This window comes from Apus apus, chromosome 3, assembly GCF_020740795.1.
Source record: "Apus apus isolate bApuApu2 chromosome 3, bApuApu2.pri.cur, whole genome shotgun sequence".
In the NCBI taxonomy this organism is placed as follows: Eukaryota; Metazoa; Chordata; class Aves; order Apodiformes; family Apodidae; genus Apus; species Apus apus.
Window position 1 is genome coordinate 7349724 of NC_067284.1, and position 144179 is coordinate 7493902.

The 144179-nt window shown below is 43.0% G+C and overlaps 2 protein-coding genes across 4 annotated transcripts; one reads left to right on the forward strand and one right to left on the reverse strand.

The window, feature by feature from the left end:
* Positions 1-16478: 16478 nt before the first annotated feature.
* Positions 16479-78760, forward strand: FBXL4 (F-box and leucine rich repeat protein 4). 3 transcript variants are annotated; one of them, XM_051614279.1, is made up of 10 exons: positions 16479-16534; positions 21705-21876; positions 22611-23200; positions 30992-31024; positions 32598-32943; positions 40407-40651; positions 49421-49634; positions 58115-58186; positions 59362-59674; positions 70053-78760. In XM_051614279.1, the coding sequence occupies exons 3-10, from the start codon at positions 22692-22694 to the stop codon at positions 70214-70216; spliced, it is 1896 nt and encodes a 631-aa protein (XP_051470239.1). In that variant the 5' UTR covers positions 16479-16534; positions 21705-21876; positions 22611-22691; the 3' UTR covers positions 70217-78760. The 3 variants fall into 3 exon arrangements, with proteins under 3 accessions (XP_051470239.1, XP_051470241.1, XP_051470240.1); XM_051614280.1 differs by lacking the exon at positions 16479-16534 and adding an exon at positions 17149-17556; XM_051614281.1 differs by lacking the exon at positions 30992-31024.
* A 15460-nt stretch (positions 78761-94220) lies between these two features.
* POU3F2 (POU class 3 homeobox 2) lies at positions 94221-95531 on the reverse strand. Its single transcript, XM_051614576.1, has one exon. The coding sequence runs from the start codon at positions 95529-95531 to the stop codon at positions 94221-94223; it is 1311 nt and encodes a 436-aa protein (XP_051470536.1).
* Positions 95532-144179: the final 48648 nt, after the last annotated feature.

The following is a 144179-nucleotide window of genomic DNA, read 5'->3' on the forward strand; positions in this document are numbered from 1 at the left end:
GCACTATCTCACCCACTTTGCACCCTCACATCATCCTCCAGGACGTATTACATGAAGCCCTCAGTTTTGTAAAAACGCTGCTCTAGTCGGTTGCAGCACAGGGTTTGTATTGTTCCAGCAGTTCAAACCGAAGAAATACATGGAGGGAGTCAGGATTACATCTAAAATCTGCAGAGGAACCATTTGACCCAGAAGAGACCCAGGTGTTTTGTGAATGATCTGGAGAGAGCTGAAAAGGGTATCTCCTGCTTTCCTCTCTGAGAAATCTAAGTCAGCAGCTGCCTTTAATGATAATTTTAAAGCAGCTACATTAACAGCTGGAAACTCTAAGTACCACTGTAAGCTTAGAAAACAATAAAAATGAAGCTAGCTTGTTGATAAAGCAGTTGTTGTAGGAAAGAACAGGATTTTCCATTGCTCTTCCTGAATGTGATGCTTTTAAAGGATGGAGCATCAGAACTGTATATAGCAATCCTGTTTCAAGACATTCTCAAGAATCTCCTTAATTAGCCATCCACGTTTACTGTATTTGTCCTTTATAATACGTGCAGTGTTATATTTGCTATCTGTAATCTCTTTGTTGATTTTGATTCTTCTGAAATGCATTTTTCCCTCCAATGAAAAATACCAAAAGGGCTTTCATTCAAGAAAATATGCTTGGCATTTGAAAGTTTGGGATATGTGGGAGTCACATCCTTTTTGTACAGTTTCATTCACAACAGTGGGAGTTTAACTCCTTACTGTCTCCTGCAAAATGAAGTCAAACTTATGGACCTTGGTGCTCAGGAGGAGGGGAAGGTTTCAGGGGAAAGCTCAGCAGCTGCTGGTCTCCTGGAGAGGGGGCAGATAGGAGGGAAGGAGAAGGAGTTCCACCTGTGCTCACAGTGCTATGGGCCAGAAAGGCAGAGCATCACTCTCACCACTGCAAAACAGCTGTGCAGCTGAACAGCACCTACCACTTTGGTGCTGGAGAGGGAGGACTCTCTGGGAGCACTTACCTTTCTGAGGCTGAAGGCATCTGCAGGTTTAATAGGCTGTATTCTCAGCTATTATGGATCAGTTTATGTACTGTTAAGGATCAGGAATGATATCTCTATGTTAAGCTTTTTACATAGCTCCTCTTCTATTTTCCAGTAGTGTTGTGACTCCAGAGTCGGAATAAAAGCTCTGGAAGCTGATGAGAAGGTATTGGGTGCTGGACTGAGAAGAAAACAAACAATATTCTGATTTTGTCACCTTCTTAATTCTGATTGATCTGTGGGCCACAGGGACTCTTCCACTCCTTGCTGTCTTTGACAGCCTCACACACTGGCTACAGTCTGTGCCACTATGCACACTCCGCACATTCAATACATTTTCTCCCACCTCTAAGCCACCACCTCCCTCTCTTGGCTATATTTGTTCATCTGAGATTGTATGGCACAGGCATAAGAGCAGTAAAAATGTAGGAAATGTTGAAACTCCAGCACCAGACAGTGCTTCTCAGCTCCTAACCTGGCTTAGCATCTGACCGAGGCCTGGACTGCGCAGAAGCAAGGGAGCTATGATGCTCTCCAGCAGGGAGAGCACCTGAGGGCACCTGCCCCATGGTAAAGGCACAGTCATGAGATTGATTTACTCTTCTTGCACCTGGGGAATTGCCAGAGATCGTTACAGGCCTTTTACTCTGCAGGAGGAATATAAAAGAAGACTGGAACCAGTATCTGGCTCACTGACAAAAAGATTTCAGGCCAAATGACTCACCTCTGGAGGAGTCAGACAAAGCTTTTCAGAGGACATGACTTACAAGGGAATTCAGTAGCTGGGATTTATTTATTTTTCAGGGCTTGTTGAGCTTTTTTTTAGCTCTTAAACAGTAAATTTGCATACAGAAAGAACAAAGACTTCAGACTCAGGAGGTCTGAGGACAGACTTCATAAATAGTCACTTGTTGTGACTTACCCACAGAGGAGGAGAAAGCAGGTTTTAAAAATCTTATTGTTGCCCAGATCATAAGACCCTGATGCTTGTTTATGTGAAGATGGCAAGCTGAGCATTTGTTTCTGGTTATAGACACATCACTTGTGAAAGCATCCATCCTGAAAGAAAGGAGTTTGCTTCTTATGAGAACTGTCTCCTTTTTCCCTTGGCTCTTCAGTTGAAGCTTTGCCAAAGAGGTCAAGTAGGCAGCAGTCTCACAACACTGAGAGTCACCTAATGTACACAGTGAATTCATAACTCTGATGGTTTCTAAATATACCACTGGAGAAGGACCAGTGGGTTCAGGAAAAGACCACACTGAGAAAAATGCGAACGTCCAGTACAAATAGCCACACACAGAGTAAGATGGAATACAATGGACTAGTTGGAGCAGAACTCTAAAGTTACCTTGAAATTCTTCACATTCTGTGCAATAGTTTATATTTTAAGTCCTTCAAGCATCTACCACAGCATAAACTATGTATGTCAGAATAAACTCACTATGATGCTGGATATCACTAAAAAATATCTGGTGTGTTCACCTGAAACTGAGGATATTATAATATGTGGTAAACATCTCCAGTGAATTAAAAGGATAGGAAATTGCTTAGTGTGCTTCCCTTTGAAGAGTCAAATAAAGTTTTGTTGGGCAGTTCGTTCTGTAACTCTTCCCATCTTCAGAACAACCCCTTTTATATGGGACAGAGAATGATTTATATCTGCTTGCAATAAAATTAAAGGTTGGATATCATTGCTGCTTTGCTAGAATATGACTTGAAACAGTCTGAATTAGACTCAAAACCCAACAGTTTCAGATTGACAATTTTCAGGTAATTTGAAACTCCATTTTTAATTAACCAATTTTGCTACAGATACTTCAACTGCAAACAAGACACATTTACAGAAAGCTTTTGTGTTTAGAATTTTAAACCTACCAGTAAAAACCTTGTCAGAGCATTGGATTAAAAAAAAACCAACAAATAAAGTTGCATTTTTCTGTTCTATGAGTATTAATTGGGGTTTCCTTGTCACAAGGAAGGATAATACAGAAAGCTGTCAAAAGAAACATCTTATAATACACTGTACTGGTACTTAGAGATGCCACTTGCAGTACTACTGCTGGTCTGATTTACTCATTTCACTGGACTTGCATAGTATTTCTCTGTTTATCTGTTGCAGAAGTGAGGAAAAGTCATCAATAATGTAGGAAGTCTCCTAATGATAAGAAAAACATTCATAAGAAATTAAAAAAAAAAAAAATCAATGTACTACAGCTACTTTTTCAATCAGAAGGAACTGTAATGGCTTGATGAGCTACATCATGTATCGTGTCTGAGCACAACATGGTGAGCTGGAAAAATAAAACTTCTGTAAAAAGCTCTTGTACTGGGACCATATCTCACAGTTTACTACAAGATAGAAATGGCAGCAGCAGGGAAGGATGAGTGGAGAGATGTGAGGAAGGTGCTGGATGCCCAAGAAGCTGAGGTTTGCAGAAATGGCCCTTTGTGCAGCATTAGGCAGACACCCATTCTGCTGACACCTAAAGACAACTCTGTGCAGGATGCTCTGGTTTTGTCAGAGCTGGGATTTTCAGCATGTCTAGATTTAGAGACCTGACCTTATTCAAATAAGATACCTTTGGTTAAAATTGCAGACATGGGTTTTAATGGCATCTTGCTCTCACTAAGCCTCTATCTGCTGTGCCAGAGGGGTGCAAGTTGCTCATAGTCCTGTGCAGATGCCTTAGATACTGCCACAGAACATCTGAAATAACACCAAGTACCTCTATTTAGGTAACTAAATTGAGCCTTAGGTGCCTACATGGAGATTTCTACAGGCATCTAATCTTCATTTATAACCTGTGGAGATCTACTCTTTACAGTGGATGGAGACCTGAGTTTGTTCTCCATGGTCTTTGTTTCCTGAGACAAGAGCTTGGATACAGATATCTACCTCCTAAGTAGGCATCTAAACACATACATTTATATCCAGAGCTGAACCTCACTCTAAATTGTCGTTTTAATTCTGGTTTGTTTTATTCGCATTGAAAATTGCCATTTTTTTATTGCTAACTTGTGGTGATGTCTAAGATGTATGCAGCTTGAGATCAAATAACTCATTAATTGAGTCACCTTTAAAGTCTAGCTTGATGGTGGCAGAAACAGCTCATTCACCTGTGGCACACTGGCAACATGATAGCAATGGGATCTACTTACTACAGAAGACCACAGAGAGCAAACCAGGAATTAAACTCGAGTGTGCAGGTTCTCTTCCTGCTGATGTGCAAATTGGACTGCTCTGGAAAGCAGTGTTGCTGTTCACTGAGCTTTTTCTGTTCTTCATAACAACATAGCAAGCTCCTCTCAGTCTATCAGAACATGGGACCACCAGGAGGTGTCAAAAACATTCCACACGCTTGGTCATCTGTACATGGCTCTGGCTATTTCTGCTTGTCCCTTTGCTCTGTCAACACCAAATTGGATTAGAAATTTTTTAAAAATAAATATCTGTAAAAAGTGAATTATTAAAGAATGTCTTAACTTCCTTCTGATGTTGTACCTGAGAAGCCAAAAAGGAAATTGAAAGTCTATTTCATCTAGGAACTGACTACAGATGAGAGAAACAGCAGGAGGAAATGCAAAATAGCACTGGAGGAGGCTGAACTTGAATGGTCTTGGCTGAATGAAAAAGAAATGCCCTACAACAAACTTGGAAAGCTCAAAGATCATGTAAGATTTATCTAAGTAGCTTTATTCACTCTGATTCAGCCTGCAAAGCTTGGTGCTTAAATAGGATATATAGTCCCAAATTTGGGTGTTGTCATGGGCAATTATCCTTGGGTGAATAAAATGAGGCAGAATTTGTGCCTTCTATTGCAAATACCTAGGTATGAAAAGTTGGGTTCTAAATATTTGCCTTCCTGGCTCAGAACAATTATCAGACATTATATTTTAAGGAGCACACTTTAGAGCCTGCAAATAACAGTCATGTGTTTTAATGTATTTAATTTTACTAGCTTGACTTTCACATATTTTAGGAACTCTCTACCTCTCCTTTGCAGCATAAGAAATTTATCTTGCCAGAGGGATATAAACAGTCTGTAAATGAAAATCAGGGCTCAGATATTCTACTTCTGAACATCAAGGTCTCAGGCATTAGGCTGTTTGAGATTACTGGTACCTACCCTACCTCAATGTGAAAGTGAAATCATGCAATGAAGAATGTTCTAGGATGAGTGAAATATTTCCCCCTTCTGTTGTTGTGTTTTGTCTCCTTGCAGTTAAGAGAAGCATAAAATGTGCAATTGAATCCTGTCTGGTTAATATTAAGATAATAATTTCACACACATACCCATACAAACAGTGCTGCAATGAAAACTAAGTACATTCTTGTAGCCTATGAAAACCTGTAGTAAAAAAGCCCTGTTCTAAATTAACTAATAAAACTTTTCTAAGTATGCATGGTAGAAAGGGTACAGGAGAGTGATTGCAGGAAATTCCTTTTGCTTCATGCTACGGGTTTGGAAATGCAGTGACATCATTCCTATTGCCAGGCACTTGAGGAGATCATAATGGGATATAATTGTTGCTTGCTCATTTGATTGAACTCCAAAACTATATCAAATAACACTTAATTATACACATAGAATATCATTAGAGAAGAGAACTCAGAACTGAGAGCTCAGTGTAAGCAGAAGCATTTAATAATTATACAACTCCTGTAGATGCAAATAGATAACTTGCTGCTAATTAGTCTGGAATTTTACACTCACAGTATCCTAAGTAAATCTAGTGAAAATTACTTGGGAGCCTGAACATACAGTTTTACTACAGCTCCATCTGGTATGTGCCCTCTGATTACCCAGCACATTGGCTAGCTGTTTGAGGGACACATTTGATATCTGGCCAAGTTTAAAGGTCTGCTGGAGGTAAAACAATGCCCACCCTTTTACAAGGGGATCATTGTTGCTCAACAATAAAGCTCTCTGGCTTATTTGAATGTCAACAATTCAGAAAAGTTGATGCTTGGAGCCATCAAATAAAATGTTTTTGTGAAACAGTTTATTATTTCAGTGGTAATTATTTGAATCATCCATGGTAAAGGATGTTTGCTAATGAGAGCTTGGTTGCTGTAAATTCCAGGGAGACTGAATGCTCTTTGTGCTGACAAAAAGGCCCAAATCACTGGAGAGCAACTGACTGGACAAATCATTCATCTATGCAAATGCCAGCTGAAATGGTCAGATGCATTTATTACCCTCCTCATTATAGTAAACAAGGCAGAAATCGTGACTGGCAGTTATCAACTTGCCCTGAAGTGTGATTTGTTCTCCTACCACTATTTAAATGAGAGGAAGAAAGGCAAGCCACCAGGGACTTGGTTGGTTTATAAAAGAGTAAATGTCACATAGCCCAGTGCTTAAAGACTTTTGATTGACAAATGTTTTATTTGACATATCAAACAATAATGGTTTTCATATCAAATAGTCCATATTTGTTAGCAGAAATTTAACCCTCGGAAGAGTGAGAACTGATTTTTCTGAATGCTCTGAATCCAGATGGAAAGTCCCAAGTAAAAACAAACTCTAGCTGGGTGGACTGTACAAAGATGTTTTTAATGGAGGCTTAAAATGAATTGCTGTCTTAGTTGCTTCAAGAAAGTATCTCACATTGGGAAGGCTAAAAGCTTGTCATAGGAGGAAATAAAAGAGTGATTTTTTTTTTTTTTTCCCTAAATGAAATACAATAGCAGCTTGAAAGACCTGCCAAATCCTCAAACTATGTTCTGAGGACACTTATGCTTGTATTAGGACAGGATATAGCCCGATCTGTTTGAGGAATGTATGGGTTTGATAACGAGAAATATTACTGAAATAAATAAAAACAAATAAGCAGCAAACAGGAAAGCAAATAATAATTATAATTTGTATTAGGAATATGCATTTGTTGCTACCTTTAATTTTAACAAGCATAGATTCAGGACTTCTGGGAGGTGGAGTGGGACATGATCCTACCCACCTATATCTTCTAACTTGTGCATACTGTTGAACTGAGATCCTGCAAACTGGTTAGCCTGGAAGGGAAATACTAAGTGGAAAAGAAGTAAGAAGAAACATATCAGAAAGATGCTTTGGGTTGTCTGGGAAGTGTACTGTGAGTTTAGTAACAGTATGAATATGAATAATACCACTTATTAGCTAGCATGGCAGAAGGGGGAATTAAAACCAAACAATATCTATATAATGCTTTATGGCTCCTGTGACTCAAACATTAACTGATTCATTTTCTCATTAGGTCTGTGAAGTAGCATCATTAATCCTCCTTTGTGATGGGAGAGCATCTGCATCCATAGATAGGTGACAGATAGTTAAGGTCACTCAGCTGGCTGCAGCAGACCTTGGTGTTACTACCTACAGCATCTGATTTCCACTTGTGTGCACAGCTATTACTGGGTGCCAGGACTATGTACAGAGGCATTTCCTACTTGCTGGAAATGGATCACTACAGCTTTAACTTGTACACATATACCTCAGCTACCAACATTTAAAGGTCTCTACCTTATAACATAATAAAAAAAAAAACACTTGTCATTGTGGCTATCACTACTGTCAGAAATACAGGATTTTCCCTTCTAACCCAAAATAATGATTCTTAATTCCAGGATCCAGTGTGTGGAGGCAGGCTGGCCTGCTGCTTCAGAGTAATATCCTTGGCCAGTCAGGCTGTGCTTCCTAGGATATGGAAGAAAAAATCCTCCAGATATTTCAGAGCCACAAGGACATCTGGCAAGATACACCTTGCAGACAGGGGACTACAAACATTCTTGCTGATCACAAAATAATCCAACAGTAGTATTTGATTTTAAAACATCACACAAAGACGACTGTCAGAAGATAATTCCTGTAAATACAGGATATTTTTTTTCTAACATAGCTTCCATTATTAAATCTAAGTGTATTCTGTTCCTAATGTAATCTGAATGCACATATAAAAAGCAATTTTTTTTACCAGCATCCTCTTTATAGGCATTTTGAGATTACCTTCCTGTCTTAGGATCCAGGCAGCTCTTATTTATGGGAGTTCCTGCTCCTCCTCCCTCCTGTGCCCCCCTATTCCCCTTTTATCACCCTCATGCTCCTGATTTCTTTCTCAGAAGCTGGTGTGTTTAAATGCTCCCATCGGCCCACCATTCCAGCTGCCATCAATCTCCTTCAGCCCTGCCACATCATTCCAGAGCCATTGCTTCTGTAGGTCTTGAGGGTGCTGTCACAAGGGGCTGATTTAACACGGTGGAAAAGGCAGACAAATGGTGAGCTGCAGAGACAGGCCAGGCCACTGGAGCTTTGTAAAAGCTATAAATAGCATTCTTGGTGCTGAGGATTTTGCAACTGAAGAAGGCAAGGTGCTAATGAGGCAAGGAGGAGCACCTGCTCTTCAGTGACAGTGCTGGCCTCCACCTTCTCCACTAGAGAAAAAGTTAAAGGAGTTGATTAATATAGTTCAGGAGGGTTTCAGGATTAATTTTCAGGAATGTGAAGTAATCAACATTTTCTCAAGCAGTTAGTATGTTCAGTCAATAACAAAGCCACCTTCAGGTATAACTATGTGCTCAGAATATGCAACCATCACAAAGCCAGGGACAGAACAACACTAAGTATAACTAAGGGTTCTATTGTGTAACTAAGGGTTATACAATAGAAGAGAGCAAAATCTCACTAACAATGCTGAGTATCTTTCATTATTGCATACTGAAATCTAACAGCAGGCAGCAAAAAAATCTGCTTCATTCTGCCAGTTATTCCAAGTAACTTGGTGTCCCCTGCATGGAGGTGAGTGGGCTGTATGTTTTCTGTGCATCCCAACACCCTTAACTCCTGCAGGAGCTGCAGATGTCACTGCAGCTTCAAGCTAGGGCTGATGATTCCTAGCTATGTCCTCCAAAGAGTAAGGAATGCTTTTGGTGCCAGGAGCAAGAGTGATCAATAGATTAAAAAACAAATAAACAAACAACAGATTCTAATCAAATACTGCTCTTCTGGTGAAACTGCTGTATTTAAAAGCTAGGAATGAAATCACTTTACCATGAAAAACATATTCCAGTATTCTTAGCCACTGCATTCTGATACTTTATTTTTGGATGATAATTAATTAAAGTGTCAGTAACTCACTGTCAAATCTCAGGATTATGTTGGAGGAAAAAGCCCCAGGAAGTACTCATCTATCTATGAAATTCCTTATATCACCTTATAAAATGACTTTGTACCAGGGTAATTCCAGTCACTTCAAAGGAGTAACCCTCATTAAGAAGGGTACAAATCAGTACAGAAGTAGGCCAAATATTTTATATAGATTTGTAGTAAAAATTATTTAACAGTCACAGTTATGTGAATTCACTGGTAAATGTGCCGAATAGCCTGAAACTGAAGGGAGAATGGAACCAATAAAACTAACTGTGAAGACATTTCTACATTAAAAAAAATTGTTCCTTACACAGTCTGATCTGTACTCAACACAAATATATTAATACCAGTCGTTTCATTATTCAGAATTCTTCCAGCAACTGCATCCAAATTAACATAACCATCTATTTCCATGTGAGGAGAAATTCATGCTAATTGTACATTAATTCCCAGGATGAATAATTGAGGTATCAGATGCAACAGCTCAAAAAACTAAATCTTGTTTAGTGTTCAAGTAACAAGTTATAAGCCTTAAGTTAATCAAGAAAATGATACATAGGTCTTCATTAACATACCAGTAATCAATCCACAGCTGATCAAATCACAGACCATGTAGGTTTAACAGTGTGTGACTCTATTATACTCACCTCAGCCTGAACACATCTGTGTCTTAAAAGGTTCACAGTGCTGGTTATTTTACATCTAGGAACCATTGCCAAGGAAGGGAGCTAGCTAGATAAACTAAGACCCAAGGGTTGGAGAACTACTTGGAACCTAATAGCTTATTTGTTTCTGACTAGTTGTAAGAGTGGGCATTCAGTTCCCTAAACTAGAAAATTCCAGTATAATTAGTGGACAAGGATGAAAAAACCCACCAAAACCAGATTATTGGCTTTTATATTCTGATTCTTTGAATACCTACATGGTATCTATGCATACCTCAGAAGTGAGTTAGTCCATTTTTTTTCTATTGCTGCAGCAAATTCATTCCTAACTTGGGTCAGACATCTGGCTGTGTAATTTTGTATTTGCATCATTTTGGTACTTAAGGGACTTCCACAAATTAAGGAGATCAAAAGTGCTTCCTGCAATGGGAGCAGGGGTGGGATGTGTGTGTGTACATATATGCATATTCCATATACACAGAAAATGTAACTTTTAGCTGTTGGTAAAGCAGGGAATTGAAGGTGGCTACAAGCTTCTGGTTAGAAGCTGAAGCTTATTAAGTCTTCCATTAAAATCTTTCATGCTATGTATTTAAAGAAGCAACAGTCTCTTTTCTTACACTTTAGCTGCTGGAAACAGAACAAAAGCAGAGAGAGCTAGACCTTCTTACTGGTTTTACACACCTGCCAAGCAATATGAGCCCTCTTTCTCAATCCATTCTCCTGGTTTGCTCTACATTTTTAAAAAAATCCTTGAGTGACAAACCCAGCTTGATGATCTAAAGGCACTTATCCTCCACTCTGGGAGGACTGAACTCATGATGATGAACAGACCTTATCTCTTTGAGAAGATACATTCCTTCTTTGTGCCCGTACTTGCTGAAGAGGACTCATTAGGTTAACCAAGAGGTTACTAGGTCATTAACTATCCAAGTTGTGGTAGAACTCCCATGATTCTCCTTCACTAAAATTCAGGAATAATTTTGTTTTAGAAGAAGGTGACAAAACAAGATGCTGAATTCTAACACCTATTCTGAACCATTCCATCACAAAATAAGCTTTCCAATGTGCTCTGTATATCCCCCATCCTTATAATAAAAATAACATAAAAACACAGCAAGCCTCCTTAATTTTTATGGGTGTATTTTCTTATATTGTCCTTTAATACATCACTTCTACTTTTTAGACTTGCATGATATCTTTAGCAGTGGAGAAAGGCACTAAACAAACACATAGCTTTACTGTTAGTACATTGTGATGGCTGAAAGCAGCTGTGCTGCACCCAGCAGGTGCACGTGCTGCTTCTGAAAGAATCCTTTTGCACATCTGATCCACCAGGTTGGAAGAATAAGACATCAGTTGCAAAGCACCACCAGCAACTTCTACATTCATTGGTATTGCTAACAATGCTCCCATTGATCTGATTGGATCTTCATGTTACTTTTGACAGGTTTTCAGGTTTCCAGCCCTTGAGTGGAATCATCTTACTGTTTAGCATCTCTTGCTCTTCAGCTCTGCTGAGCTCTGATTTGACTGATCATGGCTTTGTAGCCATGGAACACAACTGGCTTATAAAAACATCTCTGGTCATAGGAACATATTATAAAGGATTTAAAATAGTTATGTGATGCTTGATGAGAGGATAACAATGTCTTTTTGTGAGGCTAAATGACAAACCTCTGTTGAAATCAATATGGCTCAGATCTGCAAACACTGAAGTACTTGCACTGCGGCTGTATCTATTCCCTTGGTCTTTGTGCTAAACCCCTACACAGTGTTGACATTATCTATCCCAAAAGCACCAGTCATCTGCTCCTTGCTGCCACTCCATTCATCCAGCCATTATGCAAGGAAATACGAAACAGCTGATACATTCCTAAAGAAAAAGTACTGGCATGATAAAGGAGACTTGAACCGATTAACGATTGCTACCAGTCAGTATCATAAGCCTGCTAAAACACAGAGTCCTGCTAATTATTAGAGCTTCCAAAATGAATTTACAACAAAATCTTGTTCCAATGTACCTTGCAGCCCTCTAGGTGTTACGAAGAGGGAATCAACCCTGCTCCTTTAGCATACATGCCTGTGATACTCTTCTGCACTCCTCACATGCTGCAAGGAAAGCCTGGAGACCAGAAGCAGCTGCCAGTGCACCAGGTGCACTTACCTTTAGAAATCTGACATGCAGAAGGTTAAAGCAAGGGGTCCGGTTTGAAGAAAGTAGGTGCTTTGCCAGAATTGCCTCTGGGAAAGTTCTTCTGGCACAGACACCTAGAGCATCTATTTGCCTGCTGGAAGAGAAAATTGATAGTAGCCCAAGGGCTGAGAGAATTTCCTAGTTACTCCTTCAATTGTTATTCAGGTTTCAATGTTACTGTATATCTTGCTAAAATGTTACATAGGTTTTACATTCCCACTCTTAAATTTCAATTGAATGCAGTAACAAGCTGTGCAGTGTCAACACAAAAGCTTAATAAGATTGTATCTATCTCTGTCTCTTTAGATCCCTATATGAAGAATACTGCTGGTTAAAATTAGCATATTATCCTTACTGGATCCTACTGCTGCTGACAAAGGATTCTGATTTAAAACTTGTCTGAAGATTGTTGCAAAACAACCTCCTTGTATACAGGAGGTTTTACTCTCTCAGATTCCCTAATCCTCATTAAAAACCTCCTGAAGCCCTCCATCAGCACGTCCTTCCCAGGCTTTAGGAAGCCTGGAAATATGTGCTTTTTGCACATATTTCTGCAGACAGACAGAAAGAAAAGAGGAAGGATTTTTAACCATGATATGTTCAGGTAATACTGTATTTGAGAAAATAGCATTTTTCCACTCTTTATACTATTTTTTTCTTAAAGCTTAATTACATATCATGTGCTGTTCTTCCACCATAAGGGCAATGCTTAGCACCTCAAATGGTGGAACTGTTGTTGTTCTATAATTTGGTAATGTATACTAGGTACTTCACAGGAGACATAGCAAGACATTGTTGCCCTTGCCCCATTGAGTCTCTAGTCTAAATTCCACGTGATCTACCAAGAACCAGTGCCAAGCAGCAGAGACACAGATGAAATAACTGCAGTAGTTCAAGTCTGTATAAAATTTAATCACATTCTGCTTTTTACCTTTCAATAAAAATACAGGAATATAAAGATAAAATGCAGCAAATATTATTAACTCTGCAATATGGCATTTTCATAGAGCAAAGAGAGGATGCTATGCAAAATACTGTTACAGGGAAAAAAAAAAAAACCCACACAGGGAATAAAAAAGTCCCTCTGGAAAAAAAACAGAGTTCAGGTTGACACAGAAACCAATGACTTGTCAGGCCTGGCTCATGGAAACACCTACAAACATGTTTAAATTTTCTCAGTGATGAGTCTCATTGATTTAGTACACTTTCTCTTCCACTTCAAAGAATATATGTAATTTCACATATCAAAAAGCAGTAGTGCTGGTCCAAGAGGCAGTGAGATGTTTCCCATGCTGGGTTAATATCCTGGGATGAGAGGAAGCCAGAGGGAACAACTCCCACCAATGGCAAGGGTGTTATGCATACGCATTCAGTGCTGCTTTGCTGTTAACACTCGGCCAAGTTTGTTGTATTAAAAACAACTCACTGATTAAAATGATTTCATTACTTTTAGGGTTCCGTTTAACACTTTAAAACACAAAGCTTTGCAAAGTGATAACAAAATTCAGATCAGTTTCCTGCTGGGAGCAGGACCTGGTGACTTACAAGCCAGGTAGGTTTTTTGCATGATTTGTTTGTTTACAGAATTGTTTTCTCAACTGCTATGTTAGAAATAGCAACACAGGCCTCTCTTTTTCTTTGTGAACTTAACTAAAGTGTTACCCTGTTTTCAGGAGGAGCTGTCTCCTGGCTCTTACCCAAAGCTCTTAATTCTCACTAAAAATTCCTTTGCTACAGGTGCTTTTTCCAAGACCACCTTGCCTGGAAAAGTGGATCTGGACATCTGGGAGTGCAGAACCTAAAAGAGCCTTGGAGCTCCAACCACCAGACACAGCAGCTGATGTGGTGGGATCTTTACCTCCTCCTGTGGAAAGCTGCCCTCTGGACATTTTTGTCAGTCATCACAATGGCACCTGAGGGTGATAAGTACCTGACTGTGGATCCAAGACCCAGCCACATGTATTGGGAGTCAAAAGTAATTAAAATGTCACCAGCCATATCATTCCCCAATGTCCCTTTGGTACAGACAGACATAACTAAATCATATTAAACTGAGAGAGGGCAGATTTAGGTTAGATATTAGAAAGAAATTCTTCACTCTAAGGGTGGTGAGGAACTGGAATAGGTTGCCTGGGGACGTTGTTGATGCCCCATCCCTGGAGGTTTTTAAGGCCAGGTTGGATGAGGTTTTGTGCAACCTGATCTAGTGGTGGGGTTCCCTGCTCATGGCAGGGGGGTTGGAACTTGATGATCTTTGTGGTCCCTTCCAACCTTAATGATTCTATGATTCTGTTTAACCATGCCAGTTATCTGGCATTTCCATTCTTTATACTAATTTTGAAATAACAATATTTCTACTGACTTCAGAAAGATCTCCCTCTCATGAGCAAGCACCACTTATCAACGTGAGCAAAAGCTGAAAGAGAAGCAAGATGCTGTTAAGACATGAATTTGGTGATTACGAAGTTTGATGAACACACAGAAAATAAGTCTCACTGTTATTTCCCAAAAGGAAAATTTCTTGTACTGTTCTACACAGAAGACCATTTGACTGCTGATGTGTACATTGAGATGTGTATGAAATGTTCATGTGGCATAGCTCACTGGAAATTATCTGCCTGCTCCAGATGTGGGTAGCTGTTGAATAAAAGCAGATCATCCATTGATTTTTACAAAGGCTGTGGAATGACAATTTGATAGTAATTTGGAGCACATCTTGAAAGCACATAGCTTGAATTTGAGACAGCAGCCTAAACAAAAAGGACACTGTCACCCAATGTCCTCTGTCCCCTTCAATAAATACTTGTCTCTCTACAGTTTTAAAATGCTCCCTGCAGTTGGACAACCTCTGTGGGTAATGACGAAGCTGGTTCTGTAATTTGTCTAGCTTGGTAAGGACGTGTTGATACACAGCACATCCCATTTGCTGCCTGAAAGCTTGGGGATGATCTGCACTGAGTGAGACAGCTGTACCTCTGAAGGGCAATAGCTTCTGTGTATCTTAGGCACCTGTCATAGGAGTGAATGGGATAGGCTGGATCACCTGGAGGTATCTGTGTCTCCCCATGGATTATAAAACAAGCCTAGCAGGTTAGATCAAACACGTAACTTCTGCAAAGCTAAATTCAATGAAATCAAAGCTGTGATAGTTTCAGCCTCTGAGCTGGGAGAGGAGTAGACAGAGAAAATATTCAGGTGCCTGTCTTCTGTACTGATGTGGAACTCAACCTCAATACAGTCTTAAAATAAACACAAGATAGGAAGGATTTGGCCAGATATCTGTACAGATATCTCAACTTATTGACTGCTTCTTCTTTAGAGCCAATAGGCAGAAACAGAAACTTTTAGGTTCTTTTTCTTTACATTTACTTCTAAAGTAGAAGTCTTAAATGGGTTAGATAAATTGTGCCTTCCAAGGTCTCCCTTTCTCTGCATTTCACTAGGAAAGGGAGGATAGCATGATACGTGCAAAATCTAAAAGGAAAACAATTGCATAAAGAATATAAAGCACAAGGATTCACCTTCATGCCAAACCTATTTTATTCATAGTCTTATTTCCAAATTATTTATTTATTTATTACAAATTCAAACTTTGAGGTGGCTCCTGCTGGGAAGGTGCTTATTGAGAGAAGTGAGGCTAAATGATGGGAAAGGCACTGGGACCTAAAGAGCTTACTGGCCTCTCCTGTAGAAGTGCCTTTAACAGCTGGGACTTAAATTGTTATTTTAAAATGGTGCTTATACATATAAAAAAAATATAGGTATATACCTGTATGTGTGTGCAGGTATATTAATTGCCTATCAACTGGTCACCCTGGCATGTCTGCTTGTGGGAAGCAGGGCTGTGTAGCAGCCTGTCTGCCACCAGTTAGCAACAGAGAAGCACTCCATTCTACATCTATAGATTTCTATATGTGGAATTTATTACAAACGTAGGTAATTTATATGAAAACACTATACAAAAATTACGGTAGACATAAAATATTTTGAATTTGGTGGTATTTTTAGCCGTGTTTTTTTGTTTGTTTACCACCCAGTCAAAATTAGCACCGGTAAGTGAACAGTCCCCCAGGTACCACCCCAGATGGAACATCACTGGAGACACGAGGAGGCCAGACGGACTGACAGCAGCTTCGCCCAGGCTCGGGCTGGCACACCGAGCCGCAGGAGCTGGAAGGGGAAGAGGACACCTCCCTGGCAAGGTGCCGGCTGGGGACCCACGGGGCTCGGCCATCCGCGGGAGCAGGCACCCATGAATCCCGGAACCACAGAACCTGAGGGGCTGGAAGGAGCCTGGAAAGGCCATCCAGTCCAACCCCCCGCAGCGCCAGCCCCGAGCGGACCTGCCCGACGAAGGCTGCCAACAAAACAACCCTCCCCCGCCTCTCGCCGGACCGGGCGACGAACGCGGAGCAGCGGACACGCCGCCCGCCCCGGCCCCGCCCCCGCCGCTTCCTCCGCCGCCCCCGCCGCCGTGCGGGGCTTCCGGCGGCGCCCGGCGCGGCCCCGGCGGCTCCGCCCTCCGCACCGGTAGGGAGGGGGCTCCGCGCCGGCGGGGGAGGGGGGAAGGGCCGGGCCCGGGGAGGGGAGAGGAGGGGTGAGGGGCGTCTGGCCTCGCTGGGGCGGCAGGTGCCCGGTGTCCGCCCTTCCGCGTCCCCGCCCGGCCTGGCAGCGCCGCCGGGCCCGGGCGGGCTCCTGTGGGCGGCTGAGGGAGGGGAGCGGGCGGGCGGGCGGAGGCGGTCCCGCCGGGTGCGGTAGGGCCCCAGCGCTGCCCCCGGGCCTTGGCGGGAGGTAGGGGTGGGCAGAGCGCCGGTAGCGGCCGGGGTGCGGAGCTGCGGGGCAGCGACCGGGAAGGCGGGCAGGGCCGGGGTTGCGGTTGGCTCCGGGAGCGCCGGGGCCCGCCTGTCGCTGCCGGGCCCGCCTGTCGCTGCCGGGCCCCTGCGCGCTGCCCCCCCCCCCCCCCCCCCAGTCACGCCTTCTTACCCCGGGGTGCCCGGTCACGGCGGGAGTGGGGCGGGGGCTTCCCTGGCAGCGAGGAGCGGCTCCGGGGTGCTCCCCTTCCCGGCAGCGCCAGGCCCAGCAGCGGGCAGCAGCCGGTCGCCGCGTGGCCTGACGGCTGCGGGGAGCGGGCGCTGGACGGAGTGTGTGCGGCTGGAGGGGTGGTACAGCCTCCTGCAGGCAGGGTGTGTGCGGCTGGAGGGGTGGTACAGCCTCCTGCAGGCAGGGTGGGCGCCTGGAGCGTCCAGCAGGCGCCCGGGGGCTGTTGGGTCTCCCTGGTAACTGCGATGCTAAACCAGGCAGCGAGCGCTGGGTCAAGCAGGGAGGAGCAGGCGATCAGGGAAGGGGGCTGAAAAGCTTGGCTTCTGCGTGTTTTGATGCTCCTGACAGGGTCACAAGCAGGTTTTCGAGGAGATGGGATTGTCATGGTGTCCCGTGCTTTTTTTCGGGCTGTAAGTTTGTGAGTTGCAGATGTGTAAAATGGCTATGTTTTCAGTGCCAGGACACCCTACAGGAAGAAACACAGCAAGTGGGGCCTGACTTTAAAGTATTCTGTAAGACCTTATTAATTCTTAATTCATATTAGCTTCTAGTTTCAACAAGTTGAGTGTAGATGTTGGAATGATCTAGTTAATTAACAGAGAGAGATGCTAACCTGTGGTAAATATGCTGGTTTAGCTTGTAGTGTAAGGTTCTAGTACTCCCTCTGAGCATTAATGTGCAAAGATCATGAAGAGCTTTCCAGTTTACCATCTTTTATCTAAGGTGCACGTATTAAATGGCATTAATCTTTCTTCAGAGATCATACAGCCTATTGTTTTTGTCGTTTATATATTCTTTGTAATTTGTCAATGTTGCTGTTTCTTTTATAGTCAAATGAAAGAAAACTCTGCACAGTACTCCCAAGTGTGAGGTTAGCAAAGCTGGTGTAAAGAGGAGTTACTACTTCTCTGGCTTTAAAAATTAAACCCGGTGTATACATGAGATGTATATACAACATTTTTTTTTCTTTGGAAGTAGTAACAACTCTTGTCTAACACACTCATTGCCAGGGACATCTCAGGGATGAAATGTACCATTTTTTCTCTATCTGACTCTGTTATGTGTTATTTTTTTACCCGCATCCTTCACTTTGCAGCCCCTCCAAACCCCCAGTATTTTTCCATTTATTTCCCATCTTTTTTCAGCAGTCCAGCTGGTGAATAACTATGTAACAATGTCCTATTTCTGCTCTTGTGGGATGAAATTGTGAATACTGTGGAGCTGCATTTGCCAAAGCAACGAGTAACAATCATTAACAGGATGGGTCACTTTGAAGCTAGAAAACAGGTTTGCATACCTAGACTCCCTGTTAGAGGCAAAATAGACCAAAGAGATCTAGTACAATCGAATGGTTTAGTTTAATTAGTACCTGTTTCCATGAAATCTATAAAGAAGCCATAAGACATTTTCCTGTATCAAGTTGTGTTATGTTTTTGTGAAGGAAATAATGAGTTACAGTCTTAAAATGTTTTCTCTGTTTAGAGGATTAAGGGACAAAGGGTTAATAGTAATAGAAAAACGGTATTTTCCCACAAAATTGAAACAGTTGTCAATTAAATAAAGGTCTGAATAGGAGAGATTGTAAATGCTCTGATGGAGAGGTGGCTGTGAAGCAGGGAGGATGAGTCTGTGCAGGACATGAGAAGACAGGGCAGAGCTCAGGCAGCCCTGAGAGAATCTGGAGACAGGATCCAGTCTGGAAGTGCCAAATGGGATGGAGTCTAGGACAGCAATTCACAACCTCACTGCAGGTTCATAGCATGTTTTTTTCTATTTCTAGTCATCATACCTTCCCTGCTAGTCTGTGGTGGCCACTGGAGGTCTTGGTATTCAGTAGTGGCATTTCAGTCCATTTAATTGTATCTTGACAGAAAAAAAAAAATATATATATATGAAAGAAACCAAAGAAAAGAAAAGAAGAGCAGAAGGCTGCTGCTTGGGAGGAGGATATAGAGATGTGTTTACAAGAAACCTTTATTAATCTTTGATTTGGCATAATTATGACTGTACCAAAAAAATGAATAATATGCAACAGGACAAAGATTCTGCCAGAGGTTGGAAGCTATAGCTGCATAAGCTCTGAATGGATCACTTAAAAATAATCAGGCAGTCTGAGGGGAGGAAATTTTGCATGCACATGGGCTATTGTGTTTCATATCTGGGTTTCTTGATGCTTTGCATAGGCCTGAGTCTGCATTTTTATCTTTTTGCAAAGTTATTTCCCTTTAATTGGAAATCAGCTTGACCTGTGTTTCTTGAAAAAAATCTGTTTACATCATCTGGTCCTACTGGTCTGTATTTAATGTAATTCTTTCACTGGGTTTTTATCCTTCAACCTCCAGAGAAGTTTTTAATTTGTCTTTTAACTACATAGTTCTTAATGCTTCTCTTAAAATGCCAAATAAGGGTTCCTGTTTGCATTGTAGTCCTAATTTTTGGTTATTCTTCTTTTAGTATAGTTTTCTGTTTCATCTTACTTGTTATAAACTACAAAATCCTATATTGCTTTTAACTCTTTAGAAGTAATTTATCTCCACTTACATTGTTTCAACTAATAAGTTTTTAATGCAAGCTGTGTGCTCTGTCCTGTTTCTTCCTACTTAGTTACTTTTGAGCTTGTTGAGCAATGTCAGCCAAAGTCGACGAAGTGGCATCAGTCTCAAAGATATAAAATATTTACAGGTTTTATGAAAATGGCATTGGTAGAGAGGTAATGAGCTAAATGAATGTTTCTGTAGCATGGTTGCAAGTTACCTGCTCTGTTAGACCTGACTGAAGCTGGGCAGCCAGTTGATGTACAGCTCTGAACCAAATGGTGGTTATGCTGCTCTTGGACAAGGTGATAGTGAGCACAGCTGAGTTTTACCCTAGTGCTCTAAATGCTCCAGGCTGTGGCCAGAGGAAGCCTGGGGTTTGCAGGCATGAAGTTGTGTAGGATGCCTGTGTGAGATAAGTGATTTGCACCTGATCTTGAAATATGCCAGTTGAATGATTCTTAAAGTTGAGCTCTGTGGAGCAGCCTTGAAACCATGTTGATCAGTGAAATTTTGAGTTAGAACCTGGTGTATATGCTGGTATAGATAACCATTCCAGGGCTTGACAGCAGTAAGTTTGTTGAAGTTTAATGTCTGTTGGCATACTCTGTAAACAGATTTTTTCTTTTTAAGAGAGAAAAATCCAGGCAGAGAATGTATTCATAGTTTTCAATTATATCTTGCAGCAGCTCCATGCTGAAAAGATAAAATACAGTTTTCAATGTGGGGTTGTTTTCTTGGGTTTGGGGTGGATTTTTTTTAACGAGGAGAAATTGGGGTTGTGCTGCTTTTTTTTCTCAGTGCCTTTTCTAAAATGTGGTTCCGCAGGATGTTTGGGGGAAATGTGACATGATTGGGTTTTTGCATTCTGGGAGAGCTTGAAGTGGATCCAGTAAATCGTTTTATGCATTCCCTTCTGCACCGAATGTCAGGAGTAATTCGTGTTGTTGACAGCTATGTCAACATGTGAAACTGAATGAAGGACAGGAACTAAACAAAAAGCTAATAATAGAAGAGGCAAGAAAGTGAGAAGTGAACACTTCTTTAGTAAACTCCTGCTGTCATGAGTATGATGGTCAAATAGTGCAGCCTGTCCTTATCTGTTACCACAAGCTTCCTCTTGTTGGCAATGTTGAAGTGAAAGTGCTGTTTGTACTTTTATGTGCATTTTGTGAGCATGGGAAACAAGCAATTTACCCAAGAAACATGCACAGTGGATTTATATGGAGGCATAAAAAGGCACTTTGATTCATCTCCATTAATTTACTTATTTACCCTTCTTTAGGCTCACGCTTCCAAAAACCTTTTTTATGAAGTAGGGTGTTACTTGTACCCATTGCAAACATTAAATATGTGGTTTGTCTGCCAGGCAATGTGAGCCATCATGTTAATTGTTGTTTGGTGCCTCTTCTGCAACAGAAGGGTCACCTTTGTTGGTTCAGTGATTACCCCAGTACTTATCCTGTGATAATCAAATTGGCAACTCTAGTACAAGCTGTTGAAGAAACATTTATTCTATTTTGAGACATGCTTAGTCATCCCTGTTTTGGCCTCTTAACAGGTTATGGGTGTTGCTCCTTGTTCTTTCCTAGTAAATCCCATGAACAAGCTAATCTGATGGTCAGTTTGTGAGAAACAGTCTGTGGTGCTGGAGGATGTGAATTCTGGAGTGCTCTGTTCTTGCCCAGGGATGTTGTGTACTGTTAAAAGAAATTAGAGAGCATGTTCCACATTTTGTTATGTGTTGGTAAATCTAAGAGGTTGCATTATACAGGTATGGAGTGGTTGCTAAATATGGGACAAGCATATGTAAGAGGATCTTCATTAGTAGGGAACACGATACAGCCCCTCCGTGTCCTGAAGACAGCATTTAGCTATAAATATTTGTTCACTGTTGTAAACAGAAAACTTCAGTAGAGAGACCTTTAATTAGGCTTTTTCTAATAGTTAAACCTGCTCGCTTGTTGTTTTTACTTGTGATTTGATGTGGGCTACATAAAAGGCATTGGTATCCTGAATGTTTAGTATGTTTTATGTTGAGTTTTGTAGGTCATCTTTTGTGCAGATCTAGTATGTTTTGTGTCAGACTGACTTGTTACATAAACGAAAATATTCTCTCTTATCAGAAATAAAATGCTTTCTATGGAGACTTGTGCTTCTGATGCCAGGACTCTTCTGAAGACTTACTTTGTTGCTTGGCTTAAAGGAAGATGATGTTGTTAATGGATTCTAAGCATCCTTCTGGAGGCTGGTGACCCTTCCATTGTTGGTGAATGCCATCATGGACAACTTTGAAGGGTAAATACAGTATTTTTGTGAGACCGTTTCAAGCCAGTGCTGTGATACAGCAAGTAATGGGTTAAGTTTTTGTTTTAGATTAACTGCCCCAAACTCTTTTCATACTTAAAACCATTCACACCTTATGGAAACAAATTAGAGGAAACAATTTGTTGGAGTAGCTGTCCAAGTTTCTATTGTCTGCCTTTGAAGCATGTATTTACTCTGCAGATGTAGTGTAGATATTCTGGAGTTAGCTTGAAATGTACTAATTCAGGTCCTGGGAACAGTTTTACTGCACAGTAGAAGCAGTGAAGGAGCTCGGGGTTTGTTGAGCAGTGCTGCAGCAACCTGACTAGATACCTGACCTCTGTTTACAGTCAATTTTAGTTTAAGCATTTAAAAACTGTACTACGGATAATTTTAGATGTACCCTCAGATACTCTTCTACAGTTGTTTAGTGCAAGGGCCAGATTTCCTTCCATACTTGATTTCATTTCCGTAAGTCAGCACAATATTTTTTTTCTCTTAATAAATCCCTGAAAATAATGCTTAATTTAACCATTAGTCTCTGCATTGCTTGAGGGCTAGTTTTGGCTACTCTTTCTTCATAGTCTTCTCTTTTTTGAAGCAAAGTAAATGGAAAGCTACATTAATGTTTCAGTAGCAGTATTTTGTCTAGGAGGATATTCAAAACCGCGTGGTTTCTAAGAATGTTTCATCAGCTCACTGTGTTTATTCATTCTGTTTTATAGCTCTTTTCCAAAACACCACAAGCAGTTACTGCGCTTTATAAAGGACTCCTGACCTTTTGAATCTTCCTAAGTCGTATCTAGATGTCACCAGTGTTTCCCATGTTAACAGTTCTGAGCATGTTTTACTATATGTGCCTTCGGCGCCGAGCTAGGACAGCAACGAGAGGAGAAATGAACAGCCGGAGGGCTATTGAATCAAACACCCGAGCCTTACCTATCAACGTTGAAATAGTTCAGTATGCCAAAGAAGTGTTGGATTTCAGCTCTCACTATGGTAGTGAAAACAGCATGTCATACACCATGTGGAATTTAGCAGGTATTCCAAACGTGTACCCTAGTTCTGGTGACTTCACTCAGACTGCTGTCTTTCGAACTTACGGGACCTGGTGGGATCATTGCCCTAGTGCTCGGCTGCCGTTCAAGAGAACACCACCCACCTTCTGTAGCCAGGACTATGTGGAACTTGCTTTTGAAGAACCAGTTTATCCTACTGCAGTGCACATTCTGGAAACGTACCATCCTGGAGCTGTAGTCAGGATTTTGGCATGCTCTGCAAATCCTTACTCACAAAATCCACCAGCTGAAGTAAGGTAATTCTTTTCCCCTCCTTTATGCTTTCCTGTGAGATGTTAAATGCTACAAATAATGCTGTTTAGCAAACTTTACTCCCTCGTATTTCTCTGGCTTGGATCTGACCTGCTAATGTTTTCTTTATTTCTGGATGTTTTTAAAACTGTGCTGACATGTTTTCATAGCAACTTCAGAGATGTGGATTTTTTGGTAGGAATTAATGCAGATCCCAATATCAAATTGAATTTGTGTAATGGTCGTTTTTGTGTTGTAATTTTTATGAGCTATAATTATATGTACAAAAATCCCTTTTGAAATGACAGTGTTCAGTTCCTCTCTCCAATAAGAAAAGCAAATGGTGTAGAAGAGGCTGAGGAGTCACAATGGCTGTGTCATCCCTCTTCAAGTAGCCGTGAACTCCTTCCTGTCTCTGCAACCTTTCGGCTGTGTGTGTAGTAAAATTGGGCACTATAACTATTCATGTGGAAATGAGGCCAAAACCAGAAGTATAGAACAGTTGGACAAAAGGTGATGCTGTTCATCTGGTCTTTATTTTTGGTCAGGTCAAAGGCTGTGAGCTGAACTTCATTTTTACACTTGCTTCGTAGACTAAAAGAAGCTGATTTGATCCTATTACTTTTCCTCATAGCAGGAACTCTTGATGAAATTCTAGAGACTCCAGACCTGCCTGGGGAATAGTAAGATAATAAAGAAAAACAGTGTATGGGGTGTGAAGCTCTTAGTGAGGAGGTGAGGAAATAGAAATGGAAGGAGAAAGAGAACAGATAAAAGCACATAGTGGGGAAAAACATGGGTAAACACTAGAAGCATGTACAAAGTACTCAGTATAAATTAAAAAGATATTAAATTATACTAAGCCCATACAGGAAAGGAGAAAATGCCAACAAATAACTTTATTACTTTGAAGTGCACGCTTTGGTGGTATAAACATGTTAGCTTGGGTGCTGGATGTCTTCTCCCTGACCTGCCTTTTACAGATGCAGCTAAAAAGCATACTTTTAGGTCTAACTTATTATCCCATGCTTCCAACATTGGACTGTTGATGTTTATTCGTAAACCCCGGAATATCAAGTGTCATGTTATGTACTAAATTCCCAATTAATCTGTTTTGTGTGATTCTGTCATCTATTGTTGTGTAGTGCATTGTTAGTTTTACAGCTCTCTATTAATTATATACTGATGAGAAGCTAGTGTGAAATGGCTTTTGGCCAGTTACTCTGGGAACTTTCGTTTTACTTCTTTGTTTTGTGATATTAGGAAAAAACTCTTGACTGAAAGGGCTGTCAGGCACAGGCTGGGCAGGGAAGTGGTGGAGTCACCATCCGTGGGTGTATTTACAAGATGTGTAGATGTGGTGCTTAGGGACATGGTTTAGTGGAGAACTTGGCTGTGTGCTAGGGTAACAGTTGGACTCAATGACCTTAAAGGTCTTTTCCAGTGAAAATGATTCTGTGGTTGATTTTACTACTTTATTTTGTGATGTAGCACAGGTTCATGTAGAGATAATCTCTGTAACTGCTGGTCGTATTGCATTAGGGTAATGCTAAGACAGTGTGCTGCAGGGCAATAAAATTCCAAATAGTAAGCTAAAGCTGGTTTATAAAAATGTCTGCTTAGGTTTTGGTTCATAAAACAATATATTTAGGTTTGCGTAAAGACCAAGAAGTGTTGAAGGAAAGCTCAAGGGATGTTAACTGAAGGAGCTATTCGGTAAAGTGCACTTAAAAAAAGACAAAATTGTTCAGAGAGTTAAGAGAAAATGGATGTGGAAATACCTAAAATCCAGCTCTCTGGATATTTGATTTGTCTCCTTTTTTCTTCTGAAAAAGACAATCATGTCTCACATGTGGTGTCTTGAAGGGAAGATGAAGGAACCCTTTCTCTACATGAGGTATGCAGTATTTTCTCTCTGTTTTCTCAGCTTTATGAGAGGAATATGAAAACCTACAAGAATAGTCTCTTTTCTGCTTCAGTACTTGGTTCCTTGTTTTCACTTCCAAAAATTCTCTGAGATGTCAACTAAAAAAAATGTTTTGAAGGTGGTATGCTGTTGATAATGTCAGGTGATTCTGTGTTTAGCTGATGTTTTAGACTTAAAGAACTGCCATACTGTTTTCTTCTGTTAAAAAAGGCTATTTTCCATTTACTCAAAGGGTACTCAGGACTTTGTTTTCTTCTTCTGACTACTTTGACACTCAATTTTAAATCACTTTATTACTTAAGAACTTAAAGTGCTTCTTTGTTTTATATGCTCTGAATCTGTTTCTTCCTGAACACAAATATAGAAAAGACAGGTCATTAGAAAGGTTCCTTTTCACCAGTTCTCACTTTGATATTAAGCGAAGACCAAATTAAAAGTGGAGTCAAAACTGTTGAGAGTAAAAAGTCTTTTGAGACTTGTTTAAATGTTATGCTTGGTGGATTAAACTAGTGGCTATACAGCCAAGTAATCTTTGTTCTCTTTGCCTAGTGTTTAAAACATCAGCTTATCCAAGACTGCTGTGGAAAAGCTTCTCACCCACAAGAAGCTCTTGTATGTTCATGTACTGCCGTCCTTGCTCAAGAGGACTTCATATATTCTTGTAGAAAAATGGCTGTAGCCTGCATCATTGGCCAGTATGTTGCTTTGTTGCTCACTTTGTGCTTGAGTTGCATTAAAGAACAATTTATGCAGGTGTTCAGGAAAACTCTAGTTCTTTAGTCATGTTCCTCTGTTGCTGGTGCATGGAATTACTGCTGTCAGTTACAGCTTTATTTAGAGTCGTTTTAGAGGTGGGATCAGCTTTTCATGGAATGGGAATAAGCATTTATATTTCAGAGTGGAATGTAATAGTCCTAAATACAGTCCTAAATAATTCTAATGCTTAAAGCACAACAGTTAATTTGAAGTTCCTCTTTCTCTGTCCTCTCATATCTTTTGCTTCTTCAAACACAGAAGACATTACATCACTCTCCTCTGCATAAAACAATTTTAAAAAATCATAAATATGAGAGAAACTGCTGTCATTACACATGGATATCTCTTGTGTTTTTCATTAGTGCCAATCTCACCTTGACTGGTGAGAAGTTTTTGGTAATTTCTCAAACTATACTAACGTATGTTAGTATCTATGTACAAATTTCTTACATGAATTATCTGAGTGCAGAAAATACAAGGAACAATTAATAATCTGAGATTAACGGAGTATTTCAGCATATAGTCTTAGTTTTTATGTGGTGAAGAAATCCCTCCCGTTTGTGTGTTGTGTTGTGCTGTGATTATTATACCAGTGTAGCCTTGAGATTTTGTACTGAGATTAATATTCTGTGTACTTAGGGTTTGGTGACAACCTTGAGTCCCTCTTCAGCCAGAGGAGGCAGAGCTCCACACAGGTGTGATGAGGACGTTGCACCTGACAGTAGCATGAGCTGAACACAACCAAGAGGATTTTCTGTTTCTCATGGCATATTAGATGGATGGATAAGTTACAGCTGGCCTCTGTGATGAGGAAAAAGTTTTCTTTCCTCTTTCTCTTTCCTCCTCATTTCCCAGAAGGCTTACTGTTGGAGATTGCCTAATGGCTTCTTCCTTGTCAGCCCTTCCAAAACATTCTGATACTCCTAATAGTTAGCTGGTGGCAGACAGAAATAGTTTGTGTGTGCTCAAATGAGAACTCACAGGTCATAGATAGATTTCCACCTTCTTCCTTTTAGAAAAATAACTTTGCTTTTTAAATTTGGAATACAAAAGAAAAAAATGGTGCCTGTTCTTCTGTTATGGTCGTTTTTTAACTTAATTTGACAGTCTCTCTTACCTTCTGTACATTATAGTGATACCACATAGTCATATACTTTTATAAAAGCTCGAAACCAGAGATTGCTAACTAGTCTGGGATGTGTGGCAGTGCTTGGGGTGATGTTTCAGAGCATGTCCTTACTGCTATGCAATGATTACTTCTTTACTAGATGGGAGATTGTTTTGTGATTATTTTTTTTTCCTTATTTTCCACAGATAAAGTATAACATTGATTTGGTTGTTTCTCACGGGTGAGATATCATGATCATTTGACTGACTGGAAACAGTTCCAGAAGTACCAGTGGCAACATTCTGCCTAGTGTGTTCCTGCCATTTATTTCTATTTAACTTTTTTTTCATGTAATTTAGGGTGCTTTTTTGAACAAAAATCCGAGTCTGGTTTCAATTTTGTAGAACAACAGCTTGGCTTAATATTTTCTAGGTTAGCTGTGTGTGCTGCATACAAGGTTTCTGTCTGTTTCTGAAGGTCTTAAAGGCTGTAGAGGCAGAAGCTGCTGCAATCTGAAGAGCAGACAGAGAGGTGGATAAAATAAAAGGTTCTCTCCTTTCATTAGGAAGTCTGTGTGTTTATGCAGTAGACTCACTCTCTGAAGTTTAATCCAGGTGGGAATGTTGCAGCTTTGTTTGCTGGCAGCCAGGATTGGAATCAAAATTTTGGACGGGAAAAATCCCCTGTTCCGATAAAGGGAGTGAAGCAAAAAAGGCAGTGTCCAGAGCTTGAAAGAGAGTGAGTGGCATTTGGATGATTCTTCTACCTTTTGGTCCCTGTGAATCTCAGTTGGAGAAACCCAAAACACTGCTGATCCCATCAACACATGACAATGTGATAAAGGACCTTCAGGGCTGTATCTCACCTACGTGTAACTCACAGCTTAAGTTCTAGCTGTTTGCATCCTTACTTATAACTTGTTTTGACGTCTTCAGGGAAACAGCTTTTTCTTGTCAAAATGATTGTCATAGAAGAATGAATTCTGAGTTCATGGGACGCAGACATTTTTGAGAAATCCGTACAAATCTCATGTGGACAGAGCAAGTGTTTCAAATCTCTTTTCCTCTTAAATTCCCTGAGTATTCTTGGAGTCCTTTCTGCTCTTCATGGTATTTCAGAATTGAACTCTCAAAGCAGAAATGAAAACCTGTTGTGTGTTCCCCCATAGTGATTAGACTGCTGTTAACTCTACTTACCACCTTGATCCGAATGGTTCTAAAATTGCTCTCATGGTCAGTCCTTGCCTCTTTTATTTACAAACTCTTCAGTTGTGTGCACGTTCCAGGTTGTGTTGAACATAGTGTGCTGAAGCATCCCTGGCATCTTAGCAGGCAGGAGATGTTTTCTTGTAAGTAGCCTACAGATGGTGTACAGAGCACTTGCTTAGGTAAGAGCAGGTGGTATGTATTATAATCACACGTAATGCTTATAATTGTTGCAGACATTGCAATTTCAGAAAAGTTGTGGTCATATTATTCTCTGAGTTTCCTTATGTTCTCCTTGTTAGTCTGTCTGAAAGTTTCCCTTCGTTTGGCTTTTGACACAGCTACAAGTGTCTTGGGACAAGGCATTTATTTTTTGTGCTTGAATACCTCATAGTGCTTTATTCACTTTCTACATCAATCTCAATTTTACAATGCAAGAGATCTCAGCAGATTACAGGCAAAGTTTAATCTTGTCTTCCTGCAGAGAAACCTGATTACTTTCTTAGGAGCCACTTTTCCAAATAATCTTTCTTATTAATGTATTTTCTTCAGAAGTAATCAAGTCGACTCAGGCATCATCACAAAAAATTAAACAAGCATTAAATATCTGCTTTCATTTGACAGAAACCTTGCAAATATGTTTCTCAGCCTAAAAATCACTAGACTGGATTTTTCTTCGCAGTAAGGGAAAGAAAATGGGAATTATTATTTTTTTTTTAACACATAGATGTATGGAGTCTTTAGTATGAGAACTTTGAGCAAAATGAGTTCCTGGATATATTCATGAGGTAGAGAAGTCTTATGGGAAAACTGAGTCCATTAAAGCTGAATGGGAAAACTTGAAGTTATAATTTTCTTCAATCATCAGAGGAAATAATACAGATGTTACTGCCTCTCATTCAAGCTTTGCATGGTAGTGTAAAGACTGAAGCTTTCTAGCACACTGCTGGTGAAATCTTATCAAAACACTCCCATTGCAATATCTTTGGTCAGCTGTTCCTCTGTATTTGCAAGATTTGAGGACCAGCAATGTCCTACCTTCAGTCATTTGGTTCTCCTTGTTTTTTTTGAGAGCTACCTAATTAACTAAAAAAGGTGGAGGGAAGGACCTTTGACTACTTTAACAGTTACATTTTGGGATTCAGTTTCTCTTTGTTTTGGGTTAAATAGTTTATTGAGCATCTTAAGCTTGGAAAATACCTTTCTTCCCAAGGATTTTGAAATGGGATAGCCGTAACAAAAACATGCTCCAGAACAGGAATGCAGTTCTTCCTGAAGCCTCTTGGAAATTATCCGTTTCCAACTGTGGAGTCTTCACTCCCACCCATGGAATCATGGAATCATAGAATGTTAGGAGTTGAGAGGGACCTCTGGAAATCATATGGTCCAACTCCTCTGCCAGAGTAGGACCGACGAAGGTAGGTCACACAGGAACACATCCAGATATGTCTTGAAAGTCTCCAGAGAAGGAGACTCCACAACCTCTCTGGGCAGCCTGTCCCAGTGCTCCATCACCCTCACAGTAAAGAAGTTTTTCCTCATGTTGAGGTTGAATTTCCTGTGTTCCAGTTTGCATCTGTTGCGCCTTGTCCTATCACATGGCATGACTAAAAAGAGATTGGCCCTTCCTTCTTGACACCCACCCTTCAGATATTTATATACATTAGTAAGATCCCCTCTTAGTCTTCTCTAGACTAAACAGCCCCAGGTGTATCAGCCTTTCCTCATAAGACAGGTGTTCCAGTTCCTTAATCATCCTCATAGCCCTCTGTTGGACTCTCAAGTAAATCCCTGTCCCCCTTGACCTGGGGAGCTCAGAATGGGACATAATATGGACCCTGTGTGTAGATAAAATGGACAAACCTGTAATTATTACAGGTAGCCCAAGAGTCAAAATGCTGTTTGTGGATCAAGAGACCACTTCCAATTGCAATATGGGCGTATTAAGAGTATGCCAACACTTAGAAAAGACATACCAATGTTAACTCAGAGCTGTGTGTGGTGCTACCAAGGGAGAGGAAAACATCACCCTGGTAGACTTGAGGATTTCCAGTTACACTAACAGAGAACTTCTTTAGAGGAGTGTTGTTGATGAAAACAGCACAACAAGGGCAGTGGAAGTTAGTTGCTGGTCTTGTTGCTCATCAGCAATTGGTACGTAACATGTTGTTTCCCAACATTGTAAAGTAAAGCTACATGTCTTTCCAGATCTCTAGTGTATTGCAAAGGCTGGGAACAAGACATGCTCCTTGCTGAAGGAGGTTATTTGTCTGCAATTTGATGAACCTGGGCTTCCAGATGCATTATTTTTTTCCAGAGCTCTGCTACTGGTAGATGATGGTCTCTCGAGGGCACCAAAGGAGAAGTCAATAACTGAGACAAATTTTCTTAGAAGTTGATGGTCCAGCATGTGCTACTTGAGGGAAAAAATAGCCTTGAGTTTCCCTAAGGATATTTTGAGCAGGTATATGAAAGTGTCTGAGCCAAATGTCAGATGGTGATCTGGATGTGTTTAGGAAAGGTTATGTGCATTGCCAGCATTTAAGCATTTGCTTAGGGAATCGACCTGTGTGAGAGGGCCTGACAGTGAGACTATATGTGTTACTTTTTGCCATGAGTTGACATTCATTTCCTGGATGAATGAAATCTTCTCTTAATAATAAATCTCTCTTACAAATACTGTTGAAGTTAGGGCAGGGTTGTCTACTTTTCTATGTTGGTAATTTCTGACGTGCCATATATTCACCAGTCCTGCATGTTTGTTTTTAGTTCATGAATTATTTTTCTTTTCCTTTGACAGAAGACTTCTGCAGGCCTCCTGTTCTACTGCAAGGTATTTGTAGAGAGAGGCACGATGCAAGATAGGAAAATGTATCTGTGCATGCTTGAAAATATCCATAATGAAATTGAAGTTTCAGCTGATATGTATTAATTTTCCTATCATTGAAAGAGTAGTAAATATCAAGCTTCTAAGCCTTATTTATACTGTGTGCTGTATTTTAATGAAAATCCTTATATTTGTTTTGCTTTCTGTCATGATGGGCAAAGTTTAAGCCTTTTGTTCTTGAAAATAAAGCATGTTTGGTTTTTTTGTTTTTTTAAATTTCCCCCCTGCATGTGTTCTGCAGTATGTGTCTCTGTTGAGCCATACTTGTAAGTGCAGAGCAGTGGTAGCTGGTAGGGAAAGCTGAGATGCTCAGGTACTAGGGAGCAGGTACAGCCTTTCTGAGACCTGAGTAACAGGACAAATAGCCTGAGAGAAAGCCTTGAAGCTGGAATGAGGGTGATGGGAAAGAGGTGGAGTAAATGTAAAGTGTCTGGGTTATGCACAAGATGCAATGATCGCTGTAAGAATACTGTGAAAGGGAACAGCAGCAGTGGATGCTGAAGGTTTCTTTCTTTAGGAATTATCTAGACTTGAGGGAAGGAAAGATGGGCTTCAGTGACTGAAGGACCTCCAAAATCCACTCACTGTATGAGGGCTCATGCACATACAAAGAGCATGTTTCTGGTTTTGGGCCTTTGGGCAATTCTGGGAGCACTGAAAACTTACTGAATGTAAAACTTGATTCTCCAGATCAGTCAGTTGGCAGCAGGTTCCACTCTTATTTCCTGGAGATGACTTGAAGTCTGGGTGTGAAAGTGGGGGGGTATGTATGGATGTTCTGTGCGTGCCCTGACCCTCTTTCTGTCGCTGGACCAAAGAGAAAAAACCTTTTCAGTTTAGCAGTTTGGAAATTCTAATGTGTTTTGTTTTGTTTTGAAGAGAACCCCTTCACAAATTACTTAAAGATTCTGTTTTCTTTGGTAATTTTACAGTGAATTGCTTTTAAAAGGAATAGTTTTCTTACCTAGACAGATAAACAAAATAAAGTTTAGATTATTTTAATAATTTTCAATGCTGCAATTTGAACAGGTTTGATGTTAAAAAGTCTTTAAAAGGTTTTGTGGAAACCTTTTGTCCTTTTGTAGGAAATAAGAGAGGTTGACTGTATGTTTTGGTGACATGGCAAGACTGTCCCATGCATACTTAAACTAACACACTATCATTGTGAAGACATCTGTAATCCGTTGGTTACAATTACCTTACCCGTGAGATGTTAGAATGAGTTGTGTGTGAATACCAGTACTCTAACACAAGTGTGTGACTGAGTATGCAGCTTGTTTTGGTAGTTAGCCATGCAGAGAAAATGTGCTAAGGTCATGGATTAGTGTGCCTTGTTAAATTCACCCTTAGGATATTTACCTAATGTAGGGAAAATACAATTTTCATTGTCTTTTCAGCCATGTTTCTCACTTGATAAATACTTCTGACAGAGAAGTAGTCTTACTGTGTTCAGGAATTGCTTTTAGTAACTCTGATTTTACTCCCTGTACTGTCCATGTGTGCAATTGTTCTTTCACAGATGGGAAATCCTTTGGTCCGAGGCACCTACAAAGGTGAATGGTCCTCAGGCTCGGCAGTTCACACCTTGTATCAAACAGATCAACTTTCCCACAAACTTAATCCGACTGGAAGTGAACAGCTCTCTTCTGGACTATTACACGGAATTGGATGCAGTAGTGCTACACGGGGTGAAAGAGAGACCTGTGCTCTCACTTAAGACTTCCATGATTGATATGAATGATATTGATGAAGATGAGGATGAAGAGAAGTACAGCTGTGGAGTGGACAACGTTAATAAACAGTTCAGCATTGTTGCCCTCAGGGAATGGCCAACTAACGGATATTTTGATAAACTGCCTTATGAGGTAAGGAAAGCAGTTTTATATTTAATGTATTTGTCTTCATCATGAAGGGTGCAAAAGTGCTTTACAGGGCACTGGTCAAGATTGTTGTTTTTATCCAGTTCCTTGCATTCTTCTATGACTCTCCTGCAGTTATTGTATAGCTATGCCTGAATTATGGAAGTCTGTCTACTTCCAGGGATGGAAATTAGCAAGCTACTTAGCTGGTATGTGAATAGTTACTGCACTTCTGTTTCTCGAGAATTGGTCCATGCACATAGATTTTACACCAGTTATTCAACCATGAATTTTTAGATCTTGAACTCAGAAGCTTCTGGCAGTTTTCCACTAGTTTCAGTCCTCATGCTTAGCAAAGATTATATATATAGGAGATATGAAAAGATCAAATAAAGATCTGGAAGTGGAAATAGTTTGCAGTAGGCTAAAACTTTATTTTCCCTTTATCTCTCTTACAAAAACCCACAACTTTGTGAAACTGCAAAAATATTTTCGTATGATTATGAAATAAACTGCTTCCATTTGGCTAAGTTTTGAATCATGGTGCAGGTAAAAAGTCTTCTTTACACTTCTGTACACTGTCTTGTTTTGGTGTTTGATACTTTTTGTTCTATCATCAGCATAGATAGCAGTTGTGACAAAACTACTCCTTTCAGATTCCCTGGCAGTGGGGGAGTAACAAGTGTGCTCAGAGTCAGTGTAGACAAATATTTTCTTTCCTGTAATTTCCAATATAATGAGATGATGATGTGTGATTGCTGAATGTTGTGTGTGCAGCCCAGGAAATTCTCGGTGGGGTGTAACTGTTTATGGAGGCTAGTACTGTAGTTAGAGTAAGAATTGAGAGATGAAATAATTATCTTCACCTCTCCTGAAATAAATTGAGCTTGCATATAGTGGAAAGGAGCTTTTGCCGATGAGACTTGGGCAGAGATATGATTGTTCCTGTTTTTTGGGGTACTGCAAGTGTGTGTTTGCTGTGGTGGCTTATCAGATGCTCAGAGTACTCCTGCTTGAGTCAGACTTGGTTTTCAAAGTGCAGCAAAGATGGTGAGAGATGCTGTCACTGATTGGTTGCAGGGCACTTCCAGAACCTAATCAAATAATATTTTGGTTTTGTCACGTTTTGTCTGTAAGTAAGTCAGCATGCAAAGGGCATGGTAGGGTGACCATGTGCCCTAGTAACCTGCAGATGTTTGCTGAGCTTGAAAGAGGAAACTGAGAAAGAGAATGTAACAACTGTCTCCCATCTTCCTCCTGTGTGTTTATCTTCTAAGTCATCTTCAGTTCTTGAGTTTGGTGGGTTTCTTGTTGCTGTGGTGGAATAATAAATGAGGATACTGACTTCATCCTGAAGTAGGTCTAGTGGTGGTGTTTTTTTCCCAGGAGTGTTTAACAGATTTTACTTATTTTTTGGTTGATGCTTGTGTATCAATACTGAAGTAAAGAAACTACTTTGCGTACGCCAAGGTGCAGTTGATTCCAGAACATCTTAAAAGCGTGTGTTTGAAAGTTTGAGAATGTGTTGGGTTTAGTAGTTCACATAAATTAATTGTAGAGAAAATTTGATTTAAATCTAGGAAGTTTTGTTTGAAAATGCTGGATAAATTGATTCATAGTATCATAGATTGTCAGAGAGATTGATTAATCTCTTTTCTGTTCCATATGATTATACATATTTAGATTACAGTTTAGGTAATACTTGTGTGGTCTTGTTACTCCTGTGAACTTCTACCTTCATGTACTTTATTATGCTTTTCTGCCTTCCTGTTTGTGTACCTGCTTCCTTTTTATCCATTTTTTAACAAGTTGGGTTTCATGAATGCATTTATATGGTCTATTAATATCAAGCAGGTTTTTTTCTTCTGCTTTGATTTAAAGAAACTGAAAATATAGGTGGAATGTTTATCAGAAAACTACAAAGGACTATTTCTGGACTGGTTTTGTGACAGAAGAAATCCCAGTCTCCTACTTTCTTGGTCTGGATGGAAGGCTTGGGTATCAGAACAACAAAAATGGTGTACTTTGTAGTATGATAGTCTTTTATCAGATATGGGAACAGTACTGTCTGTGCTGTCTTCAAGACTGACAAGTGTCAGATTTTTCTGGGAAGTGTTCAAACCTTGTAGTGATGAAGTAAGGCAGCTGCTGACTCCTTCCAGTTTTGATTGATACATTAAATGAAAAATTCCATATTTTTATTCATTCATGTTGATTGTGAATGTGTAGCTGTTCTAAGTCTTCATACCTCTGCCTATTCCTTATTTGAGCTGTTTCAGACTTTCTCATACTACCCTCCATAATTCACAAAGTACACGGGCTGAGTGGTCTTCAATGCTAATCTTAAAGTAGGCAGCAGTTCCTCCAGCCTTTGTTTTGCCTTTGTTGTCTTTCTGAAACTTCCATAGATGATCCTTTTGTAGACTGGGTTGTTCGTCAAAATGGCATTAGGAATGATTTGCAGTGTGAGCAGCAAAAAAAAATTATTGGAAGAGTCTAGATTGCAAAAGGGAAAAATGTTCTACTCCTGTGGCACAGATTTCCTTAGAAGAAAGTGTGAAATCTTGGATGAACTAGGTGAGAGAATTTTCCTACCCTACTCATGGACAGTGTTAACCAGCCCTTAGTAGGTGTGAAGTAATTGTACTATCATCTGTTCTCTGGAATTACCTTAAAATTGAGGAAGGAGTTCCTGGCAGACACTTCATGTTCTTGTCTGTCTTCCCAGTTATCTTTGACTAACTTGTGCTGCTTGTAAGGTGAAGTAGTCAGGCTTTAGTCTTAGTTGGTTTACTTTTTTTTAATCTGAAAGCCTGAACAAATTAAAAGCCTTTGAGAAAGGTGAGGAATACCTGCCACAGCATATCTGTTGTGCAGTTTGAGACTCGCCAAGATGTGCCAGGTACCAAGAAACTATCTTTAGTTCTCCAGAGAGGAGGGTCAGGAGAAATCCTGCATGCTGCAGTCCAAAAGATATTTTTTTAATATAAAAATTTGTATTAAAAATATAAATGACATCTTTGTCATTCCTTGAAGCCAGTTTTTCCTAAAGCTGCCTACAAGATTTATGAGTTGTTCATGTCTACTGGGGAAGTGAATTTCACTGCTAAATGTGGATTTGGCACCTGTGTTCCAGAAGATGAGTCTTGAATGTAAGATATGCATCCTTTAAATGAACTTTAGATAGAAGAGTTGGAGTGATAAGCAGGAACATTTCTTGAGTTGTACACTTTTTTCCCCTCAACAAGTAAACTTCTTCCATCCTTACAGAACAAATACTTGTAGGCTTTCAGATACAGCAAGATTTTACACTTCTTTTTGGGAAGAGAAACTCTTGAGGGTGTTAAAAGCTGTCTTTACAGCTAATAACCATATGACACAAGATTCCCTTCAGTTAATGGCAAAATATACTGCTAGTTGCTGTAGCAGTCTAGGCTCAGGAGTAGTGACACATAAAGGAGATCTCTCTAGCTTTAGTCCTTCTGGAGTCTCAATTATTTGATTGTGCAGTCTGTCAGCAAGATCCTTTTCTGTTCTTTGAATCAAGAAGAGGCTTAAAACCTTCATAACCTTTCATTGTTGAGGCGATCACAACCTGTAGCCTGGTGATGTAAAGCCTACTCTGCCAAAGCATGTTATGTGAGTAGAATAAAGAAAAGCGAGACATAAATGGTTGTGTTTGTGAAACAGTTGCAAGATCCACTTCTCACGTGTTCACACTCCTTATTAAATATTGTTTGTATTTGCTGGTGCAAGCTATAGGATCATGGAACTGTGTTTTCTTAAACTAAGTTGAGGAATGTCAAAAGCCCTAGAATACCCTAGTCTCCTTCCTGCCTTCTCTCTTTACCTTTTTGTGCACGTACCCTTTGTCCTTTATCTGCGCATATCTTAGTATAATTCTCATTAATCAAGAGTCCAAGCTGTAGACTAGTTGCGGAATTAAAAAATTGCCAGTTGTTCATTTGCATGTTTCTGAAGGAGTGATTTTCATAGGCCAATGTCTTTTCATATTGGAGGGACTCACACTTGAAGAACTGAAAGAGGAAATTTGTAGGGTATGCAGATGTTCTAGGTTTAACCAGCATCCAAGCATTATTTTTTATCAAATCTTACTGTGTGTTATTGTGCTTTAGCCACAGAAAGGATTTTATTTAGTACAAAGAGTTATTGCTTGCTCTGACTCAGAAAAAAAGCTTTAACAAGCTGGAGAAACTTGAGGGTAGGTAAAGCTTTTAAGAAGCTACACTACTGGTAAAGTTCTAACCCATGTATTGAAGAGTGTGGTGGAGCATATAAGCTTCCATCTGAGTTTATAAGCCCACGTTGAAGTGGATGAGGTGTTGTTTTTTTTAAGATGTTACAATTTTCAATTGATAATTCAAAATGTATGCATGCATATATGTGAGATCCTGCAATTAGGGACTATGATGATGGTAAACACAGATATGAGTCAGGGTCTTCCATGTGCTCAAAAAGCACACAATGAATTTGTATATTGGCTGTTCATTGAATTGTTGTGGAGAATTTTGATTTGGAAACTTCCAGGTTTTGGAGGTTTTCACTGTAGTGAGTGTTGATCTCATCACATCTCTAAAGCTGGCACGTGTCATGTTTGCCCTGGAAATGGGAAAGTACTTTGGTACTTTTGGTCCATTCGAGCCTAAAAAGGTCACCAGTATAGTAGGAATTATATTTTGTTTTCCCATTTATACTCCTTTGTATTGTTTTTCCAAGAATCTTCGTTTTTACTGATAGGTTTATAAGAAAGTGTGAAGCAATAATGATTGCCATAAGTTTTCATAAATGCAGAGTAGAAAAAGTTGTTTGTGAGAAGCTGTTAGGAAATTAGTTTTCAAAGCAGATACTCAGTACTGCAGCATTCTTGGAATCTCCATGAACATGGCATGGCACTGTATGGCCCATCATGTCACAGACTCATTATGGTACCAAATTGTACTTTAGGCAAGGATACACATATATAAAAAGTGAATTTCTGACAGACTCCAGACTAACAGTGATTAATGGTTATTGGAACCTGTTACCTGTATTTAATCAAAAGCGAGAAAGTATTTTCTATCTGAATGTTGTCATAGTGACATTTCATTATATTTTTCATTCTAGACGTTATGAAGTAGCATAATTTCAGTAAAAAATAAAGGGGGATGATTTTTTCTGATTAAGACATTCATGTGGTCTGAGATTTCATTTTCAGTGAGGAGGAGTCACAACATACTGTATGTTGTGAAATACTCATTGAAAACATCAGTGTAAAGGGACATTGCTGAGGCACTTAATAGTTTCATTCACCATTATCTTTACTGCTCAGAAGCTATCAATATTGGTGTTACTTTGTTTTTATCAGACATTATTATGCCACTTCAAGTGTAGACATAAATTTAGCCAACTGTACAGCCTTTGCTGAGCTCTCTGCTCTAGAAAACTTACTAAATAAGAATGGGAAAAGACATTTAGGAAATAGGTATTTAGGTGGTTTATGAAGTGTTGAACAGCTGAAAGATTGCAAAATAATTTGAAGCTGTCTTTCAGAATACTGAAATTTAAAGGGAGTTGATGTTATTAGAAAATAGGTGTATGTTTAGGTATTTGCTATTAGAATGACAAGCAAAACTGTTAAGCAGCTTTTAAACAGAAGTTTTGGTCTGACCCAAGTAAAAATAAAGATATCAACTTGGCATTATATCTGTGTTAGCTCCCAGTTAGTTTGTTCTCTCTCTAAATGTCAGTTGGGAGCAAACCTTGTTGATTACAATATATTAACTGCAGTTACTGTATATGCCTATGTGTGTGTCTATACATACATACATACGTGTGTGTGTATATATATATATATATGTATAATATCTTCTGCCTTGAAATGTCTGTGCAGGTCATCGGCATCAAGCTGAGGTGAGGCAAAGAGGCAACAACCCACAGAGGCAAAAAGTCTGGGCTGTTTTTAGGAGGGGAGGAGCATGGAGGAGAGAAGAGGGGGAAGGCTTGAAAACCAAGCTTAAGAGAAGCTGGAGTATTACAAACCCTGTGTTTTGGCATTGAGGCTGAAGTTTTCTGAAGAGTTGTAGATGATGTTTGAAATCCAAATACTAAATCTGGAGCTGAGTAGGAAGTAACATTTCTCGTTTTGCAGGAAGTTGGATTGTTTTCTTATTTCTTCTCTTCCAAAAATGAAGGGGGGAGGAGGGGAGGTGGAAGCTAGCTGCATAATAAACTGGTACGTTGGAAGTGCAATCTGTTTGGATCTCACAAAAAGCTGCATTTTCATTTTATGTCAAGCGTTTTATTCTGATTTTTGGCGGTTTTGTCTTACGAATCATTACAAGACGTTACAATGAAACGTTATTTTGAAAGAGGCACAGGACTCTGTTCAGTTTAAGTTGTTTTGTGGGGGGGGTGTTAGTAATTTATACAAGTTATTGTTTCCCACTTTGCTTGAAAACACTTGGTCAAGTATATTATATAACTTGAGTGCAGGTACTTACAGCTGTTAAAGACAGCCCTGGTAAATTAAACATCTTTTCATTTTCCAACTGCACTTTCTCTCTTTTTCTAAGCTAAAGGAGATTTTTTTTTTTATTTAATATTTTTGTTTTTCCCTAAAGTGAGTATTTATGTGTCTGTTGTGTTGATCTTCCTTTATAAAGGAAAACAGAGCAGCATAGCAACTGGGGTATATTTCTTCATTTCTGAGTGTAAGGTGGGCCATTATGAAAACTTAGATAGTGCTGCTAGTCAGAAGGGCTGGTGCTTATTCTGAAGCTGAAATGATACATTCTGGTAAGGGGGTTTTGCCTTTCAGATTTCACTCTGGCGTAGAACAAAAACAGTCTCAAAGTATTGCAGCAAGAAAGAGATTACTTCATAAAAGAAGATCTGAATATGTTTAATTTTTTACCAAGTTGTGTAGTCCAGCATGGATGGGAGAGGATATAAGGTAGAAGACAAAACACTGAATTTTAAAACAGGAAGCAGACAAATAAACCTGAAACCAGTTCAGGGTGTGGGGAAACTGGGACATGGTACCGTTTTTCCATGTACTGTGCAAATATGCTACCATCTTAAAAAACAAAGCTAGAGAAGAAGGAGGATGCCAACTAATGTTCTGATCAATGGCAGTGCAGGCACTGTGAAGGGAAATATGTAAACATAGTGTTTACATATATATCACTGTTTACATTAGCATGGGTAAAGAGACTTCTAATTTGAAACCCTCCTGTCACTTTCATGTGCTGATCTCCTTTTGCTTTCTTGTTTAAGGTGTTGTCAATTTGAGAAAGCAGCACAGTTCTCTTTAATAGTTAATCAATGATTTATTCGAGAAGTTACTTTTAAGTAAAAGGATTTACTTTCCTTTGAAGGTAGAACATCTTTTCTTATTCCTTTGCAGTTTTCCCTTTAACATGTCAAGTGCTTTATGACCCTCTGTGACTTTTTTTCTGTTTTTAATATAGCTCATCCAGTTGATTTTGAGTCACCTCACAGTACCAGACCTGTGTAGACTAGCGCAAACTTGTAAGCTACTATATCAACATTGCTGTGATCCTCTACAATACATTCATCTCAGTTTACAACCTTACTGGGCAAGAATTAATGACACATCCCTGGAATACCTACAGTCTCGCTGCACTCTCATCCAGTGGCTGAATTTATCTTGGACTGGAAACAGGGGAGCCATCTCTGTTTCTGGATTCAGCAGGTCAGTGCTAAATGTATAGAAGTATTTTGACAAGCTCTGTTTGCAGAGCTGCTCCATAATAGTTTCATTAAGTATTTGAAACCTTACTTAGATGACATTAAATGTCTTTGGTTTACTCTAAAGGGTGTGATGATTATGTTGTAGGAAAAAACAGCAGCTAAGACAGTAAGAGATGCTAGATATAGCAACAGAAGCCTATTTGAATATGTAGAGTCTGCACGTGCCAAACTGCCTGTGACTGAAAGGCTTCTTCCAGGGGGAGCAGTGCTTTGCCTTCTGGGCTTCTGAAAGACTCCACTAGACCAAAAGCTGTCAAAAGTCCACAGGAAGAAAATGTTTGTGATTGTTCTTTGTATAGATGAGTCAGTAGGACTGTATTAGAATGGCTGCAGTAATTAACTGATTACAGTGCCTGCTTACAGGGTATAGGCCTTAAGTAATCACTGGAGTGTAATGTACATGCAAATATTTTCATGAAAATTATTGAAAACATTAGTCCTGTTGGGAGACAGGGAGTTTGCATGTGCATCTTGCACTGAACTGAAAATACAACTGTGCTGTAGATCATTAAAAAAGCAGATTTGCAGGGAGTCGTCGCTGTATATGTGTTCTCTGCTTTCTTAACATAATGTCTTGCTTCTTTATTAATTTGCATTAGTTAAAGAGCATCTATCAGTGCATTTCATTTAAACAAAAATTGTTACTTTAACGAAGAGGTAGTCAGCAATGGCAAGTGAAAGCAGAACTTGACTGATAACAAACAGAAGTGTTTATTAAACCTTAAAAAAATTGTCTTAACTCTGATTTGTTTTCTGAATTAAAAAGCTAAATCAAGTATTTAAACATTTTCTTTCCTTTGGTGCCTGGGTTCTTTGCCTGGGAAAGTAAAATAATTTTAAGAAATACTTTGTCAAGATGAGAATGTTGCTTCTTTTTTTACTGACCTTCCAGTATAATCCAGAAGACCTGTACTCTTTGGTGCTCATTAGTATAAAAAGGAGGTAGACATCACTGAGTTGTTGAATGGTTTGCAGACATTTCTCCTAGATTTGGATTTCATGTTAGATACATCATGCAGAGGATAAATATGGGAACTTTAATTGAGAATTTGACTCTGAAATAATGAAGTGCCTGCTCCCTGATGCCCAGCTATTACATCTTGTCTTTTGAAATCTTAAGAGTATGTGCATCTTCATGGCATTTTTTTTAATTTTTCTTTTTTTTTTGAACATGCAGTACTGCTATTTTTATTTATTTATTTATTTATTTATTTATTTATTGTAATCTTGAAAGAAATGAACATCCAAATTCAGAGAATTATAAACTCTGAAGTTCTGGCAAATGGAGTTTCCAAATAATGGAGGTACTTTGACTTTCCTAGGAATTCTTTTTCACACTTAAATTTTCTTTCCAGTTTATTCTTGAGAATATGAGTGTCACAAAAGAGGTTCTCAGTTGCTGGGGAGAGTGCATTACTGCTTTTATCAGTTACCTGCTGATGTTAGCTTCTAGTAAAAACTTAACCAGATTTTCAGACTGTAACTGTCATTTGCAGAAATTAAGTGCTTGTGTATTTCTGTGTCTCTGTACATGTCAGTAGAAGACATGTACCACTACATTTATTAGTGTAAAATGTTCTCTTGCTGCCCACTGTGTGAATATTTCTGAATCAGTTTATTGGTTTCTCTTTATCCTGCTGTCTTTGGCCCTCCCTCTGGCTTTGGTGTGCTCTATTTCTTTCTCAAAGGAAATTATTAAATAAGGCAGTGAAGGATGCCTATAGAGTACCAAGCTGCATCTTGTATTTTGCATTTAACTGGTGAAAAAGTCTTCTTGCAACTTGAGGTTGAGATGAAACGAGCCTAAATTGCTTGTTCCAGTACTTCAGGTTTATACATTTTGTGACAAGTTGCTGCAAAAGTGACAAGGAATAGCTGTCAAACCTGCTAGTTGGAGGTGCAGAGAATTCTGCCTGGAAGTTTTAGCAGTTTGAAGGACTCCTTTATGCTGTCTTTAAAAGGCCAACCCATATTTTTCAGTTCAAGGAGAAAAAACGTTATTTACTAAATTAAATTTGTAAGTAAATTCACAAATATCCTGCAGTATTGAAATGGCAACATGCTAAAACCAAGATAACTTATCCTCATAGATAACAGTATTTCACTTTTACAGGTCCTGCTTTTAATTTTTTCTTTATTTGTGCACTTTTCTCAATATTTGGTGTTAGAGTTGGCGCTGTTGAATTCAAAACTGGTAGTTTTGAATATATACTGCTTATACAACTTAGGTTATGATTTCTGCAAGTCAGGGGGTGTTTAAATGCTACTCTTACTCAAATTTTATTTTGGCAAATATCTTTCAAAAGTTTTTATCTGTGGTTTCTTATGACAGTCTTGAAAGAAGTAGCACGTGTACATTTCTGTGTTGCTTTAAAAGGTTCACATAGACATGATTGTAAGAAATAATTGAAAATACGTATTTTCTGTCAAAATGTATTAAAGTAGAAAAGTTTTTAAAGGAGTAATTTTAAGAAATGTGACTGAAGCAAATACTATATTATCATGAGAAGATAGAATGCTTCAGGCATATTAACATCCGAAGGCAAAGCTGAAGGTATTTTAACTTATTGATAACATCTGCTCCTTAGAGCTAAAAATGACTATCATCAATTTTTCATTTCAGCATAGAATTTAAACTAACTAAACTAAACTTTATAATTTAGATTGAACTAAAAGTATTTGGAAAACTGAAAGACAAATGAAGCTAGTATGTGAGCAGTCTGAAGTGTCTGGAATAACAAGTGCCAGGGAATAAGCAAAGGCTTCATAGCAGGCATTGCATGAGCAGCACTGCATTTCTCTTGGCATTAGGGGCAGGGGGAATTCAGGGGAATATCAGTGTGGGGGGGCTAAGACCTAGGTAGGAAAAGTGAGCAAGTTGACTGGAGGTATTCTAAATATGAAGATGCTAAATAAATGCTCTGAGGGCTTTAAACCTCTCAAAGACGGTGACAGTTTAAAAACTGAGTTTTGCATTCAGATTTCTTTGTATCTCTGATAATGTCATTAGCTCGTTTGAACTGTTTCACTATAAGTATCTGAGGTATTAGGATGCTTATTCTACCATTTCATTTTGTGAAAGTGTATGAGTAGTGGTTTATTCTCAGGTTAGATATGCAGTGTTTGCATGTCAAGCACATCCAGGAATATTTCTGTAACAATTTTGTTGTTAACATTTGAAGGCTTTAGCTGCTGTTTAATAGAGGGTATTTTGACAGTGTTTAACTTGCTGAGACTTTGCTACCAGTCAAACTAGCAGGAAAGTCATAGAAATGACTGAAACATATATCAAATACTCAGAATACACAGAGAATAGCACTAATGTGTTATTTCACAGGGATTCTCAATATAAAAATGTCTGTCTCATGCTTTAATTTCCACTGTTTTTAGTAAAACCTAGGGTTGGTGTAACTGAGATGAAGTAAAAATGTTTGTTTGCATGTTTTTGTTGAAATAATTTACTTGCTCTTGAGAAAAGCACAAGATCAGGGATTTAATATTCTCCCTACTTGCATGAGGTGTTCTAAGGTTTGCTGACCAAAAAAGTGTAATACATGCTAGAATAGAAAATAACATGGTAGCAATTAGAATAGCTTAGAGGTAGGGAAAGTGCCTTCATTTTAAAAGCAAAATTACTTTCCTCAACCACGCTATCCAGCACACATACTCACAGACAACTGAAATGTGTGTCCAGAGCAATTTGTCTAGCCTGTACCTTCAGCATCCCATGCCTACTCTGTGTGTCCTGAGAACCTGCACATATATACGCTCAAGGGTCTTGATGACCTGCTAATCTGAATTCCACCAAGACACACTGCTCAGCCAGTCCTTGTATTGCCATTTGTTCTTTCTTGGGCTTCTACACCCTATGTACCCATTTGTTCTCCAGTCATAGCAACATGAATACTTTCACTAAAATTATCTGTAATAGATGGTCCTGGAAGGAGAAGCATCACTGTGAATATAAAAATATCTGAACATGACTTTAAGAGATATATTAAAATGTAATTCTGGAAGACACTGGATTAAACACAAGACCGTAACTGCAAGACAGGCTGGGATTCTGAAATCTCTGCCGAGTTTGTGCAAGGAATCGTATAGATAGAACTACAGGAAGAACGAGAAGACCTCAAGATCTTAGAAATTAAATGAGGAAGAATAAAATCCAAGTGGGTTTCTTTGACATTTGTCTTGTCTGCTGGCAGGCTCTGTAAAGCAGGAGACTTGAGTAGCTGGAACGAGTGTGTGGTTTGGCTTGAAACAAACTGAAGTGGTTGGTTTCAGGAAGTGCTGGTTCTAGGAGGAGGATACCAAGCAAGGAAAGCTAGGCAAATGAGGCTGTGTTCTATCTGTCAAGTAATGGAGGTAACATCTCTTACTTGCATGCTAGCATAAGGTGACACATAAGGGAAACTGCTAAAGACCAAAAAATCTTCCCAACCTTATGTTGTTCAGAAATGAAGGTTACATCCTCCCCTCTCACTCTTGGACACCAAATTCAGTGGTTTATATGTCAGTGACTACAAAATGAGTACCCAAGATTTTAATTGAAAATAGATTTGGTAAAATTAGCATGATTTGAACCTGTTGGATTAATTGCACTAGAGGAATATAAAACTAGGTGGCTATTTGTGTTTAGGAAAGATGACTAGATGAGAGAGAACTGGACTGTGATCTCTGCTTGTTTCAGTAAGTTTGAACCATGGGATATCAAGTGAATATCATTATGCTAGCATGAGGTGTAGATTTTGGATCCAATGCAGTTCCATTAGAAACCATTGGAGCCAAAGTTACGTGTTCAGGACCCTAATAAGTATATATCTAAAGGTATTTTGGGAATTTTGTTTGGGAGGTCTTATGCAGCCGGTTCTGACATGAAGGTGTCATCTCTTGTTCCTTGAAATTTTAATTTTAGATCTTCTTTGGCTCACGGGATATGCTTATGATACAGACATGACTTACAAGATTGGAAGTTGTTAAAAGACTAAATGACCCTCTGATCCATCATGATGGGTGTAACATCAGCAGAGCAAATAGTGTCCTAACTGCTGATAGATAGATTTCATGTTTCGGAATGCTTACTTCCCAAAAGCTGAAGGGGGGAAGTAAACAAGCAGCAGTACATGAGAGCAGACAGAAGGTAATGGAAAGTGAAATTGCTTTTTTATTTAAAGCAAAACAAAACAGAAAACCCAAACCAAACAAAAAACCAACCATCCCTCCCCCAAAACAAAACAAAAAACCAGCAACCAAAAAAAACGAGGAAATACTGCAACCTAGAATGAGGATAAACTTGAAGGAGAAGGCCCAATCCAGTGTCTAGCAAAAGAAATGTACATGTTCACATTATTCTAGGGTGTTTAGTCAGTCATGTTTCATAACAAACTTGAAGGGATGAAGGAAAGTAACATCAGAAATTGTGTATATAAAACATTGATAATAAAAGTAAAACAAAAGTGATAGATGACTGTGCCGAAAGGAGGAAAGACTAAAAACAGGAACCAGTCAATCCTCAGTGATTAAAGGAGAAGCGTGTAAAGAAATGTTGATTTGAATAGAAGGTGCATTGTTGGGGATTGTTTTCAAGTGAGCTAAGTTAGAGCTGGGCATTCAATGTCTGTTAAGTCTCAGAAGTATGAAGGTTATGCCATATTTATTCTGAAAGCATGAGAAACAGTTTTCTACCTTGCTATATGGCTTTGGAGATCCATGTAGAAAGATAAAAAACTCTGTCCTGAGCAGCCTGTCAAGTACAAAGATTGGGGTGCCTTGATTCTTCAGAGAACTCTGCAGTTCTCACTAATGTTCTCTAACCTGTGCTGGTTGGTGACTTCCTCAGATTCCTCCTCCTGTTTCTGTTCATGTCTTTATGCCTGTCAGCCTGTTCTTGTACCCTCCTGCATGTCCCTTATGCCCTTTGCCTTTGTGTTTAATGTCTCCTAAATAACCTTTTCCAAAAAGACAGCGAAGCCATGAAGTGCAGTGCTCATTGGTATTTCTGTGTTTGTGCTGCCTGTGTGTTTCAAGAGTAATGTATTTAAATAAAATGCTATGAGGATAATAGCTCCTCAGCCTGGTGAGCCTGGAGTTCTCCAAGTCTACAGGTTTCACTATGTGTTTCCCTGACCTGGTAATGTTACCTTCTCTTAGTCCTAGAAGGAGAAAAGCATTGATCTGTTCCAGCACTTATAACAGCCACGCCCTGTTAAATTTTATAGCAGTTAACCTAACATCCATTATTATAATGCAGTAATTCATAAAATATTTATCCACTAGCAAAATAAAATCTAGAGGTATAATGAGTGGTGATTGACAAGGCTTTGTGGAAAATACCAGCATTCAAACAAAACCTGATCGCTTGTTGATGAAAGAAGCTGTGTGAATGTATTGTTAAAACACTCAGTAAATAGAGGAATTGGTTAATTGGTAATCAGCAATGCATCCATATGTCTCTGCTCTAATTTCTAGGGTATCTGCATCTTGTGTTTCTCCACAGCAGTGTTGAACTCTGTTGCTAGTCTAAACTAGCAGTTTAAACTTTAAATACTTGATGCTAGTTGTGAATTGTGGAATTTTAGCTCTGACACTCTCATAAGAAAGGTTACCAGTCTAGGTGGATTCACTGTGCCTAATATGAAAACAGCAAATAAGCTTTTGGTGTTTAATTAAACTCTGATTTCGCAAGCTAAAATAGATTCTAAAGAGGGACTTCAGAATTAGGCAAAAATAGTGGAAGAGTAGATTTGAAGACCGTACTTGGCAAAACGCCTGCAGTGCTGGGGTTTATGTCTCCCCTTTCACATCTCGGACCCTCTCTTTGTTTCTGTTTGCATAGGCTCATAGAAATGTTGGATATTAGGGACCTCTGAAGGTCATCTACTCCAAGTTCCCACTTGAGGTGTCAGTGTCCCCAACACTAGATCAGGCCAGTCAAGGTTTCACATGATTCTTGAAAGCCTCCAGGGATGCCGATGCCATCCTGGGATCTCCTTTCCCCTCCCTATTTAAGGCTGTGTAATGTGCAAGATGAAAGGAATAAAGAAAGTTGATGATGAATGACAAGTATGACTGGAGTAAGTAAGGAAAAAAATAAGGAAAGGAGAAGGTTTGATAACTTGGATCTTGAAAGATGGACTTCAAGTCCTGTGCTAGCATTTGTGTCATTGCAGAATGTCTCCCTTAGGGTGTTTGATTTTAAGACCAGCAGCTATTTTGTCCGAAGTGTTGACCGGAGCGAAGTCTTAGAAGACTAATACCAGTTTCATTGTAGCAATAGGAGTTTGTGCAAGCAGGAGCCTCTTGTCTCTCTGGCATTTCTATCAATTTGTATCAGGACACCCGTGAAGTAATTCTGACTTGGTAGTGAAAGTGTCAGAACCTAAAACTGCTGTGCCTGCATGAAGGTTTTTGTAGGATAGAACTGATAATAGAGCAGATCAGAATACTTATTTTGAGATACTAATTCATACTTTCTCACAAGTAGCTCCTTTTTTCTAGGAAGTAACAAGGGGAACTCATTGCAGCCCATAGGTTAAGAATTTACCTTTTTCTACTGGAGAAACTATTACAGTATAACAAATTCAAGGCAAATATGTGGGAGTTATTTTCCTATTAAATATCAAACTTACAAGCCTAGTGATTGATTTACAGTTTGAAGGTCATATTTGCAATAAAAAGGGGCATAAGCTTACATTTTTTAAAAGCTTGGATGAGATATAATAGAACTTGACTTTCTGGTGCAAGGTCCAGTTCATGCTGAGACCATAAAAGTTCTGGAATTTTTGATATTTTCTCTTGTAATATCTTGAATTTGTATAATTCCAGTAAAACTCATATGAAGTAATCCTTAGGAATCTGTGTTCTATAGCTGCTACAAAGTGTTAATTTTTACTTCTTTGTTAATGAAAGGAATTATATATTTTTCTGGCTGTCTTAGAATACTTCTTCTCAATATTTCATCCATTTAAAAGTATTTGTTTAACCTTACACTTACACTTGTAGATGTTTGTGAGGTAAATAGAATACAAAATAACTGGTGGAAACTTAGGGGTAGTTATCAAATTTGGCTTTGGGGACCGTTTAAAAGCATTTCAAACATTCTGTGTTGTACTTTGCTCCATTGTCTCAGAGTAAATGGCAGGAAAAAACCATGTCCCAACTTTGTCAACAGAAACAGAGTTTTCAAGAGTGATGTTAATTTAATAAAATGCTGCCTCTGTACCTTTCTCACTCCCAGTGATTCTTTTGCAATTTGTTTTCAAGGTAGGATTGTTTTCTAAGACTGCTTAAGTGACATTAGCCTCCTTATGCTGTGTACAGCATTATATAGCTGTGTTCTGAAAATGTAGTCAAAGATTCCTTTGTACAAATCATTGTATAATACCTAGGTTATGTACAGGATCAAGTTAATGTTGATGAAGCAGCCTTGTCTCTCAGACTGCCTTTGTTTTTTTAATACTGCTCTCTTAACACCTAATTGATCTGGTCTCTTCTGGATTTGTACAGATTTAATTCAGAAGCAACTTATTCAGAGTGCTTATGATGAATTTACTTTAACTTAATGGTGTTTTCTGTGAGTTAACTGAGCTGTGATCTGTAGCTGTGATCTGTGGGCTTCTCATTGTCCTGGTTTACATGCTTAAGATTTTGACAGTATTTAGACTCCCACCTGCAAGCATTGAATTGTCGCTTAAAATGTATTTTTTTACAGGTTCTTGAAAGTTTGTGGCTCTGAATTAGTACGTCTGGAGTTGTCTTGTGGCCACTTCCTCAATGAAACATGCTTGGAGGTTATTACTGAAATGTGTCCAAATCTGCAGGAGTTAAATCTCTCATCATGTGATAAAATACCACCTCAGGCTTTCAACCACATAGCCAAAGTGGGCAGCCTAAAGCGTCTCGTTCTCTACCGAACAAAAGTGGAGGTAGGAAGAAATATTTTTGTAACCTTTACAAGAAATACCTTGAATCCCGGTAAAGTTGTCTTTTTTTATTTTTAATTTTTTCATTAATTAAGTGAATTTTTTGCATGTCAGTTCAACAGGGATAACTAGGGGATTGGAGCATCTCTCTTACGAGGAAAGGCTGAGGGAGCTGGGACTGTTTAGTCTGGAGAAAAGAAAGCTGAGGGGAGACCTTATGAATGCCTATAAGTATCTAAGGGTGGGTGCAAAGAGGATGGAGACAGACTCTGCTCAGTAGTTCCCAGTGACAGAATGAGGGGCAATGGGCACAAGCTGGAATGGAGGAAGTTCCACTTAAATATGAGGAAAAACTTATTTATGGTGAGGGTGACAGAGCACTGGAACAGGGTGCCCAGGGAGGTTGTGGAGTCCCCTTCTCTGAAGATATTCAAGACCTACCTGGATGCAGTCCTGTGGCATGTGCTCCAGGGGATCCTGCTTTAGCAGGGGAGTTGGACTAGATCATCTCTAGAGGTCCCTTCCAACTCTGACAATTCCGTGATTTCATGATTCAAGGGTAAATTCAGAAAATTCAAAGGTAGTTTAAAAAAACATAGGATTTCTTTATTTTAAAAATGGCTTCTGGATTTAACAAAAATAAATAAAAAGCCTGCATGGAAGATTGGTGACTTTTCACCAGCTGTTTTAAGCAGTGTAGTGAAATCACAAATATGGAAGCTTTTCTGTTGTTCTGAAGAGTACTCCAAACAGACTGTATTTGGCAATATAATTGGGAAATTATCATGTTTAGTAACTGTAATTCTCAACATTCTCTCCCTTAGAATGGCTTGCTAATTACTAGATTCCTACTGTCCTTGTATATTAGCAGTATTTGAGACATGGAATACAGTTGTTTTTTTAAATACTTTTAATTTACAGTGTAAAATTACTTCTTTCTGCAGTTACTCCTCTGCCTGAATTGGAGTTCTTACTGTGTGCTGCAACACATCTCCTAAGACTGAATAGTTTTACATGCTACAGCTGATTGTTATAGTTTACTAGGTTTTATAAAAGTTGTATCCTAGTAAATTCAGCAGTTTGAATTGGAACAAATTCCATTCCTTCTCACTAGCTACATCACTATATATTATAAACTTATTTATCTGGTTCACATGGAAGCTCTAATACTTGGGCTTCTCTTGTTGCAAAAGCTGCTGCTGAAGTAGATCTACAGAATGGGAGGAAGAACTTGTCTCTTTTTTTTTTTTTTTCTAGCTTTTAGTTCTAGGTTAGACATTTTAAGAAGAGTTTTATTGTGTTGCTTCTGCTTTTGGTACATGGAAGTGAGGTTATGACACTGGATTGTGTGGGATGTTAGGCTGTAATGTAATAGAACTGAAGCTGAAATGGTAGGTTCTGTGTCCTAGATGTCCAAGGGACACTTTATTTCACTTCTAAGTGGCTCACACCTAACACACGTGCTTCAAAGTTAGTTGCATCTTGTCCTTTTTGTGTAAATCACATGTAGGTTTGTGTCCCAGGTCTGGCAGGCTCTCTCTAACAGTGATTTAGTAATGCAAAGTTGTTAGGTTAGAGGGTAACCTACATGGGGTGACTGGCATTTGCTGTGGGGTGTGCAGGCAGTCACCATGGAACCAGTGCCCCTTAGCAATTTCCTATGGTGTGGTAGTTGCTCTGCGTATTGAAGCGAGTAGGGAAAAACTTATCCAAAATGAGATTTCCAATGGATTATTGTAATTTTCTTTGTATGTATCTTACTGCCCAATTAGAGGCAGTCACTGAGATTGATGCATAGTAAAATTAGATCAAATGAGGAGTGAGACTGCCTTTTATGACTGTAAAAGAGTCTAGTAATTCATTGCTAAAGGTGATCAAGGTAAACCCTTAAGTGGAATTATTAAAGCAAAAGAATATTTTTAAAAAGGGGCAACACTAAAGAGAACAGGAAAACCAAAATAGGACTGAGAGCTCTAATAGACTTTTAAAGGAGAGCCCCTCTGCATGTTATTTGTGATACCAGTGATAAAAGGGTCATTTTCCTATTTCACAGTTGTCAGTTTCTGTTGAAAATGCACAACTTAATTCTTTTGGTTGTGAATTTGGGCAGGTGATGAAATAGCATAGGATATGGGATAAATATTCTCTGTCCTTTTTGTCAGTATGTGATAAAGTTGTTTCTGGTTTTGCACTTTATAGAGCACAGTATTAATATTTTGATAAAAGAGATGATATTTTGATTAAACAAAACAAACTCTCATGTACCTGCCCAGGTGTAGGATTTCCTTACTATGTATTTCAGTGCTCTTGCCTTTTTGTTTGTTTGTTTTTTAATGCTAAAAAAGAGAAAATGCTTTTAGCACTTGATTTTTTTTAAAAAAATATATATTTTTTTTTTTTTTTTTTACTTTTCCTGTTTATGTGTTTACCATGACACTAATGGATAAATTCTGAGAAAACAGTCTGCAGAAAACTGACTGTTGTTAATGCTTTTTATTTGTTAGGTACAGAAAAAACAAACCTGAGCTAAACAGAAACTTAATAAATGTTACAACTTATTATGTAATCATCCGGGCAATTGTTTATGACAGTTTCTTGTTATTTTTGCTGTTTTCTTTGAGTAGGATTTGTATTTTAAAATATTCTCATAGGCTGTAATGAAAGAGCAAATTTTTAAGTGAAGTTCTGACTGAAATGTGCTGTTGTGGTGTTCTGCTGCTTACTGCACTGCTATTTTGGAAGATAACTGTACCATCTGGAGAAGTTTATGGTCTTTGGTCCAAACCCTGCTGATTCTTAAGGCCACATATAATGTTATTTCCTTGACTTACGGAGTGCAAGTTTCTGTGTACAGAATCAATTTCAAACCTCTGAATTGAACCTTCTGACACCCTTGAATTATTCCAGCCACTGTGTTTAAAGAAGGAAAGGCCAGTGACTTCCAGAAACAAAAGCAAAAAAAACCCCCAACAAACCACCAGAACTGTCCTGCATTGCTGTACTTCCCTACTCTCTGCAGCTCATCTTTCCAGTGCTTTAAGTTCAATATTAAAGGTTTCATGCTTAAGGGTTGTTTTGATTTTGTGTATTTTTATACATATCTATGTGTATACAAATATACATACTCAAATACAATACATATGTATAAACAAAAAAAAAGTAACTTGCTTTGAAGAAACATCTCAACATCTTATAGATGTAATTTCTCCTAACTCAAAACCACTATTATACTTGTGGGATTTTGGTGGTTTTGGTATTTACTGATACACGACTCCTTAATATTTATTAATTGAGAGCATATTCAAAGCATAATTTAAGCACTTGTTGGCATTGATATGTTTGAAGAATACAATGAACAATGGAGGTATTATTGTATATAGTAATTGGCAATGCACATCTAGTAATTGGCAATGCACATCTTTATGGTTACAGCATGAATATTATCTTGATTGAATGCTTATCGTGCAGTATTCCATCTCTATAAATAATGCAGCCAAAAATGTATTTAAAGAACCCACAGCCACAATTACAGTAGGAGAACTTGACAGTCTCTGTATAGCTGACTGTAAATTCAAATGTAAGATTAAATACTTCATATTGCATGATGTTCTGCATTCTTTATAGCGTGCAAAGAAGAAGGTTTTTAAAGTTTGTATTACAATTGTAATTGAAATACAAAAAGAACTAAATGTAAGCAGAATTACAGTGGACAAAGGACTTTTTTGCACAAATTCTAAAGCAAGTGTTTCATTGATAAATTTTATCTCTGATACCTTTGAGCAAGAGCAAATTTGGAACTTGGGCAGCTGTAAGAGAGAATGCTGGAAATTTTAGGTACAAAAAAGATTCCAAAGTTCCTTAGCAGTAAATGTGACAGCTCTTTGTTTACTTATACCCTGAGCAATGAAAGCGTTAATGCTGCCATAAAATTGTTCTACAGGGTTTTCAGAAATAACCTGTTGTACTTCTGAGTGCTGTTTTCTGAGGTTTTTCAGCTTGGATGAAATTTCACTGAGTTGAGTACAAATCTTCAGGATTAATAGTTGCAACAAATAGTGGGGAAAAAAAAGTAAAAGCCTCTAGCTGGGAAGTGGTTTCTTGGAAGGAGGTTGAGCTGGTGACAAGTAATCATGCAATACAGGGCCTTGATGGTCTCTTCTGATCCCATGTCAGACTCATAGGGCTGAATTTAGTCATTTCAGCTTGTAATGTGAAGAGTGAGAGGGAAGAACAAAGGTGTAAAATAGATTTGCAGACATAAGGGAGGGGATAATTTGACCAAATGAAGCAAAACCAAAATACAGTAATTGAATTAACTACAGAGACTATTACTTTCATTGAATTAATTCAGTAATTGCTGTGTTGCTGTGTCCCAGTCCCTGCTGTGTCCCTAGCACTGCCAAATAGCTGTAGAGAACAAAAAGGTGCCCCTGTACATCCTGAATACAAGCTTGCAAATTACACTGCATCTGTCTGTGAGGAGGCAAGTATTTTGACTTTTGAAAGGTAACATCTGCACTCAGTAATAAGGTTCATTCCACCTTCATTTTCGTGTACTCTTGTTCTCTCTTACCTGATGCCCATAAGGGTGTTCATAGTGCATCTCTTTTTAAGCCAGTCTCATAAAGTTTAGGAGGCAAAAGTTTTATCACTGTCCAGTTCTTAATCTCAAAAATGTCCAATAATCCAAGTACATTGGGGGGTGTGCTGATTTTTAAAAAGGATATCCCAGTTCTCCCCTTTTTTATAATGTTTCTTTCCATGTTGTTTCTTCCGAGGTGATAGCTGATGGATGCTTGAGGGAGAATAAACTTCCAGTTCTAGTGCCAGCTTATACTGTGGAGGAAAAATGTTGCTGCCATATTTATTTTTAATCTGTAAATGAAAATTATGCTAATGTCTCTATTACCACAGTCACAAGTGTATTTACATGATGCCTTCTGGATAAAGGGCAGGGTGGGGGGATTATCCCCTTCTGCAGACATCATTTGAGAAGGTGTAAAAGAGACTGACTCCTACATCATGTGCAGGCATTTCTGTGAAGTAAATTATTGGAGATCTTCAGTTATTACCTCAGTCTGGGCCTACATAGGTATCTTGTTCTTCCTAAATGACATGGAGCTCCTGGAGCGAGTCCAGAGAAGGGCCACAAAGATGATCTGAGGGCTGGAGCAGCTCTGCAATGAAGACAGGCTGAGAGAGTTGGGGCTGTTCAGTCTGGAGAAGAGGAGGATCCGGAGAGACCTTATAGTGGCCTTCCAGTACCTGAAGGGGCTACAGGAAAGCTGGGGAGGGACTGTTTACGAGGGTGTGTAGTGAGAGGACAAGGGGAAATGGCTTAAAACTGGAAGAGGGAAGATTTAGGTTAGACACTAGGATTAAATTATTTAGTGTGAGGATGGTGAGACACTGGCACAGGTTGCCCAGGGAAGCTGTGGTTGCTCCATCCCTGGAAGTCTTCAAGGCCAGGTTGGATGGGGCTTTAAGCAACCTGGTCTAGTGTCCCTGCCCATCCAGCGGGGTTGGAACTAGATGATCTTTGAGGTCCCTTCCAACCCAAGCCATGCTGTGATTCTATGATTACTCCACAAAGACAAAATAATTCTTACCTTTGTTTCCTGGGTGGGGTTTTCTGGTGTTTTGTGTATGTGTGGTTTTTTTGTTTGTTTGTTTTAAATAATCCACTCTGCTCTTTTCTCAGTCTGCATAAAGGGTAGCAGTTACAATGCCAGATCTTACCTTTGGCTCAGGGAAAACTCAAAAGATCTCCAAACTATACATGTCTTGGCTACTGGGCTCAAGAACAATGTTACCTGGGTAGTCTTTGATTTGACTGTCTCTGCTTGTCTGAGAAAATAAAATGAAACTCCCATGTTAAGGCATGCTGATCCAGAATTTAGGTTGCCTCTCAACTCCTGTTGTAAAACACTCTAACATCTCAAGTTTGGTGTGTTACAGCTTCAGGGTGGGGTGATTGCCTTCCTCTTCTCCTTTGCTTAACTTTGTGTATTATTACTCGTCTTGTATTGCAAGTCAGAGGGTTGAATTGTACTGACAGATGGCTTGAAACAGGTTATTACAATGATAATCCTTCTATGTGTAGTGCATATGGATTCTGTGAGCTGCCATTCTCTCCTGTTTTCATGTCCTTTGCCACCTGGATTCTCAATTGACTGAAGCATGATTAATGTTGAAAAAGTACTGCAGTTAAGTACCCAAATTCCTAGTGCTTTTAAACAATTATTTGGGATTTTCATAATAATTGGTGAAAATAATACTGTAGGTTTTATAGGTTGAGAAAAGACATCTGAAAATGTGGAGTCAATGCACATAAATACAGGAAGGACTGAAAAAGGTATTCTGTGGGATGCATCAAATTCCTTTTCAAGTCAACAGAAGTAGCTAAGCTATCTGATCAAGGTAACTATGAATATTAGTCTTCCTACCTATTCCACCCCTCTCTGAAGAAGAGGAAGTATGGAATTGATCTTGCATCCTATGAGCCGTTCAGAATTCCTGTTCAGTTTTGCACTGTTTGTGTCACTTATGGAAAGAAACTGCTGCTTCCAGTCCTTTCTGGTCACTGTTTAAATTCCAGTCTGTAAACTGGAACTAAGAACTAAGGTGGAATGCATCAAGGTATTAATCTTTCCCATGGAGTTGCCTGAATACTTGCAGAAACCCTGTTTAGAACTGTGTGTGCAGTCAGAGACTGATTTATTTAGCTCTGGTATTTAAGATTTGTAGAGAGGAGTCTGGGGACTTTGCTTTTAATTTGTGCACCTGACTAGGTTCTGAAGCTCATAGCTTTCACTGAATTAAACAGGAAAGGTTATGTCTCATTCTGTTGGAGTGACTCGTTTATTCAGGTTTAATGATCCAAATGAAGCATTTGCTTAATAAGTACATTATTTAAAATGTACTGGATATTTGCACATTTGCTAGCTTTAAAATGTTCTCAAGTATTACCTCTTTAATAGTCACTTTTTAATTCTCTTGTGTTTAATTCCCTAGCTAGCTTTTTCTTTAAAAACATGAATGAAAGTCAAGCAAGCAGGCAGTGGCTTTGTAAGACCTCTGCAAAGTTATACGTGAGGAAGGACTACTCATAGCATCTACTTTTAGGCTGCCTTTGGGAAATCAAATCTTAGAAGGCCAAGTCAGAAGCTTGTGTTCCATATATGTCAAGTGTTGGGTGTTTCTAATTGCTCCCTGGAGGCACCTAAATTAGATGTCTGAAATGGTCTTCATGAATACCCCATGCTATGTTCCCCTTCTGTGTCTGCCAGCCTTTCAGTGCAAGGGAGCAGATATTTCTTCATGGTGATATGACAAAGGATCATGTTCCTGCCAAGGAATATAATAAACTGAGGAAACTAAAGAAAGCATTTTACTGTCACGCATTTCTATTTAAAAATATATATATATAAATGATAATATCCATGACTAGTATTGTTGTAAAATAGTCAGCAAATAGTGTTGACTAGTTTTCTTGTGGGAATGCAACTAACTAGCAGTAGATTATTTTGTCTCATATCTATATTGTTTGGACTTCTTGTTAGAAACTGTTATATATACTGTAGACATCCGCAGACTTTTGTTGTTAATATGTTAATACTTAATCATCATACAGATGATGAAATCCTAATGAAGTGGTGAATGTGTTAAGTATGGTGCACAGCTATTTGTGATGGGAATCCCAGACTACACTGTGTGTGTTTCCAACTACAAAACAAAATATGGCTACAGACAAGGCAGAAGAGTCTTTTTTGTATCTCAGAAACAAACAAAAACCCGTGACGTTTCCCTTCTTGTGGAACAGAACAGCTGCCTGCTCTATGCTTTGTGAGATGCATCTGATGTTCCAGTCCAATTTCAGGCTGAGCAATGTGCAGTACTTTCTGGAAAGAATGGCCATAGTAAATGGCAGGAACATGACTGTAAAATACACATTATATCTGTTTCGGTCTGCATGCTAGTAGTGACAGGTGCTCAATGGTTGTCAGCATCCTTGTCAGCACAGAGACTCCTTTGACATTAAAGTCACCAGCTCGGTCCTGACGCTGCGCAGCTCTATTGGCAGTTCCGTCAGGCTGCAACTGATCAGCGAATGTCAGAGCCTCCCCTCTTCCTCTGCTGTGCCACCAGCCCTCTGTGGTTTTGGGCTGGCCTTGCCTGTTGTTTGAACTTGCCAGCAGCTTTCCTGTGGGAACTGAGCAGATAGGTCATGGGTGTGTAGGTATCTTCAGGGCAATGCAAAACCACATCCAAAGTGACTTGCATAAAGGTTTGTAACAATTACCATTGCTGTAAGCCAATCAATGGGTAGAGTACCCAGGGACTCATTAAGTGGCATTTGTGGTGTCTGTAACGGAGTTTTGAGCTGTATTTCAGAAAATGTGGTGACAGCCTTTAATGTCTAATTGACCTCTTCTCTTTGTTTCACTTTCCTTATTTCCTTCTGATGGGTTCCCCCGTGGCAGCAAACAGCCCTGCTCAATATTCTGAACTTCTGCTCGGAGCTGCAGCACCTCAGCCTGGGCAGCTGTGTCATGGTGAGTACTTACTCCGTGATGGGGGTTGGGTGTGCTTGTGTGCGTGTTTGCTTTGGGGCTAGACCTAGGTTTATATTTCACAAAGACATGTTAAATGCTAAGTTGACATTATATTCTCCTGAGAGGTCCGAGGTGAATGCACGTTGGTCATATAGTTAAGAGTTACCTACTAGTTTAGTAGGCCTAAAACATAGCTTGTAGGGTTCCTCATGGTTCTGCCTCTTTCTAAATTTTGGGGCATTCCATCGTCACTTTTTCTTTCCAAACATGTTCAATACATTTATATTCAGACCAAATCCTCATTCCCAGCAGACTAAGACTTGTGTCTGACCCTGCAGGAATAACCGTGAGAGAAATACTTTCAGCAAGAGCTGTTTGAGCTGCAGACTTGCTGGGTGCATTCACTGATTTGAAGGAGAATCCAGGGACAGTAGTGATTCCTGCAGGGCTCTCGTCTGAGCTATATTGCATGTGTGTGGCTGAGGTGTCTGTAGTGGGATGCTGGTTTGCTGCTGTCCTTGGTGGTAGACCTCCCAGATCACTCATCAGGGAGACTTAGCTGACACTCCTTGTTCAAGAAGCAAGTGACAAAGCAGAACTGGCTCAGCCTTCCCTGCTTTGACTTATGGACTAAAGAAGAAGGCACTGTGACCATGTGTTTCCTACAGTTTTTGATAGTGGATTTCATTGCTTCTGTCTGTGTAGGGGGACCCTGTTTCAGTCCCTGTCCCAGATAGTCCCTATGGCTTGCCCAAGGTTATTAATAAGACAGAGATGCAGCAACTGATCAACCTAGAATGGAAATAAGCACAATCTCTGTGTGTTCATGGTGGCCATGCCTATGGTCATAAAAGCTGCTTTAATCACCTTTTGAAGGAAGAACAACTGTACAATAAGAAGAATAGGTTTTCTAAGAAAATTAAACTTTCAACTGCATTTTCAGTTATCTTTAGATTGAAGCAAATTTAAAAACTGGGAATTGATAGAAATTATTTGGGGGGGGGGGGTCTTCTGTAAAAGTAGGCCTCACTGTACTCTGCAGTTAAGTTTCAGAGCTCTTTAGGAATCTCAGATGCTCAAGACAGATCTGTAGGTGTGTTAGCGAGCAAATCTTGAAACACCTATTTATGTCTGGGAAGATGGTATACATGACAAAGTGTTTGCTTTCCTTGCAGATTGAAGACTATGATCTTATAGCAAGCATGATGGGAGCAAAATGCAAAAAGCTTCGCAGTCTGGATTTGTGGAGATGTAAAAACATAACTGAAAGTGGAATAGCAGAACTAGCTTCAGGCTGCCAGCTTCTGGAAGAACTTGATCTTGGCTGGTGCCCTACGTTACAGAGCAGTACAGGCTGTTTCACAAACCTTGCACGTAAACTCCCAAACCTGCAGAAGCTCTTTCTTACGGCCAACAGGTCCGTGTGTGACACAGACATCGAGGAGCTTGCTGCTAATTGCACCCATTTACGGCAGCTGGATATATTGGGTAAGAAAATGGGGAACTGCTGGTGCATTTCTTACTGTGTCTCAAAAGCCTTGCAATTAAAAAGGAGTCCCTAAGACAAAACACGGAATCACAGAATCGTTCTGGTTGGAAAAGACCTATAAGATCGTCAAGTCTAACTGTTAACCTAACTCTTCCAAGTCCAATGCTTAAAACGCCTTTAAAAAAATTAAAGGCTAACCACGAGTAACTTGAGCATTTGGGTACCAGTCCAGCCAGTAGAGGCCTTACTGATGATGTCCTGGGTTTAATGTGCAATCCTATAACCCTTTTCTAACTCCAGCTCTTGTGTTCTGCGGTGGGTGCCCAGGAGGGGCACAGCCAGACTCGCAGCCTCCAACATCCCAACCCAAATGGATCACCCCATCTTCAGCAAGAAAGTATCAGAACATTAGAAAAAACCCCAAGCTACCTCGAAGCTAGGCAAATCCCACATTTAATCTAATGCCTTTTGGTTAGGTCTGTTTAAAAAAGTAATTTTTAAGGGCCTGTACATGAGGGGTTTGCAAAATTTAAGATTCTGTGGAGATAACTGAGTTCTCCCTAAGACACAAGAGAAAGCAGATTTTGCAGCATTCAAACACTGCAGTACAACATACCCAGCAGAGCTCTTCAGAGACCATCTCAGCTAATTACAATGTACAGATGTCCAAGCTGAACTAAGCTGTTCACAACTTTTCACATGCATTCACTAAATGGCTTAATTGACGATATAGATAATGACAGAATAATTTATAGTAAAAACACGTGATTTCAAGATGTACCCAATTATGTCTGTGTCCGAATGGTTCTAAAACACACATACACACAAACCTGTGGGTTTGTATAAGGTTTCTTAGGCACCCAGCATTGGTCAGAATTTGCTGGAGAAGCTGTTTTTCCAATTAAGTGAAATATTAATCATTATGCCTTTTCATATTTTAAATATAACCAGAAGTGATTGTATATACATCTCTTGGTGTGTTCCTCCACATTTTAAGAGCATATTGCCAACAGAAAGTACTTTGCAAGGTCAGCTATTTAATCAATCATCTTCACTTTTCTACCCACCTTTCTTCCGTTTTGTCCCATGTATTCTTAATCTTTACCATATACTGATCACAACGAACAGCCCTTTCGAAGGGGAAACCCACCTGGAAATCCCCAACAGGATCTCCAGATCTTGAATTCTGATTCATTCAGGCCTAGAACTGTTTCTAGACATGTTTTTAAATAAATATTTATTAAAACTATGGTTTAGCATATACCAAAAAAAAATATGGAGGGATGTTTTGCTCAACTGCAGTGAGTAAATTTCTGACTTAGAATCCAATGAATTTATACCATGTAATTTGACTGCTTAGTATGAATTGTTTAAACTAAGATTCAAGTGCGTTATTTTTCCAATAACTTTTAGTTTCATGACTAATAGGTTTTTAACTTAATATCTTTTGATTATCAGAAGGTCCAGCTTTTCCTTCTTTCTGCTTTTGTTTGTTGTTTTAGTGGAGTATCACAAAGTATATTTATGGTGTGAACCTTTGATCAATAGGCAGGTTTCTGCTTTTACACAATACAGATAAACCAATATTCAGTATTAGTATATTGAATTTCTTTGTCATTTTTACCAGGAAACAAATTTGATTCAATAAAGAGGAAAAGGTAATTAACAGCAAAACTTAAAGTGAACTTTCTACTAAGGTGTGCAGGAAGTGATATGGGGCAAAAAGCATGGCAAATTTTAAGTTTCTAATTCTCTTCAGCTTCTGTAGTTTAAAATATTTTTAGAAATCTGAAGTAAATATACTTTGGACTCCTGAGTAAGGTCTTTTAAAAATGTGGTTTTACATGATACTGAATTTATTCTTTATATGTTGGAATATGAGGGGTTTTTTAAGTATTATAGAACAACAGTATTTGTGATATCAAGGTGGGAGAAATTTTTTCATGCTTTTACTGACTTATTTTCACAGGGTTGGTTGAAACAGAAAGATGCAAATTAAAGGGAAGAAAGCAATAGTACTGTCTATTCTTAATACTTAGTAATTTTAATGAAAGTATTACATTTAGGTTGAAAGAGGTGCTAGAAGGAACTGAGTGCCCTCAACTTGAATAATTTTTCAAACAAGTTTAAGGCTACCAGCATGTCTTGTCAGAAAACATGTACTATATGTGTTCAGATTGTCACTCCTGTATAGCTGCTGGTACACTCTTCTATCATGAAGTTTGGTTTTACTCAGCTCTAGGAAAGTTGCCTTCTGACCAACGTGGGAAAGGAGGATGAACAGATAAACCCTTACCTCCACCTTGTACAAATTGTAGAGGCTTGATGCATATGTCCACAGGAGGCAATATGTTTTCTATATCCTTAAGGAAATCTGCTTCGTAGCTAGATGATGAAGGGCCCATTTCCCTATTCAGACATGAACATTTTCACAGAGCATAGTGAATTAAGCCTTTCATGAACACATACGTTCTCCTGACCACCCACTTCCATGCATTTCTGTCACAAGAGCATTGTGTCTGCCCACAAAGTGTTCTGGCCTCTTCACTACAGCAGAGGCTGTCCCATGAGTAGTGTGGCTGTGTTGAGCCTATGGATAATCTGCTGCTTCTGTTGCCTCTCTGCTGGCAGTGAAGGTTTGTTGCAACAATTCTCCTGCAGCATTTGAATTCACGTTTGGATTCAGTTTAACATCTTACTGATGATTTTGTGGAAAAATGGCATGAACGTGGAAGAGAAATTTGTTCTGTTCCCTGGGTGCTTACTAGTATTCCTGAGCCAAGTGGATTTGTGTCAACCTTTCCCAGTGAGATGGTATTCTGGGTTCAGATAGGTGCTCTCCAGAGGATACCCGGGTCATTTATCTGCAAAATGTTACCAAACCCCTAAATACCCACCTTCCAGACCTCACTTTCTTCCTTCAGAGGAATGCTTAGTTGGGGGGGGTAAGGCTGTCTTCTGCTGTAAAGGAGTCAGTGCAGGGTGATACACGTGAAGAAATTACCCAGGTTTTTTAGCAACAACAGGGACAGTGTGTTCATTTCTTTGTCTGAGTATGGGAGCCATTACAGTGTGTGGTTAAAAGAAAGAGTTGTCAAGTACAACAACATCGGGTCATCTGGAGGTAGTGTTGCCAGGTGTTCCCATGTAAGTGCAGAAGTTGCTGTTGTCTGAAACAAAGCGCGAGTCTCTCACAATGTAGGAGTACCAAGAAAGTCATAAACCTGTGTGGTCTAACTTTTGGCAGCTGATGTAGGGCCATCCTGTTACTGTAAGTTTATAAATGCTTAATATGCTTTTGTGCTTTTGAAGAGTTATGACAGCAGGTCTGAAGTTGTTAGATGTGAATGAACGAGAGGTGCTGTCATTATATCATAGAATCATAGAATGGTTTGGGTTGGAAGGGACCTTAAAAATCATGTGCTTCTACCCTTTGTCATCTTCCAGGTACAGAAATGTCTGACTTGTACATGGATTGTGAAAGGTGTAGAAGTGTTTTTGCTAGGTTAACAGTGCATGATCATAAGGGAACTTCTTTTACTTCAGCAAAGCTGTGTAAGAGTTTGAGGGGTCTTGCTATATGCAGGCACTTAACTAAGTAGGGATCAGAATGTCTTACCTTGCAGTCTCCAGAGCTGGCAATACTGGACTAGTTTATCTCTGCGTTTGTTAGACCTCATGAACTTACCAGGGAAAACCTCTTGTTTCAGGTGTAGATTATTTATCACCACAATAGCTTCAGGATTCATTTAAATGTTAGAAAATAGATGTTATATATACCCTGGATGCTGTTTTTAGGGGTAGGTCCTGTGGCTTGCTGCCAATCTTCAGTCTCTCCATTATTGTTTGGCAATGACTTTGTTACAGGATCACAGGGCTCCATAGAAGATGCAAATTGCAGTTTTCAAGGACTCCATAAAGTTATTGGCCCATGTACAACATTGTTTGGTGGGTGGCTGTGTTGGTGTGGTGTGTAAAACATACTTCATAAAGTAAATGTCAGTTTACAAAAATAAATCATGGGTTGGATCCATATCTATTGTATTGTAATAGTTTAGAAGAGGAAGAATGATGTAAGCGTGTTGAGTACACGAGGGTGTGCTTCTTGACGTTTTAGTTCTGAGCTTTCTTTTATCCATTACATACTAAGCTGCCTGCTTACAAGTATCATTTCCTTGTCTGCCCACATCTTTTCCACTGACTGACATGGCAGGTTTCCACCCTGCAGTAGAATCCCAGAATCACAGAATCTTAGGGGTTGGAAGGGACCTTGAGAGATCATCCAGTCCAACCCCCCTGCCAGAGCAGGATCACTCAGAGCACATCACACAGGAACATGTCCAGGCGGGTTTTGAATGTCTCCAGTGAGGGAGACTCCACGACCTCTCTGGGCAGCCTGTCCCAGTGCTCTGTCACTCTGACAGTAAATAAGTTTTTTCTCATGTTTACGTGGAACTTCCTATGTTCCAGTTTGCTCCCACTGCCCCTTGTCCTTTCACTGGATATCACTGAAAAAAGCCTGGCTCTGTCCTCCAGACACTGCCCTTAACATTTTTGTAAACATTGATGAGGTTGCTCCTCAGTCTCCTCCAAGCTAAAGAGACCCAGCTCCCTCAGCCTTTCCCCATAAGGGAGATGTTCCACTCCCTTCAGTATCTTTGTGGCTCTGCACTGGACTCTTTCAAGCAGTTCCCTGTCCTTGAACTGAGGGGCCTAGAACTGGACACAATATTCCAGATGTGGCCTCATCAAAGCAGAATAGAGGGGGAGAAGAACCTACTAACCACACCCTTTCTAATACACCCCAGGATGCCATTTGCTTCTTGGTCACAAGGGAACATTGCTGGTTCATGGACATCCTTCTGTCCACCAGGACCCCCAGGTCCCTTTCCCCTACACTGCTCTCCAGCAGGTCAATCCCCAACCAGGCACATGGGGTTGTTCTTCCCCAGATGCAAGACTCTACAGCTGCCCTCGTTGTATTTCATTAAATTTCTCCCCACCCAACTCTCCAGCCTGTCTAGGTCTCACTGAATGGCAGCACAGCCTTCTGGTGTGTCAGCCACCTTTCCCAGTTTGGTGTCATCAGCAAACTTGCTGAGGGTACACTCTTATTCCCTCATCCAGGTTATTGATGAAAATACTTAATAGAACTGGTCCCAGAACTGACCTCTGGGTGACTCCACCAGATACAGGCCTCCAACTGGACTCACTCCCATTGACCACAACTTTCTGACTTCTTTCCTTCAACCAGTTCTCAATCCACCTCACTACCCAATCATCCAGACCACACTTCTTCAGTTTAGCAGTGAGGATGATGTGGGAGACAGTGCCAAATCATAGAATGCCAGGTTGGAAGGGACCTCAAGGATCATCTGGTCCAACATTTCTAGGTACTACTATAGTTTATATGAGAAGGATCAGCAGCTATCAAGCTGAGACTGAAAACTGTCCAATGAGGGGGAATCTACCACTTCCCTTGGGAGATTATTCCAATGTTTGACTGTCCTCATGGTGAAAAATTTACCACTTATGTTCAGTTGGAATCTCTCAACTTGTGCCCATTGCCCCTTGTCTTTTTCATGTGACTTCCTGTAAATAGGGAGTCTCCATCTTCTTGGCTGCCACCCTTTAAGTACTGAAACTTGGTAATAAGGTCTCCCCAAAGCTTTTTCTTCTCAAGGCTGAACAAACCCAGCTTTCTCAGCCTCTCCTCATATGGCAGGTTCTCCAGTCCTCTGATCATCCTTGTGGCCCTTCTCTGGACCCTCTCCAGCCTGTCCACATCCTTAACCTTGTTCCCAAAAGTCCTGACTGCCTCTGTCCTTCACAAAAAGAGTAATGAAAAGCAGACACTTTTGTTACTGCAAAATTCCTGTATTCCTGTCTACATACCAACACCTCCCACACCTTTCTGAGCAACAGAAAACCCAACTGCCCCCTTGTCAGCTGTCAAAATGTTCAGCTTTGTCTTGAGACCATCAACATGTAGTTAGTCAATTCAAACCTGAAAACGTGTAGCGTGTTAGAATTTAGAATTTGAGTTGTGTGCAATAGATTGAATAAAATGTAAAGAATAAAAGGCTAGTCTGGCTGGTGTAGGGGAGGAGAGGAAAAGTAAGAACATTGGAGGGAAGAGTGCTAGTTATCTTCAGGGTCTCTACTCTTAAATATTTGGTGTGTAGTTATCCCTTGCCTAGGAACTGGGGCTCTGGCAGTTTTGACAGCCATCATACACAGGTCTCCTGAACAGCTCTAGAATTTGAAGACTTGGATCTGTGATAGATAAATATGAAATAATGTAGAGTTAATAAGCATAATTATTCTAGCAAATAAATAATTACAGAGAAGTATCATTTACAAAGGTGATACCAGGTGATTTTTCCAGACCATAGCATTTTTATTAAATCAAATAGCATATTTTATCATACCAGTTATGGATTTATTCTGAGAAATGGCTGGTTAGTCCATGTAGGAGAAGTTATAGTACATAAAAAAGGTCCAGAAGCTTCCAAACTCTAGGAAAATGAACTCTATAGCTAACTAGCAGGATACATTTGTCAGTCTTTCAAAAGCAAAAGTGCTGCATCACATATATAAAATGCTTTTGAATTTGGTTTATAAAAAGCTACATCACTAATTGCACAGTGTATAAATAAAAGTAAGAATACAGACGTTTGCCTGTCATGTGAATAACCAAACCCCAACCAGATTGCTGGCCTCCTTAGCTTTTAGATCAAGTTATTTCCTAATATAAAATTTTAAGTCTGGGAGGGGGAAAAAGAAACAGGTGCAGTAAATCTTGCAATTTGGGATGGTAGCCTTAGTTACAAATCCATTTAAAAACTTAGTCTTTGATGAAACGGTAGGAGAACTGTTGAAGTTCAGGTAGAAAGGAATGAAGAGAGTCCTACACAAAAAAAAATCTGTGGCTAGGCATCTAGATCTAGCATTTTTTTAGAAGGGCACTTTTGGATCTTGGAGCTGAAAAGCGATGATGTATAAACAAGACTGGTTTCTGGTTTTAAATGAAGGTGCTGATGCAGTAGCAATTTTAAGGCTTGGTGGAAAAATGTTGCGTAGTATAACGTGGTGTTAATGGGGTTTTGGTTGGAGTGGCAGAGCAGATCCTAATAGGACAGTAGTACTATGGTAAAATTATGGTCAAGTGAGGGATATAACTAAAGGATATTATGGAATTTCTGTGTGTGGCTACAGGAACAGGTTGTTACATCAACCACCAGACAGTTGTGGTGACAGGGATTATATAATGATAAGGGAGTTAAAAATCACTGTAATGATGACAAGCTTTGATTACCTTTGCATGGTTGAGGTAAAATTCAGGGGCATCATAACAAATGTTGTTTTCAGGTAGTGTTAAATGATTTATCAAAGCAACTAATCCAAGAGCCTACCACAGAAATAAAGACCAGACTTAGATACCCTCTTGCTTTAGAAGAAGAGTACAGGAGACTGCTAAAACTAGAGGTATATTTCTGGGAATGAGGCCTGTTCAGAGAAGAAGGTGAACTCTAGAAAAGTGAAACAAAATTGCAGTAAGGCACTATGAGATACTAAGGAACCATCTGTTAAAGGTAAATGCTAAAGCTTCATTTCAGATACGTTTGAAGACGATTTCAGGAGAGCTACTGAGGTTGTTAGATACTCCAGATATGAAGGATCAATCAGGAACAAGAAGTCCATTGCAGAAAAACTGTCGTTTGTCCATTAGTGTTCATGGCAAAAGGGATCAAGGAGGCTCCTACATCAGAGCTATTCTCTCCGGGCAGGAGATTAGCCCAGAAAGCTGCCTTAAATTGGAATGCCAATGCAGAAAGCTTTTAAGCAAATCAATACATTGAGCAATAATAAATTGTTAGGAATAAATGGTATTTGTGCAGGAGTTCTAAATGAGGTCACATCCAGAGCTGTGGAAACTTTATTTCTGGTGGCTGATGTGTGACTTAAATCAGCCTCAGCACTAGAGGAATGAAGGGTTACAAGCATGGCATGATCTTCCGTAAAGGGTGCAGGTCAGAAGCAACAAAACAGTAAGGTTGCTATTCACTCTGTGTAAAGCAGTTGCAAGCATAAGAAAGTCAGTCAGTCAGAGACATGAAGGCCATTTTGATATTTTGAAGAAGAGCTGCATCCCTGTGAGGATAGTACAGCTTTGCCTCTCCTGTTTGAGGGTTCTTTGGAGTCCTTAGTGCAGGTGAGCACTGGTGCAGTCCATAGAGGATTGGCTTTTCCAAAGCTTTAGCTAAGGTTGTTCTGCTTTTTGTAACTTAGCTGTTCTCTGGGGTTTTAATGAGTATTTCAAAGATGGACAACAGAGGATAAGAATGTATCATCTCTTTTCACAGTGAAGTAACATCCCTTCTGTGGTCTGTACTGATCTATTTATAAGTTTATAAGTCATCCAGACAAAGGGGTGAATAGTGCTGTACCCGAGGGTAATGCACAGTTATTCAGGGTAGAAAAATCTTAAGCTGAAGAATGTAATGCTGAAAAATGGCAGAATGATCTTATGGTTCTTAGTAAACAGATGATAAAGCAGGAGGAAAATTGTTCCATCCAGTGCAAAGTAATCACGTGAGACAAAGTAACATTAACTAAGCATATGGAAGGTGGCTTTATATTTGTTATTGTTTTGTAAGAAAGTGATCCCGCAGACAGTTCTTGGGAAATATTAGCTCATTGCTCAGCTTCACTCTTAACAGACAAACAGGTTAGGATTTCTTGGGAAAGAAAGGGAGAAAACACCAGAAGACCTCATTATACAGTTACTTCGTGCTCAGTGCACTGTACAGTTCTGGTCATCCAATTTCAAAAGTATTAAATTAGTGCAGAAAAAAGACAACAGGGGCCATCTGAGATACAGGAGTCTAGAAACCAAACAGGTTTGAGGGAATGAAGAGATGTCCATAGGATTATGAATCATGTGGAAATAGTGAACTGGGAGTTGCCTCTCATAGCTTCTTTATGATTCCTTGCCCCTTAAGTATTGCCATTAATAGGCATTGGGTTTAGGGCTGATTTATTGTGTTTTTTGTTACATTGTATGGTTAAACTATAGAACTCAGGTGGAGAGGCCATAAGTACTTCAGAAAAGTAGTAGCATTCATTAAAAGCAGCTTTGGAAATCCCTAAACTCATAATTTTTGGTAGTTGAGAAGATCCACCAGTGAAAGGCAAAAGATGCTTTAAATATCTAATCTTGTGCTTTTTGTTGTTGTTTAATAAATTTTGTTTGGTGTTTTTTTTTCAGTAAGAGTTATTGTCCCTGGCCATAAACAAGATCCTGGACTAGATGGCCTTTTGGGCTGTAGTTCAGCTCAAGATGGAGCTGTGTCTGTTGCAGTGTCTGCCAGCAGGAGGCTGCAGTCATGTTGGATGTATACACTCTTTTTAGAGCCAGGAGAGCTTGATAAGCAATTTAGCCCAATTTAGACATCCAGTCTTGGTTCACTTGCCCAGAGCAACCTGCTTGGCTTCCAGCTGTTCCAATAAGGCATGGCTCTCCTCCTCTGGGTGCAGCATTCTGCCTGCCAGCTCTGTGTGGGTGTCCTGCACAGTGTAAGGAAGCCCAAGGGGCACTAGGCACTTCAGGCAATGGAGTTGTGTCCCAGTGCTCTGTCAGCTGAATCACGTGCTGAGCACCACTGACTGTACTGACTAGATTTCCATGAGCTACCATGGGTTTGTGGATCCATGCTTACAAACACCTGTTTGATTTCTGCATGAATCCTGTGCTTGATCGGACCCCATGTCAGGCACTTGGAAGTTCAGTTGCTGTGGTCACGTTTTTAGCAGGGATAAATAGTGTGGTTTGTGTTCCAGTTAGAGTACATATAGATCTGATTGGCAGTCTGTTGAACAGCTACCCCTGCATGTGTGTCATTCCCACACTCCCACTGTAGGGTCCTAGGAGCCTTGCAGATGGGTTTGGGGTTGGAGCAGCCCACAACAGCTCATGTGCTGTGCTGGGCAGTGTGGGCAGCAGGAGAGTCGGGAGAGCATGAGTATAGCCTGCTGTGTTGCTTGCTTCCAAAGCCTAGCATCTGGTCACTGGGGGGGGCTTGTGGACTTGGGTGCTTGGCTTCTGTAGTTAGAGATTTCCCTTGAAGTTGTAAAGTTGCCCCCCAGTAGAAAATTATGAAATTGCTTAAGCAGTTGAGTTAGGAAAATACAGTAGGTTTCTTAAAGGTAAAAATTCTGCACTGTGAGAAGCTTTTGAAATATAATTGAAATTCTCTCTATAAAAATGTGTTATAATGGCAGTTTTTTGATGACACAGTATTAGCAGCTTTTAAAAAGAAGACTATTCTCAGTAACCTTACAATTTGTTTCTTTTGTTTGTTTGTTTCTGAACAGGGACGAGGATGGTAAGCCCTGCATCTTTAAGAAAATTGCTGGAGTCTTGTAAAGATCTTTCTTTACTCGATGTGTCCTTCTGTTCACAGATTGATAATAGAGTTGTCCTGGAACTAAATGCCAACTTTCCTCATGTGTTCATAAAAAAGAGTTTCACCCAGTGACTTACTACATATGCTGCTGTGGAATTCGTTTGACAGAGTTGTTTCCTGTGAATTTGTGCTGACTTTTTTTTAAGAAGAGTATAAATCCCCTATGAAATATTGGAAAGTAGTAATTATCTACGCAGATGGGTAAAATACATTTAAATATATTATGCATTTCTTAAATACTTGATATTGTACCTAAGAATTGTTTTACTCTGTGTTAATTGGTGGCACTGCATGTTTTTGAATACCAGCCATATGTGCGACTTAATGAGAAGCAAATTAAAAACATTTTGCTAAATATCCCTTTACAGGGTTTTACACACAATAAACTGTGCTAATATCCAGGTGAAAGCAGAATTCAGCATTTAACAGTAAGGAAAGGATGGGTGCTTCCTTTTTCTGTTTCTGTGTTTGTGTGGGTATATATAAATGTATACAGATGTATTTGTATATACATACACAGATACTGTAGCATTCTGGGTTGGCCTGCAGCATAAGATGTTGTGATCTGGCCCATAATTCATTGTTTGAAAACCTCTTCAAGCTTGTGTAAGAATGGATTGAGAAGACACTGTTGTCTTCATTTTTTTTGGCAATGAATTCTGTCTGAGACACTTGTCTCCCTTCTTCCACCTGAAGTAGATACAGTGAAGTTTTACAGTCCAGCCTCAGCGACACAAAAGATAAATGCAAGAACCTTCCACCTGAACTTAGAGCAGAAAAGAAAGAAAATTGCCAGCTGCTTCTTGGTATTGGGTGTAAAGTTTGAGCCATGTACTTAGTGTCATAACTGGCAATGTGTAGAGCAATTTTCTTGTCAAATTTCTGTCATGGTAAAGACTTGCCTTGTGGTCCATCTGGTTATTGTGCCGAGTACCAGCAACTGTCCCTTACACTGGCATCAAATCTACTGTCAGGTGTAAAACTAAACATCCTTGTTTGGTAAAACAGCAATGAAAATCGAATGGTTTTGAAACCAGGGTGGTATGATTTGGTGACTTTGTAATTGCCAAACCTTAGTTTTGGATTTGTTTGGGGGGTTGTTTTTTACTTGTTTTTCCAAGAGGTGATCACTCAAAGTACTATTGCACTCTCTCTCTATAACACTTTAGCCTCTGGAGAAGGAAAACTGTGTCAGTGGACAAATTCTAGGGGTTTCTTCCTTTTGCACTTCCTTGGATGAAGCTTTTGTTGTTGTTGTTTCTTTCCTTAATTACCACTGTTGGAGGATGCTGTTGTGTTCAGCCTGAATTTAGAATTTCATCTCTTTAGCCATTGTTGATGAGTACGGACCAGGAAATACAGCCTGTCATTTGATAAGGATCCCACTGTTCTGTTCTTGATGGTACTAATTACCTACTGGAATAAGAAGAACAATATTTTGTCTGGCAGAAGTCCAGCATTGCACTGAAGATCACTGGCAGAGAACACTTCAGTGTATGTGGTAAATAACCAACTGCTGCTAGAGAACTGCTACGAATCGTTCCAGATTTGACAATCTCTGTGGCTCCTGAATGAATGCTTGGAACTCTTTGTGCTGGTGCCAACACTTTATGAACCATGTCATGAAACAGCTACAAAACATTTATCTGATTTTATAGAAAGACCTTTTCCTTCAGATTTTTAAATTTTACAGAATCTTTTGGGAATTCCAGATCCAAAGAAGGGCATGCACAGTTGGCTTCTTGATTTTTTTTCCTCCACACAGGTGGCACTGTGGGATTTCCAACTAGGTTATTGCATTCCATTTATTACTTTTTTTCCAGAAAACTGGACACTTTCAGAGATCTTTAGATTGTGTTTATTTTTTTTATCCTCACTGACAGATGCCAGTCTTGGTGTTATTCTGTGTGAGACCTCATTTCTTTCAATCGGGATTGGGTTGATTTATTTTTCTGAGAACTTAACTTTTACCTTTTTTTTTTTATCTACAAGTAATATTTTTCATTGTAATTGAGCATTAAACATTCTTGTTCTAGTTATAGGAGAACACAGCTTCAGCTAATGGAAGTTTACAAAGAACAGTATTTTTTTTAAAGTTTTTGTTGTGAAATTTCACTTCTCAGGGTGCATTTGTGTTTATCTCCTTTTTTTTCTTAGAGATCCTATTTGTTTTGTTTTTCACTGTAAATAGAATGGGATGTGGATGAAGTGATAGCCATTGTGCCTTCAAACTGGTAAACTTGGTAAATAAGACACTTTCACTTTTACAGCATCAATCAAATCAGTCAATCAAATGACTGTTTCTGTAATCATGTATGTGTACAGGATTTCATTCTCTTGCTTTTTAGGTAGTATAAAAGAGTTTTAAATTGACATTTTGTTCATACTAAAGGATTTTTTTCCCCCTTACGTTGTGCCTTCTTGTTTAAATTGTTTTTGTCAGGAAATCTCTATGGCCAATTGAAAGACTGAAGTCTGCTTTTTATTTGGATTATTTAAAACTTAGCTATTGCTAACACATAATTAATTAAAACAGCTGAAAGATAATTGGGAAAGACACTTCAGCCTTCAGTCAGCAGGTAAGAAGCACTTTTAGCTATGGCTTTATGTGGCCAAGAAGTCTTCCACCAAGCTTGACATTTCTAGTATTTCCAGGATGAAGGAAACAAGACCTTCCTTATATGACACAAAGAAGCAAGAGTAGATCACTGTCATTTTAATTCTGCTGTTTTATACTTGTGTGTATATCTATTTAGTCATGTATATGTATAAATTACATATAGACACATGTATGTGTGTATAAAAATTTTTTGTATGTGTGTACATACCTATACATACATGTATAAATACCAGATTTTTTCATGTAGGAATTACTTTTGTGAAGTGAATGTAATAGCAAAAGATGTCTCGTAGCAGTTCTGTTTTCAGCTGTTTTACTCTACCTGCAGACCCAGTTTTTCTCCAGTTGTGCAGCAGGAAAAGCCTGGGCAGGAGGGGTGCTGGATTTCTTGTGTTGCTTTGCCAAAGTGCCTTTTGGTTTGTGCCCACGTGAAAGGTCCTACAGGGTATGGAATGCAAAGTCCAGTAACTACTGTGGACTGTCTCCTGGTGAAGCAGTCATATGGAGGGAACTTCATTCTAGTTTCATTTAATCCAAAATGAATGATGGCAATTCCTCAGTTGGAGGAATTCAGTTCCTCTGGAATTGGGCTGTCATATCCAACACTAGGCTATCCCTCAGTCATGTTAATCTAAATTCTGCTTTTAAGGTTATTCCTTTTTTTTTTTTTTATCTTGTCCTTTGAGCTTGTCTGTCTTTCTGAAGCATTGTAAAAAAAAAAAAAAAAGTGCTTTGGCAACAGAGGTGTAAAAAATCTTTGCTAACATGTCCAAAAAAAGAGGCTTTTTCTGAAGTGCTCCTGCTCTTAAACTAAAGGGGAGTTCTGTGCTAACTGTATGAAATTGGTGTGGGATGGCTTGTGGGTAGATATGTCATTCTTCTGGTCATTTTAAAAATTCATATGATGATTCTATAGTTTAAAGCATCTTCCCAAATCTTGGAAGACTTCAATTCAATGGGGTGTTTCCTTGTATTCATCATTCTGAGCTGTTTGGTTAGATACCTCTATAGAAGTAGATGGGTTTTCTGTTGTTTAAATTCTGCATGTGATTAAGTACATTAGCAGGATTTACATGGAAGAACTTTATAATCCCCATGTATTTGGAGGTCCTGATTCTTTCCATGGAGCTTTCATGACAGCTTTTTCAGGTAAAAGATGTCTGTTAATCGTGGTACACGGTGAGTAAAATTCACCTCACTGAATCTTAGCTCTCTGGAAGTTACACATCTAGTTTAAGGGAGGAATCTGGGCACCTCTAGAGAGCTATTAATCTCCTCCTAAGATAGATATTTAAGGAAAATAGATTGAATCATGTCCTGGTGAGCCTCTGTGGAGACTGTGGAAGCTGTGATTTAGCTCAGGTTAGATACTTGGCTTTAGAATACTAACTTGAGATTAATTCCATCCGGAGCTGTACTACCTGTCTTGGAATAGCAAAAATAAGACTGAAAGAAAATCCAGCCCCAAACCTCAAAACCCTCCAAAATCCATCTAGAAAGAGGCACATTAAAGAGATGCTGATGACTTGAAAAGTCACTGTTTTAAATGTCAGGATTTACTTCTGCCCCCACATCCCTTGCCAATGCCTGTGTTGTGAGCTTGTTCTTTGTTTTTGTTTGTTTGTTTTTGTTGGAAATACATCCCTTTTCCTTGTTCTGAAATCTCATGTGCCTGACTGGCTGGATGTACAGTTCTGTAAATGCATGAAACTAACAGGCAAACGTAATTAATGTATTGCAGCTATTTTGATAACCTTTCATACTGCTAGAATTAAGGCTGTGACTAGTCGAACTGCTCTCCTGTCATCAGGAATGCTGCCCACTGTGCATTTGCAAAAATTGTGTGTTTGGTCCTGGTTCTTATTCTGTGTACTCTTTGCATCCTATGGGATATGCTTCCCATGTCACATCTGCAGGACTACAACATTTATGAAGACTAGAGAAAATGTAGCATTTTACTATATGGAGTATGAGGGTGACTTTACATACTGATTTCTGTGATCATTATTACTCTTCTGCAGTGATTCCGTATGTTGTAGCCTTGGAAGTTACTAGGCTAGAAATTCCTGGTTTAATGCATCTGTACATTTTGTGTTAGACACAGTCAACATTTCTCCCAAATTGAGGCATTTGTCCTCCACTGAGATGATGATTTCTGTGATTCTAGATTTCTGACTTGATAATGAAATCCAAAAAGGGCTCTTCATCAAATATGACCAGGCATGGGCCAGGTTGTGATAACTGACATTAGGAAAGGCTGAGGTGTGAGTCTTGTGGGTTTACAGATCCTCATGATCTTCCAAGAAGGGCCTTGGCAAGAAGTGGCTCTTTTAAAGAAGATTCAGCCTCAGTAGGAGCAGGCAATGGTGAGGTTTTCCCTTTTAGCTAAGGACTAAGTACTGTTATTTTAGTTTCAGTTATGTAGATCTGGTTTTTCCCTGCCTTGTTTTCATGTAAGAATAATAAATGGCACAGTTGGGACAGGCATCCTAAATTGGATGGGGTCCCTTGTAGAGAATTCAGTTTTTGACTACCATGTTTTGTTCCCCTTGTCTAAAAATGAGCAATAAAAAAACCCCTCAGCTATTTGAAAGCTCTCTTACTCCTTGCATGCTGAAGAAATGCAAATATCAAGACTGAGGAAATAAGCAAAGGCCCTTAACCAAATCTATTGGGAAACTCATGGAAGGGAGGCCAGCACTATTTATAGATGTGAGGAAAGTAACTGCATTGTTCTAGATCAGTTATATATCCCAGCCATTTAGTTTCCCATAGAATTTCACATGCTCAAACTTCTAAGTCAAGATTTAGCCTTTAGGGGCTCTTGATTTTGACCGTTCATACATGTGCTTGTGCAGTAATTTTTTATTTCTCTGTTTCATTTCTATGAACTACATAAAAACATCTTTCTTCACTTACCACTGCTCAGCTGCATTTTTTGTTAAACTCTGAAATGATTTTGTGAATGCACACACAGATGCATGTAAGACTTAATTGCATAGGATTTTTGTAATTGGTTCTTTTTTGAGGGCATATAAACTGCAGTTTTGGGGTAAAAATGGTAAAGAGAAGGCTCTGGAGAAGAGGAGGCTCAGAGGAAATCTTACCAATGTATAGAAATACCTGATGGAGGGAAAGGAAAGAAGAAGAGGGAGCCAGATTCTTCCCATTTATACCCACAGGCAGGAGAGGAGGCAACAAGTACAAACTGAAGGACCAAAGACTCCCTCTGAACATAAGATGACACGTTTTTCAGCCTTGGCACTGATTGCCCACAGAGGCTGTGGAGTCTCCATCCTTGGAGATACTCAAAAGCTGCCTGGATGTGGTGCTGGGCAACCAGCTCTAGGTGGTCCTGCAGTGGAAGGCTGGACTAGATGACATGCAGAGGTCCCTTCCAACCTCAGCCATTCTGTGGTTCTGTGATCTGAGACTTGCCTTTTGGTTGGTCTGCTTGCTGCAGGGTCCTGATTGCTGAAGATGGTAGTGAGGGGAAAAGAAATATCTTTCTTAAGAAACTAGCAATGTGGAGAAGAGTCACAAGAATCTTGTTTGTTATTCATTTGAAGAGAAACAACATTTTTCTTGATTTAGGTTAGGAGGAAAAAACTAAGGGTAATGTATATATAATATAATAATAATATTATGTATAATAAAGTTGTGGTAATGTTTTCAGCAGACAGTTCTGTAATGTGCAAAACACACATGAACAGTTCACAGATGTATTATTGCCACTCTGAACTGTTTCTGCTTCCTCTGTTGGAGACTGAGTGCAGTGCTGAGTTGTTCATGGTGTCACACCCCAAACATTTGAATTCCTCCCCTCAAATAACCAGCAGCAAAATACTTGCACTGCATTTATGATTTAATAGCATGGGTCCTTTTCTGCAGCAACAATAGGAGTTTGAGGACTGTTGCAAGTGTGTTTCCTTTTAAAGGGGCTAATTTCTAGAAAGGTGGAAAACCTGCAATAGTGGGAACAGTTCCTGACAGGAAATAGCTCTGCTCTTCAGGCTATGCCAGTAAGCACCAGAAGCAAGTGATGCCCCTTTTTTAATAATAAGGTGAGAAGGAAAAAATGGATCATTGCCTCTAAGCACATTTTCTGTAGCTGGAGGATATTTGTAACAACTAATTTTAAACATCTGAGGTAGGTACTAAAGTTAGGAAACTAGTCTCTGAGGGTCCTGTTGCTCTGGTCAGGTAGGTTCTTCCACAGAGCGATTCAGATCAGGAGATCCATCTTAAATTGACTGAGGTCTGTGATTGACCTCTGGAGATCGTGAGGTCCATCTAGACCACATAAAGCTTGTGTTGGAAACCAGCTTCCCGTGGCTTCAGAGAAGGGGGTTGTTACCCCTGGGTGCTTTCCATTAGTCCTGTAGCTTCTTGTGCTTCCACCAAAGGCCACCACTTCCTTTGCACTGTCGGTTGGACTGCATCTGGTTGCTTCCTACAAAACATCTTGCCTAAAACTAGAAAACCTTTTGTTTTCTAGTAGTTGAGTGGTTAAAGTTGTTTGTTTTGCTGTTTGTTTGTTGCTGTTTTTCACCCTCCCAAGCCACGTATTAAAGCCAGCAAAAGGAAGAGGGCATTTAACTGAAGTGAAAAGAAAAACAAGCAGCACGTGAGAACATGGTGGTGGTGCAAATGTTTTAATTCATATTAGCATAAACAAGGATAGCCACTCTTGACTGTATTCCAAGGCTTCTTAACTTTTAGATAGTTTATCTCCGTGCTGTGTCACAAAGATGTCCAAACTGAGGTTGTTTATTGTCACCTCATCGTGGTGGTTCAAGCCCTAAAGCATAACAAGCCACTGTGAACATCCTAGTAAGTGCAAGCCCTAACTGGCTTCAATAAATTTCCTAACTAAGATGCTTTGAGGAACAGATGTTGGAAGATGTAGATTAGAAAGGCTAATAGGAACATACTTAAGTGTGGTGAAGGCAGCAGTTAGCAACACCAGACGTGGGAAGTGGGAGCAGCAGTTCATGGATGTGTTTCTCAGGGCTGTTCCCTGATGTTAAGCTGCACAGGCCCATGAAGGTCACATCCACTGCTCTGCCCCATTGCAGTCCTACATATAGTCAGTACTCCAAGAGTTGTGTCTGTACATGCAATCTTAGATCCCAGATCTGTTCTCTGTGCTCTCACAAAGTCCTACACGTTCAGCATTAACCCTTTTTGTTTGTTTGTGTTGTGCTCCTCTTGGCATACCAGCAGTGCTTTCCTTCACATCTTCTGTGTCTTTGTTTTTAATATTCCCCTCTGAGGTTTGTGCATTTTTTTGTACTTAGGCAAGTACCTGCTTACCTTTCAAAACGGTGTGAGGTTTTTTTCTCCCCTCAGTATTCTGCTTGACCAGTAGTAAAGAGAAGGTGGGTTGCTGCTAGTGCATTACTTGCTTTGACTACTGCATCTTCTTCTCTTTCTATAGAATCCCAAAGGTCTCTGTGCCACTGCAGGCACAGCTCAGGCATGGAAACCTGACCCTTCCTCATTTGAATACCTTTGATTTGTGCCACTTAATATATTTTTGTGGTATAAGATGAGGGTTTACTTGAACACAAACCAGAAGTTAGCCCCGTGTTTATAAACAATGGAATTGATTATGGAGAAATCATCTAATGCCTTACATTGCTAACTCAAAGATGGTTTCTTTTTCTCTTAAAAAGTTCATTACTTCTATTTACACACCAGTTATTTCTGTTTAGTAAATTGAGCCTGTTTTCTTCTGACATGTTGGATCATTTAAAATGCCATAGTACTGTATTGTACAGGTTTCTTCTGTTTCTGCCAGTGTAAAGAAGTTTAAAGTAATGTCCTCACTGAATTGTCAGTGTCTGCTAATTCAGAGATGACAGAAATGTGTTAAAATATATTTGAGCTATAATATTTATCTTGCTTTGTACTTAATTTGTTTTCCTTTGTCTGTGTTGCAAAGTACCAAGTGTACATGAAATAAGGAATAAATAAAACAAATATAAATCCGTTGACCTTTTGTGCATTAGTTTCAAAAAGCTGGGAAGTAAAGCATTCAGAGAAATAGTTTGGTCATGTTTTTATCAGTGTTCATTTTTAAATAAGCTGCCCTGGATGTTTTAAGGTATGTGATCCAGATACAGAGCAAGACAGGATATGGAGATGACAATGGACCAAGAGAGACCTCCTAGAAAAAAAATGTTGAATTTCTTTCAAGAATAATTTCCTACTCTGGTGCTAATGATGTTACCATAATGTACTTCTTAATCCCTTTAATTACATAGTAGTGATACAGTTGTGTTTAAATGTTATGAGATTTAAGTAATACAATAAACTCTTAAATTTGGCAAAGATTTTAGAGTTCTGCAGCTTTGAAAATGGGAACCAGAAGGAGACAGGTTGGACTTGATGTGTCCAGAGCAACACAAGTGTTGAGCTGGAAATCAGTAACTGCTTTGCTAGACCTTGTCCTTCTCTTCTTAGCAAGTACCTAAGAGTTTGTTTACTGGTTCAGAAGTTGCTGTTGCTCTGATCAGTCCCCATTTTCTTCTAGACAAAGTTCTTGAAGTGTCAGATTTGCCTGATACTGTTAATTGTTCAAGACAACACTCCCAACTAAAAAAAATGCAAAGCTTGGATTTGTTTTCTTGCAGCTCTAAGGAGACTTTTATTCAGATTTAAACACCAGCACCTACCAAAGGGTTCAGCTTTTGTATCAAAACTTTGCCCCGGGCCAGTTTGCTTCAAAGGTACTAAAACTTGTCTTCTAGCACCAACTTCAGTTGCTGGTGCTTCTGCTTATCGAGAAGCGTAAGGATGAGACTGGACCTGGCTTCTCTACATCTTGGACAGAACACAGCTGGCTTTTGTCACATGTTAAGTCCCGTTTCAGATGTCCCTTCTGACTGTTCTGTTTCTGACAGATAGTGCTTTGCAGTGCTGATTTCACAGGGTTGAAGATTCACACAGAAAACAGCATTGTCAGGTGTCTCTGCTCCTCTCTGTGACACTTCTGATGGTGCAAGCCATTAAAAAACCACACAGATAAAGCCAGATTTCAGGGTCTTTCAGGATTTCCAGACCTTAATGCCTGACAGCCTGTAATACACTTTATTACATTATTATTATGCAGGAATGCATTGTTATTTGGGGAAGTGAAAGCAGTTCCATGTTGTCTGTACTCATGTAGCTTTAGGTGGTTTAAGTCCGGAGGGAGGGAGAGGAAAGTTTAGTATTCCATGAAAATATTCAGAAATGTGAGCTTGTCTCTGTTACTTTAAGATGCATTTGGCAATCTTCATTGAATTTAAACAGCACACTGTAGGTCTGATACCATGTGTGCTGCAATTGTTTATTCACTGGTAAGAATCAAATGTCATGATACACAATGCAGGCATTTATTTTTAGCAACAGATACGACTGTGATGCTTTCCCTCACGGTTTTGAAGAGCTAGAAATAAAAATGCTCTGATGCAGTGATCGTGCAGTTTTGAACCACCAAATGTCTTTAGGAATTCAAAGAAGTACAGCAGCGTTTTTGTAAGAAGGTCATGTCCATTTCTCTGGATGCACATGCACCAAGAATTTTAAGTTGAAACCGCAGGCCAATAGGTGTGATGGGAGCCCTGTGAGACAGTCCACATAGTTCCTTTGTGAGAAAGGATAAATGGTGTTTGGCATGAGCTTTGTGAACTGGCTACAAGCTCAGGGCTTGATCAAAATAGTCTGTATTTAAAAAAATGCAATGAATGTCACAGAAAGATGTAATTTGCACTGCCACTTAGGTACTTCTTTTTTTCCCCCAGTACTTGTATCCAATAGGAAACATCACAATTTGGGCAGCCCTTAGTTTGGCACAGAAGGATCAAGAGCACTAATTTATTAGTAATTTTAACAGTTGCTGGCAATTATCAAAAGCAGCTCAGAGCTAATGAAAACTGGAAAGGGAATTAAAAGTTGCATTGTATCTAAGAAAGTGGGCCTGGAGCAAGCAATTCTCTTTCCTGCTTTGAGACAGTGCTGAAGATGGTTGTGTCTGGTGCCTACTAGTGCTTTCCAATGCCTGTTCCCAGGATGGTGCTGCTGGGAGCAGCTGGTTCCCTTCCAGTGACTCCAGCAAAATGACAGCTGCTTAACTGGACATTTTGAAAGTTTCTAAAACGAGTGCCCTCTGGGGTGAACTTTTGAAAATTGACTATGTGGTATCTGTTTAGAGAAATCTTCGCTGCCTTTGGGCAGTCACTTCTGTTCAGCAGTCAGAAAGGGTTTGTGTGCAAAATTACCTGGGCATCATATTGAGGGTTCACTGAAAGGGATGACCCCCTGTTTTCAGCATTGGTATAGTTGTGTTTTCCATACAGTGCATTGATAGGCTTGATAGGGTACTTTGCAGTAACTTCCATTGCTCCAGCAGACATCTTTCCTTTAAGGTCTGCAGCCACAACCTGGTGTTGAGCGATATAAAAAATGTGCCACAAAAGATACTCTCTTTTTTTTTAAGTGGTTGGGGAAGGGGAAAAGAAAAAAAAAAGTGGTGGGTAGGTACAGAACGTTCATCTGGGCACCCTGGGCTGCCTGCTGATTGCCCTGAGGACGAGTGACTAAAGTTGTAATTAATTTTCCATCTGTGTGTGATCAGGTAATATTTAGTGTATCTTGCACTAATGAGAATCATGGAGAACTGGAATGTTATGGAAGAGTAAATCATTATCTTTGAATCAGCTTAGAGAGAGGATTTGTAAGAGCAAAATATGGTGGGCACCAATCAAACCTAGAGGTCTGTGATGCTGCTCTGAATTTTTTTAATGTGCTTTTAAATAATTCAGTCTTTTCAGAGAATGACAGCAGCTTTCACATTGAAGTATTGATCCATGGGTGTTCTGCTGATCTCCAAAAGGTGCAGAGGCTTTCCCAGCTGTGCCTCTGCTGCTCAAAGTGGCAGATCTTCAGAAAGGAGGCGTGGACCAAGATTAATGATCTCCAGCTAACGATCAGGTGCTGTCACCTGGGTGCAAGAAGTCAGTTACAGAGGGGTGGGGTGACAACCCACCTTTTTGAGTTTTCCTAAATACACAGTCCTTGGGCAGTTTTTACATCTTTCAGTTGGCAGGAACTGAACCTGAGCTCAGGCAGCTGAGGCTGCCCTATTCAACTATGACTCTGGGACAGAGGAGTTTAGTGCCATACACCAGCAGATGGATCACCCGTGTGCATGCAGTGATCTGTGCCATGTATCATACCATACCTCCAGTGTTCCCACAATCTGTCATCTAAAATTGTTGGAGAAAGTTTTATTAATAAAGATTATTTTTTTTCCTTGCATGTTGTAAGAGACTAAGTGAAAACGTACACTCTCCTCCGTGCAAAAAAAGTGAACTACCTTGCTCCCTAGCATATCTTTTTCTTCAGAACAACACTGTTTCCTTATAAAAACAGTTCTTCCCAGAAATCTACAGATTATGAGTTTAGATTTGGAAGAGTGAGGGAACTCCAGCTCCTTCTTGCATCTTTCCATCTGCCAGGTGTTTAGAACCTGTCGTGGCCTTGCTTGCACAGAGCAGCAGGATCTGTCCAGGAAAGGCAGAGAGGCTGTTCCTTCTGGTCAAGAAATATCAATATTGTATTTTGCCTCTAACAGAAATGAGAAAATGGGCTGTATTCATTCAGAATGGTTTCTGTATTGGGTGATGGGCTGGGATTGTGGCGTTTTGATGAGGCTATTACTCATGTTTTACGACGCTCACTGCTGTCACAGCTGCTGCCCCCAAGAACTGCAAACTCCACAGCATGTCCTTACCCCAGACTCTCTGGAAACTGCTGAATTTGGTCTGAAATATAAAGTATTTGGGGCATCTAAAGGACAGGGCTTCCCACTGCCTGAAACAGCCCGTGGCCATGTGCTTAGGCTGGGTGTTTAGGACCAGTAGGTGCTGAACACCTCCTGCACCTTATTTAACCTGGTGTTAGGTCCAAGTCTGGTGTTAGATCAGCACTAGGATGTGGGAAGCCTTGGATTCAGGCCAAGGGGGATTGAAGGTGCAGCTGAGGCTTAGCAGCTGGGTTACACTGCGGGTGCTCAGGGTGAGCCCCTTCTGCCCTCACTGGAGTGGCAGTGACAGGAGAGCAAGAGTCACAGTCCTGGGCCAGGCAGGGAGGAGGGAGATGGATTTCAGCCTGGTGGGTCGACCCTTTGGGAAGAGAAGGGAGGTGAAATCTTACCTACCCCTATTGATATGTCACTTAAAGTGGCCTGTCTCCTGCTGCAGGTGGGCATTTCTGAATGATCAGCAGGAGAGGTGGGAGCACCAAAGCCTAATGGACCAGTTGCCCCTCTGCAGGTTCTCAGAAAGACCTGCCTCCTGTAGCCAGCTACACCAGGTGTGTGGGCAGGCTGGGCTGCCCATCCTCTTTCTTGCCCAATTCAAACAGCCACACAGGCATAATTTCAATAAGGGCCTGCTTAAATGAAAGGCCTACAATTCCACCCAAAATAAAAACTGTCTGGTTTGTGATATGATTTGTACACTGAGGGTGTTTGGCAAAATCAGTATGCAAAAGGTCAGTGTTATCCAGCTCCCCAGACCTATTAGCAACTAAATCAATCCTTACTTATCTGCCAGTTTAGGAAGGGTCCCTGAAACAAAGCCAGCTTTTCCCTGCAGAGGCTGAGCCTTCATCATGGCTTTCTGCCTACTGTGAGCATAGCTTTCTCCACAGCTGGGACTGACACAGGCTTGGTCTGCAGGGGAAGGTGCAGCCACTGCTTACCTTTCCAGTTCCAGCCATATGCATAGTATCTTATTTCTGTCATCTGAAGAGGTTGTTGTTGAACACAATTGATGGTCACCTGGAAAACAGGTTATTTTCTCCCCTGTCTGCTCAGCATTACAGTATTGGCTGCCTGTAGAGTGATTAGCTCTGTGCAGAACATCCGTTTCTCTCTAAAACTTAACCTTTCTTGTTTTGTTTTGGCTCAATTTGCTTGTTGAGCTAGCAAGAGATCGTGATATGTCACTTGTCTGCTTTCAGTGCACTGAAGTCTGCTGTAGCAGAATGTCTGGATGGCTTGGGTTCTTGATATCCACAATATTTTAACTTTTTCAGCACCTTTATGCACAGCACAGCACAGCACAGCAAGCAGTAGTTACCAAACTGGTAGCGCTGAAATAAACACAAGATGTAAACCTGTAGGGTCTTACCAGCCAGTGCTGCTGCTGGGGTCTGGGTCCATAAAGAGCCAAACCCCTGGCAGCTTTCAGGTGGCTTGGGGACAGTGTCACACCTGTGCCACGAGGCTGCTGGGTGCAAAGACAGAACACCCAGATGGCCCTGCAGGAGACCAGGGCTGTCTCTGGGTCTCTGTTCCTGGGAAATGGGGGTTTCATCCGCAGGGGAAGGGTTTTGAGGGGGCATTTTTGTTGAAGGCCTTTGGTGACGGTCTAGGGTGGTTTGACTTCAGCAAGAAGAGAAGGCATTTGGTGAAGGCATTTGGTAGGCCCGTGCAAGCCACGGGAAATTCAGCAATGCCCAGTGCAAGCTCCTGCACGTGAGTCAGGACAATCCCAAGCACAAATACAGACTGAGCTGACAGTGGATTGAGAACAGCCCTGAGGAGATGGACCTGGGGCTTTTGGTTTATGAGAAGCTCAACATGAGCCAACCATATCCTGGGCTGCATCAAAAGAAGCGTGGTCAGCAGGGCCAGGGAGGGGATTCCCCCCTTCTAGTCTGCTCTCATGAGACCCCCCCTGGAGTACTGTGTCCAGTTCTGGAGCCTGCAACACAAGAAAGACACGCAGCTGTTGGAACTAACCCAGAGAAGAGCCACAAAGGTGACCAGAGGGCTGGAGCAGCTCTGCTATGAAGACAGGCTGAGAGAGTCGGGGCTGTCCAGCCTGGAGAAGAGAAGGCTTCAGGGAGACCTTAGAGCACCTTCCAGTGCCTGGAGGGGCTCCAGGAAAGCTGGGGAGGGGCTTGTAGGGATAGAACAAGGGGTTTTAAGCTGAAAGAGAGGGGGTTTAGGTCAGGTATTAGGAGGCAAGTATTTAGAGTGAGGGCGGTGAGACACGGGCACAGGCTGCCCGGGGAAGTTGTGGCTGCCCCACCCCTGGAAGCCTTCAAGCCCGGGCTGGATGGAGCCCTGAGCAGCTGACCTTAGTGGGCTGGGCTGGGAACCAGAAGATCTTGAAGGTTTTCCCTTCCAACCCGAACCGTGCCGTGACTATACGAGCCGGTGGGGACTGGGGACACCTCCCCTGAACAAGAAGAAGACAACCGGGGGGGCCGGGGTGTGTGTGTGTGTGAGGGGGGGGGGGGTGGAAGCTCCGCGGGAGGACTGGGGGCCGCGCTGGTGGCGGTGACCGCTGGGGGGCACTCGCACTCCACGCGAGGCCCCGGCTTCGGCTCCGGACCAGGCCCCGGTCGGAACGGGCCGGATCCGTGAGCGGGGCCCGGTGCGGAGCCTCAGCCGGGGCTCGATGGTGTCTTCCCAAAGCGCTGCGGCTGCTGAGGGCGCAGCTCGGCTCTCCCTCAAGCCCCATCGCCGTCCCCGCGTCCCCATCCCCCCCTGGCTGCCCCTTCCCCCGCCCCGCAGCCCCGGGGGCCGGGGCTGTCCCTGCGGCGGCCCGGGCGTGTGTCAGAGGCCGCCGGGCCCCTCCGTGAGTCCTGCCTCGCGCAGGCAACTGGGGGGAAGATTAAAAACAACAACAACAACAACAAAAGGTTAGGGACGCGTTCTTTACGTCCCCTAAAATCCCAGTTTGAATACGAAAAGTACAAGCAGCCTAGGCCCAGTGTTTACCTACTCCATCCATTTCCCTCCAGACCATCACTTCGAAGGGGCGGCTTGCTTTTGTTGTTGGGGTTTTTACCCCTCCCCCCTCGCTTTCTTTCCTTTTCTTCTTAATTTATTTCCCCTCCCCCCCCTCCCCCCTCCGTATTTATGTAACAAACTAGCGGGAAGGAAAGGGGAGACACCAACAAGGAACGCGGTGTTTCTACCCCCGAGAGGAAGGCGAGGTTCCCTCCCCGCCGCCCGCTCTGTCACCGGCTGGGCTGAAGCGGCCGGCACATCCACACAAAAGGCAAAAAAAACCACAACACAACACCCCCCCCACACACACACACGCAGAGAGAGCCCGAAACTCGCCGCAAAACCTCCAGTGGCTCGATAGCGAGGATGGGAATTTCCGTAAGGAAATCACCTCCCCGCTCCGGTGGGGTCTGAGCTCCCCTTCCTACCCCCGCCCCGCTCCAAACGGCGGCAGGCGCGGGAGGGGAAATAAAAAGAAACATTAAAATCCCTCAAGAAAGTGTTTAAGGGGGGGGGAAATAAAAAAATTGTCCCAAACGGGATTAAGGTTTTAATTACAATTCCCTATCTACGTAGCATGTTTGATGAAGCGATGGTATCAATTAATCGTAACTTTAATTTAAAACTTATTAAACGGATTCGCAGAAAATACGCCTCAGATTCCCTTCTTCTTTTTTTTTTTTTTTCTTGAAGAGACAAAACCAAAACAACCGACAGCGAAACAAAACCCAGAGGTAAATGCTACAACCATAAAGTATCAAAGCACTAGCAGAAGAAATGGTAAAGAAGAAACGTGCTGGCTAGAAATAATTATTTGCCATCGCTTGGGGGGAGGGAGAGAGGGACTCTCTATCTGCTGGGGAGGGTGATCTTAAACAAAAAAAAAAAGAAACTCTCTTAAAAAGGAAAAATAGATGAAAGTTTTTGCCCGCCGACGGTATCGTTTCATCATATTTTTGGCCTGCGCTATATTGAAGAGAAAAACAAGATAATTGGAACATGCATCAACAGTTTTCCATGAAATAAGAGTTAAAAGAAGTAATAGAACTAATCACTGTCTCCTCAAATCAAGTAGAAAACATTTCAATGCACTAATTAGAGTAATTAGAATAATAAGACTGCCTATATGTGGTAAGACAATGTGTACAAACAACTTTATTTAATGTATACTGGTAATCAGCGATGCGTGCGTGCTTGAATGCTTAGTGCAATAAAATTCACCCCCGTCCGCCCAAACAATCAAATACAAATTAGTTTAATGATTGTGCCTGCTTGAACGTCTTAGAAATCCACAGGCAGAGGGAAATAAATAGCACCATCCTTGTTTGTACGTCTCCCCTACTGACCAAGGAGCTGATGCCTCCATGGACTTGGCAATGAATGACTGCAGACATGAATGAATCAAGGAGGGAAAGGGAATTAATGAATGAGTCAGGCTGGCTAAAAACAAGTCCTAACTTTTAGACGAGCGGCTCTTACGACTCCCGGGACGGGAGGGGACAGGACGGGGAAGAGGAGGGGGAGAGCGGTCTCGCCTCCCCTTTGACGACCTGCCTCTGCCTGGGTTATCCTGTCAGGATTTACCGCCCTGCAAGGAGAAGGGGAAGAAACACCGGCCGCCAACTTCCCACCGGCCTACCCGCTTTTTAATTCTTAAAAATGACACCAGGGAGGACATGGCCAGGGATGGTGGGTGCAGCCGGACGCTGCGGGGCCGCCGGGAGAGCCGCAGCCGGGCCGGAGCTGGGACCCAGTGCCGGGACCGCCTCCCCGGGGCGACCCGCACAGCCCCGGCCCCGCAGTGGGAGCGGGGGGGCTCCCCGGCCTGGCCCCCTCGCCCCCCACGGTCCGCATCCCTGGCGGGGTCGAGGCAGCCCGTCTTCCCCCGGGGAGGCGGCGGCTCTGCCCTGGCAGGGACCGATCCTGTGCACGGGGGGAGCGGGCAATCACCGGCCAAACCCGCCGGCTCCCCGGGGGAGAAGGGACCCCAGCCTCCCCACTGCGCCCCGGGCAGTGCCGCCGCATTTTTTCGCCGCTCCTTAGCCGCTGCCTTCGTCCCATCCCTCTCCCTTGCCCGCCGACGGGAGGGCAGGATCTGATCCCTGCGTCCCGCGGGGAGGCCCGGGCCTTGCGGGGGAAGGGGGGGTGGGCGCGGTGCAGCGGCGGGACCGGGGAGGGGGTGAAGGGGAGCGAGGGAAAGGGGATCTGTGCCGGCACGGGCGGCCTCCCCGGCCAAGGGGCGTGAGGTGAGACCCCGGCACACCCGGGACACTCGGCGGGTTCCGGGGATATTAGTGCCGACTTTGCAAAGAGGAACTCGGGGTTCGCGGGAAGGGACCGACAGAGCGGGTCGGGCCACCGGCTGAGGTCCGTGTGGCGTGGAAACCCCACGGACTCGCCTACCGAAAAGCCCACTTGTTTGGTCTATAATTTGACGAGAAGTCGGGTGTGAGAAGGAGTGCTAGCTTTTTATTTTGGCGTTTCTGCTACAGCACGTTTTGGTTTTGCTCTAATTGTCCCGCTCCTCCAAGTACCGCCCGGCCAAGCCACGCTGGAACTCGCTTTCTTCGGACCATCTTCCTACAACCCCGACGACAATCTAGCCATGCCCCTAGGACAAACTTAGCGCCCGCAACTCTGACAATTTGCTAGTTGTGGGTTTTTTCCCCTTTCTCATCTCGAGATTAAACCCAGAGCGGCAGCCCAGGCTCACGCTCCTTCCGAAACACAAAATAGGTAAGAGCAGAGGATGCAGGAGAGCCACCTTTTCCAAGACAGACCACAACGCCCAACCTCCGTTTTCCAGGTAGCAAAAGGCCACCACTGCCCTCTCCACCCGTCTAGAAGCCGCGGACATCATCGCTCCTCCTTGCCTAAACCCCCCTGACCCCCGGGCCTGGGCTGGGGGACACCATGTGTACGTGACCCTTCCCCATGGCTTTATCTAAACTCCAGGGTTTAAGCCGGACTAAACTCAGCGCCGCCACAGGGCCCCGTCGCCCACCGGAGGCCATCGCCTCCCCTCTTCAGGGGGGTCACCCGTCCCCGCAGAGACCCCGCACCGACGGCACCGGAACAAGGAGGCCGTCAGACCCCCAAGAAGGCGGCTTGAGACAGCTCCGGGGCCTGGGGCGGCCCCGGCGGGCAGGGACAAGCAAACAGGGAAGGGGGGTCTCCCCCAGCGGAGGGGCAGGAGGAGGGGACGGTCTCAGGCTGGGGTGCAGGGCAAGGCCAGGGGCAGGAGGCCGGGAAGGCGCAAACAAGCTGGGCCCGTCTTGCCGCACCTCTGCGGCCCGGGGAATGGGGAGGAGGGAACCCCGATATCCCGCCAGCAAAACCCGAGCTGAGAGAGAGAGACGACGGGGAGAAACAAGGGGCAGCCGAGCCCTTTGCCCCCGTCGAGGCTCTCCCAAGTTGTCCGGCCCGAGACCATCACCTGGCGAGGTATCACCGGGCCTAACCCGCAACCTGGAGGATCTGCCTTCCCCCTTGTCTCTCTTTCCAAGCCCCGGTTCCCCCTTGCTCGGCCCCGGGAGAGCTGGCGGGGCTGGGCGGCGGCGGGAGCTCTCCGAGGCCGGCAGCACCGCTCACTCCTGCCGAGCCGGGGGCACGGGAGGAGGCAACCACGACTCAAGGACTCCTAGATGCACCGTTTCCCCTCACGCCTTCCAGTTTCGGCCTCCATCAGAGGGAGCGAGCCGAGGAAACAGGGCTTTTGTTATTGACATCTGGTCTACGACAGAGAGATCCTCCTGGGAACGAGGGTGGGGGAGCCCAGGGAGCTGCCGCGCACCCTGACATCCACCTGCAGAAGGTGCATCCTAGGAGTGCTCCGTTTTTCCCTCTCCTTTCTCTTAAAAGAGAGAAGGAAACAGGGAAAAGGACTCCCCAGCCGGCCGGCCTCCCCGCAACCAGCCGGGGAGAAGTCTCTGCCATCTGGGCAGCCTCTCGGTGGGCAAAGAACCCCCGAGGAGCAGCCCCAGGGCCCTCCACAGCGGGCGGCCGGTCTCCCAGCAGCGCGCCCCGCCACCGGCTGCCGGCGGCCATCCCCGCGGCGCCGGGCCTGCCCCTCCGAGCGGGACATCATCCATCCAAGTCACCTCCTGTCCACCCGACACGGGAGCGCTCGCCGAAAGCAGGGCCCTGTCGTCGAAGGCGACATGTCCCCTCGGCGCCCACCCGAGTGTCCTGCAGAGGGCAGAGGCTGCTCGCTTTCCGCAGCCGGCTCCGCGGGCTATTGACCAAGGAATTTTAAATCCATACCCGGCTTCAACATTTTACCCGTCAGCACGTCTGCGGTCACAAAACACTTCTTCTTTCTGTCACTTCTCTTCGAAACTATTGATAAGATCATTTAACTGAATCTGTTCGGGATGAGTGTAATATTGACTAGGAGTTAGAAAAGATGATTAAATCTAATAAGCCTAGAAACTATCGTGAAGGAGGAGAGGAGGGAGGAAGAAGAGCACGATATTGCACTTAGGATACAGAAGCAGCCAAAAAAAAAAAGGACTTGAACACACCGCCGCAATGTGCGAACACAGTTTGAAGTCTCCCGCCAGCGCGCCAGCCCCGCTGGTCCCTCAGCCGGGACCCCTCGGGGTAAAACCGACCGTGCGGTGACACACACGGAGCCGAAGACGACGAAGGTGAAAACCCAGGCCCCACCGGCTGGGCACCTCCGCCGTGGGGCCCCGGCCCGGCCCGGGTGTGCACAGCCCCGCTGGGCAACCGCATCCTTCCTCCTTATTTTTAACACTACTCCCCATAATTAAGCCCCGCCTTTTTTTTTTGTTTTGTTTTCCTTTTTTTTTTTTCCCCTTTTTTTTTAAAGGACTCAGACCTGAAATGATCAAAAGGGAACGAGGAGAAGTCTCTTCCCTTCCACGTCTTCCGCCAGAACACGCAACTCAAGTTGAGGAGCAGATCTCCCCACCAGCATCCAAGGCAGGACATCCCTACCCGCACAGCAACCAATGCTTCCAAACACACCCCTGCGGTTCGTCTGCGGGGAGACACAATGAACACAAGCTCCTGAGGTTCTCCTTCAAGACCCTGGAAGTTATGAGCGTGGAACCTCTCGGTATAGGCATCAAATTTATTCCAAAAATTCCATGAAATATAAAGGAATGGCGGTGCTTTTACACACAGAACTCAACTCAGTATAAGTCCTGGGGTGTTCTCCCTCCAAATCTTAAGAACTATGCAAATCTGTGCTATCTTTAAAAATAAAATAAAGATATTTCAATAATTAGAACAAACTATGAAGGTATTGTGCATTTCTGTTTTATGTAGATAATAAAATATTACTTTAACATAAATATATAAGGATCTCTGCGTTTTTATTTTTTTTCCCCACAAGCACATCCAAATGTACCAAAACAAAGTATTTTTAAAGAGACTGAACCAAAAAAAAAAAAATTAAAAAAAAAATTACATCCCATATAGATTTTGTTCACCTACTCATTTAAAGCTACAGAAAAACAGTTTCCAGAACCTGTTTGCTTTAAAAGAAATAAATATACATTGAGGCAGGCCACTTAAAAATGATATGAAAATATTTCCCTGGGTAGCGTTAAAAAAAGAAAAAAAAAAGAATAAGAAAAATAGACAAAGAAAACATTGAAACTATTTCTGCATTTCAAAGGACAAATATTAAACATATATACATAGCGGTAAGGTTTGCGTGGTAACGTGTTTTGTGTTTGTTTTTTTTTAAGTAAACCTATTTGGAGTTGGAGGTTTTTCTCAAACATCCTCTCGACTCCGTTTTCTGACCTTACGCACATATTAATAAGTGTCTGAAAGTTCATTTCCTCCCTTTACCACTGGATCTGCCCTGATCTGATTCACTTCACTAGGCGCTAGTCCTCAACACTTTAAATAACAAGCAGCTCAACACATCCAAAAAACAAAACAAAACCAAAAACAAAAGAAAAGAGAAAAGCTTAGTGCCCGTATCTTTGTAACAATTGTTGGAAAACTAGGAAAAAGGCTAATGCATGTGCCTCTTAGAAATCATCATCTGTCTTACCAAGAAAGAAAGAGAGAGAGAAAGGGAGAGAGAAAGAAAGAAGGAAAGAAAACCCAATGTCACAGGCGCTTGAAAAGACAATGAGAAACATACTCTAAAGCCTTAGCTACTGAATGCAATATTTATAGGAGAGTTCTGCGAGAGAATGCTTCACTGTTTTGTTGTTTTTTTTTTTTTCTCCAGAATTGTCCATCACTCCACTAAGTAAACTTTTAGGTTATAAAAATGCTTTGTCTCTAGAGCACCCGTTTGTGCTGACTAAACGATCCCTTTATGAATTCATAACTATCAGAGTTTAAAAGTCCCTCTAATGTATATGCATAGCTGTGTGTGTGCATAAGTACACAAACACACGCACCCAGACACACGCACATACATGCGCTGCTCCGAGGTCCCCGCTCCTCTGCTTCCCTTTAGAGCTTTTTGTCTTGCTTTTTAAAATTTCCTTATTTATTTCTCTTTTTTTTGGGTCCCCGTGGGTTTTTATCTCTTTTATCTTTTTTTTTTTTCCTTTTTTAATTTTTTTTTCTTTTAAACTTAACCATTTCCCATGGAGATAATGGTACGAAATGTACTTTAAAACTGTTAACCAAAGAGGGGGGGGGGTTGGAAGATGGATTGGAAAATGGCATTTATTTCCCCCCCTCACACACTTCATTGAATTCCCCAGTAAAGGACACAAGGCTGCTCAAGTTAAAACTGGTCCTTTCCTTCAATAAATTATATCTCAGTCTAACCAAAGGAGGAGGATGGGGGGCTAGATACGAATAGAAAAAGAAATACAAAAGTAAAATAGAAAAAAAATAAACGCACACGGTCTCTGCGGGAGAGGGGGGCGAGGAGGGGGGGGACTGTGTGTTTACACGCAGGTGTAAACACCCGGGCACCCCCCCCCTCGGGCCCAGCAGATCCTCGGGCTCTCCCTGGCTCTGTCTTGCTGCGAAACTGCACCAAAAGAAAGTTTAGGGGCTGACACGGGCACAGGCTGCCCGGGCAGTGGGACCAGGGATGCCAAAGGCACGCACAGGGAGCCTCGGGTGGGAGGAGGACAAGGGAAAAGGGCTGGGAGTAGGGGATGAAAGCTAAATAATCCCGTTTCCCTCTCCTGGAAGTGCCACTTTCTCCAGGAAAACTCTGGAAACGCTGTTGTTTCGTCTGTCTTTCCCACACCGGGCCTTGCTCTCCCGCAACGGACACAATCTGGAAGGGCTGCCTATGTTTTTTTTTTTCCTCCCCCTCTGCCTGCGCCTCGGCCCCCGGCCACACTGCCTGAAAATGAAGTTTACTTTGACGATTTGCATTATTCTCCCTTCTCCAAACTCGACTCTTGCCGTTGAAGGCGTCTATTAAGCAATTATGAGAGTCAGGTCTCTGGAGAATGGAAGTTGGTGGTGCATTTATATGTGTATATATAGAAATGACATATATTTGTATAGATGTACGTCTATGCACGCGTGCATATGTGTACATACATACAGATATACACACATCCTTTTTGCTAAGGTAAAAGGAGAAAATAAGCGTTACACGTATTTAAGAAGACTTGTTTATAACAAAAGTTCACATATACACATAAAGCAAAGGCTAAAACACAAGAACATGTTGTAGACCGGTCACTGGTTGACTAACGCTCACCATGGAAAATGCAAGTCATTTGCAAAATTAAGGTCAGAAAGGAAGGGGGGGGGGAAAAAAGGAAGGAAAAAAAAAAAAAAAGAATTTGTTTATGTAAACTTCGATTTTCTTGCAGTGCAAATTGGTACGGTTAAATACTGTCTACATCAAAAGGGATAGCTTTTCCTTTCTCTTCTTTCTTTTTTTTTTCTTTCTTTTTTTTTTTTTCTTTCTTTTTTTTTCTTTTTTTTTTTTTTTTTTTTCATATATTCCTACAGGGGATCCACAGAAAATAAACACAGCAGCATGTGCCAACACCGAGCGACATTCCACAATGCAATCTGCCTTTGTGTGGCGGGAGGGGGCTGCGGAGGGGACCCTGCATCGCCCACCCCTTCTCCTTCCCCTCCCGCACCCCCCACCCTCCCCTCTTCTCTAACCCCCCCCCCCCAACACCCTCCCCGGCCGGGCAGCCCCGTCTCTTTTCTTTTTTTATGTCGCCAACGAGCAAGGGAGTTCTGTGCGAACCTCTCGGCCCTGCCGCTGCCCTGCCGGTGCCTGCCTGCCTCTGCGCGGTACTCACTCCACTCCGGTGCACGGGCACTCGCCTGGAAAGGTCAAAATACAGCATCGCACCTGCTGCCGTCTAAGGGACAGTCCGGTGCAGGTGCTTTTTGTCTGTCTGCTGTGATTCGCGCTCGCCCTCTCGCTTTTTGTTTTCTTTTTTTGTTTGTTTGTTTGTTTTCTCTCTCTGTTGTTTTTTTTTTTCCGCGCAGTTTTTTTTTGTCTGTTTTTTTTTGTCGGTGGTTTTTTTTTTGTCTTTTTTTTTTTTAAGATAGGAGGAAATAATAATAATAATAATAATTAAAAAAAAACCCGAGAAAAACAAAAAGGAAGAATTAAAAAAGGAAAACAAAAAAAAAAGAAAAAAAAGGAGGACGATCAAAAGTTGGGGGAAGGAGGAGAGGAGGAGGAGGAGGAGGAGGAGGGGCCGGGCGCCCCTGCCGCGAGTTCACTGCACGGGGGTCTGCACCCCGTGGTGCGGCGGCGTGTCCCTGCTGGCCCCGTACACGTCCTCGGCGCCCGGCAGCGTCCCTCCCGGGGGAGTCATGCGCTTCTCTTTCTGTCTCCTGTTACAAAACCACACTCTCACCACCTCCTTCTCCAGCTGTAGGCTGTCCGCGAGCGAGGTGATCTCCTGGGCGGAGGGCTTGGGGCACTTGAGGAAGTGGCTCTCCAGCGCGCCCTTGACGCTCACCTCGATGGAGGTGCGCTTTTTCCGCTTGCGGCCCTGCGCCGCGATCTTGTCTATGCTGGTGGGGCTGCCCGAGGAGGAGTCCGCCTCCTCCAACCACTTGTTCAACAAAGGCTTCAGCTTGCACATGTTCTTGAAGCTGAGCTGCAGGGCCTCGAAGCGGCAGATGGTGGTCTGCGAGAAGACGTTGCCGTAGAGGGTGCCCAGCGCCAGCCCCACGTCCGCTTGGGTAAATCCCAGTTTGATGCGCCGCTGCTTGAACTGCTTGGCGAACTGCTCCAGGTCGTCCGAGGTCGGCGTGTCCTCGTCCGAGTGCGGGTCGTGGTGCGGCGGCGGCCCGGGGGGCGCGGCGGCGGCGGCGGCGGGCGCCGGCCCTCCCGCCCCGGGGTGGGGGCCGTGGGGCGGCGGCGGGTGCTCGGCGCCGTGGTGCGGCGGCCCGGGCGGCCCCGGCGGCGGCTCCTCGTGGGCGTCTCGCAGGCCGTGGTGGTGCAGGGCCGGCTGCGCGGCGCCCAGCATCCCGTTGACGGTGAAACCGGGCGGCTGGGAGTACAGCAGCCCCGCCTGCGCGCCGTTGGCCGCGGCCATGCCGGGCGGCAGGTGCGCCGCGCCGCCCGCCCGCCACGCCGCCGCCGCTGCCGCCGCCGCCGCCGCCGCGTGGTGTCCGCCGCCGCCGCCGTGGTGCACCAGGTGCGGCGCCCGCCCCGGCGGCGGGTGCTGCGGCGGCGGCGGCAGCTCGTCACCGCGCCCGCCCGCCTGCACCACCGCCGGCTTGATGTCGGGCTGGCCCAGCGCGCCCGCCGACCAGGGCGCCTCGCCGCCGCCGCCGCCGCCGCCTCCCCCGCCGCCACCGCCGCCGCCGCCGCCGGGGCCGCCGTGGGACAGCGCCGCGATCCACTGGTGAGCGTGGCTCAGCGGGTGCCCGTTGCTCTGCAGCGCGTAGTCCGCTTGCACCAGGGCGCCGGCGTCGCGGTAGCCGCCGCCGGGCTGCATGCCGCCGGGCGGCTCGGCGTGCACCATGGGGGAGCCGGAGGCGAGCAGGCTGTAGTGGTTGGAGGCTGCGGTCGCCATGACTCGCCGAGCCGCACTGATCGCGCCGGTTAAAGGCGCCGCGCATTTGACAGCTACTTTTTCGCCTCGGGCGCCGCGCGGCGCCCGCGCCCCCCCGGCCCGCGCGGCGGGGCCCACTGCGAAGGCACGCGCGGCCGCCCCGCCCCGCCGCCGCACGCCATTGGCTCCCGGGGCCCTGACGGACGCGGGCGCCCCTGGCAACCGCCGCCGCCGCCGCACGCCATTGGCCCGTCCCGCCGCCCGAGCCCCGCCCCCCCGCCCCGCCCCCCTGCCCGCCCCTCGGGAGCCCAACTCCGAGGGGGAACGGGGCGCGGGGAGCGGCAGGCGCGGGGTCGGGGGCGGCGGGGCCGGAGCGGAGCGGAGCGCAGCGGAGGGCGGGGGGCTCGGCCGCCCGCCCCGCCCCGGCCCGCCCCGCACGGCTGCCGCCGCCGCTCCGCCCGCCGGCTCCTGTTGCTCGCGCCCCGCCGGGGCCCCGCGGGTCTGTGCTGCCTCGGGGCAGGGGGTGGCTCGCCCGCCCGCCCCCAACTTTCTCCGCCGGGCCGGGAGCGCGCAGCGGTGCTCCGCTGCCAGCCCCGCCGGAGGGGCCGGGAAGCGGGCCGCCCCCTCCCGGCCCGCCGGTCCCGCTGTCCCCCGGGCGCTCCGGGCTTCCCGGAGCGCGCCGCTCCGACGGGGACCTCGGGGCTTCGCACCTCGGCGCCGGGGAGGTGGTGTTGCTCCACCTGTCCCGTCTCACGGGGACCGGGTGCCTGCGGGTCCGCCTCGGCGGCGGCCGCTCTGCATCGATACCGAAGGTTGTTTGGGGGGGGAGAGGCGGGAGGATGAAGAAGGAAAAAAAAAAATATATAGAAAAAGGAGGGAGAAAGGGTAAAACGAAAAGAAAGAAAAAAAATAGAGAAAAAAAAAGGGAAAAAAAAAAAAGAAAAAAAAAGAAGTTGCGGCCCGGACAGGAAGGAAGGAGACCCTGGAACTGGATCTGGATTTCCTAGGAATGAGCAGAGCCCAGGCTGGCCACCGCGAAAAGACTTGACTGCCCGGTTTTGAGCTGGAAGCCATAGCTTTGTCTCGAAAATAAACTGCTCACGGGGGTAGGTGCGCGTCGCAGGCTCCCGCTATCTTCATCGAAATAATACAATGGGGCGGACCGGGGAATTTATTACTACTAACAAGAAACAGCTTTCTTCTGCGAGTTGTTTATAAATCATCGTATTAAACGCGAGCGCTGGAAAGGCTCCTTGCTTGGAAATATTCCTCTGCGTGGGGATGTGGAGGAGCGGGGGGATGGGCTCCTGCACATAAACATATACACAGAAGCAGCATAAACAGGATATCCAGTGCCCTGAGACAAGGGGCGCAGCAGGAGTTACCTCGTTTCGTTAGTTTAGCGGCGTATCAAGAGCTCCTTCTGCTGGGGGTGGGGAGGGAGGGAGGGAGGAGAAGGAGGAGGAGTTGGGGGGGGGGGGGGAAGCAAACTTTGTCCATGAAAGAGTGGAGATTCTTCCTAAGGGTTTCCCCCCCCCCCCCCCTTTCTTCGACGTGCAGGCGAAGGGAAGAACAATACTGCCTGTGCTGCGAGTGTCGCGGGGAGGGAAGTCATTGCGTCTGAAGTGAAGCTCTGCCTTTTGTTTCCCGTGTGGAAACAACTGGGCACCCAGGAATTTTATAATTTGATGCTCATTTTCTCGTCTCTCTCCTCCCAATTAGGTGTAAGCCAGTGAGTTGAGACAAAACAACAAGGCAAGTGCACAGCAGGCTTCCGCCAAAGCATCGCGGGGACCGTCGGTCCTGGCAGAGCCGCCCTGCTCCCCGCTCCCGGGCCGGCCCTCCCGTCCCCCTCCCGGGGCTGCCCAGCCTCTCCCGGGGGCGGCTTTCCTGCCATCCCGCCTCCAGGTCCGCTGCCAAACGTTCCTGCGTGGGCGCGACACGAGGAATCGCGCCACGTCATTACCGGGGTCAGAATTTCACGCGGATGCCTCCAAGTGTGCGGTGCTCGGCCAGCCCGGCCCTGCCCCGGTGACCGCCCGAGGGAGCTCCCTTGTACCCGGGCCCTACGGACGCCCTGGGGTGCCGGCAGCACCGCGCTGCCCGTGGGTCGCCATGGCGAGGAAACGGGACGAAGGGGTCAGCGAGCTCCATCCACCACTTTTCTCGGGGAAAACCCCTCCAGTCCCCCCTGCCCCGGTCGCGCATCTGTCCCCCTCCCCGTCCCGGCCTGGCAGGGGATGCTTGCGGTCACCGTCCGGCCTTTGCTTCTTACCCCTGCCCCCCGAGCGGCAGATCTCAAAGGCTAACGGTAATCACGCCGTTACCGAAGTAGCAACACGGCGTGAGGAGGCGGGCAAAACCCGAGGCTCGCAGCAAAGCCCCTTTTGCCGCCCCTCCTGCCCCCTCCCCGGCTGAGCGCACGCCTATGGATTCGCAGCTGGGAGCGGCGAGGAGCGCGGCCGGTGCATGCAGAGCCGCCGCAGACTCCACCTCCTCGTCCTCCCCATCATTGTTAGCCCTGTCATTAATACCGCTCCTCAAGCATCCTTCGCTCCCGTCTACCCCCGTGGAGGGGAGCTCCGGGGAGCCGGGAGCGAGCGCCCGACCGCCGCGCTCCGCCGCCGGGGGCTCCGGCTCCGGCCGCCGCTCGGGGACCCGCTCGGGTCCGGGGCGCTCGGGATGTGAAAGAGACAGTCATGTGTCCCCTTTCTGGCGGAGCTGACCCCGCGGGATTAGAGGTCTCACCAGCCTTTATTTCCTTTTCTCTGCTCGTATAAAAGCAGGTTGAAGGTGATGTGGTGTCTTGGGCAGACACTGCAGTGTTTTGATTCAGCTCAGCCCTTTTCACTGTTCAAAGCAGCTGTTCAAATACTAGGGCTGCTTACTTTGACGTGAAGAAGATTTTCAAACAACCCCAAAAGCTTTGAACTGACAGGCCTCCTTGATATCTCCTTCATTGCAGTGCAGCTGCTCGAGAATATTCGCTATAAAATACATAAGAGTGCCACTTAACTGGAGCTCTCTCCTGGCTGGGAGGCGAGGTGCTGCATACACATCAGGTGGGTGCAGAGGGACTCTGGCGTGGCCGGGAAGCTCTCCCACCGCCCCACGCCCGGCCACCCCCTCTCCCGGGGATCCCTTGCCCGCCACCAGCCTCGGGCTGCTGCAGCGGGCTCCGACTTGCCAGGCGTTGGACACCCTTGGCGTTTCAGCTCCGTGCATGCCGGAGAGAAAGCTGCGTTTTCCAAGCAGGAAAACAGGAGCACGGCTTGTTCCTGGCGAGCCCCGGCTCCCAGCCACTGCTCGTCAACCTCCCCGGCTCTGGGGGCTGGGGGAGCGCCCTTCCAACACACGCTCCCGCCTGCCTTTGGGTGCGTGCGTTTGTAGCGTCGATAATATACATCGCCTAAGCCTGCTCTGTATGGAGGTGAAAAGCTTATTTTCAACTCTGGTCTCAAAGCCTTGAGATAGATTCACGCAGCTAAAAGGAAAGGAGGGGGAGGGGGGTGGGAGGTGGCGGGGGGGGGGGGAGATGGGGGGGGGGGGGGGGGGGGGGGGGGAAATCCCCCGGCCTCCTTTCTGCGTCTCTATTATCTTCCCATTAGATGTTGTTTTAGGAGGAAATGCGCCAGGAGTGCAAAAACGCGGCGAGTTGCTCGGAGAATTGCTGGGTGCAATAAACGTGCGGCTCCTGGTGCTCCCTTTAAAAGCCAACTTGGAAGATTTGTGCTCATTGCTGGGGCACATTTAATGCACCTTTTGTGAGATGGGATTGTTTTGATCTCTGCTTCCTTTTTAACCTTTCTCTATGAGGTATTCAAGCCTGCACTTTCGTGTGGCTCTTTCCAGTGTTGCTCCAAGGAGTCTAATTCGGCGGAGAGACCCAAGACATGAATGAAACCTCAACCTTAAGGGCCTGCGGAGAGACAAAACTGAGGCCGGGGCTTCACAAGTGATTGCTTTAAAAAAAAATCCAATCTACACAAAGAGGCAGCTGGCTGCTTTAATGAAAACTGCTTAAAGCTGCAAGAACTGCAGCCTCAGGGATGTATTTATAAGATGACTCAAAAGCTACACTTTCAAGTTGCTTCTCCTCGGGGTAGATATAACAAACACATTTAACTAAGAAATCTAAACAAAAAGGACAGAAATTGATAACTTTGATTGCACAAGCTCACATTACCCATTGAAATTAAAATCCGCCGTCTAAACAGATTTCTTCACCTATCTCTAGAGGAAAGAAAATCTCTCTCCCTGCGTATATGGATATACACACATATGTGTAAAATCATACACATTTTGTGCCCTGCTAGAATACTGATTACCGAAGAAGATCGGAAAGTGTAGAATTCAGGGGAAAAAAATAAGTTTCTGTAAAGTTTGTGTTACTGTTAATTTCCAGCATCACCCACAACTCTGTTCTTCCGGCCACTTCGTTCATCTGAGACTCTGCTATTTTAACCCGCATCACTGTTTCAACTAGTAGGATACAATGTTCTAACTTCAGTATTTGAAATTAAATGATTGGAATTCACGGATATTAATCTTTTCCCTTCATCCTCCAGTTCTGAATCTTGTCATTAAAAGTGATCCACCCTTTGTAGTCCGCAAGTGAATATTTTATAGACAGATACCGCTATGAAGACTTCTAACACAACGTCAACCAGTCAGACTTAGCTGTTGCAGGGATTACTTTGAGTAATTTATCAAAGGCAGGCTGCTAAATTTTGAGTGGTGAATATGAGGCCTTGGGGGGAAAAGAAGCAGAATAAGCAGGGAAATAAAAAAAAAAAAAAAAAAAAAAGACAAATTCCATCAGTCTACGAGATAAATTTTGGTTGGAGTTAAATACAGCTTGTTTATTGAATTCCCGGAGACAGACCCAGATGCGATTGGTGTTACAGACTTTACAATTTAGCGTTCAAAAGCCTGGCTGGGAAGTAACCGCCCCGCCATGGGGCTGGACGGGAATTCTTCTGGACTGAAAAAACAGGTGAACTGGTAGGAGAGGGGAGAGGGGAGGCCATCCAGCCTCTCCAGCAATGGAAAACGGTTTAATTCGGGACTCTCCAAAGCCTACGCTCTGTCCGGAGAATTGTGCAGGACGAAACACAGCAACAGATTAAAAATAATAATAAGAAAAAGAAAATTAAAAAAAAAAAGGAAAAACAAAAGAAAGAGAGAGAGAAAAGTGCCAGGCCTTCTCTGACAAATCTAATAGTTGCCTTTTTTATTGTTTTGTTTTGTTTGTTTGTTTGTTTGTTTCGTTCAGTCATCACATCCAATGGAGACAAACCGACACCCCGGGAACTGCTCAGATCAATCGCGTCCCTGTCTCACCGGAGGACACGGTCCTTCCTCCCCCCTTCCAGCTTTCGGGGCACTTCTGGGCACAACTCTCGCTCCTTTCCCGAAGCGCCTTCTCAGGGGGCTCTCGGTCGCCACTGCCCCGCTCCGTCACTCGCAGTGCAAAAGCAGAAGCCGTTCCAGGGCGAGGATGCTCTTTTCCGCCACCGAAGCGGCCATCCCGGGAGCCGCCCGGGGCTGAGCACCGCGGGGCTGCGGGAGCCACAGCCGGGCAGGGCTGCCCCGCACACGGACACGGGGCTTGGGGCGGCCCAGGGGCGTCCTGACAGCCCCTCTCCCCCCATCACCCCCCTTCCAAAACCTAGCCAAGGGTACGGGAGGACAGCTCTCCCAGGCAGGGCACCAGATCTCCTGTCCCGCTGGGAAAGCGGGGTCCCCAGCTGGGGGGGGCGACTTGTGTGTCATGTCGTCCTTCCCCCTCCGACCCCCACGTGGGGGTCGACCCCGTTCTTGGTGGGGACCGGTCGCCCCCTCGCTGGGATTTGCGCAGGAGCCAAATCCCCTGTGTGTGTGTGTGTGAGGTGGAAGGGGGGGGGTGGGGGGAGTCGGGTGGGGAGGGAGAGCGAGAAGACGGGAAGGGGGGGGCTGGAAACTTTCTTTCGCTCGGCGAGGAAGAGGAGCGAGGCGAGCAGGAAGGCTGGGCCATTGTCCACAGAGGGTGCATTTTTGTCAGGCTGGCGTTGGTTGCTATAGTGAGGAGGGAAGGGGAGAGAGAGAGAGGAGGGAAAGGGAAAGAAAAAAACACCCAACCCTAAACCAAACAGAGGAGCACAGTTCGCCTCCCTCCGTTCTCCCGGCTCCAGCCGGCAGCACTGCCCGCTCCCAACCAAAATAAGAGCGTCCCCCGGGCCATCCCGAGCTCCCGGCGGGGACTGGAGCCTCGGCCGCCCCGGCCCCCGCGCCGCCCCGCATCATCCCGCACCGCTCCGCATCCTCCGCCGGGAGCGAGGAGCAGCGGGGCCGGCCCGGCGGGACCGTCTGGCTGCAGAGCAGCAGCCACGCAGCGCTGCGGGATGTCCCGAGTCACACAGCCCGACCCCACACCTGGTCCAGAGCCTCCTCACCCGGTCACAGTGGCTTCGCACCCTCCAGAGCATCCGTGACACTGATCCTGACACGAGCTGCGTGGGGTTTTGTGGGGCGTTCTTTGGTTTGGTGGGTTGGTGTTTTGTTTTGTTTTTTTTTTCCTTTTTTTTTTTTTTCTTGTCCCGAAATCTTTTAAAGGAGGGAGAAAAAAATAACTCCTTTGGATGCAAATGAACAGCTCTTTAATTTTAAAAGAGACTCTTATTTTGCAGCAGTGTTTTTTGTTGCCTTGCTATTGAACTTTGAAAACAGTGTGGCGGGGGAAGGCAATAATGAAGGGTCTCGAAGGCTTAAGACTTAGTTAAGTGAGTGACTCAGGACGGCAAGAAGAAAGTTAGTTACTTAGCTAATTGAGAATTATTCACCTTCTGAAATCGGCGCAGCAGTTTGTTCAGATGACAGTTCGAACTTGGGATGGGGGAGGCAGGAGGCAGGAGGGGAGGCTGGCAGGGGAGGAGGCAGTTTTCGCTTGGTTTGTGTTGTGTTTTTTGTTCTTTTTTTTTTTTTTTTCTTTTTCTTTTTTTTTTTTTTTTTCCAGGCCAAGTTAAATTGCAGCTGAAGGAGAGAGGTCAGTATCTTTTCAAATCAATCTCTCTGTCTGTCTGCCTGTGTCCCCATCTATTCCCTGTGAAGGGAAAAGCTCCAACTTTGTTCCTCCATCTGTTCTGTATCATCTACAATCGACAGTTCTTTAGATTGCACGCACTTTTGCTCCCGATGAAGTGAAACTTTAAAGGTGTACGGTCACTTATCTGAAATAGCCAAAAAAGGCGAGCAGGCTTTTCTAATCCTATAGGAGAATTGTTCTCTTCCCGTGCAACTGTTATTTTTCCCTCTCTCTTTTTTATGTGTCTCATTTTCGAATTGTAGTTGACAAGTTTTATTTAAGAAAAAACACTTTACGAGCCACCACTTAATGCATTATTCACATTTTTAAAAAATGCTTGAAAGAAATCACGTTAATGAAGAGAACATTTGTAGTAATTTGGTGATAATTATCAGAATCACCAAATATTCGCAAAGGCTTTAACGTTACGTGTTGGAAGAAAAGCAAAACACATTATTTTAATAGTCTGATATGCAAACTATGGACCATTCAATTACATGGCTTAATAATGCATACATGATGTGATCTTGTTATTGGGATAGGAAGGGCTGCAGTAATTCACTCCAAAGACCAAGTGTGCTCTTACATCCAGTAAAATCCATTGCCATGGATCAGGGGGCCCTGCCAAACTACATTTAAGAGAATAAAAATTAATGACTGAGAATTTGAGCGTTAAATTAACATTAATTATATGACCTGCCTGCTGGAAAGATTAAATTTCTTACGCCCTAATTAGATAACGTCTCCTCATACATCAAACAATTTCCATTTCCAGATTTCAGGATTAAAAGGCGGACTGGGGAGACCAGGCTTGTTCGGTCGCAGAAACCCGCCTGCCCCACCGAGCGCTCCCGCTCCCCCCGGCTCCCGGGGCTCACCCGGGGCTCACCGGGGGCTCGCAGGGGGCTGGCAGGGGGCTGGGAGCGGAGCCGGGGAGCAGCTGCGGGTCATTCTCTCCTTTAACTTGAATTTCTCGCACCTACAGCCCCGCGGGTCGGTGGGGGCGGGAGAGCGCGGAAGGTGCGCGGGTGTGTGTGCGGATGCGGGAGCGCCTTGCCCGGGGATACTCGGAGGCGGGGCCCGGGCACCCAGCCTGGCCCACTGGCTGCCCCCGCCGACCACCCCGGAGGGGCAGGGACAGAGAGACAGAGCTATCTTCTCTCCGCCGGAGTGAAACTAATTTGTATTTAATTGCTTCTCTCAATAATAAAACCTCAGCGCTTCCCCCTCCCTCCCCCCACGCAGACACGCGGGTTTCTGCCTTTTCCTGCCCTGGGGCGGGGGGTGGGAATCGTTGAGAAACCCTTTCTCCCTTCTTCCTTCCCTCGTCCAGCTCCTCGGCCACCCCCTTATAACCCAGGGGTCACTGTCACCCCAGGCAGCCCGACCACCCCACCCCCCCCCCCGGTCTCCCGACGGCGCCCGGGGCCGGGGAGCGGACGCGGGGGTGAGTGGCGGGGCCGTGCTGCTGGCGGGGCCAAGCAGCTCAGTTTCAGGGCTTCGGGTTTCAGGGTTTTAACCTCGACTTCTGCAGGGGAAAAAGAAATAATAATAATTAAAAAAAAAAGAATTAAAAAAAAAGAAGAAGAGGCGGGAGAGTGAGAGGAGGATGAATGGGTGATGGGTGCTCACCCCGGTGGGGGAGGATGCCAGGGGCTACCGGCCTCCTTGGCCCCATCCTCCCTGCAACATCCTCGGTCTGGTGGGGGGATGCTGGTGACACCTCCATGGCTCTTCCTCGGGTCTACGTTTACACTGTGCTTCCAGGAAAGCTGCCCCCAAAAAGTCTGAGGAAGCCGGGATCAAACCCAGTGTTACTATTCAGAGGCTGTCTTGGGAGAGGAGGAGAGCAGCAGAGCTGCAGTGGCATTTGGTGGCCTCACGGTTAAACGCAAAGGTCATGGCAACCCCTTCCCCACCTTGAGAACACTGTGAAAAAGAGGAATCATAATATCATAAAATGTTACCTTGTTCTCACTTCATTCCATAGTACCAGATAATTGCTTTTTCAACTCAATTGAAACTCGGTTCCTGTTATTGCCATGTTACCACTCCTCCATGAGAGTCAGCATTTGTCTGAAACATCCATGTCTTGTCTATTAGTGTCTCTTGCTCACTTTCTGGACTGGATTGATAACCAATTTCGTTTAATGCTATGTTAAGTGACAGCTTCCAGAAATGGAGTAGGTGAGGAGGCTGTGGAGGAGATAAGAGGAAATAGTCTTCTTCTTGGGCTGCATCCCTGAGCTTCAGAAACACCTCTCCTTCAGGTATGAAGTCTAGGCCATGCAGCCAGACCAATGCTAAAAAACAAGTCATTATTCCTGGGAGAGTGAGTCTTTCTAATAAATTGCAGATACCTTTTATTTAAAATTTGCTGGCAAATAAAGTCTGGTTGACAGGGGTCAAGAGCACTGAGGGCAGTGCAAGTCAGCAGCATGCAAGCAGCCTGTGAACTTGAATTGCATCTCCAGCAACATACCTACATGCCAACAACAGCAACCTCCAGCCAGAAACAGTTGAAAAACATATGTGAAGGAAGCAGTTCCAGAAACAATACAAAATAATATTGTGGCAAGCAGCAAAAAACCCAGAGCAGCCTGCAGAGCTCCCACTGTTCTCCCCTCCTTCCAGCTTTATAACAACACTTTATGCAAAAGGTTACTTCTCCCCCTGGTCAGATCAATGCCTGTCCCTCTAACTCTTCCCATCAGCTTTAGTGGCAGAACTGAAGGGGCTGAAAAACGCGTTGAAGTGGGTAGAAGTGAGTGGGTGACATCGTGGCCTTCAACTAGAACACACTTTTCTCTGACTACCCAGTTATCACACTGGGAGTGTAATAGCCTAGTTGTTATGATAATCTAATAATTGGTATAGAAGTTTCATGTTGAAAGGAGGCTACAGTTGACATAACCATGTTTTTTTGCCTGAAACTGCAGATGTGGGTGTGGCAGGATGTTCCTTTCTTTTGGCTGTGGTGAGGGATAGCTCAAAGTTTGATTTTAAACATTCGCTGTCCAGCTTATTTTCTCACATTTGTGTAAATCAGGGGGTTAGAAACAAGCTAAGTCACTCTCTTGTTTTGAGAGCAGGGTGGGCAGAGGCTTTGATTCCAGCTACAGGTGAAATGATGGTCCCACTTGTGCAGCGATGCTCGGCTGTCTGGGGGTGCCAACCCCAGCCAGCACAGCAGGGATTTCTCTGCTGCTCCCAGACACAGCTCACAAAAGGCAATCAGTCTTTGAAAGGAGCAGCTCAAATAATTCATGTACCATAATAATTGTAGATTCCCACTAAGGTGACACTGAACAGTCGATTCTTCAAGAAAAAAGATTTGCCCATCACCCTAGATAATTGCTAAAGTGTGACATAGCTAAAAAAAAAAAAAATCCACAATCCCTCAAACCCCGTGATGGTACGTGCGTATGGACAAATTAGTGATGATTCCTGAACCCACAGCTCCCTGACTGAAGTGGGAGGCTTTCTGCATGTGAGCTGGGTGGCAGAAGCAAGCCTGGATCCCACTCCTTTTCCTGCTACACCCTTCTCATGGTGAGGATTGGGTTGTACAACCTGCCTGGCACTCCCACTGCCGTCCCCCCATTGTCTGCTGCACAAATATATGGCTGGGGTTACCTCAGCAGGGAGCCCACAGCTGGGATTACACCTGTGGTATGTCAACAGTAAACATGAGTAAAGAGAGTTAACTAACTTACACACACCCAGAGGATGTGAGTTTACTCACTTTTATTTACTGCTACCCCACCAGGCTGCGCTTCAGCATAAATTGGTTCAAGGTGCCTCACTTCAGCAGTCGTACAGAGAACTGGCTTCTTAGTTATTCTGTAACTCAAAGGTGTGCAAAATCGCTGCCTAACTGGGAATAAAATTATCATAAGCACAATTATGCCTGTGCTGAAAGGGCAAGGTCAGAAGAGTGAATCCAAAATGTCAACAAGACTAGTTCATGATGGATTGTCCCAGACAAAGCTGTCCAACGTTATACATCACAAAAAGTTAAAAGATGATGTAATTTATGTCTTAGACTCATTGTCAGTTCACACCAGAACCCAAGGAATGGCACAATAAGTTGTAGTACTTCTGGCCATATGGCACATTTTGGGATGTGGGGCGAGGGTGGTTGGCAATACATGATTTTATCTTTGGCATGTCAGCAAAGCGTTTTCTGAGCTGACAGTGGCTTTTGCATTTGGCACCAATCATCCTGGGGGACCCTGTGTCAGTCTGCTTTCCCTGCCACAGCTTCACAACAACTCGCTCTCCTCTTGAATGAGTAGGTCTTTGTGCAGCCAAAAGGGTCTCTGAGTTAGTGTTTGCTCCAGAGTTTTGGCTTTGCTGGCTCAAACCTCTTGGGCTGCTGCGTCATGGTTAAGTTGGACTTCTCAAGGGCAATTCAATGGCTTTATGGCTTTCTCCTAGCCCTCAAACGTTTCTTGCAGGGCTTCCTGTTTTCCTCCCCCATTATTTCCTTACTTCCTTACAGCCATCTTTTACACAAAACCAATGTATTTATCCAGTAAACATCCAATAAAATCTGTCAACATCCAGTGTTCATACATTGTTTTGGAAGAGGTCTCCATTCACTGCTTTGGAAAAAAAAAATACATTTAAAAATCAGCATGCTTTGGTTTTAAGACTGGGAGATGAAAACCTCACTAACTTCATTGCCTCATCTCTGAACAAATCCTGGTCATTAGAGCTGTGTGAAGAGGAAAGCCAAGTCTGAGGGTTGGAAGGAGGATCCTGCTGATTGAATGACAAAAGGAAAGCTTACTGAGTGCTCTCTGAGTAAGCAAAAAGATGTGCGGAATAGCTAAGGCTGGGTTGGTAAAAGAGCCTTGGGCTTCTTGAGCCCTACAGGGAGGATTGGGATGTTGTGTGAAATCAGGGACAAGCAGGATTAGCATCTACGGTGGAGCAAAGAACAAAGTCCATGGATTAACAGGGACTGGCTTTGGATGGAATGAGTCCCATGAATACCACGACTAGCTCTTCCAGACACAGCTGAGGTCTCCTCTCCTCTTCTCTTCTCTTCTCTTCTCTTCTCTTCTCTTCTCTTCTCTTCTCTTCTCTTCTCTTCTCTTCTCTTCTCTTCTCTTCTCTTCTCTTCTCTTCTCTTCTCTTCTCTTCTCTTCTCTTCTCTTCTCTTCTCTTCTCTTCTCTTCTCTTCTCTTCTCTTCTCTTCTCTTCTCTTCTCTTCTCTTCTCTTCTCTTCTCTTCTCCTCTCTTCTCCTCTCTCTCTTCTCCTCTCTCTCTTCTCCTCTCTCTCTTCTCCTCTCTCTCTTCTCCTCTCTCTCTTCTCCTCTCTCTCTTCTCCTCTCTCTCTTCTCCTCTCTTCTCTTCTCTTCTCTTCTCTTCTCTTCTCTTCTCTTCTCTTCTCTTCTCTTCTCTTCTCTTCTCTTCTCTTCTCTTCTCTTCTCTTCTCTTCTCTTCTCTTCTCTTCTCTTCTCTTCCCTTCTCTTCTCTTCCCTTCTCTTCCCTTCTCTTCCCTTCCCTTCCCTTCCCTTCCCTTCCCTTCCCTTCCCTTCCCTTCCCTTCCCTTCCCTTCCCTTCCCTTCCCTTCCCTTCCCTTCCCTTCCCTTCCCTTCCCTTCCCTTCCCTTACATTCCCTTCCCTTCCCTTCCCTTCCCTTCCCTTCCCTTCCCTTCCCTTCCCTTCCCTTCCCTTCCCTTCCCTTCCCTTCCCTTCCCTTCCCTTCCCTTCCCTTCCCTTCCCTTCCCTTCCCTTCCCTTCCCTTCCCTTCCCTTCCCTTCCCTTCCCTTCCCTTCCCTTCCCTTCCCTTCCCTTCCCTTCCCTTCCCTTCCCTTCCCTTCCCTTCCCTTCCCTTCCCTTCCCTTCCCTTCCCTTCCCTTCCCTTCCCTTCCCTCTCCTCTCCTCTCCTCTCCTCTCCTCTCCTCTCCTCTCCTCTCCTCTCCTCTCCTCTCCTCTCCTCTCCTCTCCTCTCTTCCCTGGGTTGTTTTGGAGAGAAGGATGCAGGCAGTGAGGGTGAGGATCACGTTGCCTAACTTCAGATGGGCCTCTTCAGTCAATGGGAGGCACAGCTCACGGGCTGTGTTTAAGTGTCTCCTCTGGGATGAAATGCAGGGCCTGGGGTAAGTAACTCAGAGAGAGCTGACTGCACCCTGGATGCTAAAGTTAGGCAAAATTCTTGTGGCACCCTTGTTAAAAAGCTAGGCATTTCCAGTGGCAAATAACAAGCTTTGAGGAGGTAATTTTTGAATGCTGTCATTGTCAGGGACAATTCAGTGCCCAGCCATGTGTATCTAGAAAGCTAAGGCTGCATAGCTTCATATCTGGTTCTGTAAAGCAGTAAAAGGAAGAGTTAGGATCTTCCATTTGTGTTTTCCTTGTGTTTCTGCATTTGCGTTGGGGTTGGTAAGGAACCGTGTTCTGCTCCTTTGAAAAGCTTGAGGTAAAAAGTGAGTCCAGTTATTTTTGAGTGATATTTTTTGAATTCAGGCACGGCCAAAGTTGCAGTTTTCTATGGGTTCATCTTTGGTATGGCAGGAAGAACCTACCTCTATTTCTATTAACTTATTTGAACGGGATCTTGCAAAATGTCTCCTGCAAAGCAATGTTCACATGATCGGGGTAGTTAAAGTGGACTTTGATGAGAGGTAAAACAAAAGGATATGTATAAATGTAGAGAGGAATATGTTTCTCCCACACCTGAGATATTTTTCTCTATTAGATATGGGTGAGGTATCTTTTCTGCTTGACATTGCTGTCACTTCAGAACATTTTTGGGCAACTGGTCTGCGAGGCATATGGATTAAAAAAAAAACAACCAGAAAACTTTTACAGCTAAATTAAGTGTTGGCATCTCTCACAGGACTTTATAACCTTTTTTTTTTTTTTTTTCTGCTTAAATCTCCTACTCCCAGATTTATGTAATTAAATGACAATCTTGGTACTTGTGAAAAATAAAAAATATGGTTTCTATACGTCATGATTCTAGAAGGATGCTTTAAAAAGTGATTTGAAGGTACCCTGAACGTTCAGCAACCAGCAGAGAAATAAAATGAAACCCACATTTATTATTAGGAAAAATCTTGAAACTTTTAAGCACACTTGTCATTTTTAAAGTTGACTTACGTTTTAGATTAGACGTTAAGAACAGCTTTCTAACTTTCAGTTGGAAAGCACAAGAATAGATTGCCTAGAGCGGCAGTGGGAGGATTTTGAAAATAGATCGGACAAATGTCTGCTGGGAACGGCTCAGCTTCCGCCGATCCCGTGCAGAAGGGTGCAGAAGTGACCTGTAACTCTGGTGAGGGGCAGCAGGTTGTGCCCTCAGAAAGCTGGCAGAGATCCCTCTCCGGCGGTGCCAGCGCAGGAGCGGGGCAGGGAGGGGATGGGGCAGACGGACAGACTGACTGCGCGTCCATCCCGGGGCGTGTGGGGCAGCACCGGCGCTGATGGGGGGGCTGTCAGGCTGGGCTTCGCCCCCCATCCCACCTGACCTTGCCGCTTGACTCCTCTGAGCGTGTTTTTGGTTACGAGCAGTTCCTCTGGGCAGCCGGGAGCGAGGTAGGGAGTCACCTTCTCTGCAAATGTTGTGCGTGAATAAACACCTTCCCAGGCTGGTTCAAGCCGAGGCTGCTGTGTGTCTGTCTCCCTGCGGACACACCATTAGCATCTGAAGCATCCATATTTCCGGAATTGCAACAGAGATAACTTATCATTCCAGCTGCTTATCTCAGACCTGTCCTGTGGATCCGGTGGAAAGATTTCCCCTTCAGCATATAACAACAGGTGCCCAATATTCACTTTGAAATGTTCTCCTTTTTTAAAAGAGAAGATTTGAGATTCTTGCCCTGTGCATTTTGCATCTGTCTTTCCATCTCTGTGCCCATACAGCTCAGTTTACTAGTATCAGAACACTGACCCACATCTTTCTGGCAGTGATACCACTTCCATGCAATATCTGGTCCAGGAAGGTTCTGATGTGTTAGGAGCATCCTTGCATTGCAGTTGCCAAAGCCGGTGTGCCGTTTAGGAAGCGGGCCAGGAAGGGATAAGGCACATATTCAGGAAACTCTCCTGGAAGCTGCAGGAATATGGGAGCACAGGAACAAGCGTTCATCTAACTGTCTTCTTCGTGTCTCTCTCTCTTTTTTTTTTTCCTCTTAGCAACTCCTGTGGACATCAAGTCAGCACATATTATATTGTTATGCATAGGTTCACTTCCTGGGAAAAGAGTCACCAGAGGCAAAAGGGCCGGTAGCAGCTAGTAAGACAGCCCCGGAGAGCAGGGGGGTGGGACTGGAGAGGAGCTTACCCGGGAGACATCCCTTTGTAGTCCTTCTCCCAGGGAGTTTCACTCTGCTCCCTGCAGCAGCCAGGTCTGGCATTGCTGAAAGCAGCTTGTCTGGTGAGCTCCTCAGTGTCCTTTCTTGCAAACCTGGTAGAGGGGAGTGCTCTCCTTACTCTTGCTGCAGCCTGGAGCTGTCAGCAAGCCCCTGGCATGCTCGGGGCTGCACATGGGTGTGCTGGCTGCTGGATGCACCTCTGTGGAGCACGGCCCCAAAAGGTGTGACCCCTCTCAGGTGGTGCTCATATAGGCAACTGGCTCAGCCTTGATCCCCGTGTTCATGTACACCCACCAGACTTCCCTGGGACCTGTTAGGGGAGCTGCCAGTTTAGAAATGTTGCAACTTTTTAATCATAGCTTTAGGTAAGAATTGAGACATGCCGCAAGGTAGGAAAGAAGCTGAAATCTGTTCTTGCTGTACTGAGCACTGCTACCCCTAAATCACTTGCTCTGGCATGCCATAAAATCTTATCCAAAGTGGTGGAAAGGAGCACATAACTAACCACAGAGCTGAGATTCATTGGCTGGAATTTTATCATAAGAGATAGGAGGAGTGTGATAGACACATGGGTGCCGTCACCTATAGATACGTTCCTAGATGCTTTTCATCATAAGACGCCGCTTCCTCTTGCTTATATAGTTCTGCCATCTGTCTTGATTTGAGTGTTTCAGTGCTTAATGTTTTCCTCCAGATCAAGATCCAGGAAACAAGTGAAAATATAACCAGCCTATCTTTCATTACAAACAGAAACTTCATGAGTTTGCAAAGTTACAAAGTTTGCACAGGAAGCCTTGCAAATGCAGTAAGAAAGCTAAACCACCTTAACTGCAGGTGCCTGCTTTTGCAGCTGTTGGGAAAAATCTTGGTTTTACAGCTAATTTATTAGGCTTTTTGTGCATGGCCTGATTTGTAGTTTCTAAATGCTCAGGACTGGTGGTATTTTTTATAGCTTTGCCAAATTATAACATTGACAGAGGTTTTTTTTCCCGACTAGTCCCGGACTCAAGGCAAACTATCCTGGAATCAGTCAGTTTTGTGGTTTATTTCAGTGAATGAAATCAAGGGAAAATGATGTATTTGAACATCCTAAAAACAGTCACAATTATTTCTTTGGGAAGCTCTAGCACAACATGCTTTGGTACAGAAACTCAGAATCGTGTAGAACAGGAGAGTGCCATTAACCAAACTCTGGTATTTCTGAAAGTATTTACAGCTTCCTGGTTAACCATGGGCCAGATACAGTCCTTGCAGGGTCCACTTGCATTTAACATGCTTCAGCTTCTCCCCTGACCTGGTCATGACCAGATAGTGGATGGAGAAAGAGATCCCGAGTGGGTTGGAGGTGGATTTCCCTGAAACCTCTCTGTGGTTACTTCATATTTATGTGTTTCTGGGTAGGGGAACTGCCAGTAAGGGTCACCCTCCTGTGATCTTACGTGTTTCATCTTATGGGCTGAGGCTGGAGTAAGGAGGGGGGAAAATACCTCAAGTGCAGCAAGATGGAGGGAGGATGGGGGTTCAGGCAAGGGAGAAGAGGAGAAAGGGGAAAGCAGAGCAGGAATGGGGTGAGATTAAGAGGACAAGAGAAGAATCAGGGCCCAAAGTAGGAGGGAATACGAGACTGAACTGGAATGGATGGAGAGAGGCCAAAGGGCTTGTCACAACCTAAGGGACCTGGAGCAGAATCCAGGACAGTCACCTCTGCATTTGTGCTCTGACTTACAAGTAACAGTGGATGTACTAGCTTTTCATGTGCTCCCATCCACCTCTGGTGAGCACCACATGAGAGATAACAGTCTGTTGCTGCCATTATTTCAGGCAAGGAATGATGCCACAGAACTAATTGTGATTGGAGGACTTAATTCTTCTACCCAGTGATACATTTATTTTAAAACACGTAATAGTTTTCCTCCTCCTGAATTCCATCTGTTTGAGGGGTATGAAGGTTGAATAATTGAGCCTTCAAAAGTTACTCCGTGCCAGAATTAAGTTTCTTCTCTTGGGGATGTACATGAAAATGTGCTTGTGTGATCACATGTCTGGCCCCAGTTGATGAAGACTGGACATCCAAAGTTGAACAATCCTTTATCAAATACCCAAATGCATTTTAAAAGGTTTAATTGCATGTGCTTATGATAGATACTAACCATGCATTATGCATGTATTATTTTCATCCCAAAGCATCCATCATGATGTGTGTGAAACTCTTCATTCATTACTGAAAATTAGCCTTCATGAGGGCAGGAAATCTTGCAACACAACACTGGGTTACTCTCACTGGGTGCCTCCAAAATTTCTCAGTGCAGATGAGCCACAGACACCAATTAATATTATCTTGTTCCCTGCCATGATGGAAGGGGCTCACCCTGACCTTCCTGGCCCAGCAAGAGAGAAGGTTGCTGGAACAGGCTGGAGAAGTTTCCAATGGCCCAACTTGTCTGTGCTAACAGGCACAGAACAAGCTGCATTATGACCACGGCCGAGAGTTTGACTGCTGTTTCTCTTCTCCTTCTCAGTCACTTCTCAATCAAGCTCCAAAATGACAATTTGAGGTGGGCAGAGTGGGCATAACTCTTGGGAACAGAGGTTTATTATTTTTCTGCCCTTAGATGCTTCACAGTTTTCAGCGAGGGCACAGCAAAGGCAGAAGCCTTGGTTGCACCCTGAATACTCCACAGACTGTCCTACTAATTCTGAAGTAGAGATGAGCCATCACTGCAAAGATGGAAAATCAGCTTTGTCTGTTCATTCACATTTCAAAAACCATCTTATGAATCTGCATTCTCCCCATCCTACCTACAGCTCCTCTCTCTCCATCTTGGCACAGCCTCAGCCCCAGGTTACCCGGGTTCCTGCAGCACGTGCCGAACGCACGGCGGCCTGTTCCATTTTAATGAAGAGCATTTCCAAATTAATTACCTAGAAGCAACTATTCAACGACTGCTCTGTGCAACATAGGAGGGAGGGTTCTTGTGGAGGACCGAAGGCTGCTCTGAATGTTGCTGTTGTGCTCTGGAATGCAGCCCCCACGGCCTCCCCCAGCCCCCCGCCCCGGCGGAAACGGAGCAACAACCACATCTCTGCTCCTCTCAAGATGGAGATTTGTGCCTCATTTCCAGCAGGTGGATGATGCTGGTGATCTGATGTGCCCTGAATTAAGCATGTCTGTAAGGTTTGGGTTTGGTTTTTGGTTTCGTTTTTCTTTTTTTCCTTCTGAATTGAGACCTTCAGTTGCATTAAAGTGAGGCTGGCAGTGACTTCAATTAGCTCTGGATGTGACTGCAGGACCTGGATCTCTCCAGCCCTCTGGCCCTCAGCTCCCACCCAGGCTTTGCAGCACTGCTGCCTGCATCTGATTGCTCTCAAGCTGGAAGAGCTCTTGTTCCTCTCCAGTAATTCTTCAGCATGCTGTTTAGGATTTGAAGCTATAAAAAACTAAATAGTAAGTCAGCATTAAACAGAGCATTTTAACTATTTCCAATGTTTTGCTGTTGTTAAAAGATACCCTCATAACACAAAAAAACCCCCAACAGTTCACCTCAAAATGCTTATGCAGGCAAAACAAGTGTGTGAATCTAAAAAAAAGAAAGAAATGACAAGAAAAGAAAAATCGAAAGCTGTTTGCTGACAGGGGTAGATGGGCTTAGATAATAAGGATTATGTTCCAAAATCTAATATGAAGGTGGGTTATATCTAGCCCTTGCCAAAACTAAAACAAGGCAATCTGATCAGCATGGTAGGCAGCTGAGTCTGACCCAAAGACTGATGGAGTAAAGTGCCATTTGCATCCTTTTTCTTTTCTGCAGCCTCAAAGAAATAATAAATAGTGCAATAGAAAAGAAGTGGCAGTGGAATGTCTCATTTAAAAACTTTTTTTACATTAATCTCTTTTCAAAAAGAATGAAATAAAAAAGTGAAGGTAAACAGTTCTGTTTAATATATAAAAAGCACATAAAATGAGCTTTAAGATTTATGTTTTTATGTGTATGTGTTTATACTTGTTTGATGACAGTAAAATACATGAGAATGAAAAAGAGATCTTCATTTTTTCCATTTTATATGCATCCTTTTTTTTTTTTTTTTTTTTTTCCTGAGGTACCCTGATGTCAGAAATCACTTGCAAAATACATGATGCAAGGATTTGCTGTGATACAGTTTTAGCAAATAACAGAGCAAACAGGAGACTGTACATGCTGTAAGGGGAACCCGAGTATTATATTATATAGTGCAGGAAAAAAATAAAAATAAGGCAGCCCATCTCTTTCTGACTGCAGTGTTTGCTTTCCACAGCAGAATGCCTGGTTACCTTTCTGCCTGCCACACAGACTGCAGAGAAGAGGTGGGTCCAAGCTGATGGTGCTATGCTGGCTCCTCCTGCTCCAGCACCCAGCACAGCCTCTGAGGGCAGCAGCTCAGAAGGGACTGGGCAACTTCTCGGGATGGATTTTTTTTAAAAAATGGCTTTTATCTCTATACATAAAATAGGGGAGATTTAGATTAGACATTAGGAGGAAATTCTTCACTGTGAGGGTGATGAGACACTGGAGCAGGTTGCTCAGGGAAGTTGTGGAAGGCCGATCTCTGGAAGTGTTGAAGGGCAAGTTGGATGGGGCTATGAGCAACTTGGTCTAGTGGGAGGTGTCCCTGCCCATGCAGGGGGGGTGGATCTAGATGATTTTGAAAGTCCCTTCCAACCCAAGAAGTTCTATGATTATCTAATATAAATAATATATATAGAACATATATATAATGATAGAATCATAGAATCATTAAGGTTGGAAGGGACCTCAAAGATCATCAAGTTTCAACCCCCCTGCCATGAGCAGGGAACCCTGCCACTAGATCAGGTTGCACAAAACCTCGTCCAACCTGGCCTTAAAAACCTCCAGGGATGGGGCATCAACAACCCCCCCAGGGAACCCATTCCAGTTCCTCTCCAGCCTGTCAGGGTCCCTCTGGAGGGCATCCCTTCCCTGTAGGGTGTCAACCACACCACACAGTTTGGTATCATCAGTTGAGTTGCTGAGGATACACTCAATCTCACTGTCCATGTCTCCAACAAAGATGTTAAACAGCACTGGTCCCAGTACTGACCCCTGAGGGACACCACTCATCACCTGCCTCCATTTGGACATGGAGCCATATATATGTGTTTGTACATATATATACACACACATATAAATATGCTCTTAAGGACACTCACAGGCCATAGCTGTGTGGAAGCTTTTATTACATTGATTCAAAGACTTCCCACAGGTTATGTAAAGTAATCTTCCTGAATCTCATGGAATTTGCATCCTGGGAGTGATTGATACTCTAAGTGTGATGAAGCTGACTTCCATTCCTTACCACACAGGTGTGTGATGAATCCTGGTTTGAGGTGTGCTGTTATTTACTGCCAAGGTTACTTCATAAATTCAGTTTCACAATTCTAATTCAGACCTGCATGCACTCTGTGAGGAGGCCTCTTATTAAGTCATCATTTCCCCAGAAAACTAAACCAAACAAAAAGGCACCAGTAATAGATTGGTTTTATTCCACTCCATAAACATGTGAAGTATTGTTTTATTGTACATTAAAAGTGTGATTATGTGTGATGGCATCTCTGGCTGATGTCAATGGATGAGTGCCACTATTCATTGCTAGCTGTAATCTGGGTGTAGATCACTTTGAGTTTTCCAGGAGGTTTGTTAATGAGATTGTGAAAACATTTAGCACACAAGCTGGAAAGGGGAAAAAAATTCTCTAAAACTGCCCAAAGGGTTAGTACTAATTTTCAGACTATCTGAACATTGGCATGTTTATATGAATTGCCCTTAAAAAGCCAGCCTTCCCATGCAACAATTCTTTTCCATTCTAGGGACAGGGAAACACAAAGCTTCTTGGAGAGCACACACTGTTACTGCTGCTGATTCAACAGCAACCACTGGATCCCCTGCCTTTGTCTTGCAGCAGAAAGAGTATGTGGGGTTGGCCAGGTAGCTGCAGAATTCAGCTACCTCATCTCTGCCAAGCAAAAAAACAGGGCAGAACTTTCAGAAGCAGGAAGGATGTCTGGCCTTTTCATTTATTTATTTATTTAATATTTATTTATTTATTTCTCTTTTAGCCCAGAAGCAGGTTAGAAAGGATGAGAACATGCTTGTTGGGTAGACTCAATCATGAAACAGCTCTTTTTGCACAATCCCCTTCAAGCTTAGCTTGGAATAGGCTGCCTACTTATTTGTTCTTGATTGATTTGGAGTCTTTCAGGCAACTGAAGAACATAATCATCCCCATTTTTTGTTCTCTAAAGTATAAACTATACAGTATGGTATATATATATTTTTTCTTTTAAACCTTTATTTAGAGCATTCAAAATGGTTTGTGCCCTGAATCGGTGCTCTACAACAATTTTATTCCTGTGTTCTTGTTCCTCCTGCAACTGTCTCCATCTACGTGGGAGACAGCTGGGCAGCTCTGGGGCTCTGGCTGTGCCGTGTGAGCCAAGCAGGCACTGCCTTGGCTGGATGCTCAAGACAGGAATGCACATGAAGTTCATAGCTACTTCTGTCCTTCTGCTAAGTCTGGCCCCTTGCCAAGCTGTGTTACATGCACTGACTCCTAGGTGTAGCTTCCACACATTTTATCTGGGTGCTTCAGGCTCTTCCTTAAGTCATTGCCCCACAATTTTCCCTGAGAAGAATTAGTCCACTGCTTTAAAAGACAGGAACAGTTAAGATTTCACTTGACTTTCTCTCCTCTCTTCCTCTTTTCCTGCAATCTGTTTCAGGTGCACCTCCCTTTGAACACTTCTCACCTGTTTTCCATACCACAATCAGTCTGGTTTCTTTCTGCGTAAGTGCAGGAAATGTGTATTTCCAGCAGCTATGGCTCACTGGACATCTCTTCTCCAGAGTTATTATGTGGGTCACCTTTGGTAAGAGTTTCTTTCAGCTTTGGTTGTCTCCTGGCTCTCTTCAATCTGGCTTTTGTCTAGTCTTTACCAATAAACTAGGCTGACCATTTGTTCTCTCCACTACTTCCCCTTCCTTCTCGTAAATTTAACAGATGGATAAGACATCTCTGTACTCTTCTTGATAATCTTCTTGATAGTCTTCTTGATACCCTTCTGGATATGAATCTCTGTGGCCCAATTCTGTAGTTATGCTTGACTGCTTTGGAAAATGCTGTCCATGGAAGTTGGAACATGGGGGAGAACAGGAGTACCATAAACCATGGTCCCTTTTGTCAGGAGAAGCTGTAACCTGATGTGAGGCCAAGAAAGGAATTTGTGTGGAGCAAAAATATTACTTCATAGGTGAATTAACACTGCTACTGCTCTTCTCTGGTTTCCTCCTTCTTTATAGCCTCAGCTGCAAGTTTGCTTTTGCTCTTCCTGTGAAATACTGTTGCGTTTCTTAGAGTCCCTTGCACGTTGCCTTCTCCTGGAGAGAGGTAACCCAGAAAGGGAAATGGCCAGAGACACAAAGGAGCACCTTTCCTGGAGCTGATAATGGACCAGATGAAATGTGCTGAGGGCTGCCTTTAAGTGCTTCACAACCAACATTATATATATATATATATATTTTTTTTTTGTGTGTGTGTGTGTGTGTGTGTGTGTGTGTGTGTGTGTGTGTAATACTTGGTTTGAAGGAGAAGTAGTGGTAGAGCAGGCAAAGTAAGAACCTGGCTGGTGCCAGGTGTGTGATCCAGTGGCCCCTGTGGCACAGGATGGATGATGAGGTATGAGGAGCAAGGAAGTTACTCCAAGGGGGAAGATCTAAGCAGGGACTAAGCAGGTCTCCCCTGCTACTGTTTCTTTTCCATTGGGGGAAGCAAAATGAGACTCCTAAAATGACTTTGCCATGGTCCTTTAAGACCTGTATAATTAACTTTCCAGCTGATATATGAACCATATTTTTCTCTCTTACCCTTTACTTTTATAGGTAATTATCTCGTGGTGTTCACATCTTACTTGAGTTTCCACCTTCTTGGGAAGGAATCTACCAGTGTCTGAATGCCCATTTGTCCTTATGGCAGGGACATTTAGTGCAGCCCTCCAAACTAATCTGTTTGCAGCACAGAAACCTGGAGTGTGGAAGTGTTTGCTGTGTGCATCCAAACCAGCTTCTGTTACAATAAAGTATCTTGTTCTACACAAGTCAGAAGTAGTGCATTTTTTTCCAAGTTTGATGCAGATCTTGAACAATTCTTCCACATCTGTCTCCAGAAAGGACAATTCATATGGGTAATGAAGTAAGAGGTGGGGTGAGATGCAGAAATTAATTTTCTGTACAGATAGTGGGAAATCACATAGAAAAATCTGTGCAAAGACCACTCATTCTGAAGAGGTGAGTGTATTTAATTTGCTGTGTATTTTACCCCTTTAAAAGAAGGACTGTGTGTGGCACTTGCTTAGAATGGATGCTTGGCATCGCTGTCAGAGTAAATCCATATATTTCCTTTATATTAGATCACTGTTTTATTTCAAGAGTTACATGCATACAGGATGACAGCAAGCTGATTTTCCAAATTGCTCTGCTTTGTCACTGTTAGCTTCTGGCATTAGGCCATCCAGATACTCAGTTTTTGAGATATACTCTGCCAGTTCCAGAGCTGTTTCTCCAACTATATCACCTTTCTGAAGGTCAGTTATGCTCCTAGAGTAAGTGGTACATTATAATGCTTTTTCTTTTTTTCAGAAATAATAATTCTGTAGCAGCATAAAGAAATAAAAACAGTCTCTCTCCCAACATTGAAAACAACATATAGAGGACATGGGGCTTGTCACTGATCTCCAGTCTATTGACTCCCCTCAATATTGTCTACCACAAGGAACTTTTTAAATAAAAAGAGGTTATTTGAATAAAATACTTCTCAGAATCTTTTGTTTCTCAATGTGAGCTGCCTGGCATACCAGGAATCATCTATCAGGGTCCAAGCAACAGAGTGGAAGGATTGGAAGCACCGAGGAGGCAGAAGTACCTGGGAGGGGAAAAACTGGCTTTCTGTTTTGCCACTACTTTCCTAGCTGCCAATTTCCACACAGAGCTGCTAATGCTACACAGGAGTGGAAACTTTCAGATAGTGTCACACAACTCTTGAGATTCACTGCCACTGAAAATATAATTACAGATCTGGTTATCCAGTTAGAGGTCAGGAAGCTAGAGTTAATTGCTAACCTGTTTATCCTACTCAAGGGATAAAGCACATAAATACACTTAGAAAATGCTGAAAGCCTAAGAGACCTCTGCTGAAAGCCTGCTGCAAGCTTAAGGTAACAGTTTGGAAAATGCCTGAGGGAATAAAAAATGTAGGATAGTGTGCAGCCCTTGGAATGCCACCCTCACTGGTACAGCACCAGCAGTCTGCAGGGGTCCTGCTTTGGCCACAGCCCCCCTCATTCCTCCCTCTGCTAGGGATGCAAAGCTCCACTATTAACCAAGGCTCTGCTGGAAAAGGGTAGATATATCCTAAGTGACTTAAGAGGGGAAGGTCCTTTTGAAAACCAGATTTAGGTACTCTTGAAAAAGGTGCCCCAGACCTTTGTTTAAGGGACTGCAGTTTACAAGCCCAGTTCTCCAAAGCCTTACTTGTGTGAATAGTCCTCATCCTTCAGCCTAGTGTGGCTGAAATCAATGTCTCTTCACGTGCCCCTTTCATGCTTAAATGGCAGGAACCACAAGTTGTTTGTTTCCTATCCTTTCACTACCTGATTTCTTACATGAAAACCCCCACATCTATCTATTCTGAGTAGGTAATGAAGTCCTTTATGCCTGTACAATGTAGCCCACTTTCAATGGGAAGATTTTTTTGTTACCCCTTGTTCTTATTAAAATAACTCCTGTGCACAGAAAGACTTTGATTATCAAACCCACATAATGCAGCCAAATCTGAACAGGACTTCCACAGGGCTGGGGAAAGTCACTCCACTGCTCCCCAAAGGCAACCTTCTTCCCAACTCTTTCCTCTCTCCTCTGGAATATTTCTGGGCTACAGCACTTGAAAGAAGCCAGAAGAATTATTTTTATATCAGGGAAATGTCATTTTTATTTTTACTCTCTTCACACTGGAAAAATCATCCTTTTTTTTTTTTTTTTTTTTTTAACAAAGTTTTCAGAAATGTTTTCCTCTGGTGCAGGCTGAGCATGGTGTTCCTCTTCTCTCATTTTCACCACTTAAAAGCAAGGAGCCTTGTTCAAGCCACCCTCCTGGGCTCCAGCAGCACCTCTGAGGTATCCTCAGAGGGAACTGCCCTCACTCCAGGGAGACGTGTTGGAGAGAGGGGATGCCAGGGGCTCCCTGCACTCTGCCACGCTATAGATGATTGGTGAGCTGGAGAGATGAGCCTCATCTGAGCTGTGAGGGACTGCAAAGTGGGAAAAGTTTTGATGGCTTAAATGGTCCCCCCAGCCAGGGAAATACTTCTGCCCCTGCATTCAGGGTAGGTATATGCTAAACTTTGAAGTATGTGCCCATTGACTCAGAAGAAAATGAAGAGCATCCTTTGGCCTTGTCCTCTTACTGGCACACTCACCCTAATACACTGTCTGGGAGCCCATTATTGCCTGTTGCTTAGCACAAACATGATGGAGTAGTTGATTAATATTATTTAATAAGAAGTCGACTGACTGTTACGCATTGTCTGTTTGCATCTTAGGAGCAGTAAAATGAATCCATTAACTTATTAACTTTTATTTTGAAATCTTTCATGGAACTGTCATGCTATTTTGATTTGAGTAAGCAATTCATCTTTTTTAACAACTGTTTTTTTTGGTCCAGGGAGGCTCATGTACGTCTGTTAATAGGTCAGAATTATGAGACGTATCACTCATGTTCAGAATCTTTTTGTAGTCTATAGCTTATTAATAATAGATGTGAATATCAAAAATAATGATATGCTGCTTCAGCATTTAATTTTGGGGAAACATTCAGAAGATTTCCCCCTTGTACTGGCACAGTCAATGATGAAGATGGAGGGAGACAAACTGTACTGTAGGTGGGAGCAGAGACACTGCAGCAGCTAATGTGAGGTTGAGCTTTAAATTTTTATGACAATTCATAAACTATTTTTCTAGCCGAGACCCTGGCTAATCGCAGCCTCTCCCTGACAGTTTCCTTGTTCTGATTCTCCTGGATTTAATAGTGTTCGTGGGGGGTGAGCTGGGTGAGACAGCTCACTCTTGTAAGCTGCTTACACTCGTGTGCATTTTTCTTCAGGAATGTCATGTCTCCAGCAAGCTGTTTGCAGACGAGTGATTCTTCTCTTAATTCATGTCTGTCTAATGGTTTTACTAGCAGAGGGTGGACATGTGGATTCAAAGTGATGGCTCAGAAGCTTTTATTCTTGGCAAAATTGTATTGGGGTGCTATATTTTAAATCTGGTATCTCTCCTTGCCTTTTCCCTCATCTCCTTTCCACCCTTCTTCCCACCATCTTGGGACTCTCTCCAGTGCTTGCCATATCTTTCTTTTCAGATTTACTGTGTGGGAGCTGCCAAAACTCTTCTCATCTCCCATCTTGACTAACACTGTCTTTTGCTGTGTACAATCTGCACAGCAAGTCTCAACACCCGGCATCTTCTCACCTTGCTCCCCGGCTAACATTCCCACCATGCACGGAGAAAGGAAACTCACAACAAATATGGTTTCACTGGTTTGAAACTTTAATCTCCTCAGCTGCAAGCTTGTCAGCAATGGCTCTTACACGGCAGGTGTAAGACTCCTAGTCCATTTCACTGGTGTCAGTCACTGCACTTCCTTTTGGAGGGCAGAAGGGATCTTTCTCCTCACCTTTGGAGGAGGGTTGAATGACAAAAGGGCTCATCTATTTCAGTGTTAGACACTTTTCTTGATTGTTTTTGTCTCAATTTTTCCTTAATTGCACTTCAAGCTCTGCTTTATCCTGGAACTGGTGCCACATGTGTGGTGGTTCGATGTTGTGCCCCTGGGGTTTCATGTTGCCTTCTCTACTATGTGTCAGGAAGATGGAGAAGATGGTGGAGCAGAACCTAATTTTATAATGAACGTAGATTTTCCCCCTTGTGTGGTGACAATGACCTCTGCCTTTGGCAACATGTCCCACTTACCCCTGTTAGGATCATCTTTCTGGCTTTGCCAGTGTGAGCAGCCTGATGGTCCTGTCTCTGTGCATGGGTTGTTCTTTCTGAACCAGCTGGTTCAGACATTACCACCTCATCCCTACAACTCCTTCTCAACACCATTTCAGCTGAAAAGCCTGCAAAAATTGCCACCCACTCACTGCCAGGTACAGGACCAAGAAATACTTTAAAAACCTTTTTTGCTTGGATGTGCCTTTTAAAGATGCTTGATAGATCCCTGACTTAGTATGATCCAGGAGAGTCTGTCCAGCCCCAGGTTCTGCTGCTCATCCCTGCACCCTTCTCTCTCCCATCATTCAGGCTGATTTGTTGCACACATGTATTGGGTGTGTGTGGTAAGGTTCTGATAGTGGGGGGCTACAGGTGTGGTGCCTCTGAGAAGATGCTAGAAGCTTTACTTATGCCTGACAGAGCCAACACTGGCCAGCTCCAAGATGGACTCACTGCTGACCAAGGCTGAGCCCATCAGAGATGGTGGTAGCAACTGTGGGATAATCTGTTTAGGAAGGGGAAAAAAAATCTCTATAACAGTGTGACTGCAAAGAGAGGAGTGAGACTATGTGAGAGGAACAACCGTGGAGACACCAAGGTCAGTAAAGAAGGAGGGGGAAGAGGTGCTCCAGGCACCAAAGCAGAGATTTTGCTGCAGCCCAGGAGAAGACTGTGGTGAGGCAGGCTGTCTCCCTGTAACACATGGGTGTCCACAGTAGAGCAGATAACCACCTACAGCCTGTGGAGGACCCTACGCTGGAGCAGATGGCTTTGACCCTGTGGGAAGTCTGTGCTGGAGAAGGTTCCTGTCAGGACCTGAGGCTCCATGGAGAGAGAAGTCCACGCTGGAGCAGGTTTGCTGGAAGGACTCATGACCCTGTGTAGGACACAAGCTGTAGCAGTCTGTTCCTGAAGGACTGCACCCTGTGGAAAGGACCCACACTGGAGCTGTTCATGAGGGAAGCCTGTGGGAAAAACATTGGAGAGGCTCCTCCTCCCAGTCTCCCTCTTGCCCCAGGTTAGAATGCACCTTCTCTTCAACACTGTTATAGGGGCATTCAGTGGTGGGAGATGGACAGTGTCAAGTCCTTCTTAAAATGTCACAGATTAACATTGCCAGAGTGTGTCTGTCAGCTCTCTCACCTTCTGCAGGTGAGCAGCCTCTCACACCATTCACCCTGGGACACTGGCATGAGTGACCGTCCAACTCACACAGAGCAGTAACAGTGTCCCCAGTGAACACTGGTGGTCCTGGGACCCCAGCGTGCCCCCTTTAGTGGCAGTCACCTGCAATTTAGAACACTTCCTTCTTGGAACAAGGGATTTTGATGTGGACAGGAATATAGTTTGAAGCAAAATGCTTTAGTGCAGGGACTTTTAGTGAATTTCTGCTCTGCTCCCACTGCGGAGCTTCTGGTGTGTCGCCTACACAGTGTAAACCACACAAGAACAAAAACTTAATGTATGTATAAAGCCCATACAACTAATGCTGGAGCTGGCCCCGTGGTAGCAAAGTGAATTTACAGCAGGGCAGAGCTTGTCCTTACAGATTTTCACCGCTCACTGCCCCTTTCCTCCCACTGCAATTCTGCCCTGTGCAGGCACTGGGCCTAGTACCCTCAGTGCTTTCCCTCCCTATGTTTTATGTTTTACATGTACCACATACATGCCTTACAGTGGGGACCAGCTTTAAAATTTTCACCTGGCTTACCTCACCCTCTCAACCAGGAATTTCATAAATAAATCACTGTCTTTCAAACAATTTTTTGCTTTTTCTTGCAGGTTGCATCTGTCTAAAGCGTGTGCGCTTCAATAAGTGTGCCTGACAGAGAAATTAAAAAGAAAAATCATCTCCCGAACAGAAACTATAAGAGGCATGTTGAGCTAAACACTCACTGCACATTATTACAAGGGGAATATGATTTGAGAAAGAGTGTTTAGAAAGTAGAGGTGACATTTTGTTTCCCCGAGCTCAGCGGGGCAGAACTTCGCCTGGGGTAAACTGATGTAGGTTCATTGAAACCAATAGCTGATCTGCCCTTGCTGGGACCAGTTCTGCTGGATTTTAGCTATTGGCTGTAGAGGGGCTTATTGTTTTCCTGGGGAACTAAATATTTCTTTATAGTAGGTCTCGCTGTTGGGATTTATTCAGCTTTCTGTGAGTAATTCAAAGAGATTTTCCATTGAGACTGTTTTTCAGCAGAAATGTGGATTCTTACCTAAACAGATTTTTAGAAGAAAAGCATATACATTTCTCCTGGAAAAATCTGTCATGTAAATAGATGTTTATTAAAAAAAAAAAAGGTGTTTTTTTTGTTGAGATTGAAGCATTTCAGCTGAAAGTGACCCCACCTTTAATATGGAGATGCTGTGCCAATGCCTGATGGGACGTGCAGTTTGGGGACGTAAAGCTTCTATTTCCCTCTCTGTGTTGTATTTCCCTGTTTTGCAGCTGCACAGTGTCCAGGACAGGAGCCTGTGAAGCTCCTCGAGAGATCATGGTCTACAGAGCCAGCCCTTGGGGGAGCATGGGTGCACGAGGCACTGTCATGCCCAAGAGGCTTTGCACTGATACGCTCACCTTGAAGGTTTTGGCCATTTTCACTTTAGCTGACTAAAGTCACTGAGTCACTGACTTTGGAAATCTCAGAAAAAACCCCAACAAACAAAACCTCATCCCACTTTCTTCTTCATCCACAGTTTTAAGGCACGAAGAATGATGAGAGGAAGAAGGAGACAGTCCCTTACCCATTTCTTAGCCATTCTCAGAGGGAGTCCCTCACCTGTCTATTGAGTGCTCTCTTCCTGTAAGATTTTAGGAAAGGATTAAAGGTCCAGGTGGACACCCCGCTTCTTCACAATCTCCAAATACCTCTGCTGGGGAGCAGGAGACATGCCACATCCAGTGGGAATATCCACAGAACTCCTGGGGGGGAGTTGTCATGGTGGGAAGCATGGGGTGGTGGTAATGCATAAGGGGTAACGGGCATGTCTTCTCAAATTTAGAATTATCACCTTTGGGATATAAAGGTGAGCAGTGTACATGAGCCAAAGAACAGGTTCCACATGTCTTTTGGTGAGTAATAAGCCTTTACACCATTCCTGTTTCAGCTGGAAGGCACTGTGGATAACCAGAGTGATGCTTCTTTGCAGTAAGACCGTTCTACACAGGACCTTAAAACGGCAACCACTAAAATTGCCCTCTCTTCTTAAGACTTTTATTGTCAGAAGGGGTTAAAGTCACCCTCGTGGAAAGCAGAGTTTATTTCTTCCAGAGGCAATCTGGAATCTTCAATCCTGCAGGAAGGCTGATTTTTCTGTGCACAGTTTTATGTTTGGGTTGTGCTCAGAACCAGCAGTAAAAGACTAAGTGCAAACCTAAAACATACCTGCAGTCTTCTCTCATTTTTCCTAGGAAATGCAACATGGGATGGTCCTGCCCACTTCCCACTGGACTCAGCCTCCCTCTCTGCCTCTCACCTTACTCCAGCTGTGTGTAAAAATCTATTCACTGCAATGGCCTCAGGATCACCAGAAAAAAAGGTGTTTAAGGAGGGCATGTTCATACTTTGATGGAGCTTCATTGCATTTTAATCTCTATACCTTCAAACCTATAGATATATGCTAATGGTAAATAAATTTTGAACTTTTAAACTTGATTTTAAGGACATATTTTTATTTTTTTTCCCCCTTTCTCTAACTGAATTGAGAAAAAAATACCCAAACAAAAGTCTGCACAGTGATTGTGCACTGAAAGTTGCTGTGCTCCTTTGCATAAAAGATTTTCCATGTTACAGCAGGGGGCCTTCCCCTGGTATGTCAGGAAGAAGAAAATTCTTTTCTTACACCTACTTGTCATTTGCCCTTTTATGATTGAACCATCTACCATCAGACAACCACAGGAATGAAAAAAGCTTTTGCAACTGAATGCAGCTGATAATTGCAATGTTTGGCTAAATTTAGGACTGCAGTGGTTGGTACTGCAGTGTCCGATAGAGAAAAGAAAAGAAGAAATGGTGTGTAATCCTGTTTTACAGCCTGAGAGATTTTAGTGATTACCTTACATGATTTGTCATCTTAAATAGTGTTTCTATGTCATTAGTCTTCTAGATTTTAAGGATTTATTATTATTTTTTTTTAATACAAACCAAGCCTCTAAAAACTTCAAAGAAGCAGATACACAAGGGGTTGCTTTTTCAGTTTATGAATTTTGAGGTTAAAATGATTCACCTTTGCAGAGTGCCTGCAAAGCATGTACAAACCCTGGGGTCCGGGCGTGCTTTGAGGTACGAGGCCTTCCTGAGGAGCATATTTTCTCTACTGACACCTTAGGAAGTTATGGGAAAGTGAGGGAGGTTTTGTAAATAGAAAGCCCCCTCAGCAACTTTACTCTGTACAACTGAGACAATGATTCTGTGCTGCCTTTGGAAGCATCCTGTGTAAGCAGGTTCCAGGTGAGCATGTTTGTGTTCACCAAGAATATTGTATTTAAACCAAGTGGACTCAGCAAATAATGAGTTTTAAAATCCAGGTGGGAGCCATACTGTCTAGGTGACCATTAAATGTCCCTTCCAACACCAGTGATCCTATGGTCTCTTCCAAAGCTTATTGGTATCAATGGAAAGATTCCACTGAGGCTCTTTTTTTAAAAAGGTATCAGTTAAAAGCAGGTTCTGGTTTTGACTTTGGCTAAATTGTGTTGAAATTGCATTCCTGAGGATATGAGGATACTATGAGAAATAGAATTGTAGGACAGTACAAGGAAACATGCTCAAGATTTTGATGTATTGGTAAAGCTATTTCAACAAATCAGGATTATTTAAAGCAATATCAGCACTCACTGTTAATCTATAGTAATCATTGCATGACTTGATTGAACATAACCTGGCAAAATATACACCACTTGGGGGACCCTGCTCTGCACCTTGCCCAGGCAAAAGCTCTGGTGAGAGGTTTTCATCAGCTGTGGAACATTAAGGCTTTGAAAACTTCACCAGTCTGTAGCACAACATGAATCGATATAACTAATAGTATTAGACTGATATGACAAACAAATAATTTTCTTCCAGAGCAGAAAAATCTTCCCATCAGATCATGAGAAGATACTGAAGTGAGAAATGTTTTTATATGAAGTTCTTTCCAGTGGTTATCATTCCTAGATGTAGCTATTTAGGGGATTCTGAGAGTATTTTGAAGTTCTTGTTATTGATTTGATGCATTTTAATGTATTTTCATGACCTTTCAAAACACATTGTTAAAAACTCTATATTTACTTTGTTGCTGGGTAAACACATTGATATAATTAATATTTTACCCTTGTACCTCCAGTATGAATCCCCCCTTGCTCACCCACATCGTAGACATAGAAGTCAGGAACACAGTCCCCTTCTTTTTCTTTTTGGAACTGGAGAAGAACCCCATGATCAAACAGGGGTAAATAAAGAAAGGGGTGATGGAGGTGGCAGTCACCTGTCTCATTAGAGGAAGGTGTTTAAAAATGTTTTTCATATTCCAGATATATTTTAGCCTCATCATTGTTATTATCGTGAAACTTGTGTCTGGAGGACAAAGAAAAATGTCTATATTTGTGTGGGGGAGACGAAAATGAATCCAGAGCCTGGTGGGTGAGTGATGGGGTCTGTCTGGGCCAAATTCAGTGGCAACAAGAAGGGACCAGGGACAGCTTCAGGGCATTTGTGCCAGTGGGACCTGGTGGAGCATCAAGGTTTTCAGCCCCCCCTCTAACACTTCCAGCTTTTAGGTCCATATGAAAAGAAATTATGAATTGGACCAGAATATTAACTGAAGAAAATAAAGATCTTCAGTGCATTTGTCAGGACAAAGCTATTAACAAGACTGTAAATGTGATGAAAACTCAACTATTTGACTTTAATAATGGCTGATGATAATATTATTAATACGGACGGTTCACACTTCATTTTTATTTCAGATTATATTTTTAAATATTTAAAATGGGCTTTAAAATATGGCTATTATTAGGACTTATCTAATGTTATACTAGATTGCCATGTCCTTTGGATGTAGTACATACATACAGGAGCTGTGGCATACACTCCATCAAATATCCTCCCTGGAATTCAATATGCAAATCATGGGATACTAAGATTTGAAGTATGATATTCTCAATGGAGTGTGTGTAAGAATTATTGTTTGTGCTGATACACAGCTTTTGTGAAGGATGGATGATATTTACCATTCCCATGTTAAGATTTTGCTGTGTTGGTATTAGAAGGCTGGGGTGCCTCTTGTTTCTGACAAGGCTTAGGTCATCTGCATGCTGAGAGCTCTCCTGCCTCATGAGCTACTCAGCAAAGTGCTGCAGCACAGGATGAATCCCCATGACTAAATGCACAAGGGCCTTGCTGAACTGAAGTTTTAACCTTGCCAGAGGTGACAGACATTACGGAACAGGTTGATTCCCTCCCATTTGGCTGCAGGTGCGTGAATGCCTGTGTATAAAGGAGAGACAGGCGAGGACTGAGAAGGCAGGCCCAGCAGCTGCAATGAGCCTGTGGGGCTGCAGGAGCTGGAGGACTGGACTATGGAGCTGGGGGAAGAGGTGCAACCTGGTCCAGAGGATCCCAGCTCATCCTTGCAGCAGTCATACTATGGTTTTGCATTCCTTGCGTTCACGGGCTGTTGAGAGGCTCGTGGCCAGTTTGAATTTGTGGGAGGAGAAAACCCAGCTGAAATGGGCTTTGACGTAGCTTGTTGGCATCAAAGGGGTCACCTGCTGCTGTGGCTTTGGCAAGCTAGTCTTTAAATTCAGCATCTCTGCAGTAGAATAACTTCTGCTTGTCTTGCAGTCAGCCTGAACAGGCAGACGGAGGGCACGTGTCTTGCTGGAGGTCAGACAGTAAGTCAATAGTTTTACCAAGCTGAGATACCAGGACCTATTATTTTCTCAACACCATATGCTCTTTTCTTTTACATCTTTTTGGGGTGACAGATGGGTAGAAGCCACCTCTTTTTAGAGTAAATGTGTCTGGCAACAGGGTAAATGTCACTACACCTTCCCAGAGGGTGCTGTGTTGTCTGTGCCACTTACATGATAAAGAGGGGTCTGGGGAAGATGAGAGTCATTGGGAACATCCATTCAGCTTCTCTTCTAGCCCTGCTGGGCTAGCCTAATGCAGCTCAGACTCCTGCTTTTCACGTGGTGAAGTTTTCTGGATGGCTGCTTTAAGTTCATGGGTCAGTAAAAGTAGTGGACACCAGCCACTCTTCTGGAGATTCTGGAGGGAGTAACCAGAAGATTTTACACTATCTGATTGACAAATCTTAGTCTGGATGGGCCAAGTCTCTGCCTTTCTCTGGCTGACACTTAGTCCTCTTGCTGCAGCCATGGAATGAAACAGCACAGGCAGGTAGGTACCTGGAAGTTCTGTATGACTGAGGAGAGGAGTTTTTTTGTGCCTTGATGAGCCCAGCTCCCTTACCCCTCCATCTCCTTCCACATCCTGCTGGCTGCCCTGCTCCTGTTCCCTTCCCTGAGTGCTGGCTCTGCTGCTACCACCTCCATGTCCTCTGTGACCTCTTCAGTGCTTGCAAAGTCACTGGAGCCCTGTGAGTTAATGGAACTGGTATAATGACTGTCCCCAGCACAGTGTTTGGGGACACCTGAGGTGACTTAGGCAGAACCTGAGGGATTCCTGGGTTTGCTCAGAAACCCTCTGCTAACACATGACCTGCTGGCATGCCCTGGCTCGGGCAGCAGGGACAAACTGTTTGTAGAGAAACCAGAAAGTGGGACTTAATACTGTGGCACAACAGGGTGTCACACCTCTAAAGAAGCAGAAACCCTCTTGTTTCCTGAAACTTTTCCTAAGAGGTTTGTATTTTACAGGAGGCACGTCAACTTGCTGTCCTGATTATACAGCTGCTAGCCTAGTTCTGGGAAACGAGTGCATGGAAATGAGTGCAGAAAATGAGCCTTCTAATAAGGCTCACAGACTTTGAACTTCCCCTATTGTCACTGTAGGTCTTCCCCTACTTGCTTAGCAGAGGGAGAACTATTCAGCTACAATCAAATAATGCAAATGACCTGAAGGAAATTCATCCTAGAGACACTTGCTGGATACACTGCTAATATGGTTTCCTCTCTTTTGCTATTCAACCAGAATCTAGGATGACCTTTCCAATGAAACATAAAACCTACAATGTGCACCCTTACTAATGTATTCTAATGCAATTAGTTCATACAAAAGGCTTGTTAAATTTGCAGTATCTGCTTTCACCTTTACAATAATTGCTAGTGATCCCAAACCATAAATGTGTGTCATTCTGCAGGGCTCCTCAACTGTAAATAAAATGGAAAGTTTATTTCGTAACTGTCCTGCCTGTCTCCTTAAACAGTCCTGCTTTACTCACAGAGGTGTTTGCATGAAGCCTACCAGAGGCTTAAATCTGGCTCAAGAGAGAGGGTCCAAAGAGAAGATTTTAGCTGTACTCAGGTATCAGGGCAGGAACAATGCTGCCAGACTACATGAGTGTGCTTCTATTTGGGGAGGGAGGGGGCAAGAGACAGTGCTAAGGTTAATGAGAAATATGGAGCTTTACAACATTGCTGGGTAGTGAATATCCACTGCCACTAAACTGCTGTGTGACTGAGCTCTAAGGTCTTCTGGAGGAATGTGACACCTGTTGGGGTGGGATGGTGCCCTCAGCAGGTCTGCTCCATTAACCAAAGTCAACTCCTCAAGCTGACAAGGGTAAGGCCAGCATCACTGGCTGAGGCAGCCCTGGCTGGCTTTTCCCTGGTGGTAGAAAATCCACACCTGGAGTGTGATGACAGAGCTGCAAAAGTACCCTGAGTACCCTGGGTACTTTGGAAGGGTTCGAGACAATAATTTTGGCCCATAAAATGAATTAAAGCAATAGTTCAGTGATTCTGCTCCACAGTTTGTCTTGTTGGTGAATGTTCAGCTCAGCGTAAGGGACAGAAACAGGTATGATCTTGCACTTTTACTGCTAATTGTTACTATTATATGAGTCACTGCTGTTAAGTAAGGTAAACCTTACTTATCCAGAAGTATTTTTTTCTCCTCAAAATAACTTTGCTACAAGCTGAGGGTCACTGCAATGCACTGAGACAATTCTGTATTTCCATTCCCCCACTCTGGCAGGTAAAGTCATAGGAAATGACCTTTTCTAAGGGACTGAGATGAGGTCAGGGAGAAATAATTCTCATTTTCAATCTAGTAGCTTCATGTGCTCAGGAAGGGTGGAACCAGGGTCTCCTACCACCCTCCTCTGAGACCAAACTAGAGCATCCCCAAACCTGGTTGGGGAGTTTTTTGGCACTTATTTGAGATAGGAAATCTGAGAGGAGGTACCTAACTCCAGGAGAGGATTCCCACAAAGGATGTAAGGCTGGACAAGGATGTTCTGAATCACAGAATAATGGAAATTTTAAGGTTGGAAGGGACCTTAAAGATCATTGGGTTCCAACCTCCCTGCTTTGACTTCACACCAGACCAGGCTGCACAAGCCTCATCCAGCCTGGCTTTGAACACCTTCAGGGAGGGGGCACCCACATCATCCCTGGGCAACCTATTCCAGTGCCTTACTGCCCTCATGGTGAAGAATTTCTTCCTGATGTCTAACTTAAATCTACCCTCTTTCAGTTTAAAACCACTACCCCTTGTCTTGTCACTTTCCTCTCCAGGGTTTGTTGCTGTTTTCTGCCTGGAAAACTTCATAAGGAGGATTTGAAGCTCTTCTACATTTGTCTAGGATTTCCAGCCACCTTTCAGCCCCACCAAACCACTGCCAGGGCTGCAGGCAGGCTGTGGGCACATACATCTGTGGCACAGGCTTGGGGAGTCCAACACCAGCCCGAGTGATGGCCCTGAAGATTCTGAGACCTGCCCCATGCACTGGAGACAGGCTTAGGTGCTTCTTGCTCAGGTGTTTTTTCTTTCTCCAGATACTGAATCTACCTCCAGCATGCTGCTGGCAGCTCTGCAAGCAAAGATCCACCCCACGTGCAGCAGGATGCCCAGGAATTTCAGTGATGAAGGTTTTGGTGTTGCTGATGTTGTAGCCATAAAAGGATTCACCCATGTTGAGTTATGGTCTCAAGTGAAGCCTGAGGCTGAGCAAGGAGCTGAGATGAAATACTGCTAGACCCAGGCAAGTTGCTTTGTTAGTGCTGGACTTGTCCTACTGCAGCTGTAAGAGCTGAGGAGCAGTTTTGTTGAGACAAGAGCTGACTCAGTGTGCCTGTTTGTAAATCTTGCCCTTTTCCTTTGTGTTCCAGCAGGTTTGGTTGAAGAACAACTTATACCTTGGCATGTTGGCTTTTTATCACATTTATTTGTATAGGTTCTTAGTTACAGAGCAGTAAATGAATCCAGTAAGCACACAAAGAGGAGTTTATCCTTCTTTGTTGTGAGCGTTTTACTATTCACATTCTCATGTGTCCTGTGTTTTCTGAAGCAAAGCCTTCTCACTGCCTAAACAGGGAAGTGCTGGTATTTATTTATTTTTTTAACCTTAATTTTTAATTGTGGGCAGTTCCTAATTATCTACTGCTAATTTAAAATAGGAAGATGAAGTCCTTGATTTGACAAACTGCCTTCTGAAGCCAAGAGGTAATGCTGCTGTGCAAGAACTGTGACCTGCACATGAGAAGAAATAGTTGTTTGGTTTCTTTTGCCATTTTCTTTAAATATAGTATCTGCAATGGCTGACTTGAATAACTCCTCAAATATATATTTTCAAACAGCAGCAACACCGAAGTATTTGACTTGGCTTTCTGTGGTTGTTGTTACAAAAAGGGAGGGAGGAGCAGGTTTTTGGCAGGTATAAAAGGGTGAAATCAATGCAGCCACACAGCTGGAGATCCAGTTCTTTAGTGTCTGATGAGGAAGAAACTAACTCTTTACTTTTTCTCCCTGGGACAGGTCTGCCTGTCACTACAGCCTACGCTGCTTTGTTGAGTTGTGCTGTTAGTTCAGGCTCTGCTTCCCCAAACTGCTTGTGCCCCTGCCAGCAGTGGGAACTGTGGGCACGCCGTGCCCAGCCCCACGCCTGAGTTCCCCCACTTGGCAATTTGATCATCTCATCCTGATCTAGAGCTGAGGCGTTCACCAAAATGCAGGCAACCTGGGGATCTGAGCTTGAATGCAGGGCAGAGCTCACTGGTCGTGAAAGCATCTTCATTCTTGATCTGCAGGAAAGATTTCCTGGTGCTGTGTTCTGTGCAGAACTGATGGGATTGGGATTACTGCCTATCAGGAGACAAGGGAATCTGCCAGCTTGCAGAAGGTATGTGATTAGAGAGGACCCCAGGATAAGGTGATTCCCAACGGGGCTTATAAGGCAGCATGTAGTGCTGAAAAAGCACGCAGAACTGGCTTCCACTGCCGGGAAGCCGGGGCTGGCATCACTGCAGACACTCCCCACCAGTGGATGTTGCTGCAGGCATATCAGAATTTCCTAATGTGGTGAAGAAGAAAGGGGGAAGAGGACAGCAGGGAAGAGAAATCAGGGGGAAAATGTATAAAAAATTCACTACATAAATTAGCTGCGCCTCTCGCAGCAAAACTAACAGTTTCTTTCGAATGCGAATTCTGTTGCTTCTCTTAACTAAATGCCTAAAGGAATTGTATCACATCATATACAAGGGTAATTATTAAAAATGCATAAATAGTCTTGTAGGTACAAAAAGTTGCAACTTGTCTCCAGCAAAACATTAAAAGGTTTGCATATGTCAATGAATTACAGGCTGTTTGCTTTTAATCGCTGCTATTTTGGGAGTTCCTGTAAGGGTGTTTTTAGAAGAAACACATTTGGTAATTGGAGGAGGCTGCCCCATTGTAATGGGCAGTTGAAACCCAAAGGAGGCCTAGTGAGGATTATTCAGGGTGTCTAACGGTTTTGGCTCTGGCTTTGGGTGTTAAGTATCGGCTAACATGTTTATGCCTGGCCTTCAGATGTCCAAGCACAAAGGCCCTTTTCTTCTGCTCCTGGCAAGAATCCAGGCCAATCTTAGAATATTTGCCCATCCTCCTCTTCTGTATCCGACCCATCATTGAGGACAGTGTTTCTCTTGGAGTTTCATCTGAAAAACACTACAGCAAAGGAATGCTCACTGACCCAGAAGCCCAGTGACAAGAAGAGGGAATTATATGTGTATGAATGTCTGCCTTTGGGGGGAAAAAAAACGCACATGGAAAGAGAACTACAACAAATCCAAAGTTTCTTTCTAAATTGAGCCACCTGGATTTTTCTTTTAAAAAGTCAGATCTGATGGGACATGCTTGGATACTTTTTTTTTCAGGCAAAATTATGTTCAGTCAGCCTGCTTACTATTACAGCTGAGATTCAAGAAATAGAAAATGAACGTTTGTGTTGAAGAGCACAGGCATCAGTTAAGATTGATACTTGGAGATTATCCTGAGCCAGAATAATGTATTTATGACTAGGGTCAAGGGGATTACCCACATGAATAATGCCTGGCAGGATCAGGCTCTGCTGCTTACCAGCCAGGAATGGAGAATGTGATATGAAAACAGGTCTTTTTGGATTGTTTTCTTCAAGCTTATATGTCTAACTTCAGTCTTTGTGTTTGAAGCTATTACAAGCATTAGATGCAGTCCTTAATATTGGTTAATATTTTCTTTTTGATTCTATATTTTTGACCCCAGTCCTGTAGTTCCAGCTCATGGAAAAAGAGATGAGTGCTTCTTTGCTAGCAGCTAGAAGCCAGTTTCTAAGGACTTGCATTCTTTGTAAGAGAACAGATTACCAATATGAACATTGCAGGACCAGTCCAATGGTTTTTCATCTGAGTGCTCCAATGTTTATGCTAGCAAAGATCAGACAGAGAAAACCTGCATTCGGGCAAGTCCTCATGTTTCTCAGTTTCCACAGATATGCACAATATCTGTAACATATCTTCCCAGTTTAAAGTCTGATGCTCTACAATGAATGGCAATGGTAGAATACAAGAAACACATTTCACTGGCTCACAAGATGGGGAAAAAAAAAAAAAAAAGCTATTATTAAGACTTAATCATTGGCTTCTGTATTCAGACTTTGTTTCAATAAGCCCAATTCATCAGCTGCTTACAAGAAGTATTTAGTTATGGAGAGTGTTTGCATGCTGCATTGATGCCATCATGTCCTTCTAGTGGAGTTAATGTGTTTGGTTTTAGGACTTACAGAAGAATCCTGAATCTCTTGAAGTTGATCCAACTCCTTCTCTGCTGGAAGAGCCTCTCTTTTCCTTAATCTGGATCACCACTCAACACACTCATCTCTGATTTGTCAGCAAGGAAGAGCAATGGAAACAAAGTTAGGTGATAGAAAAGAGCTGGAGGGCAGGTTGCTCTCATTATGCAGGTAGTGTTTCCAGTGTGTCTGCCTTCTCTTGTGAAAGAGTTATTTGAATGGAAAGACTGGAGGACCAGCCATAATTAATGTCCTTGCAAAAGTTGTTCCCTCTCCCTCTGCTGCTGAAGCAAAAGCAAAAACTCCAACTGATTTCAAGAGGAGCAGGATTGGGCCTTTAGGCTGTACATAAGTGTCTGTGTTGGAAAGAGGAATGTACAATGTTGGATGCTTCTTATATTATAAGATTAGATCAAATCCTTTCAGTGCCCTCAAGCTTTATACCTTAATGCTGGGCTACCTGTGGCAGATAGTGAATAAATGCCTGTCAGCATGGATCATCCTCTCAGCATTTACTAAAAATGTACAATTCTCGTTTTTTTCTCAGCATTTGAGATCTTTTAAAAAGTAGAGTCTAGTGGGAATAGAAGAAGTAGCTTCAATTTTTACCTGATCGTTGACATATTCAACGTGTTTTATATATAGTGATGCTTGACAAGCAATCAATGGACAGCCAGAAAATCAGTTGTTAGTCGTCTCATCGAGGCACATGAAAATCACATGCAGCCAGTCTTGACCAGGCAAAAAACCTGGTATTTTCAACAAAGGTAAAAATATGCTGATTCTTATCAAGTGAAAGGAGTTTCCTCTCTCTCCTCTCTAATCTGTGAAGGAAATATTCTTACTGAGGTGTGACCTTGTCTAACAAGCACTCAGTGGCCACAGCTGCATGGATCTCCATAACAGGTCCCCGTGTTGTTGGTCTTCAGGCTGAGTGACCAGTTCTGGCACATCCTGCACACCTGGGCTCCTGGGTGGTGGTGAGCACCCATGGCCTGTGCCAACCCTAGTGAGGGCACAGCTATGCTAGGAAACTGGGAAATATGGTGATTAGATTAGATTAGATTAGATTAGGACAAAAGAGAGCACAGCAAAATACACATTAGCATGTGTTGTAGCAGCCTGTCTAGGAGTCTTTGGATGCTTAAATATTGCTGACTTTGGATAGTTGACTGGAGCTTCCCCAGGTGCACTTCTGCTTGGAAGACAGAGCTTTGTGTTTCACACACCTTTTCACCTGAATGGCCATGCTGCAGGCATCTGAGACTTCCTAGGAAGCAGGCATGCCTTCATACCAACCCCCCAAGCCAAACCCAAGTGCAATGGTTTGGGCCAGGTGGCACAAGGTGGCTTAAGAAAGATGCACTCTCTTCTCCCCCCAGACCAGTGTGCCTTCAGCCATCTTGCCTTCACATGCCAGGCTGCCCCTTGGGTGGAGAGTGTGCTGCTGCCTGCAGAGCTGGCTGGTGGCCTGGGGCATGCTCATGCCAACAGCAAACACTGCGGAGACCCGCCCAGCAGCACCCAGGCTTTGCCCCCACCTAATTTGCAGATGGAGGCACATCACTGAATGATGCCCAGATGCCCTCACCAACCCTTCTTCACCTTGCAGCAGAGGACAAATCTTCTCAAGGCTCATGGTGCACAGGCCAGGGTTATGGAGGTGAACTCTGAAGACCTTGGACTTTCTCTCTGCCCTGCATTTTACACAGGAGTTCGACAGAGATGAAATGGGACAAAGTGTTTCCACCCCACACTTTCATGACTGGAATTTTGAGCCATTAATTTTTTTTTTTTGAATGAAAAGCTGCTTTTTACATAAGTAATGTACAATAAGTCGGTGAATACCAATTAAAAGCAAATTTCACAAAATTAGACTTTCAGTTGCCTGTTCTATTGAGTATCAGTTGGTAATAAGCTTTCTTCATTTCCCTGAGCATGTAATTTTTCCCTTGAATTCTGGAGTCACTGCTTTGATCACTTCTTGATTGCTTAAAGGCTGTGAGTCAGTAATATTTCCCAGTTTTGTTGTCACATCAAAGATCTTTGTGGGGCTTTCTCCAATAGAAGGCAGCCAAGGTTGCTGGTTGACACAGTTCATCACCGTGCTGAAGCTATGCTGCACAAGTGAAAATAGGGAATAATGCATCACCTTTAGCCATTCGTGTAATCATTTGAATAATATGTATCACCTCCTTAAACGGGCCAGCTGCTACACAGCATTTTTTTTTCCCTTGAATTTTTACACTGGAAAATATGGAGGGCAAACATAAAACAGGAAAGGTGATTTTTATCCAGACAGGCTGATGAATGGAAGCAAAGGCAGGTGCTTTCCTCTGCAGATTTTTCCTGTTGCTGTATTCAGGCATTTATGACATGAACAATTCTGGCATTGAAAAGCCTCACATTTTTACAGAAACATCAGTTAGTGTGATAACATGCAAAGTGAGACAAAAGCCCTGAACAATATAACCAATTTGCACAGGATTCAGAAGTTCAGTTTGGTTCAGCAATTCTTATCCCACTGTGGCAATTTTGATCAGCTTAAATCGTTGTCATGCCTCACCACAACATGCCAGATCCTGACATCCTCCCTACACTTTGGTTTGGGCTTCTCTTTGGCAAAACTTGGGCAGATTTCCAAAGAAGCTGAGGCTGAGTAAAATGACAGACAAATTACCAGCAAGACAGACATCTGGGTGGGGATTTCCTTGGCTTTTGGGAAGGGGGAAAGTCTATTTCCCCACCAGCTGCTGTGAACCAGGTGGCCTGTAGTGGCTCTGCCACGGAAGCGTCTGGGCTTTCCCCTTTGGATGGAAAACCCTGTAATGCTGAAAGAAGAGCATCATGCCCAGCCCCACCTGAGCTGCTTGAATCTCCATTTTCCATCCTTGGTGGAAGGAAAATCCTCAGTGAGTGTCCTAGCACCCCTTTGGGGATGTCTTGATCCCAACTTCCACAGAGGCAGAAATGAGTGGGGGAAGAGACTTGCTTTGGTATTACTTGAGAGGAAGAGGTCTCTCTGAACAACTGTCAGAAGCTTGTGAAAATTCAACTTATTTGGGAGCTGCGAATATTGTCAGGGTGAACTTCACTGCCATCATTCCTGAGCCAAGTAGATTGCAATGGGAAGGTATTTAAAGGAACATCATCACCTTACAGCTCCTATGTTGCAAACAAACAAATGCCTTTGCTTCTGTGACGAATCCCACCTTAACATTATTCTAAGTGAAAGAATTTTTAAAAATCCAATTTACTTGTCACTCTTTCTGCTTTGTTTACTGGTTTTGTTTTCTCACCGTGGACAACAGAAATCAATGAAGTCAGGTTTGCCTGCGTTTGAGTCACTTTCACTTTTAGGTTTTCAGATTTAGGGCACAAAGTTCAGGGGAATGGTTATTTTATCAAATACGACTGTTTTCACTTGCAATTAAGAAAATCAATGGCAGCCTTTCTCTTCAGACATATGTTATGTACAAGTCTGCTTCTGTGACGTTTAAACTTTGGCCCAACCTTGGCAGTGTCCTTTGAAAGATGTAGCTAAGTAAAGCCTTGTGGCAATAAGAAGAATACTTTTCATTATCGTGGCAGATGGGAGACCAGTTATGCAGCAGGACTCCATTTTTATAGGTATTGCATAAATAAGGGATATAATACAGTCACTGCCCCTAAAACAAGGGGTAGATACAGCCCTAACAGGAGCAAGGATAATGAGATACTAATATTCAGCACTATAGGCCATGATTTCAGCAACCCAAGAAACCACAGTCCTTGTAGATAATATAGCAAAGGCTTTTCTGCAAAGGAATATGAAAGCAGATGAAGGAGTAACTTTGCAGATATTTACATGAGATTCTCATAAGCACAAGGCACAGCTTTTGATCAAAGGATATAAATCTGGGTGAATCTAAATGTATTTTTTTCCCTGCTCTGGAGTTCCCTATTCTGTGTTACTGCAGGAGGGCTCAATTTAGGTCCTCATAATGGATGCGAAACTTGGAAAATGTATCCCAGATGAGACATGCTCTCTAGGTAAGGCTTGCTTCCTGCTCTGGCAGAGCTTCAGTTCAGGGAGCTACTGAAAGAGTGAAACACAGAATAGCAAGTCCTGTTTGCATTCTGAGAAATAGTTCTAAGCTTCTGCTGCTACCTGTGTCAGAAAGGATTTCAGGATTGGACCTGGAGCTACTATTTTCTATTTATTTCAGCCTCGGGTGTTTCAATGAGAGATTGTCATTAAAAACTAAATTTTAGTAAAAATACATAATTTGAATAATAAAGAATTGGCTTATTTATTTAAAAATGCAGAGTCAACTCAAAGAATGTGCAATGTAAAATTTTTTTTTGGTTCATCCTACTTTTGTGGAAGTGTTGCTGATTGCAAGAAACAGCTTTTGTGATTTACTGTTGACCAAGGTGACGAGCCAGAGTGTCCCTTGTGACCTAAAAGACCCACTCTTATTCCTTACCAGAGGGTGAAAAGTAGTTGGACAAAGAAGATTCTACTCAGCATGACTAGGCACTGCTAATAGGATGGCCAGCAATTCATGTGTATGGACTGTTTATTTCATAGAATTTTGAAACCATAGAATCATAGAATGTCAGGTTGGAAGGGACCTCAAGGATCATCTGGTCCAACCTTTCTAGTTACTACTATAGTTTATATGACATGGCTCAGCACCTGTCAAGCTGAGACCTAAAACTACCCAATGTGGGGGAATCTACCACTTCCCTCGGGAGACTATTCCAATGTTTGACTGTCCTCACGGTGAGAAATTTACCTCTTGTGTCCAATCAGAATCTCCCCAGAAGCAACTTGTGCCCATTACCCCATGTCTTTTCCATGTGACTCCTTGTAAACAGGGAGTCTCCATCTTCTTGGTAGCCACCCTTTAACTGGTAGCCACCCATTTATACTGTGTTTGGAGTGTACTGCATAATCCTGCAAAAAGCAAAACAGCAAAAGTCATTGATCAGGGACAGATCAGTCCTTTTCTACTTAGGGAAAGGATGAAACTCCCATATCCAGGCTCAAAGCAATAGGAAGTGGTAGCTCCAGGTTTCAGACACCAAGCATTGGAATGTGCCCAGATCAGAGTCCTGCCTTGTGCTCATTCTGGACCAGGTGCTGAAGATCTCACCTGAAAGGGGCTGGATTTTTGTGTAAAAGTGCTGAAAGTACAGATTTCATCAAGGGAACATGGCTCCATCCAGCAGCTGCCTGCATGCCTTTCACTCACTGCTCCTCACCACCAGCTCACATTCTTACAGGCAGCATCTAATTACTATAAATACCTGCAATGTATCATTCACTTCTCCTCCTTAACATAAAACTTTGACTTTAGAAGAAAATGGCATCTGTTATTCCTGACGTTTCTAAGTCTCCCGCTGTCGCCAGATGACACCAGGCAGGGTGGCAGCAGCAGGAGATCAGGTTGCCTCCAGGTAAGCTGGCAAATCACTCTGCAGACCCCATGGGGCCACCAGGTCCCCTCTAAGGCTATAGGTATCATGGACAGGAAACTGGCAGACAGTGAACCTTCTTGTACTGGCAGACTGGGAGCTGCTTTTAAAGGCGGGAGAAGTGGGGGATAAGAAAAGAAGACCTTGTAGAAAATTCCAGTCTCTATTCATAAGACTTGTGATAAAAATGACCTCATGTGTTTCACAGTGCAGCAGAGTTGAAGAATGTGGCCTTGTGGCCAAGAGGAGGGTGTTTCAGTGACCACTTAGGAATATTTGAATCACACAGTGGCTTATTTCGTTGTTCTCTCTTATTCTTGACAGCATAGGGTTTAGACAGGCTCTTTGAGTGGGATGGAAACACTGAGGTTTTAGTACAGATAACACAGCTGCACTCTTTCATTTGTACCCAGCTTTGCAGAAGGAAGGACCAGATTTTTGGCCTTCCAAGACATCTCAGAATCTATCTGTGTCTTCCTGTCATAGATTTAATCCTTTGTGCTATGATCCTAAAAGCCCTCAGGGGCCAAACTTCTTGGGGAACGAAGCATTTAACACAAACAGTGTTCTGCAATCGATACTAAAAATGCTTTTAAAATACTCTTATTTCCTTAAAAGAAAAAAGAACTTGTGGAGATGAAGCACACTCACCTCCAACATTGCTGTTATACACAGTTGCTACAGAGTTTAGAGTAGCCAATGATACTTTTCCACTTTAGCCAACATGTTTAAGAACTTCTCTGTTTTCCCCTTTTCACCATACAGTACCAGCTATTTTGTCTTTCCAACATACCCTAGAAGTGAAGGGCACTTAAGTTTCACCTGGGTTGCCCAGTTTCTCAGTCCCACCCCCATCCAAACCTCCCCAAGCAAAACAAGCCTGTGGGTTTGTATGGCCAGACTCTGAGGCATGAGATGACAATTTTCTTGGCTCCTTATGACCATGGGGATTCAAAACCTCTATCAACAGTGGTATGCTTAGGACAGAGCAGACACAGCTTCTGACCCTGACATGCCATCAGCTGCTCAGTCCTCAGGGATGTTTCCAACTCCTGTATTTTTGTTCTGCACTGGGATGGAAGCAAGTGGGGCTTGCAAATCTCTTCTCCTGCAAAGAAAGCTCTCACAACTACCTGCTTCTGGCTCTTTGCTTTTTGGAGAGGCCCTTCCCTCCTGTGTAGACACAAGAGATTTAAGCTGAAATTCAGGTCTCCCCCTTGCTGTCTGCCCCCCTCTTCCTGAGCCTTAAGAGGAAATCAAATGCTGCAATATAAGCATGCGGGGCACACTTGTATTTAGTTCAGTGGCCTCTTCTTTCTAACAGTTTACTTTGTCTCTTCTAATTCAAGCATGTCAGTAGCAAGTCTCATATCTGTGACATCGATAATAAAAATCCCATTGTAAATGCCGGGGTGTCATTTTCCATTCTGCCTAAACAATCCCGAGCTTTGTACTTTCTGGAGTGGCCTCTGTCTTTCACAGGTGACATTTGCAAATGGGGATCTGCGTGTGTAAACCCTGCAGCTAACCACCTCATTTCCATACGTGCAGGCTGGCACAGGGCACACTTTGTGTCAATGAAGAGGCTTGAATGTGGCGGGTGGAAATTTGGCTACACTGGGTTTACTGTGAAGGACATGTTCCTTCTGTCAGCCTGGCAGAGGCCATGGTGGAGGCACACTGCGTGGTACCCAGCAACTTGTCAGCTCTTTGTTTAGAAGAAAGTATCCACAAGCTTGTGTGCTTTGACTCTGAAATGTTGTTCTTGATGTGCTTTGGCCCAGGATGCCAAGGGAAGTTGATAGTGGATTTGTGTGGAAAGCAGATGATGATGACACTTCCTGTGCTCTGAAGCAGCTGGACCTCTTTGCAGGCTCTCAGAGATGTGGAAGACACAACTACAGGTTGGGCAGAGCTGGATTTCAGCCAGTCAGAACCTTTTATGCATCACCACTCTGGTTCCTTCTGCAGCTCTGCCAGCAGTGGTAATGTGGAGAGATTGTGTTCCCTTCTCAGAAGAAATGATTAATTTTCAGAAAATGTGGCCCTTGGGAAGGCTTAGTTTACTGAGAAGGGTTCACAATCGTGCATTTTTGTGATCTTATCCTTCTTAGATTTGCACCATCATTTATGTACTCTCATAAAGCACACCAACTGCTCTAAATATGTACTGACATATACCAAAGTAGCTAAAAAGGAACAATTATGAGACTATTTGGCACGGTCACAGCATCTGTGAAAAAGACATCTTTTATGCGTAACACAATTTGTCCAGAATTAATGAAAATATCCAGAGCTGTTTTTATGAAGTAATTTGTCACATTAAACTAAAAAAACCTAAGGTTATGTTGGACATGAAAAGAAACTCCCCGAAGGTCAAAGCAATTAAACATTGGAACAACCTGTCAACCCAGAGGTCACTGAGGCCTCATCTAATGAGAACGTTCAAACGGGAGGAAATCCTGCAATCGTCTCTACTCATTTCTTTGCCAGGTTAAATACCCATTTGAAG

What these genes read in the sequence shown, in the direction of transcription:
- POU3F2 (XM_051614576.1), bottom strand. Translation starts at nt 95,531, where the DNA reads ATGGCGACCGCAGCCTCCAACCACTACAGCCTGCTCGCCTCCGGCTCC.
- FBXL4 (XM_051614279.1), top strand. Translation starts at nt 22,692, where the DNA reads ATGTCACCAGTGTTTCCCATGTTAACAGTTCTGAGCATGTTTTACTAT. An exon ending in AATCCACCAGCTGAAGTAAG is followed by an intron (nt 23,201 to 30,991) that starts GTAATTCTTTTC and finishes TTCCTTTGACAG; the next exon opens with AAGACTTCTGCAGGCCTCCT. An exon ending in TCTACCGAACAAAAGTGGAG is followed by an intron (nt 49,635 to 58,114) that starts GTAGGAAGAAAT and finishes CCCCCGTGGCAG; the next exon opens with CAAACAGCCCTGCTCAATAT.